Source organism: Oncorhynchus mykiss, chromosome 5 (genome assembly GCF_013265735.2).
Source record: "Oncorhynchus mykiss isolate Arlee chromosome 5, USDA_OmykA_1.1, whole genome shotgun sequence".
Lineage (NCBI taxonomy): Eukaryota > Metazoa > Chordata > Actinopteri > Salmoniformes > Salmonidae > Oncorhynchus > Oncorhynchus mykiss.
Window position 1 is genome coordinate 36,776,840 of NC_048569.1, and position 144,179 is coordinate 36,921,018.

The following is a 144,179-nucleotide window of genomic DNA, read 5'->3' on the forward strand; positions in this document are numbered from 1 at the left end:
ATGAAGAGATGGAGAAGCACCCTTCTTTTACCATCCACCCTCACCTCTCCATCTGCAGGTGTACATCCCCAAAGTATAGCGTAGATTATACCTTTACCTTCCCCAATTTCTCACAGTGTTAGCACTGTTCAATGTCACTTTCTTTTTTAAACACTTGATGTGAGTGTGACTTACCACAAATAGCTGTGTGTGTGTGTGTGTGTGTGTGTGTGTGTGTGTGTGTGTGTGTGTGTGTGTGTGTGTGCGTGCGTGCGTGCGTGCGTGTGCGTGTGCGCAGTCGGGTGTTCAGCACAGCTACAATTTCCACAGGATTGGAAAGTTTATCCACCTGACAGACATGATGAGAGTATCCGTATTCATACCGCTACGCATGGTGGTCTGCCAACCCCTCCATCAAACTAATTACACGGAAGTTCAATTTGGACTCAAAATGTGCATACATTTTTAATATGGTCAGCAGGGGTGAATGGGTCTCCGGTCACATTTTGGCTTGGGTTGCTGCTCTACCTGTCCCTCACCTTTGACCCTACCAGACCAACCTGACACTGTGAAGCATTACATTTTTCTCTAGGTGTGTATATCACGCATGTCTGAGCTGTCTGAGCCATATCATCTAACTTATAGGCTACTATTCATATGTCTCAAACTGTCTTGTTTCAAATATAGTAAGGCATTGGAATCTTGGGGGCAAGTTCGAGACATTGTGTAGTGCACTGTGCAGTTGGACAAATCCATAATAGCTTCTCTGTTGTCATGCGTTCTACATTTCTGTATCATGAATTACTGTTAAAAAATCTTCAAAAACATGATTTGCTGTGATTATATATATATTTCCACCCTATGACGTTGAAACAATACTGTGAAATTGTGAACATTATGATAAATCATTTTAGGTGTAAGAGAAAATACCACGTGAAATTTCATCCTGTTTAGTTGGGATGCAGTTTTGGCTTGCCTAATGACATCACGGTAAATGTGTCAATAGACCAATAAGAAAGATAGTTCCAAACCTTTCTGCCAATAACAGCTAGTTTTCCGTTTTCCCCTCCCAACTCAGAACACTCCCAGACAGTCCTAGCAGAACTCTTGCTTGAAAATTGCTCTTTGCTAAGAAGCTATTTTTGTTTATTTGACCATTTTAATTTAACACAATCACAGTAAGGTACGTATTTGTTACCCATAAATGATTTGATATTGAGATAAAAAAAACAACAACAGGACCTTTAAACGTGTTTTTCTTCCCCATCTCTTTGTTACACAACAAACACCTACGTGTTTATTCGTAAGAGTGCGGTTTAAACCAATGCATTAACGGGACAACGGTGTAAATTAAGTTGAATCTTTTTGCATTGTGTTAGAGACAATCAGTTTTACAGTATAGTGATGGTGTAGCCTATGAGGGTTGTCTAAAATGACAATTAGAAATTACCCTTGAATTAAAACAATACATAAATTCCTATTGAATAAAAAGGAAACTTCTGTCACGCGCCGTTTTTTGGCAATGGGCGTATGTATTGATAATGACTATTAATCCCCAGTCTAATTTACTTGTTGAATCCTTGTGCTGACTTTGAATGTTTGTTCGATAGTAATCATGTGTTGTAGTTCTGTCTAGACACGGGACTACTACGTACCTGTCCGAAGACTGATTTCACTATCGGGTGCAGATTGGAGTCATGTTCAGATGGAGCTGTGCTGAGTCTTTTGGAGGTGCGGCTGGTAGCGGGGCCGGTAACTGGTGTGGACGTTGCGGGTGGGACAGAGTTTAAACTCGTGGACGACCCAGTATTTATTCTGTCCTTCGATTCAAAAAAGTACGCAGTATCGTCGGATTGTTTAGTATAGGATGGAGTTGGCGAGGACCTCCGCCCCGGACGTGCGTTGCCGTGGTGATGAGCTGGCGGCAGGTCACCTCTTGAGGTGTGGTGGTGGTGGTGTGGGTGTCTAGACGACTTACTGCGGTCTTTCCCGCTCCGATCCACCCGCTCTCTAACTTCTTCCTGGCTGTAGCCGTCATTGTAGTGGCTGCTTTGTTGGTGGGAATGTCCCCGTTTATCACATCCATTCCTGTCTGTCCTGCCACCAGCATGCCTCGGTTGACAAAGGGGTCTGCGCGCGCTTGCCTCGCGCTCATCGGTCCAACACGGCTCGTCAGGCACATCTTTACCTCCGTCGGGTTGACGTATGTGACTACAGTGGCTGCGCGACCCATGATGCTCAGAATGTTCGGACCTCCGACTCACCGGCACGGCCGGAGCTCTCAGCAGAGAGGTGGTAGATTCGCTTTTGGGAAGAGAGGCGCTCATTGTCCTATGCCGTTCCCTTAATGTATTACTGTGTGCAGATACCAGGACAGGAGGTCGTTAAGACAGATGCACCTGTGTGGTCGTGCTGAGCATTTAGCCAATGTGTATCTGGGCAGCCTGTTGGATCACCTATTCGCGCGTCTCTAGCCTAGGCTACAATGCAAACTAGGAACACACACCTACACTCTCACTTGTGAAATGATAAAGTTCTGAATGCTACCTGCTCGCGCAATTGTAAAGATGTCCTTACGTGTCAGGCGAAGTGAGGAAACAGTCGCTTCTATAGTAGGGTACTAGGGGGTAACTAGCCCCCCCCCTCCCCTCCCTAAGAACAATGTCTAATTGCTGACACAAAAAAAGCAAGTTTTGAAAAAAATTGGTAGGTGGATGAAGATCATGCTTAGGCGAATGCAATATAAAGGGAACTAAATGGCCAGTGTTTACACTTTTTTTGGTTATTTCATGAAATGTTGTTTTTAAGAAAAGGAGCGTTACCCTGGTAGAAGAATATGGCATAGAGTTTCACACAAGTGTGTTAAAATACATTTGAACAGTTTTATTTAGAAATGGTTTGGTAAGTAATACTGAAAAGCTGTCTAGTTGTCTTATTTGAATGATTTCCATAAAATATGGGGAGGGGGTTAATGGTGTTGCACGTCACCATTAATATCCTCACTCTGAGGATATTTGATGTAAAGTCCCTCTTTTTAACTCACCTGCACATTCATTTTCTTTGTTCTTTCTTTGTTGTTCCTTTTCCATACAATCCATTATGTCCAATTGCACTAAATATGATTTGAATAATGCAAGATTTTAAATTCCAGCAGTCTTTAAAATTACATTCAGGAGCAAAAGGTTTTGAATAGTTGTTTTTAATTAATATAAAATATATAATATTGGAATGGAATGAAAATAATAACGCTGTAATATAACATTTAATTACAATAACTAATTTACTCCGTGTAACATTGATGTGGAAACTCTTATGCTATGCTATTGCACGATTCTAATTTTAAAGACAGGTGGTAAGGGTAGGTGACAACTTGAGATCGACCGATTATGATTTTTCAATGCCGATACTGATTATTGGAGGACCCCAAAAAAAGTGGATACCGATTAACCAGCCAATTTTATTTATTTATTTGTAATAATGACAATTACAACAATATTGAATTAACACTTATTTTAACTTAATATAATACATCAATAAAATCAATTTAACCTCAAATACAGTGGGGCAAAAAAGGTATTTAGTCAGCCACCAATTGTGCAAGTTCTCCCACTTAAAAAGATGAGAGAGGCCTGTAATTTTCATCATAGGTACACTTCAACTATGACAGACAAAATGAGAAAAAAAATCCAGAAAATCACATTGTGTGATTTATAATGAATTTATTTGCAAATTATGGTGGAAAATAAGTATTTGGTCAATAACAAAAGTTTATCTCAATACTTTGTTATATACCCTTTGTTGGCAATGACAGAGGTCAAACGTTTTCTGTAAGTCTTCACAAGGTTTTCACACACTGTTGCTGGTATTTTGGCCCATTCCTCCATGCAGATCTCCTCTAGAGCAGTGATGTTTTGGGGCTGTTGCTGGGCAACACGGACTTTCAACTCCCTCCAAAGATTTTCTATGGGGTTGAGATCTGGAGACTGGCTAGGCCACTCCAGGACCTTGACATGCTTCTTACAAAGCCACTCCTTCGTTGCAAGGGGCGGTGTTTGGGATCATTGTCATGCTGAAAGACCCAGCCACGTTTCATCTTCAATGCCCTTGCTGATGGAAGAAGGTTTTCACTCAAAATCTCACAATACATGGCCCCATTCATTCTTTCCTTTACACGGATCAGTCGCCCTGGTCCCTTTGCAGAACAACAGCCCCAAAACATGATGTTTCCATCCCCATGCTTCACAGTAGGTATGGTGTTCTTTGGATGCAACTCAGCATTCTTTGTCCTCCAAACGCGACGAGTTGAGTTTTTACCAAAAAGTTATATTTTGGTTTAATCTGACCATATGACATTCTCCCAATCTTCTTCTGGATCATCCAAATGCTCTCTAGCAAACTTCAGACGGGCCTGGACATGTACTGGCTTAAGCAGGGGGACACATCTGGCACTGCAGGATTTGAGTCCCTTGCGCCGTAGTGTGTTACTGATGGTAGGCTTTGTTACTTTGGTCCCAGCTCTCTGCAGGTCATTCACTAGGTCCCCCCGTGTGGTTCTGGGATTTTTGCTCACAGTTCTTGTGATAATTTTGACCCCACGGGGTGAGATCTTGCGTGGAGCCCCAGATCGAGGGAGATTATCAGTGGTCTTGTATGTCTTCCATTTCCTAATATTTTCTCCCACAGTTGATTTCTTCAAACCAAGCTGCTTACCTATTGCAGATTCAGTCTTCCAAGCCTGGTGCAGTTCTACAATTTTGTTTCTGGTGTCCTTTGACAGCTCTTTGGTCTTGGCCATAGTGGAGTTTGGAGTGTGACTGTTTGAGGTTGTGGACAGGTGTCTTTTATACTGATAACAAGTTCAAACAGGTGCCATTAATACAGGTAACGAGTGGAGGACAGAGGAGCCTCTTAAAGAAGAAGTTACAGGTTTGTGAGAGCCAGAAATCTTGCTTGTTTGTAGGTGACCAAATACTTATTTTCCACCATCATTTGCAAATAAATTCATTAAAAATCCTACAATGTGATTTTCTGGATTTTTTTCTCATTTTGTCTGTCATAGTTGAAGTGTACCTATGATGAAAATTACAGGCCTCTCTCATCTTTTTAAGTGAGAGAACTTGCACAATTGGTGGCTGACTAAATACTTTTTTGCCCCACTGTAAATAATGAAACATCTTCAATTTGGTTTAAATAATGCAAAAACAAAGTGTTGGAGAAGAAAGTAAAAGTGCAATATGTCCCATGTAAAAAAGCTCATGTTTAAGTTCCTTGCTCAGAACATGAGAACATATGAAAGCTGGTGGTTCCTTTTAACATGAGTCTTCAATATTCCCAGGTAAGTTTTAGGTTGTAGTTGTTATAGGAATTATAGGACTATTTCTCTCTATACCATTTGTATTTCATATATTGGATGTTCTTATAGGCACTATTGAGTATTTCCAGTGTAACAGTATAGATTCCGTCCCTCTCCTCGTTCCTACCTGGGCTCGAACCAGGAACACATCGACAACAGCCACCCTCGAAGCATCGTTACCCATCGCTCCACAAAATCCGCAGCCCTTGCAGAGCAAGGGGAACAACAACTTCAAGGTCTCAGAGCGAGTGACGTCACCGATTGAAACGCTATTAGCGCGCACCCCGCTAACTAGCAAGCCATTTCACATCGGTTACACCATCCTAATCTCGGGAGTTGATAGGCTTGAAGTCATAAACAGCTCAATGCTTGAAGCACGGCGAAGTGCTGCTGGCAAACGCACAAAAGTGCTGTTTGAATGAATGCTTACGAGCCTGCTGCTGCCTACCACTGCTCAGTCAGACTGCTCTATCAAATATCAAATCATAGACTTAATTATAACATAATAATATGAAATATGAGCCTTAGGTCATTAATATGGTCGAATCCAGAAACAATCATTTTGAAAACAAAACGTTTATTCTTTCAGTGAAATAGGGAACTGTTCTGTATGTTATCAAATGGGTGGCATCCCTAAGTCTAAATATTGCTGTTACATTGTACAACCTTCAGTGTTATGTCATAATTATGTACAATTTTGGCAAATTAATTACGGTCTTTGTTAGGAATAAATGGTCTTCACACAGTTCGCAACGAGCCAGGCGACCCAAACTGCTGCATATACCCTGACAGCTTGAGAAGTGACACAATTTCCCTAGTTAAAAGAAATTCATGTTAGCAGGCAATATTAACTAAATATGCAGGTTTAAAAATATATACATGTGTATTGATTTTAAAGAAAGGCATTGATGTTTATGGTTCGGTACATTGGTGCAACGACTGAATGTGCTTGTTAAATCATCACCCGTTTGGCGAAGTAGGCTGTGATTTGATGAGAAATTAACAGGCACCGCATCGATTATATGCAACGCAGGACACGCTAGATAAACTAGTAATATCATCAACCATGTGTATGTAGTTAACTAGTCATTATGTTAAGATTGATTGTTTTTTTATAAGATAAGTTTAATGCTAGCTAGCAATTTATCTTGGCTTCTTGCTGCACTCGCGTAACAGGTAGTCAGCCTGCCACGCAGGCTCCTCGTGGAGTGCAATGTAAGGCAGGTGGTTAGAGCATTGGACTAGTAACCGGAAGGTTGCAAGAACGAATCCCCGAGCTGACAAGGTTTTAAAAATCTGTCGTTCTGCCCCTGAACAAGGCAGTTAACCCAACATTCCTTGGCCGTCATTGAAAATAAGAATGTGTTCTTAACTGACTTGCCTAGTTAAATAAAAGGTTAACATCAGCAGCCACAATCAGTGTCCAAAAATGCTGATTACCAATTGTTATGAAAACTTGAAATCGGCCCTAATTAATCGGCCATTCCGATTAATCGGTTGACCTCTAGTAACTGATAGCGCTCTAGCGCTGATCCTAAGCACGGGGGCCCCTTAGGGGTGTGTGCTCAGTTCCCTTCTGTACTCCAGGTTCACTCATGACTGCATGAGACAGCCTATAGGGAGGAGAACAGAGACTTGGCCATGTGGTGCCAGGACAACAACCTCTCACTCAACGTGATCAAGACATAGGAGATGATTGTGGACTACAGGAAAAGGAGGAACGAGCACGCCCCAATTCTCATCAACGGGGCTGTAGTGGAGTAGGTTGAGAGCTGCTTTGGTATCCACATCACCAACAAACTATCATGGTCCAAACATACCAAGACAATCATGAAGAGGGCACGACAAAGGCATGGGTCCTCAGATCCTCAAAAAGTTCTACAGCTGCACCATCGAGAGCATGACTGGTTGCATCACTGCATGGTATGGAAACTGCTCGCCCTCTGACCACAAGGCACCACAGAGGGTAGTGCGTATGGCCCAGTACATCACTGTGGCCAAGCTTCCTGCCATCCAGGACCTCTATACCAGGCGGTGTCAGAAGAAGGCCCTAAAAATTGTCAAAGACTCCAGCCACCCTAGACATAGACTCTTGTCTCTGGTACCACACGGCAAGCGGTATCGGAGCACCAAGTCTAGGTCCAAAAGGCTTCTTAACAGCTTCTACCCCCAAGCCATAAGACTCCTGAACAGCTAATCAAATGGCTACCCAGACTATTTGCATTGCCCGCCCCTTTTACGCTGCTGCTACTCTCTGTTTATTATCTGTGCATAGTCACTTTAACTATTACCTCAATTACCTCGACTAACCAGTGCCCCCGCACATTGACTCTGTATTGGTACCCCCTGTATATAGCCTCGCTATTGTTATTTTACTGCTGCTCTTTAATTATTTGTTACTTTTATTTTTTATATTTTACTTATCAAATTTATACTTAACACTTTTTTTCTTAAAACTGCATTGTTGGTTAGCTTGTAAGTAAGCATTTCACTGTAAGGTCTACACCTGTTTTATTCAGCACATGTGACAAATAACATTTGATTTGATTTGACCTGTAGGTCACAATTAAAGCTATCCCCAGTAAAATTGGAGCTCATGAGCCCACCTCCTGCATTGCTCACACCTAATCCAGTCCCCACCTGTGACTGAAAACAGGGGGTGAGATACCAATTGAAAAGCTCTCTCTTAAAAATGTAGATAGCTATCTAGCTATATGATATAACATGCTGTGGAAAATAGCTAAATGGCTATACATTTGCATTAACTGTAAAGCTATCAGTCACTAGTGGAATCGTTTGCAACTGAAATGAAGTTACTTTATCTTTTTTTATGTATTTTACCTCAGACGATTGCTAGCTAGTGCTCCTAGCAGGTAATGCTAACTAGCTAGCTGGCTAGCTTTTTACTTCTGTTGAAGTTGCTAGCTAGCAAGTTAGCATAAACAAGCACTAACTGGGCTAGTCATTGTCTAAATGACAGGTAGAAACACATTCATAACCTTAAGGGGGTAACTGGTCCCCAACACACTCATCCAACATATTACTACTTTACAAAAAAAAATAAAAAATGTTTCTCTCTTAACAAGTCGATTATTTATCTTAAGGCTTTTTTTACTTGTATATTTAAAAATAATATATATAAAAAAAAATATATATATATATACAGTGCCTTGCGAAAGTATTCGGCCCCCTTGAACTTTGAGACCTTTTGCCACATTTCAGGCTTCAAACATAAAGATAGAAAACTGTCTTTTTTTTGTGAAGAATCAACAACAAGTGAGACACAATCATGAAGTGGAACGACATTTATTGGATATTTCAAACTTTTTTAACAAATCAAAAACTGAAAAATTGGGCGTGCAAAATTATTCAGCCCCTTTACTTTCAGTGCAGCAAACTCTCTCCAGAAGTTCAGTGAGGATCTCTGAATGATCCAATGTTGACCTAAATTACTAATGATGATAAATACAATCCACCTGTGTGTAATCAAGTCTCAGTATAAATGCACCTGCACTGTGATAGTCTCAGAGGTCCGTTAAAAGCTCAGAGAGCATCATGAAGAACAAAGAACACACCAGGCAGGTTCGAGATACTGTTGTGAAGAAGTTTAAAGCCGGATTTGGATACAAAAAGAGTTCCCAAGCTTTAAACATCCCAAGGAGCACTGTGCAAGCGATAATATTGAAATGGAAGGAGTATCAGACCACTGCAAATCTACCAAGACCTGGCCGTCCCTCTAAACTTTCAGCTCATACAAGGAGAAGACTGATCAGAGATGCAGCCAAGAGGCCCATGATCACTCTGGATGAACTGCAGAGATCTACAGCTGAGGTGGGAGACTCTGTCCATAGGACAACAATCAGTCGTATATTGCACAAATCTGGCCTTTATGGAAGAGTGGCAAGAAGAAAGCAATTTCTTAAAGATATCCATAAAAAGTGTCGTTTAAAGTTTGCCACAAGCCACCTGGGAGACACACCAAACATGTGGAAGAAGGTGTTCTGGTCAGATGAAACCAAAATTGAACTTTTTGGCAACAATGCAAAACGTTATGTTTGGCGTAAAAGCAACACAGCTGAACACACCATCCCCACTGTCAAACATGGTGGTGGCAGCATCATGGTTTGGGCCTGCTTTTCTTCAGCAGGGACAGGGAAGATGGTTAAAATTGATGGGAAATGGATGGAGCCAAATACAGGACCATTCTGGAAGAAAACCTGATGGAGTCTGCAAAAGACCTGAGACTGGGACGGAGATTTGTCTTCCAACAAGACAATGATCCAAAACATAAAGCAAAATCTACAATGGAATGGTTCAAAAATAAACATATCCAGGTGTTAGAATGGCCAAGTCAAAGTCCAGACCTGAATCCAATCGAGAATCTGTGGAAAGAACTGAAAACTGCTGTTCACAAATGCTCTCCATCCAACCTCACTGAGCTTGAGCTGTTTTGCAAGGAGGATGTGCAAAACTGATAGAGACATACCCCAAGCGACTTACAGCTGTAATCGCAGCAAAAGGTGGCGCTACAAAATATTAACTTAAGGGGGCTGAATAATTTTGCACGCCCAATTTTTCAGTTTTTGATTTGTTAAAAAAGTTTGAAATATCCAATAAATGTCGTTCCACTTCATGATTGTGTCCCACTTGTTGTTGATTCTTCACAAAAAAATACAGTTTTCTATCTTTATGTTTGAAGCCTGAAATGTGGCAAAAGGTCGCAAAGTTCAAGGGGGCCGAATACTTTCGCAAGGCACTGTATATATATATAGATCTAACTTCATTGGAATATTTATATCTAAAACTTTCTCAAATTGCATTTTTTTAATCAACTTAACACAAAATAATGTTGTTGAAATATCTCAAAAAGTTGTGATGACACAAAGCACATTTTTTGTTCAGCAAGAACAGTGACAGTCAGGGAAAGTTTTGGGTTGACAGTGATTGGTCAGTGGCAGAACACTGACCAATCACTGTGCAAGTATTTTGGTCAGTTATTGATTATTGGCAACCTAAGTGGGACTGCATCTCTTGGACAAATACATAAGGCCTATTCATGTCAAACGGAAATATACTGAACAAAAATATGAACACAACATATAAAGTGTTGGTCCAGTGCTTCATGAGCTGAAAAAAAAAATCCCAGACATTTTCCATATGCACAAAAAGCTTATTTCTCTCAAATTTTGTGCACACATTTGTGCACATCCCATTTAGTGAGCATTTCTCCTTTGTCAAGATATTCCATCCACCTGACAGGTGTGGCATATCAAAAAGTTGATTAAACAGCATGATCATTACACAGGTGCACCTTGTACGGGGGACAATAAAAGACCACTCTAAAATGTGCAGTTTTATCACACAACACAGTTTTGAGGGGGGTGCAGTTGGCATGCCGACTGCAGGAATGTCCACCAGAGCTGTTGCTAGAGAATGTAATGTTCATTCCTCTACCATAAGCTGCCTTCAATGTCGTTTTAGAGAATTTGGCAGCACATCCAACTGGGGTCACAACCGCAGACCCCGTGTAACCAGTATTTCTGTCTGTAATAAAGCTCTTTCGTGGAGAAAAACTAATTCTGATTGTCTGGGCCTGGCTCCCTAGTGGGTGGCCTGGCTTCCAAGTGGGTGGGCGTATACCCTCCCAGGCCCACCCATGGCTGCACCCCTGTCCAGTCATATGAAATCCATAGATTAAGGCCTAATTTATAAAAACAAAAATTGAATGATTTCCTTATGTGAACTGTAACTCAGTAAAATCTTTGAAATTGTTGCATATTGCGTTTATATTTTGGTTTGTATACATTAATATCATCACATTTCATAATGAGTCATACTGCAGGGAAGGAATTGTCTCTTCTCTCCTCTACATCTTTTGTCTAGTATCTTTCCGAGGACCATTGGGAATAGGCCATTGTAGCCTACCACAGTAGAAAGTTGACAGCCTGCATGGAATTCCGAGCCAAACTCCCCCTCCCCAGTCCTATCTAATGTCCCAGCTTTCCATACATCTTGTATAACCTAGCCTACATTAAACATTTTCAAATGATCGAGCTGATGAAACCCTAGAGGCTCAATGGCCTCAAAAGAAATCTCTATATATTAATTTTCATCCACAATGTCTAAATAGGATATTACCACTCCTGTTGGCAGATTGCTCTTTTTCCAGTGACCTCAGTCATTCTCTGGCCTCTCCCCCTGTGTGAGCCCCCTTTCTCTCTAGGGTAAACAGATGCTCTCAAGCTGAAAGTCTTATGTAACATTGTACATTCACCTTTCAACCCAATTACCACACTGTAAAAACATATTTGTTGACTCAATTTACAAAAGTTTGTTACAAGTCCAATCAGGATTTCATGTTGAGTTAGCTTAATCTAAAGTTACTTCAACCTAGTAGAGTAAGTGGAACTGACACATTTGGATTTAATAGCTTGTTGAGTGACCATGATACTTGTAGTCAAATCAATGTGCTTCAACTGTTTGTTATAGTTGTGCTAACAAATTTATTTAAAACCTCTCTGGGATTATGTGGGGCGGTAGCGTCCCACCTCGCCAACAGCCAGTGAAAGTGCAGGGCGCCAAATTCAAAATAACAAACATCTCATAATTAAAATTCCTCAAACATACAATTATTTTACACCATTTTAAAGATACAATTCTCGTTAATCCAGCCACAGTGTCTGATTTCAAAAATGCTTTACAGCGAAAGCACCACAAACGATTATGTTAGGTCACCACTAACTCACAGAAAAATGCAGCCATTTTTCCAGCCAGAGAAAGGAGTCACAAAAAGCATAAATAGAGGTAAAATTAATCACTAACCTTTGATGATCTTCATCAGATGACATTCATAGGACTTCATGTTACACAATACATGTATGTTTTGTTCGATAAAGTGCATATTTATATAAAAATCTCATTTTACATTGGCGCGTTACATTCAGTAGTTCTAAAACATTTGGTGATTGTGCAGAGAGCCACATCTATTTACAGAAATACTCATTATAAATGTTGATGAAAATACAACTGTTATACATGTGTAACGGATGTGAAACGGCTAGCTTAGTTAGCAGTGGTGCGCGCTAAATATCGGTGACGTCAATCGGTGACGTCACTTGCTCTGAGACCTTGAAGTAGTAGTTCCCCTTGCTCTGCAAGGGCCGCGGCTTTTGTGGAGCGATGGGTAACGATGCTTTGTGGGTGACTGTTGTTGATGTGTGCAGGGGGTTCCTGGTTCGTGCCCGGGTATGGGCGAGGGTACGGTCTAAAGTTATAATGTTACACATGGAATTAGAGATATACTTCTCCTTAATGCAACCACTGTGTCAAATTTCAAAAACACTTTACGGATAAAGCAAACCATGCAATAATCTGAGTCTAGCGTTCAGACAACAAAGCAGCCAAAAAGATATCCGCCATATTGGGTGGTCGACATTAGTCAGAAATAGCATTATACATTTTCACTTACCTTTGATGATCTTCATCAGAATGCACTTCCAGGAATTGCAGTTCCACAATAAATGTTTGTTTTGTTCAATAATGTCCATCATTTATGTCCAAATACCTTCTTTTGTTAGGGCGTTTGAAAAACAAATCCAAAAGCGCGTTCAGGTCCAGCCGAACGTCGGAAGAAAAGTTCAAAAAGTTCCGTTACAGTCCTTAGAAACTTGTCAAACTAAGTATAGAATCAATCTTTTGGATGTTTTTATCATAGATCTTCAATATTGTTCCAACCGGAGAATTCCTATGTCTGTAGAAAAGCAATGGAACGAGAGCTAACTCTCTTGTGAACGCACCTCAGAGCCTGTGGCAATCTGCCAGACACCTGACTCATTCCTCTCTCATTCGGTCCCACTTCACAGTAGAATCCTCAAACAAAGTTCTAAAAACTGTTGACATCTAGTGGAAGACACAACATAACCAATATCCCACTGTATCTACAATAGGGGCTGAGTTAAAAAACTACAAGCCTCAGATTTCCCACTTCCTGGTTGGATTTTTCTCAGGTTTTCACCTGCCATATGAGTTATGTTATACTCACAGACATCATTCAAACAGTTTTAGAAACTTCAGAGTGTTTTCTATCCATTACTACTAATAATATGCATATATCAGCATGTGGGACAGAGTAGCAGGCCGTTTACTCAGGGCACCTCATTCATCCAACCTACTCAATACTGCCCCCCTGTCACCAAGAAGTTAAGTTGTTTTGGCAAATTACTTGGTGGAAAGGACAAGTATTTGCTAGTCAGAAAAACAAAACTATTAGTTGTTTCAACATACCAAAGTTTGTCACAATTATGCCTTACAATTTTAAGTTGTGTCAACTTCCAATTAAATTACACATTTCTGAACTGGGCTGAAATCTTTAAAATAATATAATAATGATTTCAGAAGGGAACATTATGCTCCCATCTGTCTCTTGCTCATGTGTGAGCATTTTCACCAGTTTCAAAACTGGCAGTGCACTCAGTAATGTCGACTAACCAACACCACTTTAACTACAACAAGCTAAGTAACCGTTACAGAAATGTTTTACTCGCTTGAATGTTGACATTGCTCTGGATTAAAGTGCCTGCTAAATTACCAAAATGTACATTTTGGTCATCTGAATTTAAAATTTGTTATGTTGCTTCAGTTGATTTGACTTCTTACTTTTCAATTTATATGTTGCGTAAACATATCGTTTTTTGCTAACTCAACTTGAGTTCATAAGTTAAGACTATTTGATGTGTTGTAGTTATCTTAAAACTTGACATTTTTTGTCAGCACAACTGTTATGTTTCTTCAGTTGATTTGACTTCATGGTTATGAATTTCTAAGTGGAATAAACACACAGTTCACTTTGCTATCTCAACTTGATTGAATATCTTTTGACATTTTGAGTGAGTTGAAGTCAACTCAATTTTTGAAAAAAAGGTAAACTCAACTAATTTAGTTGACTTGGCTAGTTTAAACGAGTCATTTTGACTGAATCCTTATATCCTTTTTTACAGTGCATACATTTTTTTAATGGTAAAATAAAATGTGACATGACTAAGACAAACCCTTCATAAAAGATGAAGTGCTATCAGTGGTTGAAATTGTGTGATCATTTGTGCTTGCTGAAAATAATGGTGTTATATGTAGCTGTTATAATTCAATCAATACAATATAAACTAACTGTCTTTGCAACTTTTGCAAAGCCTTTATAAAGATACAACAGGTGAGGGACAGTAGATCTGAAGCTCTTTATCAATAGCAGTTCTTCAGATAAGAAACTTATAACCTATTTCTGTTCATGATTGCATCATTACATAATGAAAGAAAAACTATGTTGTGTAGCCAGATAGTTGCAGTAAAACCTGACAGTCTTGCAAACCCATCTGCATGCCCATGGTCTTGAATCAGAGCAGATGCCCAGGGATTCAGGGCAGAAGTCCATATGTGAAGAAGTCCAATTAGACATACAACCTCTCCCTCCCAACTGTGTTTGAGTGTGCAGTCCTAATCCAGGCTCTAGTCATCTCCTTTCTAGACTACTGCAACTCTATGTTAGCTTGTGCCATCAAACCCTTGTAACTTATCCAGAATGCTGCAGCTCGCCTGGTGTTCAAACTTCCCAAGTTCTCCCATGTCACCCGCGCCTCCGCACACTCCACTGGCTTCCAGTCGAAGCTTGCATCTACGACAAGCCCATGGTTCTTGCCAATGGAGCAGCAAGGGGAACTGCCCCTCCCTACCTAGGCTATGTTCAAACCCTAAACCCGAGCACTCCGTTTTGCCACCTCTGGTCTCTCGGCTGTCCATCCCCTACGGATCAGTTCCAGTCCAGTCAAAGCTCTTCTCTGTCCTGGCACCCTAATGGTGGAACCAGCTTCCCCCTGAAGCTAGCACAGCAGAGTACCTGCCCATGTTTGGAAAATCCCCCCCCCACACACACACACACAAAAATATATATATTTTCCTACTGGCACTGACTTTGCTGACTATTTTGTTGACTGGAAATGTACTTGCTATGACTGTAGTATGTGGTTGTCTCACCTAGCTATTTTAAGAGGAATAAAATCTGGATAAGAGTATCTGCTAAATGACTAAAATGTAAATGTAAACTGTAAGTGGACTCTGTCTCCCCCATCTTCCCTCCCTCTGCCCCCTGTCTCTCTGACATCTGTTTCTCTGTCTCCCCTGCTCCAGGGATAGGCAGCAGAATATCTCGCTTATCTTTTCGTCTCTTTCCCATTCCCTGTTTTCCTCGCCTTCTTTTCTTGTTCTTGTTCATGCTATTTCTAGTTCTGTCATCCTCTCACCCTCCCTGTCTTTCCTGTTTCTATGTGTCCTTCTTTCTTTGTAGAAAGTCTACAACCCCCTTGGAGTTCTTCATACTTTATTGTGTTGCAAAGTGGGATTAAAATTGATTTAATTGTCTTTTTTTTCAATGATCTACATAAAATGCTCTGTAATGTCAAAGTGCCAGAAGAATTCTAACATTTTGTAAAAAAAAATATGAAATACAAAACACTAATATAACTTGATTAGATAAGTATTCACCCCCATGAGTCAATATGTTAGAAACACCTTTGGCAGTGATTACAGATGTGTCTTCTTGGGTAAGTTTCATATATTGTGCAATATTTTCCCAAGTTCTGTAAAGGTGTTGAGGATCATGGCTAGACAGCAATTTTCAAGTCTTGCCATAGATTTTCAAGCAGCTTTAAGTGAAAACTGTAACTTTACCACTCAGGAACATTCACTGTCTTCTTGGTAAGCATCTCCAGTGTAGATTTGGCTTTGTTTTGATTCCAGGCTGTATCACAACCAGCCGTGATTGGCAGTCCCATAGGGCGGCGCACAATTCGCCCAGCATCGTCTGGGTTAGGTTTTGGCCAGTGTAGGCCGTCATTGTAAATAAGAATTTGTTCTTACAGTTTTTCTCAATTGCTAAAACACTAAAACCCATTGGCTGAACAAAGTTCTCAGTTGCCTGGACTCATTTAGCTAATTATGTAGTCTGTTGTCAATACCTTAAACCATTTCACATGGTAAAACACAATTTGCAGATCTCACTTAGACTTTTCAGCAAAACTCTAAACACATTCTCTTTCTCAAAACACATTCTGCACTCTAATGCACATGTCGTCCATACTGGTAAACACAAGTGGCCACAATCAAATACAAATAGAGAACATATGTCATTGATTGAACACAACCAATAAAAATTGATTTAACCTGTTTCAAATGATGAAACACAACCAATATAAGCCAGTTCAGAGAGCAAACAGGTTGTTGAAGGTGGGAAGGAGAAAGTCTGAGAATGGATACTGTAGTACAGTGCATTGTAGGCTGTATACTGTACAATGGATGAATTGTATGGCCCTGAACATTGTGCTTTCCATTTATTACAGTTTTTTCCAACTGCTTACACACAAAATCTTTTCATGTCACACGATTTTTGAAACCTCTCACTCAAAGTGCAAAACTACACACCAAATATCCAAAACCATAAGCTATTTCTCAGCCTTTGACTCAGTTGTCAATTGCATAAAACACTTTTTTCAAAACACTACACACAATTCTCTACCTAAAACACAAAAATCTAACAGGAAGTGACTTGCTTTCCTTTTCCAAACACAACCAATCAAAATGCTACACTTATTCACCAGGTCACACACACACTCCTCACATGTGCAAACACTAATAGCTTAACTGATCACTAACCAATCACTGCTTTACTGTAGTATATGCCTATAAATAGGTCAAAGGTCAGATTACCTGTTTTGAACAATGGATGCCAACAATGGACAGAGAGCAAGAGGAGTAGGAGGGAGAGGAAGAGGACGAGGGCAAAGAAGAGAAGGAAGGAGAGGCATCTCTAATGAGATTAGGGCAAAATTTGTTGATCATGTGATCATCCACGGTTTGACCATGAGAGAGGCTGGACTGAGAGTCCAGCCCAATTTGAGTCGATTTACAGTGGCGTCCATAATTCGAACCTTCAGAAATGAGAACAGGTATGCAACTATCTAATGACTATTTTAGCATTACAGTAATGTACTGTAAAATACGTATGACTTCATAGTATTGCATAAACATTTGTAACTCTAAGCCATCCATTTACTGCACTGCATTGAATGAATAAGGTTGGTTATCATGCTGTACTACATTTTTTTGTACATTGTTTACAGTTCCTATGCTGAACACATACTGTGTTTGAATTCTGTACAGAGTGGAAAGGCAAAGACATCATGGAGGACGAGGACGCTTGTTTACAGATGTACAAGAGACTGCAATTACAAATATGGTCTATGTGGGGACATAGAAGTTGCCTCTGTCCAAGGTTGGATACGCCATGCTAGGAGATTCTTCCCTCGATGTTTGACAAGAGAAAACCTATCTTGTGATGTGGACAAAGTATCGTGGCCAGACTCAGGCCGGAGAAGAGATGAAGCGTAGCTTAGCACTGGTGACTGCCCCCCCTACCAATTCCTGTACTGCCCCCTTGGGACGCCACACACACAATTGTGTTCTTTACTGTATTCTAAAGAATATACTTTTGGTTTACATATGTTTATGGTTTTGTTGTATGCTACTGTATACAACAGTAATGTTTGGCCTAATAAATATTTTCTGTTTCTACATTGCATTGGTGTTTACAGTGTACTTGTTACCCATCTCAGCAGATTACTTTCACTGTAGAACATTGCATTGGTGTTTACAGTGTACTTGTTACCCATCTCAGCAGATTACTTTCACTGTAGAACATTGTATTGAAATATAGATATAAGCCTATGAAAGACCATTGAGCTTTAGATTTAGAACAACTGTGTTTATATGGTATATCCAAAAATTTACTATTATGAAAGCAGTGTTTGCCATTTGATGCAAATGCTTCATTCTGACATGTGTTTATGGCATTTTGAATGCAGTGTTACATTTTGAAGGAGATGTGAGGCCTTTTGCATTTTGTGTGTGCAGTTTTGGGAATTGTGTGTAGAGTTTTGAAAAAAAGGAGATAGTTTTGAAAACTTGTGTAAGCAGTTGGAAAAAACTGTAACAGTACTGACTGCTCAACAGACTGCTGTCTGTCTCTTATCTCTGACCACATTTTGCACCCCCATTAACCCAGTCCCCTGGCACAGTTTGGTACCCCTGAAACATTTATCCGTTGTTTTATTAATTAACCACACACAAGCTTATGGCACATACAATGAGGACAGAATGTGAATGAACGCTCTTATCTGATACTTTGCTTCTCAGGTAGAAGCAAATCTCTATGGGTTGAAAAGACACTGTCACTGAAAGTGGCGTTATTACTAAGTGCCTGCATGTGCTCACAAATAATGATTACTGCAATATAATTTACTGATTAGTTTAGAGGGTTTTAGTTTATATTGTACTATATCATGATTTATAATTGAATGAACCATTCACTTTTACTTCTACTTAAAATCATTTTTTAGTTCAGTCCTCCAATAGCTTGTTATTTCTTTCACACTGTTTTGTGTATTCTGTTTCTCCACTGCCACAGGTTCTAATCTTTCCATCTCTCTCTCTCTCTCTCTCTCTCTCTCTCTCTCTCTCTCTCTCTCCAGGAGTGACTCAATTGGACAAATATTATTTCGGAACTATATTTCCGCCTCAATGGACGGAAAGCTGATTTTTGCTCACTCATCTGTTTGGCTGTTTATCTGTTTCCAAGTACACTCTAAAGTAATGCTTGTTGGCATCTCATTAAAAAATATCCCAAATTCCCAGAAAAACAAAAGAGCAAACAACATTTTTAAGTGTTGAAGAGAGGAGAACGTGGTATATTATTTACGATTAACGGAAGAAGTGAAAGGGGATTGAAAACTGTCAACTAAAGGAGAGGTGGGTAAGAAAGGGGGGTTGGTGGAGATTTAGAATGACGCAAAGAGAGCAGAATAATAACTAGTGCTATTTATAGAATCACAGAGACCTTTGTCTCTCTGCTAAAACACATACTCCTACCCCGTCTCTGGGTGTTCTTTTGAATGGTAAATAATGCATGGGGCTTGCAGATACCCTCGTTTTAATGATACTAGGTTAACACAGGGGCAATTAACTTTGTAATTATACTATTATAGGGGCTTAATTACAATATTTACTTCAATTGAAAGATTTTTGTTGAGCTAAATCCTACAATCACTCTGTAAAAATGTCAGCCTTAAATTGTAAGGTGCAGATCACCATCTTGTGCATGTTCCCAATTAAAAAGCTACACACCATCTCCCCCTGGTGTCAAGATCCCATTTAAGAGTAGTCCAACAGAAAAATACAGTACAGGTAACTGACAAAATAATGGAAACACTTGCAGAAATGAGGGCTACGAAGTATACTGAATGCAGGTGCTTCGACACAGGTGTGATTCCTGAGGTAATTAAGCAATTAACATCCCATCATGCTTAGGGTCATGTATAAAAATGCTGGGCAGGCCAATACTTTGGCTACCATGGCTGTGCCCCCATAGGATGACAACGAACCCATCCACAGGGCACGAGTGGGCACTGAATGGTTTGATGAGCACGAAAATATCATATCCCAAGGCCGACTCAGTCAGCAGTTCTCAATCCGATTGAACCCTTGTGGGAAGTTCTGGAGCTGCGCCAGACATATCGTTTTCTACCACCATCAACAAAACACCAAATGATAGAATTTCTCATGGAAGAATGGTGTCGCATCCCTCCAATAGAGTTCCAGACAATTGTAGAATCTATGCCAAGGTGCACTGAAGTTGTTTCCGCGCTTATAAACCCAGGGTCGTTACACTACTCCCTCCTTCCAAAGAGCGCGTCCTCGCGCTAGCTTGCGACTTTACGTCTTACAGGAACGCGCTCGCCGGCCAAACACACGCACTGTCGTGGATGCAAGGTCCGATCACTTCTGACACTTCTGTCTCGAATCCTCGACCTTCTAGCCCGAGGTCCGGCGCGCTATCGACTGTGCCGCAAAAGCATGCTCGTGCGGCAGAGTCGATTTCCGCGCTTATAAACCCAGGGTCGTTACACTAATATATGTATTTATTTCTTTTTTCGTGGACCCCCTGCAGTGCTTCCGTCTGCGGACCCCCGGTTGAACACCCTGGTTTAAAACATGAATGAAGATAAGCCTATGAAATGTATAATATGCCACATAGGATGTCATCTAATATCTGACGTCTCAAGAGAATACCATATTTACTAACTTCTTGAGGACTGATTTCTTTTCTTTTTTTTTTACGCGTGGGGGAGGGGGATTTGGTGCATAAATTGGAGGGCTCATTGGCTACTGTACCACGCGCTCCTGTGACGGGACTATACAATACCATTCTCCGCTGGGCAGAAAGTGCTCTTGGAAAAGTTTTACTCCTGAAAGTATGGCCAGATATAAGCCCTGGCAGTTTGGTTGCTGTCTCTGTATTGGTTTATTGGGTGCTATAATATCCATTTGTCTCTGCATAGCCTTCGATGTATTTATCCACCGAGGATGCTCGGAGGACACCTTCAAGAACGCGGCGGTTTCTGCGGACTCTCAACTTTGCTCAGAGATTGGCAGGTAAAGTAGAGTACGGTTGCTTTGCATAGTTAGATACACTCTTAGAAAAAAAGGGTTCCAAAACGGTTCTTCAGCTGTCCCCATTGGAGAATCATTTTTGGTTTCAAGTAGAACCCATTTTGGTTCCAGGTAAAACTCTTTTGGGTTCCATGTAGAACCCTTTCCACAGAGTACTACATGGAACCGAAAAGGGTTCTTCCTGGAACCAAAAATAGTCATTCAAAAGGTTATCCTATGGGGACAGCTGAAAGCACCTTTTTTTTCTAAGAAGTTACAGCTTGTGAGGTACATCTTATTTGAAGTTTTCACTGTTATCAATAGGTGTTTGGTCTGAACAGGTGTTTGATGGTTCTGTAAAATGGCTCAACTGGTCTCTTTAGGCTACAGGTTCAAGCCATGTGCCTTATCCTGTACTGTACAACATACATTGAAATGTCAATATTGCAGGGATACTCAATCTTTACTGCAGGCATTAGAATCTTTGTAGACTATTTATTTTCAACCGAGCCAAGGTGCAGTGAGATATAAGATGTAGACTAGTGAACTGTAAACGGATTAAGAGATTTGATAGTCTGTCATGGAGATTATGGGCTGAAGAACATTTCATTGAATTGCATTGAACCCAAGTGACTTGATTCAACTGTGACTGATCAGATCTATAGCTTTACTTGTATTACAAAAAAACAAATCAAGTGTGCCAGTCAACGACAATGTCTGTAAATTCAGAAAATGTCCTACAATAAACATTTGTTATGTTTTTTTTATCTGTGACTTTTCCCATGTATTTTAAGCACACAGACATGTTTTGTGTATTCAATGGCTTGAGCTTTACATTCCTTCGATATAATCCCTAACTTGGCATTACCATTTTGTTAATGTGAGGGCTACCATGACCTTAAATAAGTAGCATCAAATCAAGCTTGAAGTCAGCTCCCCAAGCAACAGAAAATATTCAGCTTTGTTAGCTGAACAGGTAGTGGTAGAGCACACACCATGCTTTTCTGTGTTGAAGGTCATAATATGTCCCCTATTGGCAAGATGCATCCAGCGAGCAAATAATTACAGGAAAGAAAATTAGGAAAGGAAAAATTAAGTGAGGAAAGTGCGCTAGGAAAGGTGGAAAGGAGCTAGGACAGGAAAGTAGATAAGGAAAGGGAGGAAAAGGAAGCTTGAAAAGAAAGGAGATAAGGAAAGAGAGTTGGGGAACGAGGAGAGGAAAGGGAGGCTGGGAAGTTGAAAAAGTTAGATTCCATGCTTTAAAACGCTCTGGATAAATTATGTAAATGAGTTCTCATGTATGTGATAGGGATTAACCACAGCCAGTAAATGGCGATATTATAGGTTATAGTGACAGGCTAGTTTTAGTGACAGGTTGCTGCGGGGCTGCAGCTAGATACTATTACGATCAGCTGCAAAAGTTGTCGCTCTTCAGCAATCCATTTCCTTCTTCAGTTGTGTGAAACTATCTTTATCCTTCGCAAACAATGAGACATGAAGACACTCTAGGGGTACAGATTACCCAACATGCACCACCTGACTGGAGGAGAGAGGATGTAAGGACTGTTATAGTTGGACATACTTCTGTTTGGTGGGACATTTGCACTGAATGTACATGTATAAACCAAACAAGCTGTGTGATGACACCATGGCCTCAGATCCTCATTACTGTCCCCTTTATTGTTGTTTAACAAAGAGAGGAAATGAGAAAGGACACAAGGCTTTTAATACCTGAGTCATAATATTTTTATGACCCTATTTTAATGACCCGGAAAAGTCCCGCCAGACATCAATAAGGGGTCCTGGCTTTCATCTGGATTCACTTGGTCAGTCTTTATCATGGAAAGAACCAGTGTTCTTATTGTTCTGTATGTTCACTGTAGATGTAGGATCTTTTTCACCAGTGAGCCCATGCCAAAAATGATGTTCCATTAACAGGAAATGGCGAGACAACAGTAGAAACAGATAGAATTGCAGTGAATGCTTCACTTGACCCTGTGTTCTTAGACTGAGGAGAAAAGTCTTCAAAAGTTTTGAATTCTACTACCATAGAGAGAGGTTATATAGGCATATTCAATTATTTTACTGGGTCCTCTTTGCTTTCTATCTGAAATATATATTTTTTCTTCATTCAATGACCCCCAGGCAAATTCATCAGTTGGCAAATGTTTGTCATCCTCGGTGATTATGACCATCTTTAATGTAACCCTGATCAAACCTCTGATTTAAAATATCCATATGTAAAAATAAAAAAAACTCCTCAAACGACCAAAGTGAAAACAAGGACCCATATAAAAGTAACGTGTTAGATATGATGAGTGGTATTCAGAAATAGTCGGTTTCCTCTGTTAGCTGTGCTCTGGGGGTTGAGACATGGTGCATGGCCCAAACTTGCCTCTTGGCATGGGATTTGTCATTCTGACTTTCTCTTGAACATAACATAACTTAAGTTTCAGTGAAATTACTCAACTACAGGAAGCTGTGAAGTGCGTGTGTGTGCGTGTAGCCTATGTTCACACAGTCAGTGTTACCCTGTCAAGTATTGTTTATAGTGGAGCATTGAAGTTATACTGTAATGCAGGGTATCCCAAACTCTGTCCTCTTGACCCCAAGCGGTGCATGTTTTGGTTTTTGCCCTAACACTACACAGCTAATCAACTAATCATCAAGCTTTGATCATTTAAATCAACTGTGCAGTGCATCGTGGAAATTCTAACCAATAAGGAGAGACTTTGTTATTTCTTCAAACAATCATACTTACAACATTGATTAATTATAGCAATAATGGAGCTGGTCAACGAACCACCCCGTAGGTGATTAGTTGAGAGCCCGATGATACAGGAAATGCTGATGTGTTATATACTAGACCTAAAAATGCTAAGTCATGGCTCGTTCCACCCCTCCCCAGCAGACCAGGGCATCGTAAGCTACCTTGTTTTCTTCTTGTGGCTGTGTGTATCGGGTGTGTGAGGTCATAGCGCACAAACAAGTGATAACGTTAGTTCTGTTGCTCCTCTCTGTTCAAGCCAGCATCTGTTCACCTCATCTCTCCACACAGAGTCAAAGTGGAAAAATGCCTGCTCCTTCTTACAAGACAGTGGACATTTACAGCGCATGTGCATAACAAAGTTAACCATTAAGAAATATTAAATTCATTACATTGTCTCTGCTAAACAAGCTTAAAGAGGTTATACAGGATTTTTCCCCTTACAAGTGTTAGGGCAAAAACCAAAACATGCACCCCTTGGGGTCCTGAGGACCGAGTTTGGGAAAAGCTGCTGTAATATGTGCTGTGTTTCCAGAGACATACTGCTAGAAGGAGGGTCGGCAGTAGATGGGGCCATTGCAGCTCTGTTGTGCACCTCACTGGTCAACCCTCAGAGCATGGGCCTGGGAGGAGGCTCTATATTTACTGTTAGGGATACATTTGGTGAGTCTGTTCTTTACTGTTCTTTGCTTCTGTGTTACTGTACCGTGTAGGGTTTAGACAATAATGTTTGTGGTGGAATTGTGTGACCTCTACATCTCTTTATCAATCTATTCTCAGGTAAGGTGAAAACCTTCAGTTCGAGAGAGACTGTCCCACAGTTATTCAAAGCTGACCTGCTGAAGGGCTGTCCCACATCTGTCACATTTATCACAGGTAGGTAGACTTGCCAATCGGTGGAGGAATGAATGAATGGCTTGATGGAAGGATCAGTATTCAGAATGAATATGTAAACATTGCATGACAACAACTGATTCAAATTACTCCAAGACCACTAAAGTAGAAATGTCTTTTAGTCTTTCTTACATCAAATGTGAACAAACCACAAGCCCATTTCTGTAACCCTTTAATATTGCTCTCTGTCCTGGAGTGTGGCATCCCATGTCTCTTCTCGCTTGTGCTTTACGCCTCTTCTGACTTTGTGGCCCCTGGTAGGTAGTCAATGGATTGGCGTTCCTGGAGAGTTGCGTGGGTATGAGGTGGTTCACAGACAGTATGGGAAGCTGCCCTGGGCCAGGCTGTTTGAGCCCACCATTAGACTGGCCAGAGAGGGATTCCCTCTGCCGCCCTTCCTGGGACGCCTCCTTAACTTCCCAATCATAGAAAACCTGGTGAAAGCAACATCACTCTGGTAGTACAACATATCACACTGACACACAGGAACTCAAATGTGTTCCATTTGTTTTCATTCTAACTGTACTCCTTCCTAAAACAGGCATTCTCCCAAATTAAAAGTCAACCAAGTTGTTTCAAAGTGCATGTATCTCAGTCAGAGAAGTCCAGATATCCTGCCAGATATCCTGTCCTATTACCCTAGCAATGAAGCTAATAATAAACTTGCTCTGCTGTAGTCTTTATCTGTTGGCTCAGACCAAGTTCTCATCCGTATGGTTGTGCGGTACTATACACAGACAGACTGCAGAGGCTTTCCTAAAGCCCAGCCCTGGGATTAACATCAAAGGGGGTTGTATCCCCTCAGCTCCCCGCTCTCCTCCCCTCTCTCCTCCTCTTACAGAACAGAAGTCTAAGCAGTAGCACAAGATCTGCATAGAGAAAGTGCCCTTGGCACCCCAGCAGACGGACAGGGGGATTCACATATACTCAGGGATAATTTGAGATGCTAATGAGTTTCCACAAGCTGCTTAGGAAGGGAGATATTTATGAAATTAGGTGGTAAACAGAGATGTAATGTTTGTTGGCGGTAGCTACTTCTCTGTTCTATCTCTGTAATCCAGTGAAGTCGCTTAACATCCAAGTAATAGGCTATGGCATTGGCTACATGTGCATGTTTATGTTTGTTATATTGTCTTTTCCCAGTTTATGGTTGCTATGGTATAATGAATGCATTCCCCTCTCCCAGTGAGGTGTTCTGCAACAAGAACAAAACGGTGCTGGGCATGGGGGACATATTGAAGTTCCCTAAGCTGGCGGAAACCATGGAAACCATTGCAGAACAAGGAGCAGATGCCTTTTATACTGGCCAAATTGGACTTGACTTGATCCAAGATGTAAAAGCAGCAGGTGGGTGAGGTTTGTATGTGTAAATGAGAGAGAGCGAGAGGGAGAAAGAAGGAAGGAACAAATTATATCCCCCAAAAATGTATATGAAAACTCCAGCTTGTTATGTTTTCTTGTCTGGATTGCTCACATGGATAGACATACTTTGTTCCCCATTATATTTTAGGTGGGACCCTAACCATGGAGGATCTGAAGTCATTCCAAGTCAGAGTGGAAGATGCCTGGACTGTTCCTCTGGGAGATTACCAGATGCACATCCCTCCACCTCCAGCAGGGGGAGCCATGCTTGCCTTTATTCTCAACATCATTAAAGGTGCATGATCAAATACTTTCTCAAGTCTTTCAACTCAAATCATCGTGGTAGCTCATCATTGAACAGTTCCAAAATGTCCCTTCATCGAGTAGTAGAGATTTGAATGGCTGTTTGTGACCTTTCCCAGGGTTTCATTTCACCCCCAGGTCCATGGAGGGGGACCAGAAGGTCCTAACCTATCACTGCTACATTGAGGCAGCTAAATTTGCTAACGGACAGAGGAGACGCGTCCGCGATCCTGTCTTCAACCCTAAAAAAGTAAGGATCTGAGAAGAACGGCCTCTCTTTAAGTGTATTCTGTACTTTTCACCCACTAATTTGTGAAATCTTTTTTTTAATGTAGGATGCATCGTATATGGTGGACTCAGATTTTGCTGATCGGATCAGGTTATTGATCAGTAAAAACCGTACCTATAACAACTCCTACTACAACATCACACCTTCCCCTGACCGCTTTGGGACCACACACGTGTCAGTCCTGGCTGAAGATGGATCTGCAGTCTCTGTCACAAGCACCATCAACCAAATGTGAACCTCTACCCTCGCTGAGATAGAGAACATTACAGAACAGTAGCTACATCCCTCTAAATAGAACACTGTCTACTGTATTAGAACACAATCTCCTTCTAAATATGAATAGGAGGACAGTCCTGACGGCAAACCAACCAGCTAACACTGCAGCTTTTGGAGTTGTGTACTCTTCACTTGGCTAACAAAACAGTCTTTCTTTCTCTCCTCGCAGTTTTGGTGCAGCGATTTACTCTCCTAGAACAGGCATCATCCTTAACAATGAGCTGGCGGACTTCTGTTTTAGAGCAGAGAGAGTCAGTGCAGGTAGATTAAATGTTTTTAAATGAATGTATCACGTAGGCCTACCTGTCTAACCTCTAACTGGTATTCATGGGGTGATATCTTATTATATAAGTCTATGGGTGATATCTGTGCATATGATTATATCTAATTTCTCACAGGTGAACAACCTCCCTCTTCAATGGCTCCAGCTATACTGAGCTCCAGCTCTGGAAAGAATACCCTTGTAATTGGGGGATCTGGGGGCAGCATGATCACCACCGCCATGGCCCTGGTGAGTCTAGATTACATTTCTACCAGTTTTACAAGTCTGACTGTTCCTTCTCCACCCATTGCCTTCTGAAAAACTGAGAAAGGGATCCATAGGGCCTCATCAAATCCATCCATCTCGCTCTCTCTCACGCTCTCTCTCGCTCTCTTTCTTTTTTCTCTCCTTTCAGTCAATCATGAACCACCTTTGGTTGGGGATGAGTTTGAAAGAGGCCATTGCTGCTCCTGTAGTGTTTGTTGACGGCAACAACAACGTGAACTTTGAGCCTGCCTTTGATAAGGTAATTCCCATGTTCGTATCCTCTCAGTAAACCAATGAAAATGACAGCCAAGGTCACTGCAATTGATTGCCTGAGAGCAGTGACCATTTGAGAAAAGTAAGGAACTTGTATGTCAGCCCTGCATTAAAGAACATAAATGGTTAAAGAAAAGTTTGATAAATAAAAACAGATACCAAGTTCAAGAAACATTCTCTCCGCAATATTAAGCTGATCCACCTCTAAAAAATGTATATTTTTATTTTTTAAATGTACACTGTGTAAGTGTTGCTTCATTGCAATCAAACCATAACGTGGAATAGGTAAGGATTGCGAGTGGTGCTTGTTTTACCCTAACTAACTGTCTGTCTGTGCTTTCAGTCTGTGATAGAGGCCCTAAAGTTAATTGGACACAGAGTGACAGACTACCCATACTTCTTCAACGTGGTCAATGCTGTGGCCAAGGAGGACAAATGCATCACAGCTGTGTCAGACGGCAGAAAGCAGGGCAAAGCTGCTGGCTACTGACCAATAGAAAACCAGGACATTAAGAGGTTCCCGGGACCAGGTGTTCCCTTACTCAGGTCTACAGCCAAATAGTGGGCCTCAGGACACTGCAGTAGATCCAAGGGGATCATCATTTTAGTGAGATGTATTTTTATAGTTCATTTATCTTTATATATTTAACCAACAGTCCAAGAGCCTTATTCTAAACCAACAGTCCAAGAGCCTTAAGAAGAATCAAATGTGCCTCTTGACAAAATAGTTTGGGCTTTTTTGGGGGGCCTCTCACTTTGGCACTCAAATGGATGGAGTTTCACATTTTACAAAGTACATACAGTACATATTTGTTCTTGAGGACTTACTGCACAGTACACATAGAGTATAGTGAGGTCCTGAAGGAACTGACATGGGAACAGAAGGTCAGTACTGCCTGTCAGCCTGTGGTATCATGGGGCTCTTGCTGTGACCACAAGGACCTGTCAGATTCAGGCAGAACATGTAACAACACAATCCTCCAAGTGAATTTATTAGTCCTTCTCTGGAGTGTAGTAGCAATACTCTGAGACTCACACTTTCATTAAGATAAAACAGGCTTTCTGCAGCCCCCTTTCACAGTACATTGTAATAGAATCAACATCTGAAATAGCAAGTAAATCGGTTAGAGGGGCTGAATGAATTCTGGTGCGATAGTGATAGTGTGCAATCTTGCAAAAGCTTTAATGGCACGTATTACCAAAATGTGAAAAGTAATGAGCACTGATGTTGATACTGTGAGAGTACTGTGCTAGCTTTTTATGTATTTAATTGACCTCACCAAGGCCTGTTGTCACAAATGTACAGATTTATATAGGTCCCCTCCAGGTCTATTAAAACTTCAACTAGTGTTAACTTTCAGCATGTTGTGTCTGAGTTGAATACTAATTAGTTATATTTTTTCTGTTTGCCCTAAAAGAGGTGAGAACAGCCCCCCCCCCCCCCCCCCCCCCCGACAGAGACAAAGGCAATAGTAATGAGATGTGTTTCAATAGTGGAGCTCATGAATGAGTAATGATCTCCAAAGTGGATCCTCCCAGGCGCTAGATGTGAATTATGAAAACATGCAAATCTGCTACCCAGTGTTAGGTGCTGGTGTCTGGTGTTCATGTGGGATAATTTGGAGTAAAGGAGCTCAGTCTTTGGTATGTGGCAGAGTGTTTCATCAGGTTTAGCTGAATGACAGTAAGGCTCTCGTGAATCAGACCATCTCGAACACTCGTGGAAATGCTTGACTAAAGCCTTAATCAACTCTCCAATACAGCATATTCTCTGTCCAGGGCATGCCAAAGCTGTAAAATAGTTGTTAAAAGCTTTGCCTCGTGGTTTTGTCTCTTTTGTATCCTGCTCTCCAAAGGTTTAAGTGCTTTATGGTCCTTTCCCTCCACTAATACAGTGAGAGATGTGGTATGACCCTGTCAGAAGAGACAGTATTGTTGAGGTCATGTCATGAGCGTTTACTGAACTCTTGTTGGTGGGAAATTATTGTTAAAGTCATAAACTGTAGCTCTGCAGCACTTTGCCCCGTTGTCCATAGTACGTCACATAGACTATGTCCAGAACATGACGCTAAAGACAATAGACACAGGTTCAATATTTTCTGACAGACCTTGTCCCTTTTTGTTTGCTATATTTGGTCATAGAGTATATGGTCTATGCTACACATTCACTATATCCCTGATATGGTGCCACTGAGAATAGTTTCCGGTTTGGTTTACATTAGTTTTCTTGTTATCCTCTATGCTATTATGGCATAATGGTTTCATGTTTACTGTCCAAATAACATGCATCAAGTAAACACATGCAATATATAGTTTTTTGAAAACGTGTGGGGAAAAAGTTATGTAACACTTAGCCTTACAAGATAAAAAATGATCATCAATAAATGTGTTGTCATGGTATAGGCAATGTGATGCAGAAACGTTGGTGGTTTAGCAAATAGATTTCTGGTAACTTATACAGTGCTTTTGGAAAGTATTCAGACCCCTTGACTTTTTCAACATTTCTTAACGTAACAGCCTTGTTTAAAATGTATTAAATTGTTTTTCCCCCCCATCAATCTACACACAATACCCCAATAATGACGAAGCAAAAACAGGCTTTTAGAAATGTTTGCAAATGTAAAAACTCAAATATCACATTAGCATAAGTATTCAGTCCCTTTACTCACTACTTTGTTGAAGCTCCTTTGGCAGCGATTACAGCCTTGAGTCTTCTTGGGTATGATGCTACAGTACAAGCTTGGCACACCTGTATTTGGGGAGTTTCTCCCATTCCTCTTTGCAGATCCTCTCAAGCTCTGTTAGGTTGGATGGGGAGTGTCACTGCGCAGCTATTGTCAGGTCTCTCCAGAGATGTTCGATCGGGTTCAAGTCCAGGCTCTGGCTGGGCCACTCAGGGACATTCAGAGACTTATTCCAAAACCGCATTGTCTTGGCTGTGTGCTTAGTGTCGTTGTCCAGTTGTAAGGTGAACATTCGCACCAGTCTGAACGCTCTGGAGCAGGTTTTCATCAAGGATCTCTCTGTACTCTGAAGCTCTGTCAGTGACCATTGGGTTCTTGGTAATCTCCCTGACCAACGCCTTTCTCCCCTGATTGCTTAGCTCTAGGAAGAGTCTTGGTGGTTCCAAACTTCTTCCATTTAAGAATTATTGAGGCCACTGTGTTCTTGGGGACCTTCAATGCTGCAGAAATGTTTTGGGTACCCTTCCCCAGATCTATGCCTCATCACAATCCTGTCTCGGAGCTCTACGGACAATTCCTTCAACCTCATGGCTTTGTTTTTGCTCTGACATGCACTGTCAGCTGTGGGACCTTTTATATAGACAGGTGTGTGAATTTACCACAGATGGACTTCAATCAAGTTGTAGAAACATCTCAAGGATGATCAATGGAAACAGGATGCACCTGAACTCAATTTCGAGTCTCATAGCAAAGGGTCTGAATACTTATGTAAATATGGTATTTCTATTGTTTAAAAAATATATATATATATATAATCAATTTTAGAATAAGGCTGTGGGCGAATCTATTTATTAGTATAGCCTACATGGTGTATTTTACCAACATAAATTAACAAATGGTAAACAAACATTGCACTTTGCAGTCGTATCATGAGAACAATTGAACCATGAAGTAAGCCCTCTGTTATTATTTTAAACTTTGTTTCTGTCTTCCTGTGTTTTCATTGTTGGTCAATGCTTATAAGATTGTTGCAGTCTTGTTAACATTACATCATAAAACTGTTATATGGGTATGGCTTGTGAATTATTAATCTTGAACCAATAACATGTCTTCTCAAAAGCAACACAAATAATATATATATATTTATTTTACAGAATATAACATTTGGTTTAAGGCAAACCGTGATTATAATCATCTATTATCTCAAAATGAAAATCCTGACTGAAAATCCATGAAAGATTGCAGTGAAAGAAAAACATTGATATAGTGTTGGCACAGTTACTAAGAAATATTGAGATGGTACAGATAGTACCGCAGAGTGGAGGAGGACTGTGGAGAATGAATAGCTCTATCTCAGGATCTGGATCTCAGACTGAGGCACTGGAGGGATAGGAGACGTTGGAGGGTAGCTTCTCTCCACTTTCTAATGACACCAATGAGGGGAGAAAGGTGACCCTGGCTTACCAGAGAGGACTAAGGTCATACTGTAGGTCGTAGGTCTTTGCTGAGATGACAGGAATCTGAACGTTTTTCTCTTGGTTTGTAATATAGTCTATAGAGTAGGGCCAGGACGATACCAATATCGCGAAGCGGATTAACTTCATCAGGAAAACAGCCCTAATGTTGGAAACAAATATCATTATGTTGTCATCCAGAGTCCGATGTATATGTTTTCTATCTACAGCACACAATATTTTACATACAGTACAGCAGGTTTTTAAAGGACCAAAGAGAGATCTGCTTCGTGTATTCATTTTTGCCATGGAAAAAATATTGCGATACTGGTATTGTCACAGCCTTATTGTAGATGTGGCTTTCATCTGAATCATAAGCCCAATCAGCCAGCCTGTCTGTGAGAGCAGAGGTGTGTGGTTTGCCTCAGTTCGTGGGAGCAGGGGTCTGTGGTTGGTCTCAGTACCCAGCAGCGTAGCCCCATTTCCTGGGGTCGGATTCAGCTTGGAGCTGGTCTCCCTGGCGCAGCACTGCCTGAACCACAGCCCCTGTGGCTGTCAGGAACTCTGTCTCATGGTTCTTCAAAGCCAGACCTGCCATCACCATCTGTAAAGAAAGCTTACTCATTGTGACACTCCTTTTTATGCACTGTGGAGTATGTGAATTCACTGTCGTCAATCTTCTAACCCACCTCGTCAAACCCGGGCTCTCCCAGTGTAGTGTTAGGACTCAGCTGGTTGTGGATTCTAGGATCTGCCACAGCTTTCTTCAGGTCGTAGTTAAAGAACAGCGTGTTGAGAATCACCTGCAGAATGAACAGCCAACAATTTAGTCACGGACGACAACTTGGTAGAATGCAAAGAAAGTATTAGAGTACTTTCACACAGCAATGACAGGGCATTGTAGCCTGATGTACCGTGGCAGTTGCCGTGGTGATCTTTGTTCCTCCTGAGCCCCCCACCACCATCTTGACATTGTTGTTCCTCTTGTCAAAGAGAATGGCTGGACACATAGAAGACAAGGGCCTCTTACCTGGGGAGAGATAACAAGGCAGTTAGGCCCATCCTTACCCACCACCAAGTACCAATTTCTGCTATTAGAGCCGGGTGGTGAACTGATAAGTGTGGCGTCTGTACAGATGTAGCCCTTACCTGGTCTGATGAAGTTGTTTGGTGAAGGAGGCACTCCAAAGCCATTGGTGATGAGAGGGGAGCTGAAGTCATCCATCTCATTGTTGAGGAGGATTCCTGTAGATTGTGACATGACTTTGGAGCCAAAACTAAGGAGGAAGTAGAAAATAATGATAATGAGGACTAGCTCCAGTTCATTTTTCTAATCAAATGTTTAACTGAGACATGATTCCTACAATTGATTGATGGTGCTGGTGGCTGCCACTGCACTCCCGTCCTCTGCCACCACAGACAGATGTGCTGTCCCGTGGTTCTCGGGGACAAAGTAGTCTGGCTCATAGTAGTTCATGTGATGGGTGGTATCATCTGTGATCTTCTGACGGAGGGCATCGGCAAAGTAATCTGAGGTCATGTTGCGGATGAGCTGAACAGGCGAGGGGACAAGAGAATGAGTCTCAAATGAATGCCCAATAACAAAACTAACCATTTAGAACAGTCTAGAATGATGAAGCTGTACTGGTTTGCATTTACAGAAATGCCAACATAGCACCTGTACAAATAGTCTCTTGGTAGACAGAAGTTCATTTCAATCAATAATCCAATCAACTCTCTTATGTGAGCATATTTAATAAAAGGGCTTACCAAGAAAACAGGATTACAATGTTGTTTCATCTATGATCAGGCTATTAGCTGGCCAAATGTAGGCTACATTAAAAGTGCAATACTTTTAATATAACCATGTGTGGGTTTTTGGTGAATTTATGTAAATCACGAAGCTCATCTGTATTTCCTTTGGTGCAGGAATAGGGGTTAAACTATGATTTTTCATTGTCCTCGTTTCCATAATGTCGCCATGATTGTTTGTGTCTCTCTGCCGTTGTTTTCACAGACACCCAAATATCACCTTTGTTTATTTTGATATGGGCCTATTAATCAACGAGACACCTGATATTTGTTACTATTATTCTGTGTTATTATTAGCCATTGACACTGTTATTGTTTAATTTCACATGGTTGTGTCTCAATAGGCCACTCGGCTAAAAATAGGAGTTGAGTGCAATTGTTGGGTCAGTCACCTGTAACTGCTCATCCAATGGATTAAAGCTGAGAAAAATAAATCACTGCCTTTTTTGTTGAGTGCTCCAACTCCTTTCAACTTTGAATTAGTCCTTCTGTAAGTTTTTCTTGGCAAGCCCTTTTGTTGGATTTTTTGGCATTGTTACCAAGCATCCCTCTTACCTTTATTTATTTGCTGTAGCTCGGAGGCCTACCTGAAATCATATCCATATTAACTGTCTCCAATGAACATGAACTTATTGACCCATGACATTCCAACACATACAGTACTATGAGCCGTTGATTGAATATGATCAGTAAGTGATTGAGAGTACTATTGAATATAAACTCTGGGGAAGATGGGGGTGAGACTTACATCAGAGATGCTGAGGAAGTTTGGATCTCCCAGCATGCTTCGCTTGGCGTAAGCAAATCGGAAGGCCTCAACCATGCGGTGGTACGTGAGGATCTTCTTCTCAGTGCTGGAGACACTGTCTGAGGTGAAGTTGTATCCTGAAAACAGTAACCAGTTCAACCATAGGCACCATCTTTACATTTATTAAACAATAACAGAGTACGTTCAATTTGATCAGGTGAAGTTGACATTCAAAGGGTTTTACTCTCGATATAAAAGTTCTGTTCATTCTGTTTCCCTATTCCAGACTCTCAGTGTTAGAACTGTTTTAGCTCACAGCCATAGAGGAGGAGAGGATGGGAAAAAACAAAAGAGAACTGTAACCAAATGGAATTGTTTGATGAATTTCAGCTGACAGGCAGTAGCAGAAGTCATGGAGAACTGTCAGGATGAAGGGCTTGAGCGGGCCCTGGCATGCCAGTGTTATGTGATTCCCCCACCACTCGTCTGTGTCCAATTAGAGGTAAATTGGTCAGATTAGTGTTTGCGGTAGAGGCAGAGAGCCACTGTAAGTGGGGCGGCCAGGCAGAGGAGCCACAGGAAGAGACGGTTTAGTTTAATTAGGTAGTTTAAATACTCTGGAATAAAGTTTCCATCTAATCCCTTGACAGACACTGTCATATTATATAGCTACTGTACTGGGAACCAGCAGAGAGAGGGAGTCTGGAGGAAGTACTCTATTGACTAGATATCCAATAGACCCCGGGCATTAATGTGAAGCTGAAACAGAGCTGGGGATGAGAAGAGGAGATGTATTTTTACACACCAATTACTGGTCAGTCAGCAGCACCACCACCGAACAGAAGGTGGTTATCTATCTGAATATGCATGGTCAAGAGAGAGACATGGAGCATACAGTAACGGGATGAGATAGACCAGGGCTGCTATAATGGTAATGAACAGTTCAGCATCATTTTCCGCAGTTAACAGTGCTGACGGAGCACCAGGCCTGCAGAGCAGAGTGCCTCGGGTGTGATGGCTCAGAAAACAATTATCTTTGGTTCTTAATTACTCCTATCTGGAGCAGCTGCCACATCTCTAATACATTTGTACTGTAGCATGAGAGTGACAGGCTGTCCAAATGTGACTCAAATATTTTTCCAAACCTCCTTAAATAGAACAGCCACAGTTTGATGTTGAATTACAACTCTGTGTCATCAGGTTGAAGACTTGCCATCCAGGATGTTGAGCATGAGGGACAGGACAGGGCCACTGGCTGGGGCGTTGGGCACATACATGATGTACTCCCCCACATTAGAATTGAGAGGACGCTCATCCAAAAAAGGCTTGTAGTTCTTTAGGTCATCCAGTGTGATGATACCATCTGAAACACATACCGGTAAACAGACAATAAGACACTGTTTCTGTTAAGATGATCAGCCAGCAGACCCTGAATGAAATTCAATCAAAATTGCGGTTTGTTAATATTTGGTAGATATAAGGGAGAAGCCAACCTGCTGACTGAATGTCCCTCACAAGGTTCTCTGCCAGTGGGCCTTCGTAAAAAGCATTAGGCCCCTCATTTGCTATTGTTTCATAGGTGTCAGCAAGTTTAGTAAAGGTGATGGTGTCGTTTTCCTTCAGGATGACACCATTTTTGTCACAAAACACCTCACTTAAAGAGAGACCAAAAACAGAGATGTCAGAGACAACATATGAGACACTGAGCTCTCATGTTTGGGAATAAGGGCAAAAATCATCTTAAAAGGGGATTATCTCCTCATGTGAAAACTTGACCCTCTGTACAGTAACTCAGATCACCACTCCATATTATGTCTCCCTTCTAGGCATTCTTACCATAAAGCTGTGTCACTAGTGATGGTTTTTCTGTTCTTGGAGATAGCAGTGGCCAATGCCCTGCCCAAAGGAAAGCCCTTCCGTGCCAACTGGATTGCAGGCTGGAACAGCTCTCTCCATGGCAATTTTCCATGGCGATCGTGTGCCAGCTCGTACCCACGGATCTCCCCTGGTATGGCGATGGACAACCCTCCTGCCAAACGTTACTGCCAAACATTACTGCCAAACGTTCCTGTACAACTCTTATCTCTGTATCTTTTGACTCTTATCGCAAGGCCATCACTCATTGTAAAGATACGCCTTTCATCCATTTTCTGGTGTTAGGTAACTGGTAAAACATTACCTTTCTTGGCTAACTGAGTGCTATTCCCAAACATGTCCTCTGTCGCGGTGGCGGGAGCCGTCTCCCTGGAATCAATGGTCTCTACCTTTCCTTTGAAGGAAGTCAAAATCATCTTTTGAACATCACACCAAGGTTTTACATTTCCTGTTTTTAGTTCAGGCGTCATTGTTGGAATTGTTGACATCAATAAAGATAAATATGGTGTAGTTTTAAGTCAAGGATTAGGGCTCTGACTGTACCAGTTTTGGCATCATAGATAGTGAAGAAGAGTCCTCCACCAATGCCCATGCTGTGGGCGTTCATCAGCCCAACACACAGCAAGGCAGCAATAGATGCATCCACTGCAGAGCCACCTTTTTGCAATGTGTCTCTGAGATTTACAGACACACCCACGCAGAAAAAAAGTTTATATTCAGTGGCCCTAATTTGCATACAATGCACTAGTTCATAAAGAAACAGCAGGCAGTTTACACAGACAAAATGAATTATCATGACAAAATGGGAAGGATTTGAGATGACGGATGAACATAAATAGACTCAGAAGCAGGAGCCAATATATGTTCAGACCAAGAAAAACTTAGTAGGCCTGCTTGGAACAGCATGCTTTGAAACCGGTATCTTTGTGTCTGGATGTCTACAAAAACATTTCAATTAGTCATTTGTTGGTGTGGAAATGTATGAGACTGGTACTGTATATACTGTATGTGTTTGCGTGAGAGTTCTTACCTGCCGATTTCTGAGCATGGGCCAGCATCAGTTGCCACAGCAGCCCTGGAGTAGGAATGGTCATTTGAGGTCGACCTGCTCCCCAGCCCAAAGAACACACCCACGAAGGTGCTCACGGCAGCCACCAGCAGCACAACCAGACCCACCACTATGGACTTATGGACCATCTTTCTGTCAGGGAAACACAGGACATCATATTACAGTCAATCTCAAATGAAGGGAGTTATATAAACACATAGAAACACCCCCACACAAAAGTACTCTCAAAATTGCAAAACACATGAGCAAAGGCAAAAGACAGTGCATCACAATTGTACAGTGTGAGTTGTTGGTCAATTCTTACATTCTGTTCAGATATGAAACCATGCCATTACTACTCCTCTCACTCCTCACTGACACAAGTGACTGATGACTGGCTAAAATTCATTTATAATAATACGATTGTGGTAGCTTTTTTGTTGGACTTCAGTGCAGTTTTTGATATTATTCATAATAACCTATTGCTGAAAACACTTAAGTGTTATGGATTTAGCTCCTCTGCCTTATCATGGATTGAGAGTTAACTATCTAACAGAGCACATAGGGTTTTCGTTAATGGAAGCCTCTCTAATGCAATTACAGTTGAGTGTGGTGTACCGCATGGCAGCAGGCTTGGGCCATTATTGTTTTTCTGTTTTTACTAATGACTTTCCGCTGACCTTGAATAAAGCCAGTGTGTCTATGTACACTGACAATTTAACAGCATACATGTCGGCTACGACATTAAAATAAATAACTGACACCCTTAACATAGAGCTCCAGTCAGTTTAGAATGGGTAACTAGCAATAGGCTGGTGCTAAATATATTTTAAAAAGTAACGTTTTTGGAACAAATCACTCACTCAATCCTAAACCTCTAGATATATGTCTAGATATATTATTGAATAATGTGGTGATTGAGCAAGTTGAGGAGACTAAACTGCTGGGTGTAACCCTAGATAACACGCTGTCATATAGCCTCAATGGTTGCTAAAATGAGAAGAGGTCATAAGGCTTGCTTTGCTTTCTTCACATTGCTTTCTTCACATCTCAGTCAACCTATTTTTGTCTTACCTGGCCTACTGCCCAGTTGTATGGTCAGGTGTGGCAAAGAAGGACATAGGCAAACTGCAGTTGATCCAGAACAGAGCAGCAGGTATTGCACTTAGATATAGTAACATGAGAGTGAATGTCAGTAACATGCATGTCAATCTCTCCTGGCTCAAAGTTGAGGAGAGATTGACTGCATCACTTTTGCTCTTTGTGCGACGTATTGATATGTTGAAGGCACCGATCTGTCTGTTCAAGTAGTTGGCACACAGTTCGGACACTCATCTGTACCACACAAAACATGCAACCAGAGGTCTCTTCAAAGACCCCAGGTCCAGAACAGAGGCTGGAAAACGCACAGTATTAAATAAAGCCATGACTACATGAAACTCTCTGCCACCCGAGATAACCCAAGCAAGCATTAAAACCAGATTCAAAACCAGATAAAATAACTCCCCATCGGCACGATGGGGACTGTGAAGAGACACAGATACTTTTATGTATTTTGTATTCTATTATGTATTATAATGATATGTGATACTTGGTTGTCTCACCTGGCTATCTTGAGATGGGAGCATCTGCTAAATGACTAAATTGTGATGTAAATGTAGCGCAATGTACAGTCATCTATTTCATTTGTTTTGTTTTGAGTTCTGTTTGCCTCGGCAGCAGCTAATTGGAGATCCTAATAAATACTAATACTACTACTACTCAACAGTGTCCTAACCTTATCTAGAGAGTAAACACAATAGTACTCCTTTAAGTATATCAACCCAACAAGATACAGTTTTCCCCTAACTTCACTGAACAAAAATATAAACGCAGCTTGTAAAGTGTTGGTCCCATGTATCATGATCTGAAATAAAAGATGCTATAAATGTTCAATATGCACAAATTTATTTACATCCCTGTTAGTGAGCATTTCTCCTTTACCAACATAATCCATCTACCTGACAGGTGTGGTATATCAAGAAGCTTATTAAACAGCATGATCATTACACAGGTGCACCTTGTGCCAGGGACAATAAAAGGCCACTCTAAAATGTGCAGTTTTGTAACACAACACAATGCCACAGATGTCTCAAGTTTTGAGGGAGTGTGTAATTGGCATGCTGACTGCAGGAATGTCCACCAGATCTGTTGCCAGAGAATGTAATATTAATTTCTCTACCATAAGCCGCCTCTAACATAATTTAGAGCAGCACGTCCAACTGGCCTCAAAAACGCAGACCAATTGTAACCACGCCACCCCAGAACTTCCACATCTGGCTTCTTCAGCTGCAGGATCGTCTGACACCAGCCACCCGGACAGCTGATGAACCAGAGGAGTATTTCAGTCTGTAATAAAGCCCTTTTGTTGACTGGCCGAGCCTGGTTTCACAGTGAGTGAGCCTAGCCCCCAAGTGGGTGGGCTTATGCTCTCCCAGGCCCACACATGGATGTGCCTCTGTCCATTCATGAAAATCGCTAGATTAGGGCCTATTTAAACTATTTAAATTGACAGATTTCATTAACTGAACTGTAACAGTAAAATCGTTGAAATTGTTGCATGGTGCATTGTCACGTCCTGACCATAGAGAGCCTTTATTTTCTATGGTGGAGTAGGTCAGGGCGTGACTGGGGGGTTAGTCTAGTTTATATTTTCTATGCGGGGTTCTAGGTAGTTTTTTCTATGTTGGGGTTTTGGCTTGATTCCCAATTAGAGGCAGCTGGCTATCATTGTCTCTAATTGGGGATCATACTTAAGTAGCATTTTTTCCACCTTTGGGTTATGGGATATTGTTTATGTTTTGAGTTAGTGTTGTAGTCACGGTTCGTTGGTTGTTAGTTTATTGTTTATTGTTTTGTCTTTGCTAAAGTTTCACTTCTTTAATAAATTATGTGGAACTCATGTGTTTATATTTTGTTCAGCACAATTTATTTTGTTGAAATCTGATACTGGGTTTACACAGGCTTCCCAACTCTGATTTCTTTGCCTAAATATTTGCAAAAGATCTGATTTGATTGGTCAGAAGACCAATTATTGCAAAATATCTGAATTTGTCAGCCTGTGTAAACCAGGTCCACTTACTGAGGGCAAGGTTCACTTGACTAAAGAATGTAATAAAAAGAGGCATATTTATTTAAAAACAGGCATAAATATTTTATCAAATTTGATTCTGACCTTGGGGCAATGCTAATCACAAGCTTTGACATGTTGCGATAAGAAAGTTAAACATATTTATATCAAACAGTCACACAGATGTGCCATTGGTGAGAGGGTAGTCTCTACCTTTTGAAAAGGAAGGTTGTTTTTGGAGAAAAAAAAATGTAATCTAGCTGGTTGGAAATTTAAATTCAGATAAGAGCCTTTTGATGTACTTAATGAGAATTTTCCAAAGCTTTTTTAAATGTATTTTTATTTAACCTCTCTAGGGCAGGCGTTCTGCTAGCGGAGCCCCTCCACAACATTCTGCTGAAAAGGCAGCATGCGAAATTCAAAAATAATTTTAAAAAATATGTAACTTTCACACATTAACAAGTCCAGTACAGCAAATGAAAAATAAACATCTTGTTTATCTACCCATTGTGTCTGATTTAAAAAATGCTTTACAGCGAAAGCACAACATATGATTATGTTAGGTTATAGCCAAGTCAAAAAAACACACAGCCATTTTTCCAGCCAAAGAGAGGAGTCACAAAAAGCAGAAATATAGATCAAATTAGTCACTAACCTTTGATGATCTTCATCAGATGACACTCATAGGACATCATGTTACCCAATACATGTATGTTTTGTTCGATAATGTGCATATTTATATCCAAAACCTCAGTTTACATTGGCGCCTTACGTGCAGTAATGTTTTGATTCCAAAACATCCGGTGATTTTGCAGAAATACTCATAATAAACATTGTTAAAAGATACAACTGTTATTCACAGAATTAAAGATAGACTTCTTCTTAATGCAACCGCTGTGTCAGATTTCAAAAATACTTTACGGAAAAAGCATAATCTGAGAACGGCGCTCAGAACCCAAAACAACCAGAGGAATATCCGCCATTTTGGAGTCAACAGAAGTTAGAAACAACACCATAAATATTCACTTACCTTTGATGATCTTCATCAGAAGACACTCCCAGGAATCCCAGTTTGACAATAAATGACTGATTTGTTCCATAAAGTTCCATAAAGTCCATCATTTATGTCCAAATAGCCACTTGTTGTTAGCATGTTCAGCCCAGTAATCCGTCTTCATGATTCTTCGCAGGCACTTCGTCCAGACAAAAACTCGAAAAGTTCCGTTACAGTCCTTTAGAAACATATCAAACTATGTATGGAATCAATCTTTAGGATGTTTTTAACATAAAACATCAATAATGTTACAACCGGAGAATTCCTTTGTCTGAAGAAAAGCACTGGAAAGAGAGGTAACTCTGTCGGGAGTGCGCGTCATGAGACCAAGGCCAAGGCCAGACCACTGACTCAAAGAGGTCATGAGCCCCTCCTTTATAGTAGAATCCTCATTCAAGTTTCTAAAGACGGTTGACATCTAGTGGAAGCCGTAGGAAGTGCAATTTTGTCCATATCTCAATGTGTATTTGGTAGGCCAAGCTTTGAAAAACTACAAACCTCAGATGTCCCACCTCCTGGTTGGATTTTTCTCAGGTTTTTGCCTGCCATATGAGTTCTGTTATACTCACAGACATCATTCAAACAGTTTTAGAAACTTCAGAGTGTTTTCTATCCAATACTAATAATACTATGCATATATTAGCATCTGGGACAGAGTAGGAGGCAGTTCACTCTGGGCTCGCTATTCATCCAAAAGTGGAAATGCTGCCCCCTATCCCAAAAGAGTTGAACTAAGTAAGTCAGTTAAGAACAAATTATTATTTACAACGGCGGCCTAGGAACAGTGGGTTAATTTCCTTGTTCCGGGGCAGAACAACTGATTTTTACCTTGTCAGCTCAGGGATTCGATCTAGCAACCTTTCAGTTACTGGCCCAACACTCTAGCCACTAGGCTACCTGCCACCACAGCTTGCACTGTACTGTATAGATATTGGAGAAATAGTGCATTCAGAAAGTATTCAGACCCTTCCCTTAATCCATATTTTGTTACGTTACAGCCTAATTCTAAAATGGATTAAATATTTTTTTCCCTCATCAATCTACACACAATACCCCATAATCACAAAGCAAAAATGTTATTATTTATTTTTTATACAGTAATTACACAAATATTCAGACACTGTGCTATGAGACTTGAAATTGAGCTCATGTGCATCCTGTTTCCATTGGTCATCCTTGAGATGTTTCTACAACTTAATTGGAGTCCACCTGTGGTAAATTCAATTGATTGGACATGATTTGGAAAGGCACACACCTGTCTTTAGAAGGTCCCACAGTTGACAGTGCACGCCAGAGCAAAAAAACAAGTTATGAGGTTGAAGGAATTGTCCGTAGAGCTCCGAGACAGGATTGTGTCGAGGCACAGATCTGGAGAAGGGTACCAAAAAATGTCTGAAGCATTGAAAGGTCCCCAAGAACACAGTGGCCTCAATCATTCTTAAATGGAAGAAGTTTGGAACCACCAAGACTCTTCCTATATCTGGCCGTCTGGCCAAACTGAGCAAACAGTTGAGAAGAGCCTTCGTCAGGGAGGTGACCAAGAACCCGATGGTTACTCTGACAGGGCTCCAGAGTTCCTCTGTGGATATGGGAGAACCTTCCAGGAGGACAACCATCACTGCAGCACTCCACCAATCAGGCCTTTATGGTACAGTGTCCAGACAGAAGCCACTCCTCAGTAAAAGGCACATGACAGCCTGCTTGGAGTTTGCCAAAAGGACTCTCAGACCATGAGAAACAAGATTCTCAAGTCTGATGACACCAAGATTGAAAACCTGGCACCATCCCTAAGGTGAAGCTTGGTGGTGGTAGAATTATGATGTGGTGATGTTTTTCAGAGGAAGGGACTAGGAGTCTAGTCAGGATCGAGGTAAAGATAAACGAAGCAAAGCAGAGAGATCCTTGACTAAAACCTGCTCCATAGCACTCAGGACCTCAGACTGGGGCAAAGGTTCACCTTCCAACAGGACAACAACACTAAGCACACAGACAAGACAATGCAGGAGTGGCTTCAGAACAAGTCTCTGAATGTCTTTGAGGGACCCAGCCAGAGCCCGGACTTGAACCCGAACGCTCCCGATGCAACCTGACAGACCTTGAGAGGATCTGCAAATAAGAATGGGAGAACCTCCCCAAATATAGGTGTGCCAATCTTGTAGCATCATACCCAAGAAGACTCTAGGCTGTAATCGCTGCCAAGGTGCTTCAACAAAGTACAGAGTAAAGGGTCTGAATACTAATGTAAATGTAATATTTCATTTTTTTTTATATATATTTTTTTACATTTGCCACCATTGCTTAAAACCTGTGTTTTCATTTGTCATTATGGGTTATTGTGTAGATTGAGGGGGGGAAACGATTTAATCAATTTCAGAATAAGGCTGTAACGTAACAAAATGTGGAAAAAGTCAAGGGGTCTGAATAATTTTGGAATGCACTGTACAGTACTGCATAGAGCTGCAACAATTTCTTGACGGCAGCGACTTCTTGATTTTAGGAATCTTTACTTTAGTATCCGAAACCATCTCCAAATGAATTTCCTGGTGTTCCATAAGTCAAAATCTTATAGTCCCCCTTTGATGCTCTTTCCATGACGAAGACTGACCAGGTGAAAGCTATGATCCCTTATTGATGTCGCTTGTTAAATCCACTTCAAAACACTGCAGATGAAGGGGACGAGACAGATTAAATAAGTATTTTCAAGCCTTGAGACAGTTGAGACATGGATTGTGTATGTGTGTCATTCAGAGGGGGAAAAAGATGTAAGCACCTTTGAACAAGGTATGGTAGGTAGTAGGTGCCAGGCATACCGGTTTGATTGTGTCAAGAACTGCAACGCTTCTGGGGTTTTCAATCTCAACAGTTTCCCATGTGCATCTAGAATGGTCCACCGTCCAAAGGACATCCAGGCAACTTGACACAACTGTGGGAAGTATTGGAGTCAACATAGGCCAGCATCCCTGTGGAACGCTTTTGACACCTTGAGAGTTCATGCCCAGACAAATTGAGGAAGGTGTTTTGTACACTTTGTGTAAGTAATAACAGCAGAGCGAATAAGTAGGCCGAAGTAAAATGGGGAAAAAACAGGCACTCTTCAAGTGTGACTATTTCAAATCAACCAGTCATAACCCACACTATACAAGACTGACCAACAAGAGATTTTTTTAAAAATAAATATATAAGAAAAACTTTGTTCTGTGCCCATTCAGTAACACATCTATTTTTTGGGTGTGGTTTATTGTGTTTCTCTTTGTGTTTGAAGAAGCACTTTGAATTTCAAATAAAAAATGTTTTATTGATTTCTATTATTTGAATTAGCAGCATATGATAAGCAACATGTGATAAGCATTTTTCTTTATTTTTACATTTTTAAGCAACATGTAATAAACAACATTTATGGGGAATGTCTGTGTCTGTGTTGAATACAGAGCAGATTTGATACTTTAACAACAACAGTCGATGAAAATGATATGCTCTTTATCGCTGTGTCACATTCATCGGTAGATACTAGCACCAGGTGTAGGTGAGTTACTGTTGAATGTAGGATGATAAATTCACATACAGACACATCTCAGCTTCAGTGGGCAACAGTGAACAGTCACCCACGCACCAAACTGCCCATTTAGTGTTGCCAAAAGATATGACCCGTTCTAGCTGACCATAACTCTCTCACCATTGCACATGATCACAACTGACATACACAACCCCCATCGTTACATACTGTCATCTGCAATGCTTTAAATAACATAGAAACACATTATGTTTTCAAACACTTTTTATTTGACAAATGTCATATCATAAGCTACCAATTACCCATCATTGTTAAGGAAGAATATTTCCACTGAGATGCAGACTTTTTCCAAGGACTGACTGACACTATTAGCTATTTAGTTAAGGACATTTGGTAAATATATAGACACTGAATCATTTATTGACTTGACTGTTTCCCAGTAACAGAGAGACCTGTTAATTGTTAGAAAAGCGCGGATGTGTTGCCTGCATCAAACCCTACCTCACTGCAGAACTGTAGCTACAATATATGTGAGCACACTGTAATGCAGCACATCCCTCTCTGTGAAGCTTGTGCTGCCTGCAGCCAACAAAATTAAACCAGCAACACAAAAGACTGGAATTTCTCAGCCAGATAATACCTCCCTTCAGTGCTATGTATTTACTGCCATGCAAATTCCTCAGCCTTCAAAGCAACAGCGTTCAACGCGTGTAACATCTCTGGACACTTCCTTTAGCTTATGTAGCACAGGTGCAGTTGATGAAAATACACAAACCAATCAGACTGAGTTATTCCCTGTCCTCACTCTTTGTAGCATTTTTGTTGTTGTTGTTGCCACGATTGAGCCGTCCATCACCCAAATAGTAAAATATCAGATCCTTCTCTTACCTTGGTGTCTCTCAGGCCTCTGGAACAGACTGGTTGCCAGTGGGTTTCTCACAGTCCTCTGAGCAAGTTTGAGCAGTACATAGCACCATGTAGGCAATAGCTCTCAATGTGTAACTATTACAATGCCATTAAACATTAACCTACGCCTCCATAAAAGCACCTCATCTTTGGTACTGTGGCAAAAGCAGACAGGAACATTCAGAAAACATAAAAATAAGACCCACCTCTCTTATGAGGGAATTCATTTACAAATTAACATCAACATAAAACCATCTATGATGCCGTTTTGTTGCCACAGATACTGGATATCTGACCAATAGGACAAATTATCTCTTTAACAAATAGACTGCTCTTGTGCTTGGCTACACACATGAAAGATTAACCACATGAAGCAAAATGGTTGTTGGAGATGAATTCAAACAGGTTAACAGCCATGATTTGAATGTTTAATGTGCTTCTTGAAGCGCTATCTTTTAGCACATTACCAATGCAGCATTCTACCACATGAAAAGGTGGTACACTGCCTGTAGATCTCTTCTCTTGTAGTCTTTTCTGAGAACAACACAGCTGGATTGGTTTTAATGTTTAAGTTCAATGGGTGCAACAAAGGTTGAGATGGTATAAAAATCTTTAATAACACTCCTATATTGCTGAGTTTTATAGATTCTTCATTTTTTAAATTCGAGAATGACATAACATCACCTCATTTCACAACAGAATTGTGGTTTATTTCTTCTTGACACGTAGAATATATTATACAGTAACTGCATAATTTATTTTCTCTTTAGGTTTAACTCGCCTATTAAATGTGAAAACCAATAGTTAGTTAAATTATTTTACTTTTACATATTGACTGCATGGGAGTCTCATTACCAGCCTGATTCACGGCTCATAATAAACATGAATTTATATTATGTGAGTATGTAATACTCTGGAAATATCCATATAGCTAAATAATAAGGTTGGTGAGAAAGAGAGTGAGATAGAGAGAGAGAAAGAATCTGAAAAAAGTCTGCATTGTAGGTCTGCAAGACAATATATAAAAAACGGAGAACGGAGAATGGAGTGGAAGACACTCCATTCTCCATTCTCCTTTATATTGTATGTTTTGTATGCATTGTTGTACTGTATAAACAAAACAAAAACATGTACATTGATTAGCCTATGTGATAATATGGATTATGATAATTAATATCACAATTTACATTCCTGAAAAAAAATGCTGGGTTAAATATAACCCAATTTGGGTTATTTGGTAACCCAGCACTGGGTAAATTATGGACAGAACACAAGCTGGTTATTTTTACGTGTTGGGGTTGCTTGGATTACCCAAACGGTTAATTTAACCAACAGTTTTTTTTACCATCAGTTGGGTCGACCCAGCAGCTAGATCTTTTTTAATGTAATCAATCTGTTATTTCAGGGGGCGTGGCCTAGTAGGGGCGTGGATTTCACATTATTATTTTTGGCCACCCGTAAGAGTAAATGTCATTCCTGTTCATAATTTTAAAGGTGCTACACCTAGAATCTCTCTTAATTTCTCCCCTATGTGGAAGCTAGGTGAATTGCAACAGCACTAGGCTATTTTCAAAACAAATCTCCCCCTATTCCGCATTCTATTACCCCGTAACATGGTGGAGACTCGTGCTTGAGCCTTTTACTCTCGGTTTTGTTCCACCAGCTTCAAAAAGCTGTTAAAACTATATTTGTTGTTATTGAAAATATATTCCACATGATTTAGATGATACAATGATTCCCTACACTATTCAATGATTGTTTTCTCACCAGGAAATTAGTGATTTCTTCATTGGCCACTCAACCTAATTTCCACTGGATAGCACAGCCACAAAGTCAAAACAGCTTTTCCATTTTGACAACAGCCTGGCGAATATCACACCCAATCACAACACTGGCAGGTAAGTAATACCGTGAAATACTATAATTCCACTGTTACTGCAGATATATTATGGACATTTTTTCTGAAAATACAATGCAAAATTTAATATATCCTATATGTAGCACCTTTAAGTTTGTACACTGCAAATTTCAATTTTCCTTTAATATTTTTGCACGTTACATATTATAATATAACATTCATAACAATATTATTTACATATCCCAACACTGGGATATGCATAGGCTCCAGGGGCCCGATTCAGAACTGGAAACGTAGCGCATTTCCTATTCACGTCTTTCCTATGCACTTCTCAGTAGTTGAGTTACCTTAACTGATTTTCTTGTGCAGTTTTTATTCAATATGGTTTTCACTACATTTATCTAAAGCCATCCATTTGAATTTGGTGTACCATTCATTAGAATTTTCTCACCAGACTCACTAGAATATAGGGAGAGAACGGTTCAGAATACAAGGTGAAAGAAAACAGTGAAAGAAAGCCATCTAAATATATGCATATTTGTCTCCGTTTCAGCATTTCAGATTTAAAATACTCTGATCTTGTAGATTATTTGGGCAAATTTCAGGGTTAGGAAAGTATGTATGAATCATAAAATAATTGTTTGGAGAGCCTTTGCGCATGACATATATTGATGAATCAAATATATTGATGAATCAAATATACAGTGGTTTGATTCATCTTGAAAGTTGCCATATTCAAGTTCAATCCATGAAATATTGTAAGGTGAAAAAAAGAGTACACTAGGGGTTTATAACCATAGTCCTATAAATCTGGTGTCCTGTGTGATCTTATGTATGCTCCCTCTAATTCTCCCATCTCTCTCTCCCGGAGGACCTGAGCCTCAGGACCATGCTTCAGGACTACCTGGCCTGACAACTCTTGGCTGTCCCCGTCCCAAGTCCACCTGGTCATGCTGCTTTCTGCTGTTCGAAACCTGCTGTTTCGACCCTCACTCTCTCTCTTCTCCCCCGCACCTGCTGTCTCGATCTCTGAATGCTCAGTTATGAAAAGCCAACTGACATTTATTCCTGAGGTGCTGCCCTGTCGCACCCTCTATAAGCGCTGTGATTATTATTTGACCCTGCTGGTCATCTATGAACATTTGAACATCTAGAAGAACAATCTGGCCTTAATGGCCATGCACTCTTATACTCTCCACCCGGCACAGCCAGAAGAGGATTGACATGTACACTACCGGTCAAAAGTTTTAAAACACCTACACACCTATGCTTTTCCTTCACTTTGCGGTCAGAATCATTCTAAACCATCTCAATTTGGTTGAGGGGAGGGAATTGTGGAGGCCAGGTCATCTGAACTCCAGGTCATCTGCGCTCCATCACTCTCCTTCTTGGCAAAATAGCCCTTACACAGCCTGGAGGTGGGATATCACTGGATGGGATATCACTCCAGAATGCTGTGGTAGCCATGCTGGTTAAGTGTGCCTTGAATTCTAAATAAATCACAGACAGTGTCACCAGCAAAGCACCCCCAGTCCATAACACCTCCTCCTCCATGCGTCACGGTGGGAAATTCACACCAACCCAAAATCTCAAATTTGGACTCCAGACCAAAGGACACATTTCCTGCTCGTGTTACTTGGCTCAAGCAAGTCTCTTCTTATTATTGGTGTCCTTTAGTAGTGTTTTCTTTGCAGAACTCGACCATGAAGGCCTGATTCACAAGGTCTCCTCTGAACAGTTGATGTTGAGATGTGTCTGAACTTATTTTTGGTTGCAATTTCTGAGGCTGGTAACTCTAATGAACTTTTCCTCTGCAGCAGAGGTAACTCTGGGTCTGCTATTCCTGTGGTGGTCCTCTTGAGAGACAGTTTCATCATAGTGCTTAATGGTTTTTGCGACCTTCCTGTCATAAAGTAATGATGGACTGTCATTTCTCTTTGCTTATTTAAGCTTTTCTTGCTATAATGAAGCTGATTGAGAGAATGCCAAGAGTGTGAAAAGCTGTCATCACGGCAAAGGGTAGATATTTGAAGAATCTCAAATATAGCATATATTTTGATTTGTTTAACACTTTTTTGGTTACTACATGATTCCATATGTTATTTAATAGTTTTGATGTCTCACTATTATTCTACAATGTAGAAAATATTAAAATAAAGAAACCCTTGAAAGAGTAGGTGTTCTAAAAGTTTTGACCAGTAGCGTATCTAAAACCCCAGAGAGCAAGAGAGCAAGCAATGCAAATGTAGAAGCACGGTGGCAAGGAAAAACTCCCTAGAAAGGCAGGAACCTAGGAAGAAACGTAGAGAGGAATCAGGCTCTGAAGTCAACCCTCAGGGCCTGGTTCCACTCTATGTTACTTATTCCCTAGGTTCTGTCTTTTCCAGGGAGTTTTTCCTAGACACCATGCTTCTGCATTGCTTGCTCTCTGGGGTTTTAGGTTCGGTTTCTGTTTAAGCACTTTGTGACAGCTGCTGACTTAAAAACGGCTTTATAATACATTGGATTGATTGGTTGATTGAGGACCCCCTACTGGTGAAATAGTCATGATTCCACAAGCCTCTCGTTCACATGTCATTCCCCATAAAGGGCTTATTGGAGCTGTCATTTGTGATTGAGACTTGTAAAAGCATGCTTCAAACAATGTACATTTGTTGATTGCTAGGCCTACAAATATGATTATTTCTTGGTACATTTGACGAGATTGTGAACGACTCTTGGCGGAATGCATTGCTTGACTGCTGTGAGGGTGATAAGCACAAAATCATTGGTGAACCGCAGCACCCCAAACAATTTGTTCTCGAGTTTGCGTTTGATGAGCAAAGGCTGTGTAGGTTTAGGTTCTACAAAGCTGTGTCCATCATAATAACATTCAATAATCAATTAATTGCATTCATTCTTGCACAATGCGATCAATTATCAACCCAGAGCTTGAAGAAGTATCATGTGCAAATATTGAACAATCCAGGTAATGAATTTAGAGGTTTAACCAGAAAGACTCACAGTTGTAATTGATGCCAAAGGTGATTCTAACATGCATTATGAACTGGGTGGTTCGAGCCCTGAATGCTAATTAATATCAGACTGTATACCATGGGCATGACAATTTTGTTACTGCTCTAATTACATTGGTAAACAGTTTATAATAGCAATAAGGCACCTCTGTGGTTTATGGTATATGGCCAATATACCACGGCTAAGGGCTGTATCCAGGCACTCCACATTGGGTCGTGCGTAAGAACAGGCATTAGCCGTGGTATACTGGCCTTATACCATTATTGCTTGATTGACTCAGGGGTGTGCATACCTATGCAAATTAGATATTTCTGTATTTCATTTTCAATACATTTGCAAAAATGTCTAAAAACATGTTTTCACTTTGTCATTATAGGGTATTGTGAGAAAAAAGATTGAATACATTTTTAATTCAGGTTGTAACACAACAGAATGTGGAATAAGTCAAGGGGTATGAATAATACTTTCTGAAGGATATGTCTGACAAGACAGTTGACCGTCAGAGCACGTCTCCACAGAGGAGCAAGTATAGACATGGACAAGTTACTTGACAACATCACGAAAATGATGAGTGTGCTGCAATGGGTGTTGTTGTGATTCTGGATGGCCAGATAGCTACTGTAGCAACAATGCCAAGAAACTGCCATACGGGGAATCGTAGGAGGCTCGTTTCAGCAAGTTTTTTTTTTTATCTCGTCTTGATACCATGTCTTATTTTGAGGTGTTTTGTATGTGATAATATGGCAAAAATTCGCTAGCTAGCTAACCAACAACTGTAAGGATGTATTTGAGACAAGTTCTCATTTTGCAAATTAATTTATGTTTTCAATAAACATTTGCGACGAAGTATAGTTTACATATTGTCAACAATCTAAGCCAATTATGTCTGTTTTGTACCCATAGTTGCGCACGCATCGGGTTTGTTGCTAAACAACCTGTCAATTAATCTTGCTGTAGAATTCATTGCAGCCAAGTAGGTCAAACAAAGGACTGAACGAGTCCCTCGGAAAACCGAATCAAACCTCTCAGTCACTAAAATGAGTCGTTCAAAAATAAGAAATCGTTCACGACCGACACATCACTACTCAATAATCCAGCATCAATAACCTAGCGGTCTTTAAAGAAAACAGCCCAACTAAGTGACCCATAGCCTGCAACCCAGCAGTTGGGTCAACCAAACAACCAAGCATTTTTGTGTGTACAAAATGTAAAAGCATCGATCTCTCAAATCGAGTTAGTTCGTCGTGAGCTAAACAACAAAATTAGCCTTGGACCTGTATGAAGAGAGAGTAATCGCGCGACCCTGATCTAGGCAGCGCGGGTTCTGATTGGACGCAAAGACCACGAGCTCCGTGTGATATTGTATTACTGCACGAGCTCTGCTGTGGCAGTGCGTGGTTATTACTGGAAGACGATGGAAACTATTTGAAGACGAATTACGAATAGAAAGCTATGCAATACTGACGGTGTGATGCTCTATATTTAATATAATAGAGAATATAGTCATTTATCAACCTCTGCTCATATCTTCTCCCTTTGTTTTCATACTGTAAAGATAAAAGTACATGCGTGCGTTACTCAATTTCCAAGTTTAGGCTACTGTGCAACTGTTATGGCTACATTCAGCCAAACGTTAATGATACATAGTGTCAAGGAGCCGTTGTTCAAGTGAAACATTATTCTGTGAAGTAATGGGTTCTAAGTTGACCAGGCAGAGTAGTCTGGACCAAATAGAAACCACATTTTCCAAGAGGAGACGCCAGCGGCATGACAGCTCCAGAGAAACCGAGAGGAGTGGAGGCAAGGGTGGCGGGGAGTTCTTGTTTACATCCCTGATGGTCAAGTCCGACAAGCTTCCAGGGATGCTACGAAAGACCAACCACAGCCCCTACGTGAGACGGGTGGCATGGATCCGGGAAATACAGAAGCTTATCCGAGAAGAGAAACAAGAACAAGCAGTCGAAGTGCTCAAATTGCTAAGAAAGGTAAGAGAGAATGTTTAACACTGAATATTAACTTCTCAACTTCATAAGACGTGCTTTCTGTAAGTCACCTGCTGCACCTGCAGAATATGATGCTGCTTGTTCAGCAGTATCCACAGGTTGTCACTCAAGTCAGTGCCTGATAAATTATTACAAATGTACCCGTTTAAAATGATTTACTGTATGTCTTTAAATGTTTTGGTTCATTTCATTGTCAACCTTTATTAAGTGTCTTAGCTTTATAGTTTACTTTGCTCCAATTATTCAGTGGCTTGGCCCTTATATAATCTCAGAGCAAAGGTGTAACTGCTTTGTCAGATTGCTTGCCTCAGGCTCAGGTACAGTGCCTTCAGAAAGTATCAATTTGAAAAATGTTGTTATTTAGCAGATGCTCTCATTCACACCCGTTTACTTTTTCCACATGTTGTTGTGTTACAGCCTGAATTTAAAATGGATTCAATTCAGATTTTTGGTCACTGGCCTAAACACAATAACCCATAATGTCAAAGTGGAATTATGTGTTTCGTAATTTTTACTAATTAAAAATGAAAAGCTGAAATGTCATGAGTCAATGAGTGTTCCACCCCTTTGTTATGGCAAGCCTAAATCAATTCAGGAGTAAAGATTAGCTGAACAAGTCACATAAATTGCATGAACTCACTGAAAAACAGCTTCTATCTCAAGGCCATCAGACTGTTAAATAGCCATTACTAGCCAGCTACCACCCTGTTACTCAACCCTTTCTGAATGACTACGTCATCTCTGTACCCCACGCATACACATCTTGAAGGTCCCTCACTTGAGCAGTGAATTTCAAACACAGATTCAACCACAAAGACCAAGGAGGTCGCAAAGAAGGGCACCTATTGGTAGATGGGTATAAAAAAGCAGACATTGAATATCCCTTTGAGCAGGGTGCAGTTATTAGTTACACTTTGGATGGTGTATTAATACACCCAGTCACTACAAAGATACAGGCGTCCTTCCTAACTCAGTTGTCAGAGTGGAAGGAAACTACTCAGCGATTTCACCATGAGGCCAATGGTGACTTTAAAAAAGTTACAGAATTTAATGGCTGTGATAGGAGAAAACTGAGGATGGAGCAAGAACATTGTAGTTACTAACCTAATTGACAGAGTGAAAAGAAGGATGCTTGCACAGAATAAAAATGTTCCAAAACATGCATCCTGTTTGCAACAAGGCGCTAAAGTAATACTGCAAAAAATGTGGCAAAGCAATTAACTTTTTGTCCTGAATACAAAGTGTTATGTTTGAGGCAAATCCAATACAACACATTACTGAGTATCACTCAGCATAGTGGTGGCTGCACCATGTTATCTGTATTCTTGTAATCGTTAAGGACTGGCCAGCTTTTCAGGACAAAAAAAGAAATGTAATGGATCTAAGCACAGGCAAAATCCTTGAGGAAAACCTGGTTCAGTGTAATGTCGACGCAGGGAGTCAGGAAGCAGGTGTAGTTGGTGAGTTTAATATGAACGAACATAGAATGATACAAAACAAGAGACATCTGACAAGGAAACACAACCAATAACGCCTGATGGGAAATAAGACGGAGTGCTATTATATAGGGGGAGTAATCAGGGTAATGAAGGGTTGCCAGGACCGGTGGTTTGTAAACAGACGCACGGTTCCAGGAGGACGGCCCTGAGGGCGAGGAGTGGGCCGGATGATCTCAGAGAATGTTGGGATCTATAATGTTGTCCACCGGGACCCAACACCGCTCCTCTGGACCTTACCCATCCCAGTCCACCAGGTACTGGAGCCGTCCCACACAATGTTTGGAGTCTAGGAGGGATCTGACGGCATAGGCGGGACCTCCCTCGATGTCCAGGAACCATCGGCCTGAGGAGAGAAACATGAAAGGAAGGTGAGATCCCATACTCAGTGGTGAGTTGTAATCTGTATGTCACCTAATTGACCCTCTGGAGAACCTTGAACAGGCCCCACAAACCAGGGTCTCAGCTTCTTGCAGGCAAGGCGAAGTGGGAAGTTCCTGGTGGAGAGCCGGACGCATTCACCAGGATGGAACACGGGCGCCTCACTGCGGTGGAAATCCGCCTGGTACCTGGAGAGCGGTAGGGAGACTAGAGGAATGAGGATGCCTCTTGTCCGCAATAGGGACAGAGCCCCAGCTGTCTCTGGCAGTGTCGCTCAGCCGCGGGTAGGCACGTGGCCCCTACCTCCATGGGTTCAGGCTCTGACTCAGATTGGTCAACGAAGGAGGCAGAGCGGTGATGGTGGTTTCCGACGCTTCCGTAGAAGGTTATCCAGACGGATGGCCATCACGCTAAGTGCGTCCAAGAGAGTGTGCCATCATCTTGGCACGCCAACTCCATCTGGATCTCCTCGTGCAATAATCTTTGGAATAGGGTGCGGAGCGCTGGCTCATTCCATCCGCTGGATGCTGCCACTGTCCTGAAGATGAGGGCGTACTCCGCAGCGGTCTGGTCTTCCTGCCATAGGTGGAGTAAGTGCTCACCTCCATCTCTGCCCTCTAGTGGATGGTCAAAGACCCTTCTGAACAGAGCCATGACCCCTTCATACGAATCCAGCTCTTCCTCTCCTTTCTCCCAGATGGCCGTAGCCCACTCCAACTCACGTCCAATCAGCAGGGAAATAACCATGGCAACCTTGGACCTCTCGGTGGTGGGGGCTCCCATCTGAAGAGCAGAAATCGAGGGAGCACTGGATTAGGAAGCCACAGCATTTTGATGGAGTCCTATCGTATTTGTCCGGGAGGGACAAACTGACCTCGCTGACCTGGACGGACTGCTGGATGGGCTGGGATGCTGGGTCGACACATAAGAAAGAATCCTCCGCCTGAGGGAGGTGACGCCCTTTTGGCAACGTCGAAACATTGAAGAACACGGATGATCTCATCCATAGCTGCCCCCATTTGAGCCAGCTGGTCGTGGTGTTGGCGAAGTACGTCTCCCTGTTCGTTGACCATCTGGAAGATGCCTTGATCAACTACTACTTCCATGTGGTGAGGCATTATTCTGTAACGTCGACGCAGGGAGTCAGGAAGCAGGTGCAGTTAGTGAGTTTAACATGAACGAACATAGAACGATACAAAACAAGACACACGCCTGACAAGGAAACATAAGCAATAACGCCTGATGGGAAATAACAACGGAATGATATATATATATATATATATATATATGGGGAGTAATCATGGTGATAAGGTCCATGTGTGCATGATGAGGCGCAGGTATGCGTAATGAAGGGTTGCCAGGACCGGTGGTTAGTAAACCAACGACGTCGAACGCCCGTGGGGAGGAGCAGGAGTAGACGTGACATTCAATCTGCTTTCCACCAGACGCTCTGAAATGAATTCACCTTTCAGCAGAACAATAACCTAAAACACAAAGCCAAATCTACACTGGAGTTGCTTACCAAGAAGACGGTGAATGTTTTGCTTAAAGTTAACCTTTTCACATGTGGGTTCCAAATATCTGTTAACAGTCACGGCAGCATGAGTTGTTTTATGCACGAGATGTCAGAATGCACTCACTGTTCCAAAATGTGATTGTTGCGCAACAGGAAAGTTAACACGCGATGCCTGATAATTATCAATAGGCTATCTTTCAGTTTGTCAATTTCAAATGATTTTCTAACAAATGTTATTTTCAAACACAGTTTGAATTAAGGTGTGTTCCGCCTTTTTTGAAGGTTGTATTGATTATGATGAGCTAATACTAAGCTATTTACCAGCTATGTGCGGCACCATTTTTGTTGACATTTTACAATGCGTTCTGGGTGTCACGTAACATAACTTTGTAAGTACTGTGTTTGTGAAAAATGTTTCTTTGAAAAAACAGTGTGGCCAGCTCAAACGCTGACGGTTGCATCAATCGAACCTGGACGTTCTAAATAAGCTTTCTAATCACACCGGTTTGAGGGTACGCTGCAGGGAACACTGTAGAATGATCACACCCATTTGTTGGTACATGTGAAAAGGTTCATCTTGCATTTTACCAGAGAAATATAGGCTGGCTACACGAGAAACTTATTGGAGGCAAGTAGCTACACATCAGTCAGAGCGCTGTCTGCTGATAGAATTTTCAGTCATGAATTCTCATCCGAGTTTAGAAGTGCAAGGGAAGCACAACATTAGTCTGATGCTGAGCAGAAATTACAATAAGAAGCCTTTTAGATCTGTGTTTACAAAATGCAGCAAGCTATTTTCTATGCACTAAAAAAAAATCCTGTGTGGAAAACGCAGAATTATGTGTTAACACGACCCCGAGTTTAACTTGCTATCTAAGTAATTGGCTGAATCAATAAGGTGACGGAGCATCATATTTTGTTAGCTTTCTGCCGTGCTTGAGAAAGGCAAAGCCCTTTGGATGAGTTATTTGACCAGCTGCCACTTATATCTTGATTTTCATGCATTTTTTCTCCTCTTTGTTCTCGGCCCGTCTGCTCCTCCCCCCTCTTTTCCAAGCAGAGCAGGCCTGTGACTCAGACTCCACACAGACACAGCGTGTAGACATGCTGCTGGAGAGCCAGTACTGCATGCGTCAAAATTTTGTTTGTTTGAACAATATCTCTCGTTCACATTCACTTGGAAATGTCCAAAATCACAAAAAATGACATTCGGTAGTAGCTCCTACCTATATATGAAAACTTTATGAGCAATTCATGTATTTTTGTTTGGGCTCGTTAGCATATTTAGCTAGCAGCCTCCATGTAAATGTGCTAATACTTGTGTAAATTTTGTTAGCATTCTGGAAATAGATGCCAAATTAGCTTTTTTATTGGGTTTCCTGGCGCCCCCTTGTGTATTAAACCGGTAATACCATATATCCCTGGGTGAGAGAAGGACGATATGAAAATGTGGATACCGCCCAACCTTAAATCCTTCCCTAACCTTTACCATTTAACCTAACTACTAAACTTAACCCTAACCCCTAGCCTAGCTAAAGTTAGCGAGCTAGCTATACATTACGCAAATTTGTAACATAATATACATTTGCAAATTCGTAATATATTGTACATTTTGTAAATTCGTAACATATACTGTAATACGAATTGTAATTTGTGAGATATACGAAATGGGTGATGAATATCCTCAAATTCATACATACCATACGAAACGTAACATATACTAAATGGAGTGGGCATATTTACGTACAGAATAATACAAAATGCTCTGAGACCAGGTTGGTCATACAAAAATCTTTGCCAGTGTGTGTGCATGTGTAGGCTACCTGCCCCTCTCTCCCCACCCGCAAAGTTTAAGTAGCATCTCGCGCCCTACACTTGTCTGACCATCACGTATGTAAACAACTAGCATGCATGTTCCATGGCAAACTGCTCTATCCACAATGATTGGTGAAGTAATTTAATGAGCTAAATGGAAAAAGCTGTAGATTTCACAGGTTTAAAAGGAACAGAAAGGAACAATATAAACCAGTCCTTTTTTGGGGTTCAAACCGGTTCAGAACTTTATTTTGCTGGTCGGAACAGTGGAACGGAACGGAAAAATTGTGGTTCTGTTCAGAACGCTACGATTGGAAAGTTTTGGTTCCAACCCCTGATTGTGTTGCCATGCAGAATGGGTCATGTCTATTGCACAAATTAATGAACTATATCTGAGCCACGTGCCACACATCAAACCTTAGCACCAGCAAAAAGCATAATCTTGTCTAAATGACGTCACACTGACACTTCAGGATGAATCATTTACACACCCCCTGCGCTACATTCACCCCTCAAACTTACTCAACAGTGACCCCAGCGTTGAGCTGAGTGTAACTGTAAATCTGGATCACGGCACCACTGTAAAGGACGTCACACTTCTTGCTTAGCCAGTACCACATCCTGACATCTGATTCAGCTCACGCTGAGGCTCAAACCTTGGACCTCTGCCTTGCTAGCACACGAGACACACTCGAGACCCTCCTAAAGCGTCTTACCAGTCAGCGAGACACTTCAGGCTGAGTTTCACACGTCCACATGTGCTACACTTGCACTGATCTGCTTCCCTGTAGCACTGAAGTTACATTAATTAAAACATGCTCAGCTCCACCTTCTCTTGTCAAGTCCTTACTTTTCACAGATTCGTCACACAACTAACAGTGGGAATTTAAAATCAGTGTCTGTAATTAATGAATCTGGGCCTTGCTGTGGGTTTTATTGCGCTTGGGTAGCCACTTATATTGATCTTACAGGAAAGCCTCTTAAAGTTCAGAGATCAAGACAACTCCTGTTGAGAAGACTCCCTCCCATCATTAACATACCACAGAGGAGACAAAATAGTACTGTACTGCCATACAGTATATGTCCCCATCTGAAGAATATTATGCATCTATTAGGCAGGGCAAACATATTATCACGATTTCACATACACTGCATATCATGAAAATCAATACATTATAGCACGCTTTTTTTTGGCTCATTCAGTAGTTTATATCTAATTAAGTAGTTATTATCTTAAAATAATATTTTATATTTCTAAAACATAAGTTTAACTTGATACTGTGGCTGCTTCCTGTTTTCATGAATATTAGATGTAGAGCCCAGTGTCAAAACACCGGTTTTAGATGTCCAAATTCAAAATCAATATGTTGAAATAAACTGTGATATGTTGAAGACAAGGAAAATTACCCTACACACATCACACTTGTAAATTAGTACCTTGTAAACTGCTTTCGCACCAATTTTTACCAGGGGGCCACTCTAGACTGGAATTGATTAGCTTGTTCTACTGTAATCAATAGCGTGTGCATATTAATCACAAACATCAATATTTGTATTGAAATCAATGAAACTGGTAAAACAAAAACTGCGTAGATATGTACCGCTTGCGCTCTTCTTACAGGCAAAACTCAATGGACTTGGGTATACTACATATACCAGCAGATAAATGAGAGCCTGTTGCAGCCATTAATTAACTCATATCTCTGTGAGAAAATGTTTACGGCAGACAGCCAATACGAATAAGGTATCACAACACTCACTTTTTGACTAAACAATTTCAAGGAAATCAACACCTCACATTGGTTTCTAAATAGCGACAGGGGTTGGCTTTCATTTGAATGATAGCTTAACCCTCAAATCTGCAAATTCATGTGAGGCCAGAGATATTTATACATAATTTTTTCTTGCCACTATGGCCTTAAAGTCCCACTACAGACAGAAACACTGGTACTAAACCAAAGACATTGATTTGTTTTTGTAAGATTGTGATGATTAGAAACTTTTATACTAACACCACCAATCGGAGGTAAAAAATTGTGTTTTTCCTGTCATTTTTGTGTGGTGATTGTACTAAGACGTTCTGTCTACCATGGGGAATTTAGCCTAATACATTTTTTTAACATATGTCAAAATTATTCAATATTTAGATTTAAGATTAATCACACTCACAGTTGTACATCTATTTCTTACTACTTTAACATGGAGAGAGTTTTAAAATGCTCCTAACCACAATTTAACAGGGCACTCTAGACTATGACTTCCGGCGCCGACAGAGATAACGGCCTCGCTTCGCGTTCCTAGGAAACTATGCAGTGTTTTGTTTTTTTACGTGTTATTTCTTACATTAGTACCCCAGGTCATCTTAGGTTTCATTACATACAGTCGAGAAGAACTACTGAATATAAGATCAGCGTCAACTCACCATCAGTACGACCAAGAATATGCTTTTCGCGACGCGGATCCTGTGTTCTGCCTTTCACCCAGGACAACGGAATAGATCCCATGCAGCGACCCAAAAAAACGACTCAGAAAAAGAGGGAAACGAGGCGGTCTTCTGGTCAGACTCCGGAGACGGGCACATCGTGCACCACTCCCTAGCATTCTTCTCGCCAATGTCCAGTCTCTTGACAACAAGGTTGATGAAATCCGAGCAAGGGTAGCATTCCAGAGAGGACATCAGAGACTGTAACGTTCTTTGCTTCACGGAAACATGGCTCACTGGAGAGACGCTATCGGAGGCGGTGCAGCCAGCGGGTTTCTCCACGCATCGCGCCGACAGAAACAAACATCTTTCTGGTAAGAAGAGGGGCAGGGGTGTATGCCTTATGGCTAACGAGACATGGTGTGATGAAAGAAACATACAGGAACTCAAATCCTTCTGTTCACCTGATTTAGAATTCCTCACAATCAAATGTAGACCGCATTATCTACCAAGAGAATTATCTTCGATTATAATCACAGCCATATATATCCCCCCCCAAGCAGACACATCGATGGCTCTGAACAAACTTTATTTGACTCTTTGCAAACTGGAATCCATTTATCCGGAGGCTGCATTCATTGTAGCTGGGGATTTTAACAAGGCTAATCTGAAAACAAGACTCCCTAAATTTTATCAGCATATCGATTGCGCAACCAGGGGTGGAAAAACCTTGGATCATTGTTACTCTAACTTCCGCGACGCATATAAGGCCCTGCCCCGCCCTCCTTTCGGAAAAGCTGACCACGACTCCATTTTGTTGATCCCTGCCTACAGACAGAAACTAAAACAAGAGGCTCCCACGCTGAGGTCTGTCCAACGCTGGTCCGACCAAGCTGACTCCACACTCCAAGACTGCTTCCATCACGTGGACTGGGACATGTTTCGTATTGCGTCAGATAACAATATTGACGAATACGCTGATTCGGTGTGCGAGTTCATTAGAACGTGCGTTGAAGATGTCGTTCCCATAGCAACGATTAAAACATTCCCTAACCAGAAACCGTGGATTGATGGCAGCATTCGCGTGAAACTGAAAGCGCGAACCACTGCTTTTAATCAGGGCAAGGTGACTGGTAACATGACCGAATACAAACAGTGCAGCTATTCCCTCCGCAAGGCTATCAAACAAGCTAAGCGTCAGTACAGAGACAAAGTAGAATCTCAATTCAACGGCTCAGACACAAGAGGCATGTGGCAGGGTCTGCAGTCAATCACGGACTACAATAAGAAATCCAGCCCAGTCACGGACCAGGATGTCCTGCTCCCAGGCAGACTAAATAACTTTTTTGCCCGCTTTGAGGACAATACAGTGCCACTGACACGGCCTGCTACCAAAACCTGCGGACTCTCCTTCACTGCAGCCGAGGTGAGTAAGACATTTAAACGTGTTAACCCTCGCAAGGCTGCAGGCCCAGACGGCATCCCCAGCCGCGCCCTCAGAGCATGCGCAGACCAGCTGGCCGGTGTGTTTACGGACATATTCAATCAATCCCTAAACCAGTCTGCTGTTCCCACATGCTTCAAGAGGGCCACCATTGTTCCTGTTCCCAAGAAAGCTAAGGTAACTGAGCTAAACGACTACCGCCCCATAGCACTCACTTCCGTCATCATGAAGTGCTTTGAGAGACTAGTCAAGGACCATATCACCTCCACCCTACCCGACACCCTAGACCCACTCCAATTTGCTTACCGCCCAAATAGGTCCACAGACGATGCCATCTCAACCACACTGCACACTGCCCTAACCCATCTGGACAAGAGGAATACCTATGTGAGAATGCTGTTCATCGACTACAGCTCGGCATTCAACACCATAGTACCCTCCAAGCTCGTCATCAAGCTCGAGACCCTGGGTCTCGACCCCGCCCTGTGCAACTGGGTACTGGACTTCCTGTCGGGCCGCCCCCAGGTGGTGAGGGTAGGCAACAACATCTCCACCCCGCTGATCCTCAACACTGGGGCCCCACAAGGGTGCGTTCTGAGCCCTCTCCTGTACTCCCTGTTCACCCACGACTGCGTGGCCACGCACGCCTCCAACTCAATCATCAAGTTTGCGGACGACACAACAGTGGTAGGCTTGATTACCAACAACGACGAGACGGCCTAAAGGGAGGAGGTGAGGGCCCTCGGAGTGTGGTGTCAGGAAAATAACCTCACACTCAACGTCAACAAAACTAAGGAGATGATTGTGGACTTCAGGAAACAGCAGAGGGAACACCCCCCTATCCACATCGATGGAACAGTAGTGGAGAGGGTAGCAAGTTTTAAGTTCCTCGGCATACACATCACAGACAAACTGAATTGGTCCACTCACACAGACAGCATCGTGAAGAAGGCGCAGCAGCCCCTCTTCAACCTCAGGAGGCTGAAGAAATTCGGTTTGTCACCAATAGCACTCACAAACTTCTACAGATGCACAATCGAGAGCATCCTGTCGGGCTGTATCACCGCCTGGTACGGCAACTGCTCCGCCCACAACCGTAAGGCTCTCCAGAGGGTAGTGAGGTCTGCACAACGCATCACCGGGGGCAAACTACCTGCCCTCCAGGACACCTACACCACCCGATGTCACAGGAAGGCCATAAAGATCATCAAGGACATCAACCACCCGAGCCACTGCCTGTTCACCCCGCTATCATCCAGAAGGCGAGGTCAGTACAGGTGCATCAAAGCTGGGACCGAGAGGCTGAAAAACAGCTTCTATCTCAAGGCCATCAGACTGTTAAACAGCCACCACTAACATTGAGGGGCTGCTGCCAACACACTGACACTGACACTGACTCAACTCCAGCCACTTTAATAAATGCGAATTGATGGGAAATGATGTAAATACATCACTAGCCACTTTAAACAATGCTACCTTATATAATGTTACTTACCCTACATTATTCATCTCATATGCATACGTATATACTGTACTCTATATCATCGACTGCATCCTTATGTAATACATGTATCACTAGCCACTTTAACTATGCCACTTTGTTTACATACTCACCTCATGTATATACTGTACTCGATACCATCTACTGTATCCTGCCTATGCTGCTCTGTACCATCACTCATTCATATATCCTTATGTACATATTCTTTATCCCCTTACACTGTGTATAAGACAGTAGTTTTGGAATTGTTAGTTAGATTACTTGTTGGTTATTACTGCATTGTCGGAACTAGAAGCACAAGCATTTCGCTACACTTGCATTAACATCTGCTAACCGTGTGTATGTGACAAATAAAATTTGATTTGATTTGATTATAGCTTCCATAGTGATTGTGCAGCAGGCTGAACGTTTGACATCTCTATATAGCTATTCTGTACAACATAGATAGACAGTTAGTCTCTTCCCACTTGCTGTGTCGACCCATTACACTTTTGATCCGATGATAGATCATTTTAATGAACACATCAATGCAACTTGATAAGAAAACCGCCCACTAGATAAAAACACTGGTCCAGTCAGGTGGGAATGAAACCTATATCAACTCACACTGATCCACTTTAACAACACAGTAGTTCTTGTAGCTCTGCTGTTTTTCCTCAATGAGTGAAAAAGCTGTTTTTTCTTTCAGGGAAGGCTGGATTTGGAGTTAACGCTTTTGAGTCCCATGCCTGCGTGTTTTAGTGATTCAAACCCCTTTTAAACATTTAATGTTTGAGCTATAAACTGCTGCTTTTTTGCATTGGATTTGTCTGTTTCTTTTGCTTCCGCGGATACCAACCATTAGCGTGTGCGATTAATAACAGGGGTGTTATTTGTGAGACAAGGGAGGATGTCCAATGATCTTCTATGTAAAATAACCCTTACCTTCTAACGACTCGTGTGGCTTGTGAGCATCATAGAGCAAGACAGACGTGCGTGTTTTGTGAAAATGAAAAGCTGAGCACATCTGTCTTACTCTATGACGCTCACAAGCCGCACAATGGTCGTTAGAAGGTAAGGGTTATTTTACATAGAAGATCATTGGACATCCCATGACATAGTGTCTGTCATACTGTCGTGCTTTATGTACAGTACCAGTGAAAAGTTGACACCTACTCATTCAAGGTGTTTTCTTTATTTTTATTATTTTCTACATTGTAGAATAATAGTGAAGACATCAAAACTATGAAATAACAGATATCAAATCAAATCAAATCAAATGTATTTATATAGCCCTTCGTACATCAGCTGATATCTCAAAGTGCTGTACAGAAACCCAGCCTAAAACCCCAAACAGCAAGCAATGCAGGTGTAGAAGCACGGATATGGAATCATGTAGTAACCAAAAAAAAAGTTAAACAAATCCAAATATAATTTATATTTGAGGTTCCTCGAAGTAGCAAGCCTTTGCCTTGATGATAGCTTTGCAAACTCTTGGCATTCTCTCAACCAGCTTCATGAGGTAGTCATCTTGAATAAACTTTGATTAACTCCCAACTTCTTTGGGATAGGGGGAGTATTTTCACGTACGGATGAAAAGGTTGCCCAGAGTAAACTGCCTGCTACTCAGGCCCAGAAGCTAGGATATGCATATTACACTCTGAATTTTCTAAAACTGTTTGAATGATGTCTGTGAGTGTAACAGAACTCATATGGCAGGCGAAAACCTGAGAAAAATCCAACCAGGAAGTGGGAAATCTGAGGTTTGTAGTTTTTCAAGTGATTGCCTTTCCAATATCCAGTGTAAATGGGGTCAGATTGCACTTCCTAAGGCTTCCAGTAGATGTCAACAGTCTTTAGAAAGTTGTATCATGCTTCTATTGTGAAAGGGGAGCAAATAAGAGCTGTTTCAACAATTGCTCAGCCTGAAAGCCATTAGTTGTGTCTCGCGCGTGGCCGTGAGCACGACGGTCATTCTCTTTCCTTTCTATTGACAAAGGAATTGTCCGGTTGGAATATTATTGAAGATTTATGATAAAACATCCTAAAGATTGATTATATACATCGTTTGACATGTTTCTACGAACTTTAATGTAACTTTTTAAAACTTTTCATCTGGACTTAGTGCCCGCGCTTTGTGCATTTGGATTAGTGAACTAAACACGCAAACAAAAAGGAGGTATTTGGGCATAAAGACTGACTTTATCGAACAAAACAAACATTTATTGTGGAACTGGGTTTTCTGTGAGTGCATTCCGATGAAGATCATCAAAGGTAAGAGAATATTTATAACGCTTTTTCTGACTTTTGTTGACTCCACAACTTGGCGGGTATCTGTATGGCTTGTTTTGGTGGCTGAGCGCTGTACTCAGATAATCGCATGGTGTGCTTTCGCCGTAAAGCTTTTTTGAAATCTTAATGCGGTTGCATTAAGGAGAAGTGTATCTTTAATCGTATGTATAACACTTGTATCTTTCATCAAAGTTTATGATGAGTATTTCTGTAATTTATGTGGCTCTCTGCAAATTCACCCGATGTTTTGGAGGCAAAACATTACTGAACATAACGTGCCAATGTAAACTGAGATTTTTGGATATAAATATGAACATTATCGAACAAAACACACATGTATTGTGTAACATGAAGTCCTATGAGTGCCATCTGATGAAGATCATCAAAGGTTAATGATACATTTTATTTCTGCTTTTTGTGGCTCCTCTCTTTGGCTGGAAAATAGCTGTATGTTTTTTTGTGACTAGGCGCTGACCTAACGTAATCGCATGGTATGCTTTCGCTGTAAAGCCTTTTTGAAATCGGACACTGTGGTTGGATTAACAAGAAGTTTCTTATAAATGGTGTTTAATACTTGTACGTTTGTGGAATTTAAATTATGAGATTTCTGTTTGAATTTGGCGCCCTCGCAATTTCACTGGCTGTTGTCAAATCGATACCGTTAACGGAGTTTGATCCCTAAGAAGTTTTAACAGGTGTGCCTTGTTAAAAGTACATTTATGGAATTTCTTTCCTACTTAATGTGTTTGAGCCAATCAGTTGTGTTGTGACAAGGTAGGGGTGGTATACAGAAGATAGTCGTATTTGGTAAAATACCATATTATGGCAAGAACCGCTCAAATAAGCAAAGAGAAATGACAGTCCCTCATTACTTTAAGACATGAAGGTCAGTCAATGTGGAAAATTTCAATAACTTTGCAAGTTTCTTCAAGTGCAGTTGCAAAAACCATCAAGCGCAATGATGAAACTGGCCCTCATGAGGACCGCCACAGGAAAGGAAGACCCAGAGTTACCTCTGCTGCAGGAGATAAGTTCATTAGAGTTACCTGCACCTCAGATTGCAGCCCAAATAAATGCTTCACAGAGTTCAAGTAACAGACACATCTCAACATCAACGGTTCAGAGTAGAGGTCGACCGATTATGATTTTTCAATGCCGATACCGATTATTGGAGGACCAAAAAAGGCCGATACCGATTAATCAGACAATTTTTATTTATTTGTAATAATGACAATTACAACAATACTGAATGAGCACACTTATTTTAACTTAATATAATACATCAATAAAATCAATTTAGCCTCAAATAAATAATGAAACATGTTCAAATTGGTTTAAATAATGCAAAAACAAAGTGTTGGAGAAGAAAGTAAAAGTGCAATATGTGCCATGTAAGAAAGCTAACGTTTCAGTTCCTTGCTCAGAACATGAGAACATATGAAAGCTGCTGGTTACTTTTAACATGAGTCTTCAATATTCCAAGGTAAGAGGTTTTAGGTTGTAGTTAATGTAGTATTTATAGGACTATTTCTCTCTATACCATTTGTATTTCATATACCTTTGACTATTGGAATACCTTATAGGCACTTTAGTATTGCCAGTGTAACAGTATAGCTTCCTTCCCTCTCCTCGCCCCTACCTGGGCTCGAACCAGGAACACATCGACAACAGCCACCCTCGAAGCATCGTTACCCATCGCTCCACAAAATCTGCGGCCCTTGCAGAGCAAGGGGAACAACTACTCCAAGTCTCAGAGCGAGGGACGTTTGAAACGCTATTAGCGCGCACCCCGCTAACTAGCTTGCCATTTCACATCGGTTACACCAGCCTAATCTCGGGAGTTGATAGGCTTGAAGTCACAAACAGCTCAGTGCTTGAAGCACAGTGAAGAGCTGCTGGCAAAACACATGAAAGTGCTGTTTGAATGAATGCTTACGAGCCTGCTGCTGCCTACCATCGCTCAGTCAGACTGCTCTATCCAATATCAAATCATAGACTTAATTATAACATAATAACACACAGAAATTAGGCCTTAGGTCATTCATATGGTCAAATCCAGAAACTATCATTTTGAAAACAAAACGTTTATCCTTTCCGTGAAATACGGAACTGTTCCGTATTTTATCTAACTGGTGGCATCCCTAAGTCTAAATATTGCTGTTACATTGTACAACCTTCAATGTTATGTCATAATTATGTAAAATTCTGCCAAATTAGTTCGCAACAAGCCAGTCGGCCCAAACTGTTGCATATACCTAGTCTCTGCGTGCAATGAACGCAAGAGAAGTGACACAATTTCACCTGGTTAATATTGCCTGTGAACCTGGATGTCTTTTAGCTAAATATGCAGGTTTAGAAATATATACTTCTGTGTATTGATTTTAAGAAAGGCATTGATGTTTATGGTTAGTTACAGTCGTTCAACGATTGGGCTTTTTTTGCATATGCACTTTTGTTAAGTCATCCCCTGTTTGGCAAAGTTGGCTGTCTTTGTTAGGAAGAAATAGCCTTCACACAGTTTGCAACGAGCCAGGCGGCCCAAACTGCTACATATACCCTGACTCTGTTGCCAGGGAAGTGACACAATTTACCTAGTTAAAATAAATTCATGTTGGCAGGCAATATTAACTAAATATGCAGGTTTAAAAATATATACTTGTGTATTGATTTTAAGAAAGGCATTGATGTTTATGGTTAGGTACACGTTGGAACAACGACAGTCCTTTTTCTGCGAATGTGCACTGCATCGATTATATGCAACGCAGGACACGCTAGATAAACTAGTAATATCATCAACCATGTGTAGTTAACTAGTGATTATGATTGATTGATTGTTTTTTTTATAAGATACGTTTAATGCTAGCTAGCAACTTACCTTGGCTTCTTACTGCATTCACGTAACAGGCAGGCTCCTCGTGGAGTGCAATGTGAGGCTGGTGGTTAGAGCATTGGACTAGTTAACTGGTTGCAAGATTGAATCCCGGAGCAGACAAGGTAAAAATCTGTTGTTCTGCCCCTGAACAAGGCAGTTAACCTACCGTTCCTAGGCCGTCATTGAAAATAAGAATGTGTTCTTAACTGACTTGCCTAGTTAAATAAAGGTGTAAAAAAATAACAATAATAAATCAAATTCGGCCAAATCGGTGTCCAAAAATACAGATTTCCGATTGTTATGAAAACTTGAAATCGGCCCTAATTAATCGGCCATTCCGATTAATCGGTCGACCTCTAGTTCAGAGGAGACTGCGTGAATCAGGCCTTCATGGTTGAATTGCTGCAAAGAAACCACTACTAAAGGACACCAATAATAAGAAGAGATTTGCTTGGGCCAAGAAACACGAACAATGGACATTAGACCGGTGGAAATTTGTCCTTTGGTCTGATGAGTCCAAATTTGAGATTTTTGGTTGCAAACGCCTTGTCTTTGTGAGATGCAGAGTAGGTGAACAGATGATCTCCGCATGTGTGTTTCCCAACGTGAAACATGGAGGAGGAGGTGTAATGGTGTGTGGATGCTTTGCTGGAGACACTGTCAGTGATTTATTTAGAATTCAAGGCACACTTAACCAGCTTGGCAACCACAGCAATACGCCCGCCATCCCATCTGGTTTGCGCTTAGTGGGACTATCATTTGTTTTTCAACAGGACAATGACCCAAACACACCTCCAGGCTGTATAAGGGCTATTTGACCAAGGAGAGTGATGGAGTGCTGCATCAGATGACCTGGCCTCCACAATCACCCGACCTCAATCCAATTGAGATGGTTTGTGATGAGTTGGACCGTAGAGTGAAGGAAAAGCATACAACAAGTGCTCAGCATATGTGGGAACTCCTTCAAGACTGTTGGAAAAGGATTTCTCATGAAACTGGTTGAGAGAAAGTGTGCAAAGCTGTCATCAAGGTAAAGCTTGATTGAAAAATGTGTTTAACACTTTTTTGGTTACTACCTGATTCAATATGTGTTCTTTCATCTTTTGATGTCTTCACTATTATTCTACCATGTAGAAAATAGTAGTCAAAATAAAGAAAAACCCTTGAATGAGTAGGTGTCTCCAAACTTTTGACTGGTACTGCAGATGTGTATATACAGTGCCTTGCGAAAGTATTCGGCCCCCTTGAACTTTGCGACCTTTTGCCTCATTTCAGGCTTCAAACATAAAGATATAAAACTGTCAAAAACTGAAAAATTGGGCGTGCAAATTTATTCAGCCCCTTTACTTTCAGTGCAGCAAACTCTCTCCAGAAGTTCAATGAGGATCTCTGAATGATCCAATGTTGACCTAAATGACTAATGATGATAAATACAATCCACCTGTGTGTAATCAAGTCTCCGTATAAATGCACCTGCACTGTGATAGTCTCAGAGGTCCGTTAAAAGCGCAGAGAGCATCATGAAGAACAAGGAACACACCAGGCAGGTCCGAGATACTGTTGTGAAGAAGTTTAAAGCCGGATTTGGATACAAAAAGATTTCCCAAGCTTTAAACATCCCAAGGAGCACTGTGCAAGCGATAATATTGAAATGGAAGGAGTATCAGACCACTGCAAATCTACCAAGACCTGGCCGTCCCTCTAAACTTTCAGCTCATACAAGGAGAAGACTGATCAGAGATGCAGCCAAGAGGCTCATGATCACTCTGGATGAACTGCAGAGATCTACAGCTGAGGTGGGAGACTCTGTCCATAGGACAACAATCAGTCGTATATTGCACAAATCTGGCCTTTATGGAAGAGTGGCAAGAAGAAAGCCATTTCTTAAAGATATCCATAAAAAGTGTTGTTTAAAGTTTGCCACAAGCCACCTGGGAGACACACCAAACATGTGGAAGAAGGTGCTCTGGTCAGATGAAACCAAAATTGAACTTTTTGGCAACAATGCAAAACGTTATGTTTGGCGTAAAAGCAACACAGCTGAACACACCATCCCCACTGTCAAACATGGTGGTGGCAGCATCATGGTTTGGTCCTGCTTTTCTTCAGCAGGGACAGGGAAGATGGTTAAAATTGATGGGAAGATGGATGGAGCTAAATACAGGACCATTCTGGAAGAAAACCTGATGGAGTCTGCAAAAGACCTGAGACTGGGACGGAGATTTGTCTTCCAACAAGACAATGATCCAAAACATAAAGCAAAATCTACAATGGAATGGTTCAAAAATAAACATATCCAGGTGTTAGAATGGCCAAGTCAAAGTCCAGACCTGAATCCAATCGAGAATCTGTGGAAAGAACTGAAAACTGCTGTTCACAAATGCTCTCCATCCAACCTCACTGAGCTCGAGCTGTTTTGCAAGGAGGAATGGGAAAACATTTCAGTCTCTCGATGTGCAAAACTGATAGAGACATACCCCAAGCGACTTACAGCTGTAATCGCAGCAAAAAGGTGGCACTACAAAGTATTAACTTAAGGGGGCTGAATAATTTTGCACGCCCAATTTTTCAGTTTTTGATTTGTTAAAAAAGTTTGAAATATCCAATAAATGTCGTTCCACTTCATGATTGTGTCCCACTTGTTGTTGATTCTTCAAAAAAATACAGTTTTATATCTTTATGTTTGAAGCCTGAAATGTGGCAAAAGGTCGCAAAGTTCAAGGGGGCCGAATACTTTCGCAAGGCACTGTATATATATATATATATATATATATATACAAAAACAATTTTTAGGGGCACTGTAGATGTTATTTATCTCTCTATACTGCTCCTATGGAATGCTAGCCTAGCCATAGCAAGCTAGCTAGGCGGCTAGTGGTGTCCTGTTAGAGAAGGTAGTGAGAAATACTCAGCACAGGAGGTGTAGAGTGACACAACAACAGATATAAGGTTCTCGAATAATGTTGGTTTACTGACAGATGCGTTGGTGCAGAACGTCTTGCACTAGTATCACGTGTTATCACAGATCGACCGTGATCAGAGCTAATGCGAGCACACACCATTATTGTTTCATCAACCAGATAGGGGGGCCAACATCACACCTGGAAGGTGAGTAATCAAACACACATGTAGTCCCACTGTAACAATACTGTAATATCACAAACTCCACACAGTTGTCACTGAGTAGTTGGAAATAAATATCCAACTTATCCAACAATTTCTGTACTTACAGCATTCTTATACATTTATTTTCTATCAGGTTTTTGCTTGGCAGACCTTATTTTTAGATTTACATTTGTTAATAAAACTCATGAATGCAACTGTCTATGTCAAATTGGTTTGTGTTCTACTTTTAGCCCTGGTTGTCTAGAAAATAAAATGGTAAAACACTTCAATGTGAGGCTAAATGAGGGCAGAGCAAGCAGATAAATGAAAGTAATGAATTTCAGGTTTTTCACTTCGGGATTGCCTGGGTCTAATAAGGTTTTAATCTACTTGAGATGGTGGATGATATTGGAGCATGCCTGATGTCTCCTTCAGAGCACAGCACTGCACACAGGAAGTCATTACACAGAGGAGATGCACAGAGGAATCAATGAGACCGGACTCCTATCTCCATCTCCAATCTCTCTTCTGGGCTATTATTGTTAATTACTTTGGACTTTTCTCTATGTTCGCCAGTAAACAAGGAATCAGCAAGCAGGCATTAAGATTAAAAGCATTAACACAGAATATGTTTAGTGATGCAGGAAGCAAATACTAAAGTGCCCCTGAGGTTATAAAAGGCTAGGTAAAATGACCATTGGAATGAGACTTAATAGTCAATTTACTACCTCAGTTGTGTTTGAGAGCATTAGTGAGTCAACGTTGTTTGAAACATAATGTGAGGTGCCACTTCTCCTGATAGTTCGATGTTAAGGAATAGGCTACCTACCAATAATGTATTATACATATGTACAGGTAATTCGGAAATTTTCCACATTTTGTCATCTTACAGCCCTATTCTAAAATTTAATGAATTACGTTTTCTCATCATCAATCTACACACAATACCCCATAATGACAAAGTGAAAAGTTTTTTTTTTTTATGTTTGCACATTTATTACAAATAAAAATACAGAAATACCTTATTTACATACTGTATATCATACACTACAGTTGAGGAACCTTGGGAAAGTAATTCTGCTTTGAAAGTTGACACATTTGTAACCTCTCTTTTCAGAACATGGGTCTTTTGGTACCTACTGGAGAGCTCTTCTTTGTCTACACCCATTCAGCATCGTTCACACCCTCTTAAGCTTTAGCCCCACCCATCTCTTTAAGGATTCACATGTGAGGCTATGTACTAAACAACCAAAGATTTCAAGACTAAAGGCTGGTTTATACTACGTATATACACACCGTTTGTAAATTTGACCTGGAGTGCCAGAGTGTGCTCTGGCCATTCGTAAACTCAGAGCGATGTCAGATTGTCTGTTCCTAAATTCAGTGTGTTTTTCTCTCAGAGCGTTCAGAGCGCACACTGGACACTCTGGCCTAGGAATAAAGGTTGATCCGAGCATTCTGATCTAACAGCAGTCAAGCTAACGTTGGCTAGTTTGCTACCTATTTCTAGACACAAATGAGAAAACAGCTCACCATTTTACTCGCACTAGCAGAGCTGCTTTGGCTGTTTTTATGTTATTCAGAGCGTTGGTGATTGCAACTGTGCTGCTGGCAACAATTTAATTACGCTTTTTTCCAATGTTTACTGACACCGGCCATATTCAACGGGTGTTGAGTGTTCGTAAATGTGTCAGTTATTCTGCGCTCTGGCACAATCAGATGAGAGTGCTCTGAAATCGGAGTAGATAGCAAGAATTGACCAGCTACAGCAATCGACAGTTGTCGCAGTGACATCATAAACATTCTATTGAAATAGTTACTAGCATAGCAGAGTCTTTTGTTTAGACATGTAGCTAGCTAGCTAAACAGTGAACCATAATCCCAACTCATAATGTTACTACCCTGCATGAATCTGCAGGTAGCTAACCAACCGGGTTCAATGTTAGCTAGCTAACATTAGGCTATAACTAACAATGCAAGTGGCTCTGAGATACAAATACTATTACTACACAGATCTTACACGTAACATTAGATAGCTAGCCAGCCAGCTAACATTAGCTAGCTAACTAACAGTACACTTTAACTTGAAATTAAAACAACTTTCTGACGAAATTAGAAATGTGTAATATCTGAAACTGTAGCTAGCTACACTATCTTACCCGTATGCATGAATGGAATGGACACTTCTCACTCTGTCACGGATGTCATGGTAGCCCTTAGTTTGAAGATGTAATCTGGAGACAGGTGTTTTATACAACAGCCTTCGGTGTGTTCTCTTTTCAACTCTGTCTGCATATTTGCAATCAAACGCCATCATTTTATCTATCTCCTTAGCTATCATACTCTAATCACTGATTTCAAAACTCAGTCCTCCAGAAAGTGAAGAGCAACACTTATGCAGTTGTACTACGTGAAATCGTTCAAAAAAGCAGCGTTAAAAAGGATCACTTACACATATTGGCCAGCTGTGTTGTAGAAAGGAGCGTGCTACATGGCAGACCAATCCAAACTCATCTCTCGCATCTCCAGCCCACTCATTATCTCAGCCAATCATGGCTAGCGGGAAGGCTGCTGTCTTTTTCTGTAGCTAACCCATCTAGGCTCGTTTTTCTGTGGCTAACCCATCTAGGTTCTTAATTTAACCTTTTTTTTCTCGTATTTACAAGTTTGTTATTAAGGAACATGATAGTTCATATGTTCCAGAAGGCATTTCCGCCAAAAAACTCATTTTACATTTTAAAAAAAGTTTACGTTGAAATGGTGCTTCTGTGAAGTCATGTCACGTTCGTTGTAACGATGAGACCAAGGCGCAGTGTGATAAGAATACATTCTTCTTTAATTAACGAAGAACACTTAAACAAACTAACAAAACAACAAAACTATGATAAACCAAGTGCTGACATGCTACACATATACAATAACTACACATATACAATAACTACACATAGACAATAACTACACATAGACAATAACCCACAAAACCAAAATGGAAAATGGCAACCTAAATAGGATCCTCAATCAGAGACAACGATAAACAGCTGTCTCTGATTGGGAACCAATTCAGACCACCATAGACCTACAAATACCTAGACATTCCAAAACCCAATAGAATTACAAAAACCCTAGAAAAGGGAAAAACACACAAACCACCCTCGTCACACCCTGACCTAACCAAAATAATAAAGAAAACAAAGATAACTAAGGTCAGGGCGTGACAAGTCGTGACTCTGCCTAGTTTCCTGAAATGAGTCACAAATTAGATATTTCAGTTGTTGTTTTTTTATTATTTTGATAACATTTCTTAAAACCTGTTTTAGCTTTGCCATTATGGGGTATTGTGTGTAGATTGATGAGGTAGAAAATATAATTGAATACATTTAAAAATAAGGCTGTAAGTAACAAAATGTGGAAAAAGTCAAGGCTTCTGACTACTTTCCGAACCCACTGGATATTAAACGTCTATATTATACATCTCTCATATAGAGGCCAAATTGGACTGGTGTGGAGATTAAGCCTCTTGCCCTCTTCTATGTTGCACCACAATCAGTTACATTAAATTCCTTGCTCTAATGATTTGGTAGCCTTCTGCCATTCATCCACAATTAAAGACTTGGGTGTATGAAAATGTACTCTTTCAGAACACAGAAAGTGTCACAGTGTTTTATGTTTTTATTCCCTTTTATTCATAGTTTTTGAAAGGCAAGTGTTAGATGTGAGCAATTTTAGAGGATTATTATGTCTAATAATCCCACTTGTCAAATTGTCAAAGAAAACTCAAAGCAGGCAACAGACTCCGGGACTGGTTGTGGGGCTCTATGCAATACCTTTTAATAGGTTCCTAATGAGCTGTGGATGTGGGATGGGTGTTCTCAAATTCCAAACTCTCAGCACTCAATTCTTGGTTGAAAAGACAGCAATCATATTAGATATGCAGGCAGCCTACGGAACAGGCTTTGTGGAGTGATCTGAAGACAACTTTCATGCAGAGACGGCGACGCAGACACACTGTCAGTGACAAAATGAAACACCCTTCACACAGAGATGGTGGAACATGAGAGACGCAGTGGCATGTCAGTTATTCTGTCAGATTAACCCATGCAGTGTTGAGCCGCCACACCAATGCAGACACCACACAATGTTGTTTACTGTGTACCCAGAGAAAAAAAACATACCTACCGTAATAGATTTAGAACCATGGCATTTTCTTCAAGGCTGATGACTGCTAGGTTTCTTCCAATATTACACAAAATTGGTCATAGTTGACCTACTTGATGATTGAACACATTTTCAACATACTCATTTGAAAATGATCTACTATATAGGCCTATCTCTATGCTGTTGTTGTTTGGGACTTGTTTACTGTATTTTGTTGGGGTATGTTTCCCTGTCATAAAGGGAGCACCGGAGAATGGCCCGGAGTCAGGGAATCCCAGAGAGCTCAAGTGTAATAAATCAGCCAGAAAGCTGGAGGAGGAGGAGAAAGTGCTGGTGGGAATTTGCCTCAGAGCTTTCACTGTAGCCTTCAGTGCTTGGCCTGTCAGACTGTAGGTTCTGCTTAACATAGCATAGAGTCCCCAGCCTCCTCCTATACAGCCTCTTTACAGCAGCTTACATGTATAGCACTAAGCCCTCGCCTGATACTATCTTCACGTTGCATGTCCAGCAAGTAAACAGATTTACAGCAGCTTTGCACGTACTGTAGAACAGAGGAGGAGAAAATAATATTTAGTATAATTTTTCTTGATATTATATAGCCCCCATATTTGACGCTGAACACATTAGCAAACCAAGTTATAAGCAAGAGGAGGAGAAATATTTTCCAAATTTCATTTTTGTCCTCTGCTCTACTCCGCCTTAACCTTTCATTGTGGTGGGTTTTTGTTTTTGAGCCTCTCCTTCACATATTGCCTGCGGTTTCAGCTAATTTGTTTCAGGACTTGCTGTGTCTGTTTGGTTGATGTCATCCTCCTCGGTAGGGCAGGTGGGTGAGGGCTACGTCGAAGACTCTTTGATGTGTCTCAAAGCGTTTACCTCTCAAACTCGGCCTCCGAGATGACATCCCTCACCAGCAGCAGCCCTCAGAGCATTACCGGAAGTATGCAGATTCCTTTGCCTCAATATATTTACACTGTCACTGCAAATAGCAGCCACCCTGCAGATTATACTAGTAAGAACAACCTCTGGGGATGTTTTCTCATTCCTCATTGTTATTAAACCAGTCTGCACATCACACCCGCCTGCCATTTGAATTCCAGAGAAGACGGTGAGGAACTAGATTTCTGTAGACTTGAACCGTTTCTCTCTAAGTGCCTGCATGGTGTTTTTAGAGGTTGTTCTTAGATAACTGGAGTGTGTTCAGTGTTGTATGTGTAAAGACCCAGGGCTTTAGGGGTGAATGACGGTACAGCACATCACTTTAGTTGTTATGTATCTGTTGGAATGTTATTTTGGGAGAAATTGTCCTGCTTTAACCCCACATACCCCTCATGCCACATCCCAGCCCTCCCTGTGCCTTGTCCCATGTGACACTCTTACTGTAAAATCCTCTCGGCTTGAAAAGTGAACATCATGAGGCAAGTGGATGATGAAATGATTATGTAAATACATTCTGTTAACCATTAAGCAGTCCACGTCATGTCAGTTTAATGCCTAACGATTCATGACTTTCACTTTAAAAAATATTGAAATTCACGCTCTGTTGGACTTTGGAATGATTGAAAGGAAACACAGATGATTGATTTTTCTCTCCTTCTCTGTGTTCCCACAGGACTTGGGACTCCAGGGAACATCCCTTAATGATATCCTCTATAAGAATGCAGCCTTTCTCAACCTGGTGGATCCAATCTCCCATGAGCTCCTGCTCAGCCTGGCCAAAGACATGCAGTGCCCAAAGAGGGTAAGCCCATCGTACCGTCTGGCTGTTGATCTCGACCTCCTCAGCCGTGCTGTTGTCAGGGAACATCAAATGAGATCAGGCACAGAAAATAGAACGTTTAGGAATCCACAGCTGCAAGGGTCAATTCAAGAGCATGTACATGACGGGCAGTCTTTTTGAAATGTGACTGCTAGGCTACTTGGTTTGGTTCCAGCCTTCCAACTGATGCCAGTATCCATACAGTCGTTATGATTAGTCTCTAAACGATGCCTGTGTGTGTGCACGTGTTCACTCTTGGGGTGCCCGAGACATCGGCACCTATTTATAACTAATGGCCAGAAGTAGGTCAGTCACAGTGTTGTGTCATTTCAACAACGTACACAACTTACAACACAGTATCTTCTTTTGCTTGTTACTTTTTCTTCAGTATTCACTTGCATGAAAATAGGTAATAGTGTACAATTGATCTAAAATAATGAATTTACTGCCAAGAAAAAATTAAGCAGACAATAGCTCATATAGAGTTTTCATATAGAGTTTTCGGCCAAAAGTGTTTTCTCCTTCCTAAAAGACTTTGTTTTCATCATCTTCTAGTCTAAATGAATTTACTGGGATCTTGAATCTCTCAGATTGATGTGGTTGACCTTTCCCTTGCTTTAAAGATGTACCAGGCATCTTTTGATAAGCTCTTTTCCCAATAAATGGCTTCCCAGAGGAATATGCAGGGAAGGGGCACACTTTCCAATAATAACAAAGACAGACAGCTGTGCCCAGCTAACAGGCTCATCTTGTTTAAACTGGTGCCCAGAGAGATCTAGCAACACATTGTGAAATACAGTAGATAGAAAAGTTGAACTATTAAGCACTTCTTCTCTTTAACAGATTATGAAAAATACTTTTGAAAAAAGGCTACTTTGAAATCAGATCTTTTAATAAGGGCAGCATACCTAGGGTGGTGTGTATTGGATTTTAGTTTTTTTGATAGGGGTGAGTGGGTCATGAGGGGTTGGCAGGGGTGTTCTCCGCTGTGACCGCCTGGCTTCCTACTGGGAACAAATTGGTTGAATCAACGTTGATGCAACGTAATTTGTCAACGTATAATGACATAGAATCTATGTGTCATCGTGGTAACCAAATTTTAACATAGACAAATAAAATATGTTACATTTGTACCTTTAAAACAACGTGAGATGTTCAACATTAAATCCACAATCAGAATAAAAAAAGAATAAGCTCAGCAGCACCTCCTACTGGAGAATTGATCTATCTACAGCTACCCTTTGGCCTCCCATCCAGGGTTTTACCCAGGTCAAGTGAAATGTGATCATACTGCGTTTTCACATATGACATTTGATACCCTGGTTTGGTTTCCTGAAGCGTTTTGTGAGAATTCTACAGTATACTTTTCACATCAAAGAGAAGAACATGTTATTTCCAGATTAGAGTCAATAGCTTGTCTACGACTACTTCCATTCAGTTAACCCCTTTCCCACCAAGATTTAACATAACAAATACTGTAATGGTGTTCTCACTGTCATTTCATTGCCTGAAACGAAACGCTGGAAGGTTTGAAGTGTATGAGGCATGTTTTGTGCCACACAGAGTGGGAGGAGTGGGAATGTCGCAATACCTGGTACTTTTGTCCTGGATCTTGGACCCACTCCTCACGCAGGTCCAGGATTCGTTTGCGTTTCACACATGCTCTATAGCGTGAATCAGGGTACCAAACGGTCCAGGAAACGGATCATAAGGGGATGTGTGAAAGCGCCCTTTATCACTCATAAAACATCAATGATGCTATTTAGGCCTATATGGCATTTGCAAAGTCATCAACAGCTATTGTTTCAATTCAACCCAGAATTCAACAACAAAAAAACAATACAATAAACCTAGGGTTTAAACCCCTGATTTCAAATGTTATGATTTTCAGTGATATTGAATTGTGTTTGGTTGTCAACGCAACCAAATATCAACATTTGAAGGAGATGTATCTTCTGCTTGGATAGTTCCATCTGTTCCACTGACTTAGTCTGGCTTTAATTCCAGTTTGTCTACAAAATTAATAATTGATATGTTGGATTCATGTCTCCATCTCAACCAATATCTAAGTTAAATAATAGGAGTAATTCAAATCCAACTTGATTTAAAGTGCATTTAAAGTTTGATTTCGTTAGATTTATTCCTATTCTGTAACTTGGATTTTTGGTTGAGATGGAGACATGATGTTGAAATGTTGCGTTGTCAACCAAACACAATTCAATATTACTTTTGCTAATACAGTAAATGGCCTAAAGTTAAGACAAACTACAAACTAATGTAACATTCAACCTTAAAATAAGTAACACATCCATGGTCCCATTTGGAGATTACTATACATTTCTTCTTATGTAATCATCTAAGGCGTGCATGTTCAAGACAGCATGCATAGGTCATCGCAGGTCAGTGGAGATCTTCACAATTGCTTTAATAACCTGCACAGAATTTCGAACGGCATTGATCACATGTAATCTCAACTGCAATCCAGGTCATTTGGTTCTGCTATTAGAAGCACAGTGATAACACATTAAACTGTTGTATAAATAAACAAATATCTGATTTGAACTTTGCTGTGCTTTTAAATGGTTGAAAGTGCAGTGATAGATATGTGGGTGACCACTAAACCAGAAATCTGACATTGTTTATTCATTGGAATTTGGTTGTGCTTTTAGATGGTTGACTGCAATAGTGACAACACACTGGAAATTCAACAAACTTTTGTCTGTCTGGAGTGGGAGTATATATGTTGTAGTCTCATTGATGAACGTCTCGACCAAAAAATGACATAATTATCTTGAAATTACGTGGTATGCCTAGGGGGTGGTGAAATGTGACAGGGATTTAGTGAGTTGGTCTGCTGTGCCTCAGGGCCTCAGCTGCAGGTCCAGTCACGGTTCTTCCTCCTTCACCTCTATGCTTCAAGGGATTGACAATCAAATGCAAACAACAACTCATCAAAACGTTTCACTGCTTCATTACTATTAATGTGCATTCAGCTATAGAACTGTATATCTAACTCAAGAGCCTTGTGGTCGTCTAAGTCTTTGAATATTCAGAATCGTGTTTGAATTTGAGTGAAAAACATGTTTTGAACAATGTTAAACAGATGCCATGTTGACAATGCCCGAATTCACATCAAAGAGAAGAACATGTTATTTCCAGATTAGAGTCAATAGCTTGTCTACGACTACTTCCATTCAGTTAACCCCTTTCCCACCAAGATTTAACATAACAAATACTGTAATGGTGTTCTCACTGTCATTTCATTGCCTGAAACGAAACGCTGGAAGTGTATGAGGCATGTTTTGTGCCACACAGAGTGGGAGGAGTGGGAATGGTTAATCGCCTGAAGTAAATTGCCCCTGTCTTTTTTCTCTTTTGCTGCATTGCCTCTTTCTTGTTGTTGTGTTGTACCATTAATTAGATTTACCCTGCTCTGCTCAACCCAATCCGTTTAAAGTCTTTGACAGAGGAAGGGAGAGCGAGAGAGATAGAGAGGGGGGGGGGGAGAAAAAGCAAGGGAGAAAGAGCTGGAGCGAGACCAAGGAGGAGAAGAGAGGGAGACTGACAGAGATGCTAAAGCATATTTTTATGTATAAAATGCTCGAGGCAACCATGTTGGATGGACAAATGAGAAGAGCCTTGAGCTCATTTGGTGAAAGCAGTCAAAAGGTTGGATTGTTTGTAGAGTGATAAGTGAAGGGGATCAGACAATTATAAATAACTACCTTTTAAACCAACATTCTAGGAACAAAGTAAACAGCCTCCTCTCCACAGCTCAATGTGTCATAATAGGGGTTACAAGGCCGTAAGTGATACAATGGTCCATTGAAATATGTGTATCCAAGAGGTTCTGCCTTTGGCTTCTAAATGTATAAATTCATTCTATGGAGTCACAAGTTTACCTGTTGTGCTAAATGTGGTTAAGACTACCTTGAAATCAGAACAACAGGTGCATTTGTTGTAAACACATTCCTAAGAGTTTTCAATCTCTTGCAAGATATTCAGCACTGTATATTATGGACACGGTCATTCGATTGGATATGATTTAGTAAAGATATGTACTTTTACATGTACAATGTACATCACCTGGGATATTCAACCAATTCTCAACAAAGGGGTCAAATTCAGTTGTTCATGATGTCGGAAAGGAACATTAATTCACTTCAGAAAGTCAAATAGAGCAGTCATTTGATTATTCCTCTATTTGAATGCCAGACACTTTTTAAGCCCTTTGAAACCTTTTGAGGCCTTTTTTCAGCTGTAGCCGCCAGCAGAAGATATTAAAGTGTGTGGGTTTGTGTGTTTTTGTATATGTGTGTATTACAGGAGAAGGACACCCTGAAGTCGTCCGACAAGATCTGCAGACAGCTGATATTCCACCTGACCCCTCACTCCAAGTGGATGAGACAGAGCGTGCCCAGGAGGAAGTCGCAGGCCTGGTGAGTCCGTCCGTCTGCCCGTTTGCACATCCACACACCGGGACAGCTACTGCCATAACACCAACGCAAACGAATAAACAGCTAACAGCAAACTGACATCAGGCATGGCCTAGAACCTTCAAAACTCATCTCTAAAACAAGACAGTCTCGTGTTCAGTGTGTGTCAGAGATAAGTCACTCCTGACATTGGGCTAAGGCGCTTTACTGTACAATACCTGCTAGGATTTAATGTGCTAGATCAGGGCTCTCCAACCCTGTCCCTGGAGAGCTAGCCTTCTGTACATTTTCATTCCAACCCCACTTGTAATGAACCTGACTCAGCTTATCAACCAGCTAATTTGTAGAAGCAAGTGCCCTAAATTAGGGTTGGGAGTGAAAACCTGGAGGATGGTAGGAACACGTTTGGAGAGCCTGGTGTTAGATAATTATACAGCAGGACTAGCTGCCACAAATTCTAATAAGTTATTGTATTGGGGTCCTGTAATATAGACCTGTGTAGTAGCCTATTTTTGGAGGCAGGATATCATGTTCACTTGGTCAGTTTCAGTTTCTTGGGGAGTGTACTGTCGCCTCACTGCACAGCTTGACAACTGCCATGGTGCTGTAGACTTATCTCACCGAGAAATAAATGAACAAATCAATCATAATGAATAACAGAAAGGTTTTAATGAAATAAAACATCAGACAGATTCAGCTCGAGAAACGCTGTGTAAAGAATAGACAGAACTGCAAATGCTCTCCAGCTCTAATTGCCAAGCAGGTGCATTTGAGGGGAAGAAGGAAGGAAACAATCTAATGATCTTCATGTGTTTCTATCTCCCTGAGCAATTAAACTAGTTTGTGAGATGTTTGACAGCCCCAGTCGAACCTCCTAGCCCGTCTCCTTGTTGCAACGTTTCAAAAGATGTGTCAACAATAACGAGGCTGGCTCTCCCACTGTGTTAATTAGCAGACTCTGCTCTGGCAGCAGGCTCCTCGCTGTAAACCGTTCTTCTTCTCATTGCCTCAACCCTCTTACCAGATAGCCTCTCTTCTCACTGCCTCAACCCTAACTAACTATCCAGCCAGGCAGCCTCTCTCCTCACTGCCTCAACCCTAACTAACTACCCAGCCAGGCAGCCTCTCTCCTCACTGCCTCAACCCTAACTAACTACCCAGCCAGACAGCCTCTCTTCTCACTGCCTCAACCCTAACTAACTATCCAGCCAGGCAGCCTCTCTCCTCACTGCCTCAACCCTAACTAACTACCCAGCCAGGCAGCCTCTCTCCTCACTGCCTCAACCCTAACTAACTACTCAGCCAGACAGCCTCAGCCATACTGCGATGGAACCCGTCAACCAGGGTTCCGTTAGCTGGTAGTAGCCGCATTTTGACCGATAAAAAAATAGAAAAGCCGATAAATAAAATTGGTGCCGACCAATTGTCTGGGAGAAAGAAAAAAAATTAGAATTGCGAAATGATGCTTTTTAGTCTATTCATTGATGGAAATACCAGTCAATGTACTTTAAATACATTTGACTGGTCATGCTTATTGGTGTATAGGTTCATTTGCATAATTTAGTGGAATTAAATTGGCACGTGTACAGTATATTCGTTACGTATCTTATTTATCACATGCGTACAGCATACAAATACAGAGCCTTTGAATGGAAAATATCAAACAGCAAATGCATAGGCAGCAGAAGGCATGCTTCATCAGCGCTTCACACACCACTTTGCAATGAACTGGAGGCAGTATGCATTTTGAAAACATATACTGAATCGTTTGAAACCTTATCGTTTTAATACATAATCTCAGCAAAAAAAGAAATGTCCCGTTGTCAGGACCCTGTCTTTCAAAGACAATTCTTTGAAAATACAAATAACTTCACAGATCTTCATTGTAAAGGGTTTGAACACTTTTTCCCATGCTTGTTCAATGAACCATAAACAATTCATGAACATGCACCTGTGGAACAGTCGTTAGACACTAACAGCTTACAGACGGTAGGCAATTAAGGTCACAGTTATGAAAACTTAGGACACTAAAAGAGGCATTTCTACTGACTCTGAAAAACACCAAAAGAAAGATGCACAATCCCTCCATCAGTGCCCAGACTGTCCGCAATAGGCTGAGAGAGGCTGGACTGAGGGCTTGTAGGCCTGTTGTAAGGAAGGTCCTCAGACATCACCGGCAACAACGTCGCCTATGGGCGACGGATCTCAATCCCATTAAGTACATCTGAGACCTGTTGGATCGGAGGGTGAGGGCTAGGGCCATTCCCTCCAGAAATGTCCGGGAACTTGCAGGTGCCTTGGTGGAAGAGTGGGGTAACATCTCACAGCAAGAACTGGCAAATCTGGTGCAGTCCATGAGGAGGAGTACTTAATGCAGCTGGTGGCCACACCAGATTCTGACTGTTACTTTTGATTTTGACCCCCCCTTTGTTCAGTGACACATTATTGAATTTCTGTTAGTCACATGTCTGTGGAACTTGTTCAGTTTATGTCTCAGTTGTTGAATCTTGTTATGTTCATACAAATATTTACACGTGAAGTTTCCTGAAAATAAATGCAGTTGACAGTGAGAGGACGTTTCTTTTTTTGCTGAGTTTATTATGAGGCATGTCTTACCTTGCTTTCAAGTAACCTAGCCAAAGTCATACCATATCTGTGGACAATGATTTAATATCAACTTTTCTTTCATTGTCTTGTAGCCAAAGGCAGAATACTAGTCCTATTAGCAGCAAGATGCTAGTTGTTGCATATTAGATCTCCCCTCTTTCTAAATTATATCTCTGTCACATGAAACCACTCACATGCACGGTGTTTTCCCGCTAATTGCATTATGGAACAAACATTGCAGTGTGCATCGCTGTGCTTAGCTATAATGTGAAGAAAGTATAGTTTATCAACATTTTAAGCTAAACGTTCTGATCTGTTGCATCAGATTTGTTGCTTTTTAATATTTTATATGTAAACTAGGCCTTCTGGTTGTATGAATTTGGGCACTATCGTCCCACAACTGTTCCAGAGTCTGTTTGGAATAGGCTATTTCTTTCTCAACAAACTGACCAATAGAATAGGTTGATTTTGTTCTATGGGGGATAGTAGATTGACATAGGCTAGTGATTTTGCTGTTCATTACTCATCTTCTTGGCTGGGGAAAAGTACATGTGGAAAGGAATTCTAACATCTTCAAAGTGTACATCAGAATTCGGTAAGAAGTATCGCACATCGTTGCATCCTCGACTTGTATGTCCTGTTCATATGAATTACCATAATCAAAATGTGATTTTTGTTATTCTGAGCACCCTGGATGAACGCCCTAATCAGGTTACGCACCAAATGCATATGGGTCTGGTAGATTTCTCAAATTTGCGGTAAATGAAAATGCTGCTGGGCAAATATCCAGCGCCACATTTTTCTAACGGAAACCCTGCCGTCAACCCATTTCTATTCAAGTACATTTCCAGGCTTAATGAAACATCTCAGAAGACTTTAGCAGACTTTAGCATTTAGAATTCATAATGGTTTCACTGTTTCAATGATAATAGGTATTTAACGATGTTTGATAATGGGTATACTTTACTTAAAGTGATGCTTTTCCTCAATTGATGTCTTTATGATTTTGAGTAATCCTTCCTCTGTTATCCTCTTTATCTCTCACTCTCTCTTGCTCACTCTCTCTCTCTCTCTCACTCTCTCTCTCTCTCTGTTTCTCTCACGCTCCCTCTCTCTCGCTCCCTCAGGTTGGTCCTATTTTAAAATCCTTTTTCTCACATTGATTTTTTTTCTATTTTTTCTTTCTTTTAAGAGTCCATTTTGTTCAACAGTTGCCTCACAGAGAGAACAGAGCAAGTATGCAGTCTGAGCTGGGGCTCTAGAGAAAACCTTCTGTCATAGAGAGATGAGGGAGGGAGAGAGCGAAGAGAGAGGAAGAGAAAGAAAGAGAGAGGGTGGGTGGGTGGGTGGGAGAGGGGGGGGGCACTACAAGGTTACCCATTAGAACCCCTGTGTTTCTTTCATTCCTCCCACCTCGTCTTACAGTAAATAGGTTACAGCTATAGATCTGTTCTCTCATGTAAAGGAAATAAAATACTTATTACATGTGCAGTAGCATGCTTTCCAGCCACAGAAAATGTCATTATTTTCACAGAAGAGAAGGAATAGAATCCATTGTATTCGTTTCAGAGCTCATGCATAAAATGTATTTCTTCAGTCAGCTCAGTCCTAGAACACTGTGTAAGGTGCAGAGCCAGTTTTGTCCTTTATTGTTTGGAATCATGTCCCAGGAGAGTTGAAAGTCTATTTGAATAGTGTCCGCAATAGCATGTTATTGTGTCCTCCTTATAATAAATGACTGAGTCCCCCTGAACATGTTTATAATCTTTTTTACATCTGCATTGGATTTCAAATTAATCAACTCCATATTCTTTAATACCCTGAAATTGCTCTTCCAGCACAATCGGAGGAGAATTCGCTCATATAGCAGATGTTATTTAATTACTTATCTTTACTTCCAGGCAATCACTGACGCCGTCATCTGAGGTCTTAATAACAACATCCAATGATGAATCTAGCTCAGTAAAAATAGGAAGAAGCCCTGCCTGCAGCCAATTTAGTAGATACCGTTAGTCAACCTTCCCCATGTAGTAATAAATGCATTGCTCAGTACTAGCTGATGAGGGTTTGAAGTTATAAAGGACGTCAGTGGATATGAGTTAAATGCTCTATGCTGTGTGTGCATGCTCAGTAAATAAATACTACTTCTACTTCTAACCCAATTGATACTTATTTTTTATCACTTTATATGGTACTACACTCACACTAAACTCATCATTCAGAAGCATTATCAGCTGCATGGGCCAACGGTTATCCAAGCAGCTCAATAGAAAGCATTATTAGCTTTAGGTGAATGGTTAAAAGAGTAAGATACTGGCGTTGAGTGCTTTTATGGCTGTCGTGCTGTTAGCAAATCAAATCAAATTGTATTGGTCACATACAGGTGGTTTGCAAATGTTAATGTGAGTGTAGCGAAATGCTTGTGCTTCTAGTTCCGACAGTGCAGTAATGTCTAACAAGTAATCAAACAATTCCCCAACAACTACCAAATACACATAAATCTAAAGGGATGGAATAAGAATATGTACATACAGTTAAAGTCGGAAGTTTACATACACTTAGGTTGGAGTCATTAAAACTCGTTTTTCAACCACTCCACAAATTTCTTGTTAACAAACTATATTTCTGGCAAGTCGGTTAGGACTTCTACTGTGTGCATGACACAAGTAATTTTTCCAACAATTGTTTACGGACAGATCATTTCACTTATAATTCACTGTGTCACAATTCCAGTGGGTCAGAAGTTTACATACACTAAGTTGACTGTACCTTTAAACAGCATGGAAAATTCCAGAAAATTATGTCATGGCTTTAGAAGCTTCTGATAGGCTAATTGACATAATTTGAGTCAATTGGAGGTGTACCTGTGGATGTACCTCCAAAGATTACTTAAGGACAACAAAGTCAAGGTATTGGAGTGGTCATCACAAAACCCTGACCTCAATCCTATAGAAAATTTGTGGGCACAACTGAAAAGGCGTGTGCGAGCAAGGAAGCCTACCAACCTGACTCAGTTACACCAGCTCTGTCAGGAGGAATGGGCCACAATTCACCCAACTTATTGTGGGAAGCTTGTGGAAGGCTACTTGAAACGTTTGACCCAAGTTAACCTCTCTAGGGTAGGTGAGACGCTAACGTCCCACCAGGCCAACATCCGGTTAAACTGCAGAGCGCTAACATTCTAAATACACCATTCGTTATATTAAACATTCTTGGAAATACATGTATCTTACATCATTTAAAAGATGAACATCTTATTATTCCAGCCGCTGTGTCAGATTTCAAAAAGGCTTTACTGCGAAAGCAAACCATGCGATTTTCTGAGGACAGCACCCCGCACACACAAGTATTACTAGCATTTTCCAACCAAGCATTAGCGTCACGGAAGCGGGAATAACAATAAAATAAATTGCTTACCTTTGAAGATCTTCCTCTGGTGGCAATGCCAAGTGTCCTAACTACACAGTGAATGTTCATTTTGTTTGATAACATCCATTTTTATAGCCTAACATGAAACATTTGTAAACCGCTTGCGTCGTGATTTCCGTCTCATTCAACTTTGGACGAAGCGTTCGTGGTAATTACACACACTAAACAAACGTTTATCCAGTCATGGTTGATTTCATTGCAATCCACTGGTTGTTATTAACACATCCATACTTGATGGTTCTTTCCCCGGGACGTATTGACCGAAACAAACCGATTTGAAGACACCAATCAATGACCTCATTGCGCACCAATGGTAGGACCGGTCTATCGTTGATTGACTGTATTTTGGCCCAATGACCACTGATCATCTTGAAATCTAGCTTGGAAGATAGCCAATGAGCTGGGGTAAACGGCAATATGTAATGGTTATACGTTCGAAGACCAGCCTTTGTTGTAAACTCTGGCGTAAAAGAAGTTCATTCGCCATTGCAAATCCTACTTGACGGAGCCACGAGTGTTACGCATAGCAGTACAGAGTCAATAGCATTTTCGGCAAGTTTATATATTTAAATTATGGTGAATAAATCAGGAAATGCTAAAACAAAGTCTAGGTATACAGATTTAACCCAAATTATAGAGGACATTTATAGAGAAAGCGAGACGGAGTTGCTTCAGGAAGATAAATCTTTCAGTTTTGCTACCGGTAATGGACGGAGTTCTGATTCCGTTATGGAGTTATTGGATTTTCAACTGCTGGGGAAAGGCTACAAACTGTTTGTGGACAACTTCTACACAAGCCCTATTCTGTTTACAGAGCAGAGGAAGCGCGATGTGTGGGCTTGTGGCACCATTCGGACCAACAGAGTGGGCTTTCCAAAAACAAAGGTGAACGACATGCCTAAGCGGGCTGAGCGGGGTACCATGCGATGGATTCGTGAAAATGGCCTGCTCTTTGTAAAGTGGATGGATACCAGAGAGGTGGTCATGTGCACAACTATCCACAAGTCCTTCAGTGGCGATCAAGTCGTCAGGCGTGTGAAGGACGGTAGCAGGGCATGGACCACAAAAAATGTCCCCATTCCAGCTGCTGTGAAGGACTACAACAAGGGCATGGGAGGTGTGGACCTGTCAGATGCACTGATAGGATACTACAATGTTGTCCACAAGACCATGAAATGGTACAAGACATTTTTCTATAATTTCATTGATATTGCTGTGGTGAATGCCTTCATCCTCCAGAAGGAAATGGCCAAGAGCTGTGGACAGCCCCCCATCTCACAGCTAGCCTTCAGGGAGCTGCTCATCCAGGAGCTTGCTAGCTACAGCAAGTCTACTGCAGCACCTTCTGTCCCCTCTACCTCTGTCCCTTCTGCTCCAACCAGTGGTGTTCACCTGCCCAGATTCATCTCTGCAGGCATGAATGTTCCTTAGGGCAAAAAAAGGGCACAGTAGGGAGACGTCGTTGTGCCCTTTGTCACAGGAAATTCCCCATCACCAGCACCACCTGTTCAGTAAGCCTCTGCTTTACAGCAGAAAGAGACTGCTATGGGCCATGGCACCAGCAGCACAATATTGTGTAGAGGACTGAGGGTCTTGACAATATTGTAAATAGAAAATGTGTAAATAGTTACCCTTGATATTTGTTTATGTTTAATTATTATTATTTATTTATTTTTAATATATATTTTTTGGGGGTGTGTTAGAATAGCATTTATGTATTTTTATATAGTTCTTTCCTTCCAAATGTATCACTGTACCAATTTGGCCACTTGGGTACATTTGGGTACATTTGTGTGGGTGGGACACCTGGGTGACTTCATGCTCAATGTCATGTAGCTCGCTCATTTTTGAAGTTACCTGTCTAAAACTTTGCCAAACTAATGTTGCCATCTTATGTTCTTCATTCAAATCATCCTCAGCATCCTATCTGTATGTTTGGCTGTTCTTGTTCCTTTGAAAGAGGATGCAGCAACAATAAAAACAGAAAATGTATGTTTATTTCCTTGTATTTTCTTCAACAAGATCTACTGTGTTATATTCTCCTACATTCAATTCACATTTCCACAAAATTCAGAGTGTTTCCTTTCAAATGACACCAAGAATATGCATATCCTTGCTTCTGGGCCTGAGCTACATACAGGCAGTTAGATTAGGGAAAGTCTTTAGGTGGAAATTGAGAAGAAGGGGGGGTACCCCAAAGAAGTTAAACCATTTAAAGGCACTGCTACCAAATATTAATTGAGTGTATGTAAACTTCTGACCCACTGGGAATGTGATGAAAGAAATAAAAGCTAAAATGCATCATTCTCTCTACTATTATTTTGACATTTCACATAAAGTGGTGATCCTAAAACAGGGAATTTTTACTAGGATTAAATGTCAGGAATTGTGAAAAACTGAAAACTTTAAATGTATTTGGCTAAGGGTTATGTAAACTCCCGACTTCAACTGTATGAATATCTGGATGACCGATGGCCTAGCGGCATAGGGTAAGTGCAATAGATGGTATAATGTACAATATATACATTTGCGATGAGTCATGTTAGATATGTTAACATTATTAAAGTGGCACTGTTTAAAGTGACTAGTGATATATTTATTAAAGTGGCCAGTGATTTGAGTCTCTATCTAGGCAGCAGCCTCTCTTAGTTAGTGATTGCTGTTTTGCAGTCTGATGGCCTTGAGATAGAAGCTCTTTTTCAGTCTCTCGGTCCCAGCTTGAATGCACCTGTACTGACCTCGCACAGGTCTTAACAGCTGTGCATGTGGGTGAATATATCCACTCTGACTCCATCTGTCTGCTACACGTGAGGCTGTCCACCAGGGGCTCTGATATCTGACCCAGACACAGGCTACAGAATCAGACGACACGGCTACATATAGTACCAACCATTTGACAGCCTGTTCCTCACTGCTATCCCTAGCACACTGCTGGCACTCTTACCTTTGCACACACAAACCTTTGCACCCACACACCCACACATCTAGACACTTCCACATACACTCTGGCTGTGACATGAGGTAACAGGTTTATCCAAGGCAGGTGGAGTAGGTAGGATTTCAGTCAACTCAGCACGTGTCAAGCCCCGTTTGATTGACTGTCAATTTCACACTGATCCAAAGGTGTGAAACGACTTGATACAGTGCGAAGAAAAAGATACTGCCAAGGTTACTTTTGCACATCCCATGCAATGTAACTTAATCGGTCTTTCTTGCCTATTTTTGTCCCTTGAATTCACTCATACACTCACAAGGACATTGTAGTATGCTTTTCATTGGCTTGCTTGTTCAGCTAAGCATGCAGTATTGTATACAAGTTGACGTTGGTTTACTCAGGCAGTTCAGGTTAATTAGCTACCCTGCTCAGGAGCACAACAGCGTTCTGTCATTCTATTGCTACCACTACCTGTTGTGTCGTTACCATTGTTCAGTGACTCCAGTAGACTTGTGAGTCTAGGACAAAGTTGTTCATGATACTGAAGCACTTCTACTTCATTTATTTATTTACATCCCTCATCTGCCTGTTTCCCCAGTGTCGGCTGTTTCATTGTGTTTAACCTATTTCCAGGGAGTCTCGGCAGGCATCCCCTGAGGTCTCTCTACAAAAAGATCATGACAACTCTGACTCATCCCTCCTGACCCTTTAATAACCTGAGAGACATGCTCAAGGTGAGAAAAGGAGGTGAAATGAGTAAACAACATGTGGGAGGAAAATATACATCTAAATATAGACTTCCTTTTAGAGTCGAGTGAAATGCTTACTTAGAATGAAATAGAGGATGAAAAAGGGAAATGTCTTAGCAGGTAACAGAGTGGTATGTCATTGTAAGTACCTTATCTGTGAACATTGCCTCATGTTGTCCCTCCCCTACCCATTTGATTGGGTATAAAAGTCTCCTCCTCTCATAGATTAAGTAGTCGGTCTAGTTTCTTGTATACGCTAGGTGATCCAATCAATCTCTCATTGTTCTTTGCCAGCAACATACCGCCCTGCATCCCACTGCTGGCTTGCTTCTGAAGTTAAGCAGTTTTGGTCCCTGGATGAGAGACCAGATGCTACTGGAAGTGGTGTTGGAGGGCCAGTAGGAAGCACTCTTTCCTCTGGTCTAAAAAATATATCCCATTGCCCTGTGTAGGTTGCTGTCTTTTGGATGGGACGTTAAACAGGTGTTCTGACTCACTATGGTCACTAAAAAGCCCATGGCACTTGTAGTAAGAGTAGGGGTGTTAACCCTGGTGTCCTGGCTAAATTCCCAATCTGGCCTTCATACCATCATGGTCACCTAATCATCCCCAGTTTGTAGTTTCCCCTGTAACTATTCCACCAGGTGATTGCTGTAAATGAGAATGTTTTCTCAATCAACTTACCTGGTAAAATAATTGTTAAAAAAATGTGTAGCCTCCACCTTGTAGAGAAACTTAAGGAGTCATCCATGGTCCTTATCCATAATGAATGGCACATTTCCCAATGAGCCCAGCATCGTAGGGCCTCTTTACACTACACTTCTTTGACGACACAAACTAAGGAGAGATACTTGTGTGGTCTAAAGAGACGGATCTAGATTCAAATCTCTCTTGAAGAGATGTCGCCCACACTACCTCTGGAGATAGTGTGGGAGACATCTACACCACATACTCCCCTCTGAGTGGTAGGGCTCTCCCACACCACATGTACCTGCAAGAATGACCTTGATTACCTACAGCATTTTTGCTCTGTTAGCCAAATTCTAAATTAGGATATCCACATTCCCTGTGGTTGTGATCCATTGATTATATCTGTGAAAACAAATTGATCTGATATTAGAGCTTTTGATTTGGGCCTTGCATAGAAAAAAACATTGGGGATTACAGGAAAATATGGAAGGAGAGAAAACCTGAAGAATGAATCAAAGAGTATTTTTGTTGCTGCCTGGTCTGACGTTTACACAGAGCAAATCCCCATTGCCTCCCAACTACCATCAAGCACCACTGTGTCCCTTTGCAACGCTGCACATTAATGTTGGTTTCATAACCGGGCCTTGACATTGCAGACAGGCGCGCAGTCTTCCATGATTTAGTATTCAGTATTTTATCAGGATAAAGCAGCAGCGACTCTTCCTGGTGTCCAGTTACAGTTATGTAACGCAAACTCTTTTCCATGGAAACTGAAAACATGGCAAATAATAAACTTCTGGAATAGTTTTTGTTTTTTCATACACTCTTAGAAAAAAGGGTTCCAAGCTCTTTGGCTGTCCCCATAGGATAACTATTTTTGGTTCCAGGTTGAACTCTTGGGTTCCATGTAGAACACTCTGTGGAAAGGGTTCTACATGGAACCAAAATGGGTTCTACCTGGAACCAGAAAATGGTTCTTCAAAGGGTTCTCCTATGAGGACAGCCAAACAACCCTTTTATGTTATAGATAGCACAAGATTTTTCTACGAGTGTAGAATACATACTCACAGAAATATGTCTTAACACCTGTAAATCAAATCAAATCAAATGTTATTTGTCACATACACATGGTTAGTAGATGTTAATGCGAGTGTAGCGAAATGCTACAGCAGACTGGGATAAGGATTGATTGAATATGTCCGTAAACACACCAGCAAGCTGGTCTACGCATGCTCTAAGGACACGGCTGGGGATGCCGTCTGGGCCTTCAGCCTTGCGAGGGTTAACACGTTTAAATGTTTTACTCACGTCGGCTGCAGTGAAGGAGAGGCCGCAGGTTTTGGTAGCGGGCCGTGTCAGTGGCACTGTATTGTCCTCAAAGCGAGCAAAAAAGTTATTTAGTCTGTCTGGGAGCAAGACATCCTAGTCCGCGACGGGGCTGGTTTTCTTTTTGTAATCCGTGATTAACTGTAGACCCTGCCACATACCTCTTGTGTCTGAGCCGTTGAATTGTGACTCTACTTTGTCTCTATACTGACACTTAGCTTGTTTGATTGCAGTGAGGAGGGAATAGCTACACTGTTTGTATTTTGGTCATGTTTCCGGTCACCTTGCCCTGATTAAAAGCAGTGGTTTGTGCTTTCAGTTTCGCGCGAATGCTGCCATCAATCCACAGTTTCTGGTTTGGGAATGTTTTAAACGTTGCTGTGGGTGTAGCATCGCCGATGCACTTTCTAATGAACTCGCTCACTGCATCAGCGTATTCGTCAATGTTGTTGTTGGATGCAATGCGGAACATATCCCAATCCACGTGATCGAAGCAGTCTTGAAGCGTGGAATCAGATTGGTCGGACCAGCGTTGAACAGACCTGAGCGCGGGAGCTTCTTGTTTTAGTTTCTGTCTGTAGGCTGGAAGCAACAAAATTGAGTCGTGGTCAGCTTTTCCGAAAATCCCCCCGGGGGAGGGCCTTATATGCGTTGCGGAAGTTAGAATAACAATGATCCAGGGTTTTGTAGCTCCAGATACTGAGTAAGCAACTGTCAATTATTCACTTTATACATTCAATGAAAATAACGACCTTTGTGAACTTAGTACAGATACAGTAGATCCTATTAGGTAGGAGAGCAAGGGAAACAGCGAGTGTGGGAGAAAGGTTATTACGGTTTATAGTTCATGGCTTTGCTTTACCTGGAATTGTGTTATTGTACGTGTGTTCCTTCATGTTGTGTTCTGATCCCTCAAGTTGTTGTGTTGTGATGCGTGTTGTTCCACACTGAGCTGAGCTGCCACTCCAGCCTGTGTTAGGGGAACCCGGTGGCGTGCTGGTGTCAGGAGGGCCCATGAGAAGTGGCTGATTGGCGTATTAGTGGAGGGAAGGAGGCGTTGGTTGGCACTGATACAGTCTGCTCCTCCCCTCCCTCTGAGACCTCAGTGCCCTTCTCTGGGCTAATTAAAGCAACCCTGGCATACACCTGTGGAGAAGCCTGGGGGGTCTCATAGAGCTGGATCATGAAGGGTTGGTGGGAGGATAGGACTCCTTCAGAGGCTGTTGGAAGAGACGTACTTAGCGGTGGGTTTAAGGGTGAAAGCCTGTGTGTGTATGTTCATATGCGTGCCCAATCGGAATGATAGCTTGGCTCAAACCAAACATGTTGCTGAATGTTAGCTTCCAAGGCCCTGTGGCGAAGTTCTAAATCACTGCATGCACATCCATTTGTGCAACGGGCCCAGCAGCAGTACTAAAATGTAGTCAAATATTTTCACTCTGAAAAGCTTCTCTGTGGTGTCCCCTTTTAAAACCACCCAGGCCTGGGAATCTGTGCCCTATCTCGCCAATAGACATGACACAGACTGAAAGAAAGAACAACATACAGAACAACGAGAGAATTCCATACCTGGTTTGGTGTTGAAAGAATAGATTAGTTAGCAGAAAGCCCTGGTTCTCACAAGGCTCAGCCAACCTAGACCATCCATCATGTTTAATACAGATATCCAGACCATCCATCATGTTTAATACAGATATCCAGACCATCCATCATGTTTAATACAGATATCCAGACCATTCATCATGTTTAATACAGATACCCAGACCATCCATCATGTTTAATACAGATACCCAGACAATCCATCATGTATAATACAGATACCCAGACCATCCATCATGTTTAATACAGATATCCAGACCATCCATCATGTTTAATACAGATACCCAGACCATCCATCATGTTTAATACAGATACCCAGACAATCCATCATGTATAATACAGATACCCAGACCATCCATCATGTTTAATACAGACACCCAGACCATCCATCATGTTTAATACAGATACCCAGACCATCCATCATGTATAATACAGATATCCAGACCATCCATCATGTATAATACAGATACCCAGACCATCCATCATGTTTAATACAGACACCCAGACCATCCATCATGTTTAATACAGATACCCAGACCATCCATCATGTTTAATACAGATATCCAGACCATCCATCATGTTTAATACAGATACCCAGACCATCCATCATGTTTAATACAGATACCCAGACAATCCATCATGTATAATACAGATACCCAGACCATCCATCATGTTTAATACAGATATCCAGACCATCCATCATGTTTAATACAGATACCCAGACCATCCATCATGTTTAATACAGATACCCAGACAATCCATCATGTATAATACAGATACCCAGACCATCCATCATGTTTAATACAGACACCCAGACCATCCATCATGTATAATACAGATACCCAGACCATTCATCATGTTTAATACAGACACCCAGACCATCCATCATGTATAATACAGATACCCAGACCATCCATCATGTATAATGGGGCGGCAGGGTAGCCTAGTGGTTAGAGTGTTGGACTAGTAACTGGAAGGTTGCAAGTTCAAACCCCTGAGCTGACAAGGTCTGTCGTTCTGCCCTGATGACCCACACACAATGCACTTAACCCCAATTTTTCCTGTAAGTCGCTCTGGATAAGAGTGTCTGGTAAATGACTAAGTGTGAGTTTCTGTAAGTCCACATCCATCACGGCAACTCCTTACATTTACCATATGAGACTGAGCCATCATTGAAAATAAGAATTTGTTCCTAGTTAAATAAATAATATCCATGTATAATACAGATACCCAGACCAAACCCAGACCATAATACAGATACCCATATCCTGAATAAACAACTCAGGACCAAAGTGTTGATGAAGCAGACATTGATCCAGCTGGATCCACCGGGCCTCTGGGATAGCATCCACATCCAATATTTCTCAAGTGCCTTTATTTAATTCGGCTGACATGAGTCACGTGTGTCTTTGCATTGCTCAGCTGAAGTGTAACCGCCTGGAGGATTCTAATTAGTATTACCTAGTTAGACCCAGTTCCCTGAGAGACTCACATAGTGCATATTATTTATGCCTGAGCACCTTTTCGAGCATATTGCTGGAGTGACCTGCTACGTTGGCAGGTAGCCTAACAGTTAAGAGTGTTGGGCCAGTAACCAAAAGGTCACAGGTTTGAATCCCTGAGCCGACTAGGTGAAAAATCTGTCTGTGCCCTTGAACAATGCACTTAACCCAAATTTTTCCTGTAAGTCGCTCTGGATAAGAGTGTCTGGTAAATGACTAAGTGTGAGTTTCTGTAAGTCCACATCCATCACGGCAACTCCTTACATTTACCATATGAGACTGAGTCATCCCACCATTTAGAGTAGATTTGGATATTGAAGTGCACAAAAACTGGTCAGTAGGAATTAGTCTATATCCACTGAAACACTATAACTTTACTCCCAGGCTCTCTATGCTGATTTATGGGGGTAGATGAAGGGGAATGTGTATTCTATGTGGTTGGACAGATTTCAAGATTCCTTCGACATTTGCATTTATAACTCACCTCCCACCCCCAGCCGCTTTAGGTGTTGTGCGAAAAGTGTCTGGTAAAAGTTCACCACATTTCTTTCCAAATCAAGTTTTTAATGGTGACAGAAATGTTCATCCCCCACTTTCCCATTTCAAGATAGGTTGCGTACCTTGAGAGAGTTAAGTGGTGCCAGGGTTTTCCCAGGGAGAAATAATTGGGAGGGACAAAGAAGGCCAACGTTTATGACCACTTACCTTCTGTCCACCAGGAGAGCAGCTACACTGAACATAGCCATTAGCCTCAATGGGTCTAAAATGACCCTGACAGACAGTAGTAGAGTGGTAGAGATTAAAGGAGAGGATGAGAAACGGTGAAGGTAAAGAAATACATCAATGGGTCCGCTAAGGTCTTTACTGGAGTTGCTATCACCACAGCCAGGAAGAGTTTTAAGTGACCAGAATGAACTCAACTACCAGAGTTTAAAAGCAACACTTACACAGTACACAAATACACATGCTAACCAACATCCTGAATACAAATTCACATGAATGCTGATGTGCGCTGAAATAGGGAATAGGGGTTGCATGAAGAGAGCTCCTCTGGCTGAGACATGAGTTGACGTCATGCTATCTGTGCTGTCGCGGCCCGCTCTGTAAATCTCTGGATTTGTGGCGGCAGGTCTTGAAATGGATGTTGCCATAACTTAGCCTGTATGATCTCAACCCAGAGCTGTTTAAACTGACACTAAATCACAGGTGATGGCCTCGCCCTATTTCACTGAATGGATTGTTTGTTCAGAGCTTTTGAAGCTGATAAAGATCTGTCTTTAGTTCTGGCCTACCATCTCAGCTTTATACACCAGTGTTTGAGGATATTTTACCGTAGACTCAGCCCTATTCCTCAATAGATAACATAGATTGTCATATAATGAGAATGAGTGCCCATAGACATCCATATTAAAAAGAGGATTATTTCCTATAGGAAAGAACAGCTATGAAAGGCAATCAGCCAGAGCAGCTGTTAAATGTTAACCTGTTAAATGTAATTTCAAAATGTATATTTCCACATAAATAGACATAACCAATCCTTTTGTTATCATGAGAGGGCCGTAAACAATACCAAGTAATGCTTATACTGCCAGAAAGATTGAATTGCTGAGGTGGAGTCACTTTTGAGGACAGAAGCTCAAGAACACAGTGAAAATGTGAAAATCATATGATTTTTTTTCTTCCTATTCAACAAAATAGGGCTTGAAATTATTGAAGTGCTTTCTAGTTATATTTGTTTATACTAATTGCTCAGAGAAAGACATTTGTTTCAGATGTAATAAAAACACGGTAGGGTTCCAAATTATTGACACAAAATGTTAGTATTTGGTCCCATATTCCTAGCACGCAATGATTACATTATTGGTACTGTTATTGGTAATGGTGAGATGTTAGCATAAATACTTCTAAATAACAAACTGGCTTTATTTACCAACTAGTAACAATGTCTCACCGCATGGCCTGTTTCTCACTCATTTTCCGTTATTTGAAAACAAAATCATCTCCAAAATAATGTTATTTTTTAAACAAAGCGATGATTATTATTATTCATTTAGAATTATATAAAAGCCCATTGGATATTTTCACAGATTTATGATTAACCCTGTTGTAACGGCATTCAGAAGTGAAAGAAGGATTGGACCGAAGCGCAACGTGGTAAGTGTTCATCTTTCTTTTAATGAAACTGAACACTTCAAAAACAAAACAACAAATTGAAAACTGAAACAGTTCTATCTGGTGACACACAAAGACTGAAAATAACCACCCACAAAACAAAGGAAAACAGGCTACCTAAATATGGTTCTCAATCAGGGACAACGATAGACTGCCTCTGATTGAGAACCATATCAGGCCAAACACAGAAATAGAAAATATAGAAAAACTAACATAGACTGCCCACCCCAACACATGCCCTGACCATGCTAAATAAAGACAAAACAAGGGAATAAAGGTCAAAACGTGACACCTGTTATTAGCAGGACAATATATCATGGCTCCCGAGTGGCGCACAATGGTTTTGCCTTGCAGTTCTCCAGCTGTATCCACTGAAAGCACGCAAGGTTCAAGGCAGAAGGGCAGGGGGCACAGGATGGGCCACAGAGCCGCGCACAGAAGACAGACCTAGCCCATGGGGAAGGGAGGGGGAGGGAGGGTGGACCCCCACCCCGCCACACTGCTAGCACAGAGCAACACTTTAAGGGGCATTGCACTATTAGTGGCCCTGACTAGGGAAACATTTCCGCTGTGCTTAGTGCCAGTCCGCACATTCAAACTAAAACAATGTAACTAATAATGGCATCTTTATGCTTTTGTTAATGAAATAATGATAAAAATACTCTTTCAAAATAAACAATATTTAGTTATGGACCCCATGTATGTATTATAATAGCCCATTATGGGCTATTAGCAGGACAATATACCTTTACCAGCACCTCTCTGTATTTTGATACTTTGCTCCGGAGTGGAGCCCCCGTCACCACATCGCAATGCAAAATGTGTTGCTACAGATAACCGTGCCTTCAACTATTTTAGCACTGTTTTGCACTGCTGGTCTTGATAAATCAATGACATTTTTATTTTCACTGAATCTCTGTTTGAATATTGGTTATACTACAATTATAAAATTAGGGTGTATAAATGTTATGCTCTTAGTGCAACCTTTACTTACCTAGGCAAGTCAGTTAAGAACAAATGTTTATTTACAAGGACAGCCTAGTCCTTCCTCCGCATCACGGAATTCAACCCCGGCCTCCCACATGCCCGCACAACAATTCTTTAGCTAAATAGCCAAGTACTGTAGCCTACTCCCGACTGTCACGTTATACAGTGCCATATTTTCCGATCTATCCTAATGGAAACCCAGAGGGTTAGAAACAAAATAATTTGAATAAAATTAATTAAACAAAACTTATTTAAATCAGTCCCATATACTACAGTGCCTTGCGAAAGTATTCGGCCCCCTTGAACTTTGCGACCTTTTGCCACATTTCAGGCTTCAAACATAAAGATATAAAACTGTATTTTTTTGTGAAGAATCAACAACAAGTGGGACACAATCATGAAGTGGAACGACATTTATTGGATATTTCAAACTTTTTTAACAAATCAAAAACTGAAAAATTGGGCGTGCAAAATTATTCAGCGCCTTTACCGTCAGTGCAGCAAACTCTCTCCAGAAGTTCAGTGAGGATCTCTGAATGATCCAATGTTGACCTAAATGACTAATGATGATAAATACAATCCACCTATGTGTAATCAAGTCTCTGTATGAATGCACCTGCACTGTGATAGTCTCAGAGGTCCGTTAAAAGCGCAGAGAGCATCATGAAGAACAAGGAACACACCAGGCAGGTCCGAGATACTGTTGTGAAGAAGTTTAAAGCCGGATTTGGATACAAAAAGATTTCCCAGGCTTTAAACATCCCAAGGAGCACTGTGCAAGCGATAATATTGAAATGGAAGGAGTATCAGACCACTGCAAAACCACCAAGACCTGGCCGTCCCTCTAAACTTTCAGCTCATACAAGGAGAAGACTGATCAGAGATGCAGCCAAGAGGCCCATGATCACTCTGGATGAACTGCAGAGATCTACAGCTGAGGTGGGAGACTCTGTCCATAGGACAACAATCAGTCGTATATTGCATAAATCTGGCCTTTATGGAAGAGTGGCAAGAAGAAAGCCATTTCTCAAAGATATCCATAAGAAGTGTTGTTTAAAGTTTGCCACAAGCCACCTGGGAGACACACCAAACATGTGGAAGAAGGTGCTCTGGTCAGATGAAACCAAAATTGAACTTTTTGGCAACAATGCAAAACGTTATGTTTGGCGTAAAAGCAACACAGCTCATCACTCTGAACACACCATCCCCACTGTCAAACATGGTGGTGGCAGCATCATGGTTTGGGCCTGCTTTTCTTCAGCAGGGACAGGGAAGATGGTTAAAATTGATGGGAAGATGGATGGAGCCAAATACAGGACCATTCTGGAAGAATCTCACCATCTCTCGCCATTCAAATGGCTGATGACTCTATATAATTTTAGCTTTAAGCACAAAGGGATTTCATCCCTCGGTGACCAAGAGAAAGTGGTCTTGTTTCAATTTGACTAAATTATTTGGTAGTTCTTCATGTTGTGAGCTCTAAATCCATCTGAGAACATTACAGCGAGATGAGACCACTTTATCTGTAATCGCTAGGCTCCTTTTCATATGCAGTATTGCAAGCGGAGCTGCAAGGTTCACAGCCAGAGGAAATCGATCATTTGTCTGGCTATGCCAGAAAATGTGACGTGTCGCTCCCTATGTAAATGAGGTGTCAGATTTCACATACTGCATCTCAGCTGAAAGCGGAGAGCGGCATGAGATGAGGGACAACCAGAGTTTTCACGGAGTTCACAGCAATTGATGTTGCGCCGTTCACAGAGAGCTCTGTACACAAAAATGTTGTCCGGAACCAGTTCAGAACTGCTCAAAGTCCCCTAAATAAGGGACTTAACCAGCTAATATCTTTACAAAGGGGACTCCATTCTCATTTAGGTTCCTGTGCTGCATAATCAAATCCCTCTTGCTGGAGTGGATAGATGGATATCCCTCGCTCATTTGCTGTTAAATGAGACCTAATACAGGAAAAGCTCAGTGTTCTTGAGATGCATCTTGCTTATTATGCAGACAGAATCTGGCTGCCTTTGAAGTCCTTTGTTTATGTTGTAGAAACTGCAGGTCCAAGTAAAATGATACTGCTGGCCACAGGCAAAGTGGGTGCATTAAATTAGAACAAGAGAGAAGACATTTGTAGTTATTTTATCTTTTCATGGTAACGGGCAGTGAGAAAGGTTGGTTGTGCCCATAAGTCTGAACCAAGCGGAGGCCTGTGGGTGGCATTCTGCCCACCTTGCTAGGAGGCAGTGGATTTGGATGGCGGTCTGAGACCGTCTCTGCTTCTCAGCCTCATTAAAACAATAGTACAGAGAATATTGCCCTACACCACCCACACGCCCCGTCGCAGTCGAACTGGAACAGGCTCTTTCTTTCCTTCTTTATTTATCTCTCTCTCTCACTCTTTCGCTCTCTCGCTCTTTCTTTGTACTCTCTTTTTCTCTCTTCCTATCCCCCCTTCGCTCTACTCCCCCTTCTCTCTTTCCTATCTCTTTCCGCCCACACAATGAGGAGAGAAAGCAGGCTTCTCCAGCAGGAACTGGGAAATACCCACATCCTCTGAGCCCTCAAGCTGCCAAAATACAGAACAACACAAAACGAAAGTTGATGCATGGCTCTGTTGGCTCAGAAAGTGTAGCCTACATCTTGCAGATCTTGCACAAAGCAAAAGCCCCAGAGCCACTCTGCTGAGGAGAGCTAGGGAGAGACAGATGGGGCTCCCTGGCATTTAGAGGGGAGAGTGAAGGAGCAACCAGTCAATGCCAATGACGTTAATTACCATATAGAGGTGGTGCAGAGTACACCTTATATTTCTGTGGGGAAATCAGCTTGCCATTCTAATCCTTAGGGGTTGTTAGAGCGAAAAGGGTAGCAAGATAAAAATAGATCTTACAACATACAGAGCAAAATAACCTGAAACAGCCCAGACTGGGATTGCAGAGGAAGGGAGTGCGGGATGGATGGTGATCGGGGGAACGAGGAAAAGCGAGAGTAGGAAGTAGAGAGAGGGAGTTGAATTATAGCCCACTCGAGGAATCAATAACTTCACAAATCTGAGCTCCAGTTAGCTGCTGCAGGCCTTTCCCTGGCTGCTCCAGAGCAGAGTGGCTGACAGATGTGAGGACCACAGGCAGCCCATTTATGAAGCTCCTGCTCCCACACAACCTAGGAGCAGGAGGGGAGAGGAGAGGAGGTTCAAATCCCAGGCAAGCAAGACTGACTAAGAGGGGGTTCAAACCCCAGGCAAACAGGACTGACTAAGAGGAGAGGGGGTGCAAACCCCCAAGCAAACAGGACTGACTAAGAGGAGATGGGGTTCAAACCCCAGGCAAACAGGACTGACTAAGAGGAGAGGGGGTTCAAACCCCAGGCAAACAGGACGGACTAAGAGGAGAGGGGGTTCAAACCCCAGGCAAGCAGGACTGACTAAGAGGAGATGGGGTTCAAACCCCAGGCAAACAGGACGGACTAAGAGGAGAGGGGGTTCAAACCCCAGGCAAACAGGACTGACTAAGAAGAGATGGGGTTCAAACCCTAGGCAAACAGGACTGACTAAGAGGAGATGGGGTTCAAACCCCAGGCAAACAGGACTGACTAAGAGGAGATGGGGTTCAAACCCCAGGCAAACAGGACTGACTAAGAGGAGAGGGGGTTCAAACCCCCAAGCAAACAGGACTGACTAAGAGGAGAGGGGGTTCAAACCCCAGGCAAACAGGACTGACTAAGAGGAGAGGGGGTTCAAACCCCATGCAAACAGGACTGACTAAGAGGAGATGGGGTTCAAACCCCAGGCAAACAGGACTGACTAAGAGGAGAGGGGGTTCAAACCCCAGGCAAACAGGACTGACTAAGAGGAGATGGGGTTCAAACCCCAGGCAAACAGGACTGACTAAGAGGAGAGTGGGTTCAAACCCCAGGCAAACAGGACTGACTAAGAGGAGATGGGGTTCAAACCCCAGGCAAACAGGACTGACTAAGAGGAGAGGGGGTTCAAACCCCAGGCAAACAGGACTGACTAAGAGGAGATGGGGTTCAAACCCCAGGCAAACAGGACTGACTAAGAGGAGATGGGGTTCAAACCCCAGGCAAACAGGACTGACTAAGAGGAGAGGGGGTTCAAACCCCCAAGCAAACAGGACTGACTAAGAGGAGATGGGGTTCAAACCCCAGGCAAGCAGGACTGACTAAAAAGAGAGAAGGGCTAATGTATACACGTCTGGAGTGTAACCTAGTACATCCTCCCAGCGGACTACAGAAATGCTGTGTGTGTATGTAAATCTCTCTCCATTCCCACATTGTCATTGTCAATTGTTTTAAAGACTTCCTCCACCTGACTTCCTCCTACTGTAATGTCCTACTGGAGGCTAGAGAAAGGAGCTCAACCCTCTCCCCAAATCCATAACATATTCTTCCATTGCAAATCTAGAGTCCTGCACTCCAGTGCCACCTCCGCACGGTACAGCTGCCTCGGAGCTTTTAAATGAATTTTTAATCAGACAATGGCAGGGAGCAGGTTTTTGTTTAGTGCTTCTATTCTGCCTAGTCTCAGAGCTAGTGAGGGATGTGATTATTCACCATGACAGTGTCAAAGGTCCAGTAGCACCACACTTGGAACTCTCCATACACTTGGAACTCTCCATACACTTGGAACTCTCCATACACTTGGAACTCTCCATACACTTGGAACTCTCCATACACTTGGAACTCTCCATACACTTGGAACTCTCCATACACTTGGAACTCTCCATACACTTTTATTTTTTATTTCACTAGTCCAGTCATTTGAAGATTGGTATGATCATTAAATGCCATATTCTTAATTTGCCATCAGCACAGATCCCATCCTCTTTTAAAACAGATTGCTCTTCTACTATATGCAGAGATAGAGTTGAGTAAATCATGTTCTCGGTAGTGCCAGTTTGATGCCTCTTTGCCCACTGACAGCTCTGTGGAAAAGGGACAGTATAGCCAATGTCAGCCGTGCCCTGTGGAAAGTGACATTTGGCATTTTTTGGGCTGTTCTGAAGGAAGAAGGGAGGGAGAGAGAGAGAAACACACACGAATATATGACATTCACCAAAAACACTTCTCAAAACAATTCTCCCAGTTCCCTTATAATCTGTTTTTACTGCCTGGTTGCAGTGGGACCTCTGATCCCATGTCAAGTTAAACAACATCCATAGTCCCCCATAACAGGGCTCTCTGTACATCGATAAAGACAGGATCATTAAGTTAAGATAATTTGTTTTTGCACGCTAGAGGATACCTAACTGCCAATATAGGATGCTTGGTCTCAGCTTTGTTATCATGTATACTAAATGGCTATTCTGTGCTCTAGAGTCTGAGATCCAAAACAACTTGCAAACAATATTGGCTTTTCAATTATATTCTCTGTGTAGTTTCTAACAGTCTCTGGTCTTTCCTTTCACAGTCTTAAAACCACACTGAAGAAGAAACTGACCAACGATGTGGTCAACCTGTCTGGCATCCCTCTGTCTGGCCGAGACATCCACCGGGTGGCCTTCTACCTCCGAAGTAACGGCGACTCTGTGTCGGCCGTGGACCTCAGCTTCACCGAGCTGCAGGATGAGAGCCTGCGCCTGCTGCTACCCCACCTGGGCTCCATGCCCAAACTCACCACCCTGGCCATCAACGGCAACCGTCTGACAGTGGGCGTGCTGAAGGACCTGACAGAGATGGTGAAGAACCCCCTGCAGTTCCCCAGCCTGGCCTGGGTGGACCTGGGCAACAACGTGGACATCTTCACCGTGCCACAGCCTCTCCTAGTGGCCCTGCGCAGACGCTTCGGCCTCCGGAGTAGCCTGCCCACAATCTATGAGTACAGTGAGGTGCAGGCCTATAGTAGTTATACCCTGGAGACCTCTATTGAAGAACCCAGCCTGTATGAAGAGGAGGTGGGGGGAAAGAGGGAGGAGGAGGAAGGAGAAGAGGATGAGGATAAGCTGGAGCTGGAGGCGTGGGGTGTTGGGGAGAAGCTTGGGGGGAAGGTTGTATCCACGAATGTGGCTCTGCACTACTGTGAGAGGTGAATGGTCAGAGCCAGCATTGTTTATTGACAAATCTTTGTACCCTACTGTACCCTCACCTTGCCCTGAGTGCTGCCTCCTGTGTCAGCATGCGTCATCATGACAGGAGAAGCTTGGGGTCACCAATTTCATAAAACACCCACTAGGAGAAAACACTGTGTTGTGTTGTCCCTTTGTATGTTCCGATTGCAGAGAGCTAAAGACAGTTTCAGGAAAATGTACAGTTATTTTGTTGGTACAGACATTGTTATCCTAGGAACTGCAGTGACGTTGTTACTGTGTCGTCCTCCGAATGTCATTATTTATGAGCAAAGGAATCTTAAACAACAGGAACAAGACAGATTAGATTTCACCTGACTGTTTTGGCTTTCTAATGTCAAGTACTTTTTTTCTTGTGTATTTGAGGTACTTTCATGTAGCACATGCAGACTGGATCACACAGTGGGAGGGTTTGTTTGCATAAATATGCTGCTGTGTTTTATTGCACAACACACAACATTGACTAAATGCTATAATTTCAGAACAGATGGTTTTAATTCACCAGAATCCCATTCATCAAAGAAGAGTTTTTATTTTCCAAGTGGAGCAGCCCCGATGAGGCTGTGAACCTCTGAGTGAGCCTCAGCCGGCGAGTTCTGGGTCGAGCTGCCCTGGGCTGGGAGCTGGGGAGAGGACACACAGTCTGTCTGTCGGGGAGGGTTTGGGCAGCTGATGAACTGATTGCCTCCTCTGTCAGGTCGTGTTAGAGGTGACCAGAGACAGATGCTGAGGAGATTAACCATTTTTCTCAAAGCAAAACGGAATGATCTCTCGAGTGCATCGTCCACCGTTGGTTATATGGAAGATTATATTTATGAATCGTACCATAAATAAATAAGATGTGCCCTACATGTTCAAATGAAAGGCAAAAATATTGAGATGATGAATGAATTAGTTTTTTCTTTCCTCTGTACTGCTGTTTGCACACATAAATGGACAGAATTGTGAATATGAGGATCAGAAGAAGCATGTTACAGGTGTCCATCACCTGTTCTCTTTAGATGTTCTGTTCAGTGTTTATTTTGAGCATTATTTTGTATATTTTTTTTAACTGACATGACTGTTTACTGCAGCTCAACAATAGTCTGCAGAGATAAAGTTTTAAATAAATGATTTATAGTGTGTGTGTACTTGTTTGTGCACTCGTGTGGTTGTCTATGTCTGTCTGTGTGCACAGTTGTGTGGGTGTGGATGTATGTGTTTGTGAGTGCTCTGGACATACCTGGTGTCCTCTAGAAACTGTTGTTTACTCGTTCGCACTTTAAATACAAGTACAAGTCAATGCCTGTTTAGACTGGCTCTATCCAGTCACAACTCTCTAAATGAATGTCCACTAGAATGGATTGATCTTCATCCAAACCGCTATAGTCACTATGGCTTCCAACATACTGCATTTGTCTCTGCTTCCCACCTCAGTCTACTCTACAGTAACATATTATAGAATACATGTTATGACTGTCCTTGCTTACTGTAACAAAATAAATACATGTCACAGTTCCGTGCATGTGGTCATTGTTGTTGTTGAACTGTATAAACTGACGTCATCTCCCACCAGGCAAGAACATAGACCCAGAAGTTGAACACTCATATTCTGTGCATAGGGCAGTGGCGACGTCACCTTTTTTTAAATTCGGGGGGCTTGCCTGTTTTGCATGTTATTTTGGCATTAATGCGTGTCACATATCAGTTTGCAAAAAATTACATTTTTGGGGAGGATCATTGAGTTAATAAAGCCACATGCAAACAGGCAGCTCCAAATGCAGGTGTTTCAGCCTAGCTCAGTGCTTTCTGTTGTGGTGGGGCTGGCCAGCAGAAAATAAGAGCATTGCATGATTGGCTCAGCATTGAACCGTGATTAGCTCAGTGTTCTGTCACTCATGGGGACACTACATTACCCCCCCCCCTCCCCTTTAGTAAGGGTAGACATAAAGAATGTTAGCCCTTTGGGGGGTGTCATAGAGTTACATTAGAAGTGCCCTTCCGAGAAGGCTCAAGGTCATAGGCCACAAATAAAATCACGTTTTATTTGTGGCCAATGACCTTGAGCCTTCTTGGAAGGGCACTTCCAAATCATCTACAGTAGCTTTGATTGGGCTGAACATCATACTTTCAAAATCTTAGCTAGCCATCATCATCATAAACCAAGTAGACAATCTACTGGCAAATCCTTTTAAATCCTTGTCATGTGAAGATAAATAATGAAGATAAATTATAGATAATACATATCAGCCATTGGACATAAACAACAAGTTGGATATCGCAAATTCAACAATGAGTTGTTTGGAAGGAATCGGTGATAGTGGCTAACCGCAAGCATTGCAACTAGGAGGCCAGACTGGAAAAATCCGTTTTGAACGGTCATCCAACTCGCAATTGTAAACTTTTTTTTGATGACTAAATTTGCTGACAAAGGACCGCCGCACACAAGGTGAGTCCAAAAATGTCTTATATGCTGCTGCATAAATTATGTTATATGCCAGGGAGATATGGTTAGCCATGTCAGCTATGTTTTTTAAAAAGGCAGTAAATGAGGCTGAATGAATTGTTTCGCTGCCAGACAAGGCTCCACTGATAGCCAGGTGTAGCGGTGGTAAAGATTCACTGTATTGTGCTGGAAAGAAAGCTCTGCTGTTGAGACAGCTTTATTTAGGCCCTAACAGTTTGTGGGCACCATTTGTGGCCTTTAAAGTGCAATTAATGTATTGTTTAATGTTGTGTTGTGTAGTGGCTTTGCTGGCATGCATCTTCTTGAGTTTGCTCCACCAAGATTTACATACTAAAATTGTTACTGGTATAGAGTGACCACATTTAAAATACCCAAATGCGGGACAAAGGGATGATTTTGCGGGACAGTGTCACCTTTCATTCATAGTTTTTGGGGCAGCAAAAAATCCCCTTTCCGCTGCACCGAAAATAATTGACAGGGGCCTATAGGCTAATCCTTTGCCTCGTGCAAAATTTGGTCGTACAGAAACGAGAGACCAAATGTTGGCTGTTATATGAACATCTGGGAATACTTGGCCATGGTACCGTTTTTGGTTGGTTTCAGCAAGTGAAAAACAGTTAGGAAGGGAGACTTTGAAAACCAGATTGAGTGAGCAGAAAATATATTGACGCAACTAATGAGCATGGAGTGTGGCAATATATATATTGGTGTGGCAAACTCAACATAAAAAAAAAATGTAAATGCATGCCAGCAAAGCCACTATACAACACTAAACAATACATTAATTGCACTGTAACAATGACAAAACGTGTACCACACTGTTAGGTCCTACATAAAGCTGTCCCAACAGCAGAGCTTTCTTTTCAGTACCATGGACTGAATCCTTACCGCTGCTATACCTGCCTATCAGTGGAGCCTTGTCTGGCAACGAAACAGTTCATTCAGCCTTGGCTGACTTTCTTAAACAAATGTGGTTTCTACTGACAATTGAAATGTACAAATTATGGCATAAGGGGATGACGAGCGGCAGAATTCAGAACATGGGCCGTTCTTACAGTATTTTTCCTGTACACCAAGTCAGAACTGTAGGATAAATAAAGGGGGCATATAAGCAGATAGTGATAAATGCTCTTACAATATTCAATAATATTAGCCTAACAAACCATTATAACTCTGTTATTGTCGTTAGACGCTTGCGCCAACATTAGCTTAGCTTATATTATTGAGAATTTGACACTATAGAAAACTCGCTACAATGTAAAATCCAAACTCACCTCTTTTACCAAATGAATTTGATCCAAATCAACCCCACCGCAGTGCTGACCTCCTCTGTCCTGCGTTTTACCCGGTGTAGATTATTCCCTGTACTCCAGCTGACAGCGGCACTCACGGGAAATGCGACAAAAGAGTTTCCCCTTTTAAACAAAGAGCCCGTCAACACGGATAAAAAACTGTTTTATTGTAAATTAACAAAGATGTAAAGAACTCATTCACTCGTGCTGTATTCAACCTTTTCTGGCCCGTGGTGTTGCATGTAAATGTTTATCCTTTTAAGCTTGGAAGAGAGACCCTTAAGACTTCAGCAGTCTTAGGCACCACAATCACAAGATGTCCTGTGTAGCTCATTTGTTAGAACATGGTGCTTGCATTGCCAGGGTTGTGGGTTTGATTCCCATGGGGGACTAGAGATAAAATGTCTACACTTGCTACTTTAAGTTGCACTTGATAAGAGTGTATGCTAAATGACTAAAATGTAAATGTCATTACAGACCTGGGTTCAATCCCAGGCTGTGTTACAGCTGACCGGGAGACCCATGAGGCAATGCATAGTTGTCCCATTGTGCAAAGAAACCACTACTAAAGGACTTGCTTGGACCAATAGCAATGGGCATTAGACCAGTGGAAATCTGTCCTTTGGTCTGATGAGTCCAAATTAGAGATTTTTGGTTCCAACGCCATGTCTTTGTGAGACGCAGAGTAGGTGAACGGATGATCTCCGCCTTTGTGGTTCCCACCGTGAAGCATGGAGGAGGAGGTGTGATGGTGTGGGGGTGTTTTGCTAGTGACACTGTCTGTGATTTATTTTAAATTCAAGGCACACTTAACCAGCATGGCTACCACAGCATTCTGCAGCAACATGCCATCCGATCTGGTTTGTGCTTAGTGGGACTATCATTTGTTTTTCGACAGGACAATGACCCAAAACACACCTCCAGGCTGTGTAAGGGCTATTTGACCAAGAAGGAGAGTGAGGAAGTGCTGCGTCAGATGACCAGGTCTCCACAATCACCCGACCACAACCCAATTGAGATGGTTTGGGATGAGTTGGACTGCAGAGTGAAAGAAAAGCAGCCAACAAGTGCTCAGCATATGTGGGAACTCCTTCAAGACTGTTGGAAAAGCATTCCTCATGAAGATAGTTGAGAGAATGCCAAGAGTGTGCAAAGCTGTCATCAAGGCAATGGGTGGCTACTTTGAAGAATCTGAAATATAAAATATATTTTGATTTGTTTAACACTTTTTTGGTTACTACATGATTTCATTTGTGTTATTTCATAGTTGTGATGTCTTCACTATTATTCTACAATGTAGAAAATAGTAAAAATAAAGAAAAACGCTTGAATGAGTAGGTGTGTCCAAACTTTTGACTGGTACTGTATATCTTGTCAAAAGCGGAGCGTGAAGGCAAATAGAGATATGTATATAATGACGAGAAGCTCACGGATGTCACCTGCGGGAAGGCAGGTGACAAGTTTAGTTCCAAAATAAGCCCACGGAAACGCATTGGGCTTATTTTGGACAGATTTTGGCGAGTGAAACCTCTCGCTTCACCTCTTCCTCTCTGCTGCAAAATAGACAGGTTGGAATGTCTGACTGAAATACAGGACTAATCAACCTTTTTCGTAAATTAATGGTGTTTGAATGTGTTGGGACATAATTGTTTGGTCGTGGGACAAAAGGCCAAAATGCAGGACTTTCCCTCACAATGTGGTCACCCTATCTGTCCATCGAGAGAGGATATCCCTCTGTATAGTTCTATGGCTTTCCAATACATCAGCTGGATTCTCAGCCACGGTTTGTGTTCTGTGTGAATGAGCAGATTGCAATGAGATGGAGGCGAGGCCCAGTCCTATATGGACCTGTCAGTGGTAGAGTAATATCACTATAGTGCTGACTGTGACTCACTGCTCTGCTGGGTATGCAGCTTTCCCGGTTCATAGGGATAGTACCGGTATGCAGGGCCATCCATCTTCTGCTCTTATTAGGCCTGTAGAAATTCACGTTGGAGCTCAGTGTCAAATAACAGGAGACTCTGGGCCAATTTGCAGCTGACATACAGCTCGCCAGCTTGTCCTAAAACCTGGAAATTAGTTACCTCTGGTTCGTTTGGCCGTCCCTATGGCGGAAATTAATGGGGAAAGAATAGGGTTTTGGGATAAACGATGAAAATAAGTTCTGAGGTTAACACAGGTTTAGGAGATCTTATACGTTTTGTTCTGTGAGATATTATCAGTCAGTTAACATAACCTTTATGAATTATGAAGTCTTTATGTGGTTTATGTGCTTTTTTAAATTACATAAATTCTTAAAAATTCACAAAAAGTGACTTTAGCTGATGAAGATTGTCTCATAGTATAAAACATATAGGATCTCCTAAACCTTTGTTAATCACAGACCATATTTTTTGAGTTTATGCAAAAACCCTACAACAACTCCATTCATTTCCCCATAGGCTTTAACCAATGAACCATGGCGGAGGTAGTGCCCACAAAAAGATGGTATTTTTAAAAATGTAACCTTTATTTGCAAGTCAGTTAAGAACAAATTCTTATTTACAATTACAGCCTACCCCAGATGACACTGGGCGTCGCTCTATGGAACTCCTAATCACGGCCTAATGTGATTCAGCCTGGAGTCAAACCAGGGACTGTAGTGACACCCCTTGCACTGAGACACAGTGCCTTAGACTGCTGCGCCACTCGGGAGCGCAGGCATTAGCAATCAATCAGTCAATCAATCAAATGTATTTATAAAGCCCTTCTTACATCAGCTGATGTCACAAAGTGCTGTACAGAAACCCAGCCTAAAACCCCAATCAGCAAGCAACGCAGATGTAGAAGCATGGTGGCTAGGAAAAACTCCCTAGAAAGGCCAAAACCTAGGAAGAAAGAGAGGAAGCAGGCTCTGAGGGGTGGCCAGTCCTCTTCTGGCTGTGCCAGGTGGAGATTATAACAGAACATGGCCAAGATGTTCAAATGTTCATAGATGACCAGCAGGGTCAAATAACAATAATCACAGTGGTTGTAGAGGGTGTGACAGAGGGTGCAACAGGTCAGTACCTCAGGAGAAAATGTCAGTTGGCTTTCCATAGCCGATCATTCAGAGTATCTCTACCGCTCCTGCTGTCTCTAGAGAGTTGAAAACAGCAGGTCTGGGACAGGTAGCACATCCGGTGAACAGGTCAGGGTTCCATAGCCGCAGGCAGAACAGTTGAAACTGGAGCAGCAGCACGACCAGGTGGACTGGGGACAGCAAGGAGTCATCAGGCCAGGTAGTCCTGAGGCATGGTCTTAGGGCTCAGGTCCGCCGAGAGAGAAAGAGAGAAAGAGAGAAAGAGAGAAAGAGAGAAAGAGAGAAAGAAAGAAAGAAAGAAAGAAAGAAAGAAAGAAAGAAAGAAAGAAAAGGAGAGAGAGAAGTTGAGAGAGCATACTTAAATTCACACAGGACACCGGATAAGACAGGAAAAATACTCCAAATATAACAGACTGACCCTAGCCCCCCGACACAAACTATTGCAGCATAAATACTTACTATTGACCCAGGCAGACTTAGATGGATGACCAGCAGGGTCAAGAAAACCACATTCCTTCTAATAGCATCTCCAAGGCAAAGAGCTCATTCCAACAAGGTATTTTGACAAAAGCTCTGCTGCAAGTACAGTAGCTTAACACATATCCACATTGGTGTACTGACACAACACACTAAGGGCTCCATTTTTGTATTTAATTTTTTTAACCCCCTTTTTCTCCCCAATTTCGTGATATCCAATTGTTAGTAGCTACTATCTTGTCTCATCGCTACAACTCCCGTACGGACTCGGGAGAGACGAAGGTCGAAAGTCATGCGTCCTCCGATACACAACCCAACCAAGCCGCACTGCTTCTTAACACAGCGCGCATCCAACTCGGAAGCCAGCCACACCAATGTGTCGGAGGAAACACTGTGTACCTGGCAACCTTGGTTAGCGTGCACTGTGCCCGGCCCGCCACAGGGGTTGCGGGTGTGCGATGAGACAAGGATATCCGTACCGGCCAAGCCCTCCCTAACCCGGACGACACTAGGCCAATTGTGCGTCGCCCCACGGACCTCCCGGTCACGGCCTGTTACGACAGAGCCTGGGCGCAAACCCAGAGTCTCTGGTGGCACAGCTGGCGCTGCCGTACAGCGCCCTTAACCACTGCGCCACCCGGGAGGCCCTTAAGGGCTCTATTTTAACAAACCTAACACAACGGTAAATCTTAGCACTGTGAGTGTGTGTCGGAATTTTTACAAATAATTTCACAACCAGAATTATGGGCACAGTAGCTGATTAATAAAGAAGTTGTAGTTGTGGTGAGACTTGACCTCTCACTGGCCAATCAGAACGTGGTTCAAAGCTAAATATGTAGTTGCTTGACGTTGTGTATTTACAGTCTTTTATATTGCATTGTCATCAACTCCAATTTGAATGTTAGCCGGTTACAGCCTAGTTTGTTAAATTACCTACAGAAAGAAAATAACAAACTGTATGTAGGCACATCCCATCTTTGCTAAACATGTTTAACATGTTTGAGGTCAAAATTATAAGAAACCTAATTGCATGACTTCAATATGGAATTATTTTGTTAAACATAGCATTCCAACTGTTATAAAGGCTAGGCCTACTTTAAATTGCATCATGTCTGCCATGTCTATGCAATGGGCATGCCTAAGGTTGTCAATAAGCAGGATTAAATGTACTATTGATAAGGCTTAAAAAGACCCACTGGTTGAGTCAACATTATTTCCACATAATTTCAATCAAATTACATTGAACCGAAGTGGAATGGAAGTTGAATTGATGTCTGTGCCCAGTGGGGAGAGTGAATAATCACAGGGGCACAAGTTTGGTTTTAGAAGTGGGGGGGGGGACATAATTATTATTATTTATTTATTTTATTTATTTTATCCTATCAGATAGACACTCCAAACTTTCAATATTCATTGAAAGTTGCGCCCCTGGTCAAACACCATAATTGCTCTCTGTGTGCATATAATATGAAGGTAGACTATGGAGGTGTTTACACACATCCAAAATAATAAGGGGAGCTGGCTAGAATACTGATGAAAAGAGGATGTCAGCTCACTGTGTTGCTGCTCCCAAACTTGATCTTTTAATAAGCTATGGTCATTCATATTAATTTCAAAGCAGTCTCACAAGCAAACCCCTTTATTGAGAGACTGCTATTTGGCAATTACATTGGGAAGGACAAAAATAAACTGCCTTTATTGAGGGGAGGGGAGGGGAGGCTATGCTTGGTTATTATTCTAAACAACAATATTTCTAAATAGGATGGGGTCAGAAGCTTGATATCATAAATTGCATTTCTCGTTCCATGACACTCAGTGCACACATAGGCCTACATTTCTTTACGCATAACATATATGCGTTAATACAAAATACTGGGCTCCTGTCAACTGTATCGTTGCTTATGTGCCTTTGACACTTGTACCTCCTTGGCGCCATACAGACTACTAAGAAAATAAGAACATTTCTATGCACATTGATTAGAAAACTTTCAAACAATTTGAGTTCGTTGGAAATTACATCTGTCTCTGTCTTTGTTGTCTCTCTCTGAGAGGAATAGGACTGTTCTTTCCCCATGTCTCTCTCTGAGGCTGAGAGGAATAGGACTGTTCTTTCCCCATGTCTCTCTCTGAGGCTGAGAGGAATAGGACTGTTCTTTCTCCATGTCTCTTTCTGAGGCTGAGAGGAATAGGACTGTTCTTTCCCCATGTCTCTCTCTGAGGCTGAGAGGAATAGGACTGTTCTTTCTCCATGTCTCTCTCTGAGAGGAATAGGACTGTTCTTTCCCCATGTCTCTTTCTGAGGCTGAGAGGAATAGGACTGTTCTTTCTCCTTGTCTCTCTCTGAGGCTGAGAGGAATAGGACTGTTCTTTCTCCTTGTCTCTCTCTGAGAGGAATAGGACTGTTCTTTCTCCATGTCTCTCTCTGAGAGGAATAGGACTGTTCTTTCTCCATGTCTCTCTCTGAGAGGAATAGGACTGTTCTTTCTCCATGTCTGTCTCTGAGAGGAATAGGACTATTCTTTCCCCATGTCTCTCTCTGAGGCTGAGAGGAATGGGACTGTTCTTTCTCCATGTCTCTCTCTGAGAGGAATAGGACTGTTCTTTCTCCTTGTCTCTCTCTGAGGCTGAAAGGAATAGGACTGTTCTTTCTTCATGTCTCTCTCTGAGGCTGAGAGGAATAGGACTGTTCTTTCTCCATGTCTCTCTCTGAGGCTGAGAGGAACAGGACTGTTCTTTCCCCATGTCTCTCTCTGAGGCTGAGAGGAATAGGACTGTTCTTTCCCCATGTCTCTCTCTGAGGCTGAAAGGAATAGGACTGTTCTTTCTCCTTGTCTCTCTCTGAGAGGAATAGGACTGTTCTTTCCCCATGTCTCTTTCTGAGAGGAATAGGACTGTTCTTTCCCCATGTCTCTCTCTGAGGCTGAGAGGAATGGGACTGTTCTTTCTCCATGTCTCTCTCTGAGAGGAATAGGACTGTTCTTTCTCCTTGTCTCTCTCTGAGGCTGAGAGGAATAGGACTGTTCTTTCTCCATGTCTCTCTCTGAGGCTGAGAGGAACAGGACTGTTCTTTCCCCATGTCTCTCTCTGAGGCTGAAAGGAATAGGACTGTTCTTTCTCCTTGTCTCTCTCTGAGAGGAATAGGACTGTTCTTTCCCCATGTCTCTTTCTGAGAGGAATGGGACTGTTCTTTCCCCATGTCTCTTTCTGAGGCTGAGAGGAATAGGACTGTTCTTTCCCCATGTCTCTTTCTGAGAGGAATGGGACTGTTCTTTCCCCATGTTTCTCTCTGAGGCTGAGAGGAATAGGACTGTTCTTTCCCCATGTCTCTCTCTGAGGCTGAGAGGAACAGGACTGTTCTTTCCCCATGTCTCTCTCTGAGGCTGAGAGGAACAGGACTGTTCTTTCCCCATGTCTCTCTCTGAGAGGATTCCTGAGTTTTGGCTTCAATCACCATGATGTGTAGTGAGATGGAATGAGACCGTATCAAAACAACAACCAGTGTCTGACCTTCGTGTGAGTGGATATCAGATAGGTTGGGTGACTGAATGCATGTTTCTGTTTCTCCATATGGAGTTGCTCAATCACTGTCTCTCTATCTGTAGCTGGTTGATCCTGGAACAGCTTGTCATAATTGTGTTCAACCAGCAGAGTGGCTGAGGAGTCCAGTGAATAAGGGGAGGAAGCGAGAGAATGTGTGTGTATAGATGTTAGCCCAACAGCCTCTCTCAGTGTGTTTCTCTGATGTGAGACTGAGTGGCTCCACTATGCCCAGGGTCTGTGGCCCTCACTGTTGACCTGCTGTAGTGACAGAATATTATTTTTGGGAAAGCAGGCTCCAGACACACACACACACACACACACACACACACACAGGGCACACTTTTATGTAGTTAAAAGCATCGACATGGAGGAAACAGGTGGTTAAACAAATATTGGAGTGAGTGTGTGTGTGTGTGTGTGTGTGTGTGTGTGTGTGTGTGTGTGTGTGTGTGTGTGTGTGTGTGTGTGTGTGTGTGTCTGTGTGTGTGTGTGTGTGTGTGTGTGTGTGTGTGTGTGTGTGTGTGTGTGTGTGTGTGTGTGTTCCCCAGGATATGTTTTAGCAACAGCTTGTCCAACTTTTCAAGAACAGGAATCAAGGACCTTTAGTTGTTCAGCTTCCACAGTTTCAACATGTGTTTTTAGTAGTTGACTATTGTTCCTGATTAATAAATTATTCATTTTTATAACATTATTATAACAACCTAATCATAATACTATCATCTATCGATTTAAAGTAACACAGCTGAGGCTTAAACTTCTGTAATCAATAACCAGAAGTAATTGTTTCTCTGACATCACATCTTCAGTAAACTTTTGATTGAAATTTGTACAACACATTAAGAACACCTTCCTACTACTGAGTTGCACACCCCCTTTTCCCCTCAGAACAGCCTTAATTCGTCGGGGCATGGAGTCTACAAGGTGCTGAAAGCATTACAAACCGGTGCGCCTGGAACCTACCACCATATCTCGTTCAATGGCACTTCAAACTTTTGTCTTGCCCCTTCACCCTCAGAATGGTACACAGAGACAATCCATGTCTCAATTGTCTCAAGACTTAAAAATCCTTCTTTAACCTGTCTCCTGCCCTTCATCGTCAGCAGTCTTTGTTTAATGTTTCAGGCTTGTTTCTTCCAAAACAAGTAAGAAATATCAGTTTTACTACAGGGACACAGACTTGGAAATTCGTGTATGCGTGCGTGATGAAGAGGACGCGCACCTGCTAATATCACCTTCATATTGAACATACTTCTTTCCGTATTAAATATTATAGTTAAATTACATTCTAGGGTATGTGACGGTTCAATAGAAACGTATTTTGACTTGTTGAAACAAAGTTTAAGGGTAGATTTTCGGATTCCTGTCTTGGCATGTTGAACGAGTGGATTACTCAAATTGATGGCACCAACTAAACAGACCTTTTGAGATATAAAGAATGATTGTATCTAACAAAACGACACTGCATGTTATAGCTGGGACCCTTTGGATGACACATCAGAGGAAGATTTTCAAAGTAGGTGAATTTTTCATCGCTATTTGTGAATTTATGAAACCTGTGCTGGTGGAAAAATATTTGGATGTGGGGCGCCGTCCTCAAAGAATCGCATGGCATGCTTTCGCTGTAAAGCCTACTGTACATCGGACAGTACAGTTAGATTAAAAATAATTTACGCTTTCAACTGATATAAGACACTTGTATGTACATAAATGTTTAACATCCATCATTTTTATGATTATTTATTTGAATTGCGCGCCCTCCAGTTTCATCGGAAGTTGTCCCACTAGCGGGACCCCTAGCCTTGTGTTGGGGGAGTGTCTGTTTGAGGTTATGATAGAGGGATCTGTGTGTAGGTAGACGTAAGGTGAGGAGGTTAGGGCTGAGAGTTAAGGATAGGGTGAGGAGGATAGGGGTGAGGGTTACGGATGGGGTGAGGAGGATAGGGGTGAGGGTTACGGATGGGGTGAGGAGGATAGGGGTGAGGGTTAACAATGGGGTGAGGTGAGGGTAAGGTGAGACTAGGGGTCAGGACTGGTCAGAGTAAATAGGTAATAGAGAGAGATGGAGAAGAGTGGTTGATGACCTCTGCTTCCTGAGGAGTGACTAAGTAGAGAAGTAAAATGGTGAGTGAATTTGAGATTTCTGAAGCTTTCAGATGTCCATGGTCTAGTGAATCTGGTGTCTCTGGTTTCCACAGCTGTCTCTAGAGACGACTGTTACATCAGAGTGGGAAGCGTTCATTTCCCATCTCTACTATCATAGATGCTACTGGTACTAACATCTACGATACCCATCCAGTCCAGCCATCTCAGACCCAGTGTGTTCTATACTGAAGGCCCTTTGTAGGATCCATGGTGGTTAACCTGCAGAGGAACGAATAATACCTCATCTGGAAATAAATACCGAAGTTCCCTAACCCAGGAATAAATATAGAAATACGTCACCTAGGAATAAATATAGAAATACGTCACATAGGAATAAATATAGAAATACGTCATCTAGGAATAAATATAGAAATACGTCATCTAGGAATGAATACAGAAATAAATCACACAGGAATAAATACAGAAATACAATTAATCTCTCTCTCTCTCTCTCTCACACACACACACACACACACACACACACACACACACACACACACACACACACACACACACACACACACACACACACACACACACACACACACACAGAATGTTTCAACCCCCCAGCCAGACGAGGCACTACTCTCATGTAAGTTCAGGAGGACGTTGGGATCAATAATTACAGTAATCAACTGAATCAGCACATGATTAGAGAAAACAATGTCAACCATATGTCATACATTCTCGCACTCTTTCCTTCAGCAACTTCAAACTGGGAGGAGTTGATTACTGCAGGTAAGAAGTCACAAATAGCCCCTTGTAGAAGGTCTAATATTATAACTCTGTACTATATTAATAGGTATAATATTACTACTCTATATTAATAGGTCTAATATTACTACTCTATATTAATAGGTCTAATATTACTACTCTATATTAACAGGTCTAATATTACAACTCTATATTAATAGGTCTAATATTACTACTCTATATTAATAGGTCTAATATTACTACTCTATATTAACAGGTCTAATATTACTACTCTATATTAATAGGTCTAATATTACTACTCTATATTAATAGGTCTAATATTACTACTCTATATTAATAGGTCTAATATTACTACTCTATATTAATAGGTCTAATATTACTACTCTATATTAACAGGTCTAATATTACAACTCTATATTAACAGGTCTAATATTAGGATTTGCATATGCATGGTAAACCTTATTTGAAGTGCTACTCATACAGTTACGACTAAAACAGTCATTTATTGTAATAAGATAAATATGTCATGACTGTGTTTTGACTTAAAAGTTTAAGTTTGTGATATTCAGATGTACTGCTATGTCTAAATTAGTGATCTGTTTTAGTGGGTCCACTTCCTCCTTCTCCTACTTCTTTATGTCTCCGTGTCTGTCTATTGTTCTGTGATTCTGTTCACCCTGTTCACTGAGCCTCTGGGTCTGAAGGGGGGTCAGGTGCAGGTCTCCCAGCTGACCTCATCCTCTGTGTACTGGACCCTGTGTATGGGCCTGCTGGCCTGGACCCCTAACAGAGCCAGACTGGAACACCAGGCCAAGGTCAACGCATGGACCGCAACCACCAACGACCACAACCTGTGGATTCAGGTATGGGGATGAAGGGGAGAGGTAGGGGGTGAAGGAGGTAGGAGAGATTGTATTTGAATGAATACAATATCTCTCCTCCTCTCTCTCTCTCTCTCTCTCTCTCTCTCTCTCTCTCTCTCTCTCTCTCTCTCTCTCTCTCTCTCTCTCTCTCTCTCTCTCATGGTATAAACACATGATCATATGGATTGGTTGGTTGATTGATTAAGACATATCAACAGAAAAGAGATCTCAGACATGAGAGACAGAAACCAATTTATACCTGGTTCTAACATGTGTCCTTTGTCCTGATATAATATTAGCCTTTTTTTCTGAATGACTTACAGTCATACTTATGGATGGCCCCAGCAGGAATCACACCCACAACCCTTTGTAGATCAAGCACTATGCTCTACTGACTGAGCCACACACATTTTTGGATAGGTGTAGATGATTAAAAGACACATTACTATCTGATTGTGATCTTCCTGATCGCCTCCTGAGGTAGTCAATGTGTCTGGATATCGTAAAAGTATAGACAGATCTGGAAAGTGAAACTATTTAAATCATTATTATCCCGCCTTTTAATATCATTGTCAGGTGGCACCATTGACTTATGACATCAATATGTGTCTTAAATAAATACAAACAAACAAAATTAAGAATAGGGAAGGACCTGGAATTCTGGTCACAATGCGGACACAGTGGACGGATATGAGACACATTTTAATACCATGTGTAGACACATCTGAAAATGTGGCACAATCAGAATGTGGATAAGGTCAGGACCAAGGACCCATTGTCATGATCGTCGCAGTGAGGAGACCAAAGCGCAGCGTGATGTGAATACATCTTTTTAATGAAAGACGAAAAAACACGAAGTACACTAAACAAACTAACAAGACGACCGTGACCGCTATCAAAACTGAGTGCAAACATGCAACATCACATAGATAATAACCCACGAAATACCCAAAGAAGATGGCTGCCTAAATATGGTTCCCAATCAGAGACAACGATAAACAGCTGCCTCTAACTGAGAACCAATCTAGGCAATCATAGACATACATAAACACCTAGATGGTAAACAAACCCATAAACCTACAAAACCCCTAGACAGTACAGAAACACATACATCACCCATGTCACATCTGACCTAACCAAAATATGTAAAGAAAACAAAGAATACACAGGTCAGGGCGTGACACACATGCTAGCACCAGCTATAAACAAGGCTTTAGTGGCCGTGTGTCTGACAGTATTTGGATGTAAAGATCACATTAAGTGATTTTGATTTGATTGGTTTACAGTGTGTTTAACTATATCATCCTCCTGTGTGATACCATTTCCAACTGTTGTAAAGTAGTGTAGTGCCAAACAATACAGGGTTAACTTTTCCATAGCCAATCTTTGACTGTTCCCTCCCTGACTGCTAAGGGCCACAGTTCCTGATGGAAAAACAGCCCTCTCAAAGCACAAAGCTCCACTAAATAACCATAACATTTGAAAGGGGACATCCTAGATACATTGTAAAAGAAAAGTTACAACATTATTCATGCATTATTGGGAGAATCAAGGTATTTTTTTCAGACAGAAAAAGTCATCCGAAGTGTGCTTACTACTGTACAACATAACCAGTGACATGGAATTTATTGATACTGATTTAATAAAATATTGACTGAAGTAACATATATATACTTTCTATATAGTAAATCAAGCAACATAATACTTGTATTTCTCTCTGTCTGTTAGGTTACCAAATCAAAAAGGGTTGGAATCAGGTTGAATGGTCTACTGCTACTCATGGTTCCTCCTGCCCCTCTGGTGTTGTAACAGAGACATCTTCTGGTCAGAGAAGGTTACTGCATGTCTCTTTTAATCCTCACCTGTCAGTCATTTGGACATCTCCATTCAGATTGAGGCTCCGTCACTTCCTCTGGTCTTCTTAAACTGCTGTCCTAGAGTATTAGTAGGTGTGCGTGAGTGCTTGCGTGTCAGGTAAAGAGAGAGACCAGCTCACTGTTCAAATCAAATCAAATTATATTGGTCACATACACGTGTTTAGCAGATGTTATTGCGGGTTTAGCGAAATGGTTGTGTTTATAGCTCAGACAGTGCAGTAATATCTAGCAGGTAACATCTAACAATTTCACAACATATACACAATACACATAAATCTAAGTAAAGGAATGGAATTAAGAATATATAAATATATGGATGAGCAATGTCAGAGCGGCATAGACTAACATACAGTAGAATATTATAGAATACAGTATATACAGTGGGGCAAAAAAGTATTTAGTCAGCCACCAATTGTGCAAGTTCTACCACTTTAAAAGATGCGAGAGGCCTGTGATTTTCATCATAGGTACTCTTCAACTATGACAGACAAAATGAGAAAAATCCAGAAAATCACATTGTAGGATTTGTAATGAATTTATTTGCAAATTATGGTGGAAAATAAGTATTTGGTCAATAACAAAAGTTTATCTCAATACTTTGTTATATACCCTTTGTTGGCAATGACAGAGGTCAAACGTTTTCTGTAAGTCTTCACAAGGTTTTCACACACTGTTGCTGGTATTTTGGCCCATTCCTCCATGCAGATCTCCTCTAGAGCAGTGATGTTTTGGGGCTGTTGCTGGGCAACATGGACTTTCAACTCCCTCCAAAGATTTTCTATGGGGTTGAGATCTGGAGACTGACTAGGCCACTCCAGGACCTTGAAATGCTTCTTACGAAGCCACTCCTTCGTTGCCCGGGCGGTGTGTTTGGGATCATTGTCATGCTGAAAGACCCAGACACGTTTCATCTTCAATGCCCTTGCTGATGGAAGGAGATTTTCACTCAAAATCTCACGATACATGGCCCCATTCATTCTTTCCTTTACACGGATCAGTCGTCCTGGTCCCTTTGCAAAAAAACAGCCCCATTGCATGATGTTTCCACCCCCATGCTTCACAGTAGGTATGGTGTTCTTTGGATGCAACTCAGCATTCTTTGTCCTCCAAACACGACGAGTTGAGTTTTTACCAAAAAGTTATATTTTGGTTTCATCTGACCATATGATATTCTCTCAATCTTCTTCTGGAAAATCCAAATGCTCTCTAGCAAACTTCAGACGGGCCTGGATATGTACTGGCTTAAGCAGGGGGACACGTCTGGCACTGCAGGATTTGAGTCCCTTGCGCCGTAGTGTGTTACTGATGGTAGGCTTTGTTACTTTGGTCCCAGCTCTCTGCAGGTCATTCACTAGGTCCCCCCGTGTGGTTCTGGGATTTTTGCTCACCGTTCTTGTGATCATTTTGACCCCACGGGGTGAGATCTTGCGTGGAGCCCCAGATCGAGGGAGATTATCAGTGGTCTTGTATGTCTTCCATTTCCTAATAATTGCTCCCACAGTTGATTTCTTCAAACCAAGTTGCTTATCTATTGCAGATTCAGTCTTCCCATCCTGGTGCAAGTCTACAATTTTGTTTCTGGTGTCCTTTGACAGCTCTTTGGTCTTGGCCATAGTGGAGTTTGGAGTGTGACTGTTTGAGGTTGTGGACAGGTGTCTTTTATACTGATAACAAATTCAAACAGGTGCCATTAATACATGTAACGAGTGGAGGACAGAGGAGCTTCTTAAAGAAGAAGTTACAGGTCTGTGAGAGCCAGAAATCTTGCTTGTTTGTAGGTGACCAAATACTTATTTTCCACCATAATTTGCAAATAAATTCATAAAAAATCCTACAATGTGATTTTCTGGATTTTTTTTCTAATTTTGTCTGTCATAGTTGAAGTGTACCTATGATGAGAATTACAGGCCTCTCTCATCTTTTTAAGTGGGAGAACTTGCACAATTGATGGCTGACTAACCACTTTTGTGCCCCACTGTATACTGAGATCATGTGACACTTAAATTGCACACAGGTGGACTTTATTTAACTAATTATGTGACTTCTGAAGGTAATTTGTTGCACCAGATCTTATTTAGGGGATTCATAGCAAAGGGTGAAAATATATGGTAAAATGTTTTGTTTATTTTTTGAAACACGTTTTTTTTTTTTCTACTTCACCAATTTTGACTATTTTGACATGAAAATGAAATCCAAATAAAAATCTATTTAAATTACAGGTTGTAATGCAACAAAATAGGAAAAACACCAAGGGGGACGAATATTTTTGCAAGGCACTGAATATCCAAAACACTGATTACTACCCACTGGGTAATGGGATCAACTAACAGACCATAATAACATATGTATTACTCATCAGTCATGCATTGTGATCTCTGAATCTTGAACTGTCTGTCCATGAGCGAGTACTGTACCCATGGGTACATAAAAATCTTCACATTTTCAAACAGTACATTAATATTTTCCATTTGGGTGAGGTTTTTGTCTCGCCTGAATAGACTTGATTCACTGCCAAAAATAAAATTAAACAATCTAGTGTTCAGCGAAATAACAACACAATGTCAAATACAGGTAGTCTAGTTAAATAATTAACATCCAATCACATTAACCGTTACTCTCTAAAGGGAACCCTTCACTCATGGGTAGACATTAAGAAACTAACCATGACAATTTAAAAAATAAGCCATGGAAGTTTTTTGAGCTTAAACACAACTTTTGAGTAGTAAGACATGAATAAAAGCAACAGATACCATTAATAAGAAGGGGCTAGAAGCTCTTATATGGTGAGCTACCGAGTGGCTGGGACAGGCAAGCCCCATACTATTTTGGAGGACTTAATTCTTCCTGCTGCCATGGATATGGCTGGGACAATGCTGGGGGAAAAGGCCCCAAAACACATACAGACAATATCTTCATCAAACAACACTGTTTCAGGATGTATCAGTGACATGGCAGGAGATGTTTTGAAACAATTACTGCTGTCACACCCTGACCTTAGAGCCTTTTATTCTCTACTTTGGTTAGGTCGGGGTGTGACTAGGGTGGGTACTCTAGTTTTTGTATTTCTATGTTGGCCTGGTATGGTTCCTAATCAGAGGCAGCTGTCTATCGTTGTCTCTGATTGGGGATCATATTTAGGCAGCCTTTTCCCACTTTGTTTTTGTGGGATCTTGTTTTTGTGTTGATGCCTGTGAGCTCTACAGAACGTCACGTATTGTTTATTCTTTATTATTTTGTTGTTCGGTTCTCCTTAAAATAAAAAAATATTGAACCGATTCCATGCTGTGCTTTGGTCTGCGTTACAGCTGGATTATATGCGTTACAGCTGGATGAGTCAACAGATGTGGCAGGCCTGAGACATTGGGCCCAATTTGGACATTTTCACTTAGGGGTGTACTCACTTTTGTTGCCAGCGGTTTAGACATTAACCTCTCTGCGCACCGAACCCGTTAGCGGGATTAAATTCGACAACATACGGTGATCGCTATATAAATAGTCATTAATAGTCTCCTGTTTTGAAAGCCTAGAATCTTGCTAATCCAACTGCGTTGTCAGATTTAAATAAGGATTTACTGCGAAAGAATACGATGCAATTATCTGAGGATAGAACCCCATAAAAAAAACTATTTCAACCAGCACGGGCGTAACAACATCACAAATTGCAATAAAATAAATAGTTTACCTTTGGCGATCTTCCTCTGTTTGCAATGCCAATGCTCATTGTTACACAATGAATGGTCTTTTGTTTGAAAAATCAATTTTTATAGCCTAACACGAAACATTATTGTGAACTGCTTGTGTCGTGAATTCCGTCTCATTCAATTTTCGCCGACACATTCGATGTAAATACACACACTAATCGTGACTTTTCCAGTCATGTTTGGTTTCATTGCAATCAACTGGTTTGTTTGTAACACAACCAAACTTGATGGGTCATTTCGCGGGACGTATTGACTAAAATAAACTGATTTGAAGACAACAAGTAATGACATCACTGTGCACCAGTGATATGACCTCTGTTTCGTTGATTGACTGTATTTTAACCCAATGACCACTGATAGTCTTGAAATCTAGCTGGGTGGATAGCCAATGAGCTGAGGTAAACGGCAATATGTAATGGTTATGTGTTGGAAGACCAACCCATGTAGTATACTCCGGCGTAAAGAGGGTCACTTGCACAATTGGTGGCTGACTAAATACTTTTTTGCCCCACTGTATATCTGTTTATTATACCTGTTGATACAGTGCTCGTATGTGAAACTATTTTAACTGAACATTTTCTTTCACAGTGACACTGACTCCGAATGGGAGCCCCCAGTGCCAAGGTGTCCATCCCCCACTGAAGCTGGTTCATCCAGCTCCTGCCAAAAGTGGTGTTCATCTGCCCAAATGTATTTCTGCAAGCATGGATGTGCCTCACGGCCAAAAGGGCACAGCATGGAGGCGTCGCTGTGTTCTTTGCAAAATGAAGTCCCCCATCACCTGCACCACATGCTTGGTGACCCTCTGCTTTACAGCAGAAAGAGACTGCTATGGCACCTGGCATCAGCAGCACAATATTGTGTAGAGGACTGAGGGTCTTCCAAATATTGAAAGTGTTATTTTGTAAATGTATCTACATTTTTTTCATGTTTTTTTCTCCATTTTTTTTTGGGGGGGGGGGGGGGGGGGGTGTTAGAATACCATTTTCGTATTTTGTATATAGTTATTCCATTCAAAATGTATAACTTCACCAATTTGGCCACTTGGGTACATTTGGGCTACTTGTGTGGGACACCTGGGTGACTTCATGATAAATGTCATGTAGCACACTCATTTTGGAAGTTATGTTGCCCTCTTATGTTTTTCACTGAAATTGTCCCCATCATCCTATCTGAATGTTTGTTTTGTCTTGTTCATTTTAAAGATAATGATACAACAATAAAAATGAAGACACGTATGGTTTTTTCATTGTATTATCTAAACCAGATCTATTGTGTTATATTATCCTACATTCAATTCACATTCAAATGAAACCAAGAATATGCAGAATATTAGATTTGGGTATGTCTTCAGGCGGAAATTGAAAAAAGTCGGGGGGTAGCTGTAAGAGGTTAATGGCTGTGTGTTGAGTTATTTTGAGGGGACAGCAAATTTACACTGTTATACAAGCTGTACACTCACTACTTTACATTGTAGCAAAGTGTAAATTCTTCAGTGTTGTCACATGTAAAGATATACTAAAATATTTACAAAAATGTGAGGTGTGTACTCACCTTTGTGATATACTGTACATACACAGTAACTTTTGGATTCTCTCTTTTTCTCCCGAAGTCCCACCACAGTTTATTACCACTCAGCTGACAGTTTCAATCCCCCCCCCCCCCCCCCCCCCCCCTAGCTCTCCCTGTCCTATCTCCCAGAGTTATAGCTGGGTTAACATGGGTTAACGTTCCTCTTCGTTCTCTTTCGACACACACACACATTCCTTTCTTATGAACAAACATTATTTATCATTATAGAAAGACACGGTAGAATTCTGTTAGTTCTAGTTCTACATTAAATGTATAAATCATTTAGTCATTATTCATACAAATCATAACACACATTCAATAATCTACATTGGTTATGGATTATGGCATAAGTCTCATCAAGATCTTCTCTAGACACAGTAGACAGGACCAGACATTATTTTGACCTGTCTTCCCCCATGGTCACCATGCCACTCTCATCAGAGACACATTAAAAAAACATAGGACAGAACAGCTACAAATACATTACACATCATAGTAAAATATAAATTATTGGAGAATATCGTGAAAATCAAGATTGATGTTAATTTGAGACAACATTGATAACTCACTAAGTGAAGGATAGTCCACTATAGACTGGAAACAGTAGGAGAAAGCAGGACAATATTGATAACTCTCTGAGTGGAGGACAATCCATGCTCTGTCTCTTCCTGATTGGGAGTATGGAACCTGTATCTGAGGTGTCTCCCCATGTTCTAAAAAATCTAATAACAACCATTTAGAATGGGAAAATTTACCTCAGAGACACATGAAGGCACATATACCTACAGTACTTAAGGGTAGGTCTGCGTTTCTTGTGAAATGTTAATGCTAAGTATCACATATTGTGCATCTCACTCACCAGTCATCTGGGCCGAGGTCTGTCTTCTCAGTCTCTCTACCTCAGTCTTCACATCACATATCTGTTGAGCTGAAATAACAAAGGAGGACTAAGATCTGAATTCTATGTTAAAGACTTTAGACAGCGGAGTGTCTACAATAACCTGAGAATTGAGGAAATTACAGTCGGCTAAATGTATTAATGGTTGGAATAATCATACCCAGTTCAGTATTTTCATTGTTGACATCCTCCACCTGTTTGTCTCTTTCCTTCAACTGCTTTTGTCTCTCCTGTAGTAGTTTGTCTCTCCTGTAGTCGTTTGTCTCTCCTGTAGTAGTTTGTCCTTCTCTCCCAGTCTGTGGTTCCTGCCCTCTAGGTGAAGGTCTTTTTCCTGCAATAGAACTCTAAATTCCTCTACTTGGCTGTTCTTGTTCTGCAGGTTCTTTCTAACTGCCTCTAGTTGAATCTCTCTATCATGTAGTTGCGTCTCTCTTCTAATAGTTTCCCCCTCTGTCCCATTATCTGGTTCTTCCCCTCCAGGAGTCTCTCCGTCTCTCTCACTTCCTGGGTCCTATCATCCAGGTGTGTGTCTTTCTCCTCTAGTGGTTTCCTCATCTCCTGTCTTAATATCTCTTTTCATTATTTTTCCATTGTCAACTCTGAGAGAGCATTTAACATATTGGATTGGTTGTTTGATTCATGAATTCATTCATTCAATAGTATGCCTATAAAGACACATTATCATTTGATGGAGGTGGTACAATTATTTTGTTCTACAGTCAACAGTTATCTCAGTTGAACCAATCATCGGCTGATCTATTGACTATTTGATACATTTCCAAATGACTACGTCTGAAAATCGAAATGGAATCCCTCATGTTCCCTGAACCAATCCTCCCTCTTCCAGACTCTCTCATACTTACCAAGTTCGCCAGCTGATCCCTCACTTTTCAACTTGTCCTCCTGGGTCTCACGTTGTAAATACACTGTACCTGAGTCGATTGTGTAAAACAGAGAGGTGAGTTCTGTGTGGTAGACTACATCACTATATGCAGAGAGGTGAGTTCTGTGTGGTAGACTGCATCACTATATACAGAACAAACAGGACCAATCAGATTTCTCCTGTCACTCAACCCTCCCTCATGAAGGGACTGTGGGCACCAATGAGGTCTGGTTAATTTCATTAATAATGTTATTCTTTTTATTGGCCTATTTCTGTTCAAATTAATTATTTCCATTTTTTGTGATGACCAGCATTGGCAGATGGCAGATACTGTTTATTGTGGCAGGAGGCAGGGTTCTATGGTATGTACTGTACATTCAGTATAATTTGAAGAATGTCTTTGCATCATCATAATTCAACCTACCTTGAGAACATTTGGGGAGAGTATTAATAAATGTAAAGAAACTGATTTCATTTGTAGTCTTGAAGAAGACACACTGCTGTTCACAAGGCCTGTGCTTCTTTCAAGCATCAGATTAACACTCTGGTCTTGTTCTTTGTCTTGTGTTATTTGTTGTCAATAAACAAAACAGACAAATAAGTAATTACTCACCTGCTCTCCGTGCTGATCCTCCATTATCCAAGATGGAGAGTCATGAATAATGGTCATGAAAAACAAAATGTATTTGTTTATCATAGTTACATTCAATCCTATTTCTGTCTTATTACATCATTTAATCAAATACCAGACAACATATTGGAATGGCTGTCACATTCCTTACTGATGTATATCTATGGAAAGGGGTGTCAGCAGTGCTGTGAGCAATCTGAGAATGACTGTCACATTCCTTACTGATGTACATCAATGGAAAGGGGTGTCAGCAGTGCTGTGAGCAGTCTGAGAATGACTGAGTGATGTACATCAATGGAAAGGGGTGTCAGCAGTGCTGTGAGCAGTCTGAGAATGACTGAGTGATGTACATCAATGGAAAGGGGTGTCAGCAGTGCTGTGAGCAGTCTGAGAATGACTGAGTGATGTACATCAATGGAAAGGGGTGTCAGCAGTGCTGTGAGCAGTCTGAGAATGACTGAGTGCTTCATAATATAACATCAAACTTAATTCAAGCTGATTCCATTTTAATGTTGGACTGTGAAATGTTGAGCTCTATGGCAGACATATTGTGGGAAGGCTGCAGTATGTCAATTCAGGATAATTTTTTCTAGATATTCATCATAATAAAAGCTACCATTGAAACAATTGGGACAAGTGCCGAAACATGTAAACAACCATATTTACTTAGAAATCTTGAAGAAGACACACTGCTGTTCTTTAGAGTATCAGATTAACACGCTGGTCTGTTCCTTGTCTTGTGTTATTGGTTGTCAATCAACAAAAAAGACAAATAAGTTATTACTAACCTAGTGCTGATTATCCAAGATGGAGAGTCATGAATAATGATCATGTGAAACATAATGTGTTAGTTATTCTCATTACCTTCAAATCCCCATCTGTCACATTATCCAATTAAATACCACAGTGATGTGATATACATCAGAGGGGTGTGAGTGTTCATCACATTCATTACTAATGACAATCAAGGGATGTGACCAGTAATGTTAAACTGGTTCAAATGCTTTTAGGACAAAGCTCAAATGATTGTAATATGCATTCTAACTAGTTGATATTCAGAATTCATCTAGTCTATTCATCTGTAACTCCGACTTTGAACTCCTACCTACATGATAAAGTAGGAAGGAGTGTTCTGTACAGGGAAAGATGCTGGTTGCTATTGTTGTTGTTTAGGTGTTTATAAACATTACAGGAGTTACAGAACACTTACCTCCTCTGACCCTTAAACCCACTGCAGCCTCTTCCTCCTGTTCTCCATGGATGACCTGACAGATGTAGACTCCTCTGTCTGACCACCTGATGTCTCTCAGCCTCAGAGACACGTCGCCTCTCTCCAGATTCTGGGTGTTCAGACTCACTCTGCCCTTTGTCAGGAACACAAATCCTCTCAGTACATTTATAAACACAGCTGAATAAAAACTACAATATACATACAACAACCAGGACCATGTCAATTCTGAAATGCAGCACACACAATTCCAGACAGACATATTCATTTGGAGAAAAGTATATATACATGAATATGTCTTAGAAGAATGGGAATGCTACTATCTAGAGTGATATTATCCCATTTGTTCCCAAATCTTTCCCAGGCATGCCACTATGCAAATCTTATGTCACCAGTAACCCTAACATGTAATCCATTTTGTTTCTTTCTTTTTTTTATTGAAAAGTAGGTAAAAAAGTATGTTTTATTCTCGGTCACAATTGTGACATACAATGCTCTGCTTATAATAAGATGAAAATACATTCACCCCTATTCTTCAGCCGCAATATCTATATACAGTACCTCAGCCCACTTACCCACACACCTGCAGTACATCCAATTACCCACACACCCCAGCCCTGTTACCCCCATGACCTAACCCTAACACCCACATGTGTACAATTAAGTACTGTTACACCCATATCTTAGCCCTAAATGCCCTATTTGCTACTTAAGACCCCAGTTCCTTTGTCAATTCACCTCAGCCCTGTTAGCCACTTTCCTTAAGCCTGTATTATCCAATTGACCAACAGTAACCTATTTCCATCTATTCGATGTACACCCCAACACTGTTATTTGCATTTCTTAGTCTTGTGACCTCTGACCTGTATGCACTAATCATTTCATAGATGAGCTCATAGTTCAGTGGTATAGGACATGTGCCCCAGCCCCATTCCCTTTTTCCCCCCTTCCACTAAAGTTGTTGCCTAAAAGGATTTGAATGGGCAATAGACGTCCATCCAGCACCATTACCTGTATGAGCTTTGTGTATCCCTACACCCAATTACTCATTTAAACCAGGTAAATCCATGGGCATACTCATATAAAACAGGTCAACCCCAGTACCCAAGCCTCAACATTTATACAAACCAGGTCCACACTTGTACTTCAGCCCCAATATTCATACAGACCAGGTGTACACCTGCACGTCTAACCCAATATAGAGATCTACTGCTGCATTTCATCCCCAATATTCATACAAACCAGGCCTACACCTATACTTCAGATCCTATTTGTGTGCTTGAACCCAATTAATCAACAAAGCCAAGTCTAAATATGTTGACACCTGATTACTCAGAAACTGTAAACCAGGTCTACCCCTGCACCTCAGTTCCAGTACAAACCAGGTCTACACCTTTGACTGAGTCCCAATACTAATTTAAACCAGATCTACACCTCCATATCTCAGCCCAAATACCCATAAAAACCAGGTGTACACCTGTGGCTATGTCCCAGTACTCTGATAAACCAGGTCTATCCTTGTGAAATAGATACTAAACACACCTATTGACATTAAATATTTGTTCAATTATACTAATTCAGTTTATCGGTCTACACATGGCCAATTCCCTCTGATGTTCTACAGTAAAAATCATTGATTTAAACATGTGTTTGGCTAATGGATAATGGTAAAATATTCTGTAAGATCATCTTGATCAAGTATATCCATTACCCAACTCAACTTAAATCTTCTGAAAAAATAAATAATCTGCTATAATTAAATATATATAATAAATTAGGGCCCCTGTATTTTCCCATTGGTCACAAATGTGTGGCAGGTAGCCTAGTGGTTAAGAACATTGGGCCAGTAACCAAAAGGCTGCTGGTTTGAATCACTGAGCCAACTAAGTAAAACACCTGTTGATGTGCCATTGAGCAAGGCACTTAACCCTAATTGCTCCTGTACGGTAAGTCACTCTGGATAAATCATGTAACTTATTTGTGGATAAGTACAACTTTCATTTCTCTGGAAGCCTGTGAAGTAAAAAAGTGTTTTTTCTTCAGCATTGTGATCGATTAGGTTAAATGGGTTATATAATGAAAGGCGATATTTAGAGTGAGAGGTCACTGTGGAGCAGTAGAGCTTTTTCTCACAGACACAAACTCAGCTACAACTCCTCATGTTCCTAACACATTTATTCCAATGACACACATTTACACATAAAGAAAAATAAAACCACAAACACATTTCATTTTCTATAGTTGCCTGTACTGTACACAATTATAGCATGGTGATTTACTATGAACTTTGAACCATTTTCCATGCAAAAAAAAGAAAACGTTTATATTTACATAATTATACCATCTATTCATAAAAATCTCTCTTTTTCTCAATCACACAGATACAAACATCACTTCCTCTTTCTCCAGTCCTCATTGTTTTAAAACAGGAGTTTTGTGTCTAGTTTGGAAAGTGAAATATACTGAGATCTCCTATTACCTTTACTGGTCTTGTTGTTTTAAATCCATAACCATGCTCTAAAATTCACCAAACATATTGTACACAAGAATGTCCTATACACATATCTACACATTTTTTACAGAACAATCTGCCCCTCGAGCCTGTACTGAAGAGAGAAAGCTTTCACTTTCACCTTTGTACAGATAAGCTAAGCACAACAACTTGGTAGGAAACTCCTCCACCATCACCTCTCTGCTTTTGAAAATTTGATTTTACCTTTATTTAACTAGGCAAGTTGCCCGACCCTAACTGGGCTCATGGGCAGTCCTCTGATTTAGTTAAACTCAAAAGGGAATTGGAGTTTCCTTCATTAAACAGTCCAAAATTACATTACACAATTTTACAAACAGTATCATCCTGACTCATTCATCTTATACAACAATTAGATGTAAACCTCATATCTGAGGCTATTATATAAACAGTGTTATGGTAATGTGGCCGCACCGTCTCTCATGAGTTTTACAAACTTGTACCAAACGGATTCTTCACCAATCTTTTATACCTTCTCCGGAACATAAATGTTGTTCGGACCTCAAGTTCTGTGAGGTGGAAGAAATTCCTTTGTTCTCTATGAAACTTCACTCTGTCTCTATACTGTGGCCATGAGGAGATCATCTCCTCAGGAATTTACAACCTCTCTCTGACCACAGCAGCCTGTGTGTAGGAGGCAGGGATAGGGGGATGGGGCTTGCTGTACCCAAAGAGGGCAACGTCATGACAATAGTCAATGGTAGACTTCGAGGGGACTCATATGGTAGGTACACCCATAGCTCATCTCTTGGCAGTAGTACCGTAGACTACTTTATCACTGACCTCAACCCAGAGTCTCTCAGAGCGTTCACAGTCAGCCCACTGACACCCCTATCAGACCACAGCAAAATCACAGTCTACTTGAACAGAGCAATACTCAATCATGAGGCATCAAAGCCAAAGGAACTGAATAATATAAAAAAATGCTGTAGCTGGAATGAATGTAGTGTGGAAACCTACCAAAAAAGGCAACAACAAATTAAATCCCTTTTAGATAACTTCCTGGACAAAACGTTCCACTTTGAAATGGGTAGCTGGTTAGCGGTGGTGCGCGCTAATAGCGTTTTGATCGGTGACGTCACTCGCTCTGAGACCTTGAAGTAGTGGTTCCCCTTGCTCTGCAAGGGCTGTGGCTTTTGTGGAGCGATGGGTAACGATGCTTCGTGGGAGGCAGTTGTTGATGTGTGCAGAGGGTCCCTGGTTCGAGCCCGGCAAGGGGACGGACTAAAGTTAAACTGTTACAGATACACACACTCTCATTCAAATAAACACATACAAGAACACACACATACATGTACTAGTGCCATACATGCACACAAACATATACAGTTGGCATTGCTGTTATGATTTCAGTTGTCCTTTGTTTTACATGTACAGTGCCTTGCGAAAGTATTCGGCCCCCTTGAACTTTGCGACCTTTTGCCACATTTCAGGCTTCAAACATAAAGATATAAAACTGTATTTTTTTGTGAAGAATCAACAACAAGTGGGACACAATCATGAAGTGGAACGACATTTATTGAATATTTCAAACTTTTTTAACAAATCAAAAACTGAAAAATTGGGCGTGCAAAATTATTCAGCCCCTTTACTTTCAGTGCAGCAAACTCTCTCCAGAAGTTCAGTGAGAATCTCTGAATGATCCAATGTTGACCTAAATGACTAATGATGATAAATACAATCCACCTGTGTGTAATCAAGTCTCCGTATAAATGCACCTGCACTGTGATAGTCTCAGAGGTCCGTTAAAAGCGCAGAGAGCATCATGAAGAACAAGGAACACACCAGGCAGGTCCGAGATACTGTTGTGAAGAAGTTTAAAGCCGGATTTGGATACAAAACGATTTCCCAAGCTTTAAACATCCCAAGGAGCACTGTGCAAGCGATAATATTGAAATGGAAGGAGTATCAGACCACTGCAAATCTACCAAGACCTGGCCGTCCCTCTAATCTGGCCTTTATGGAAGAGTGGCAAGAAGAAAGACATTTCTTACAGATATCCATAAAAAGTGTTGTTTAAAGTTTGCCACAAGCCACCTGGGAGACACACCAAACATGTGGAAGAAGGTGCTCTGGTCAGATGAAACCAAAATTGAACTTTTTGACAACAATGCAAGACGTTATGTTTGGCGTAAAAGCAACACAGCTCATCACCCTGAACACTCCATCCCCACTGTCAAACATGGTGGTGGCAGCATCATGGTTTGGGCCTGCTTTTCTTCAGCAGGGACAGGGAAGATGGTTAAAATTGATGGGAAGATGGATGGAGCCAAATACAGGACCATTCTGGAAGAAAACCTGATGGAGTCTGCAAAAGACCTGAGACTGGGACGGAGATTTGTCTTCCAACAAGACAATGATCCAAAACATAAAGCAAAATCTACAATGGAATGGTTCAAAAATAAACATATCCAGGTGTTAGAATGGCCAAGTCAAAGTCCAGACCTGAATCCAATCGAGAATCTGTGGAAAGAACTGAAAACTGCTGTTCACAAATGCTCTCCATCCAACCTCACTGAGCTCGAGCTGTTTTGCAAGGAGGAATGGGAAAAAATTTCAGTCTCTCGATGTGCAAAACTGATAGAGACATACCCCAAGCGACTTACAGCTGTAATCGCAGCAAAAGGTGGCGCTACAAAGTATTAACTTAAGGGGGCTGAATAATTTTGCACGCCCAATTTTTCAGTTTTTGATTTGTTAAAAAAGTTTGAAATATTCAATAAATGTCGTTCCACTTCATGATTGTGTCCCACTTGTTGTTGATTCTTCGCAAAAAAATACAGTTTTATATCTTTATGTTTGAAGCCTGAAATGTGGCAAAATGTCGCAAAGTTCAAGGGGGCCGAATACTTTCGCAAGGCACTGTATTATTATTGTTTATTGTTTTGCATTGTTGTTTGCTGTTTTCTTCTGTCTTTTCTTTTTTCTCTTGGTTGTGGTGCATTGGGGGGGTTCTTGGGGGTGTGGAATGGAATTGTTATTAATTTTTTTTTCTTCGGGGGGGGGGGACTGTGGGAGGGGTCTCGAATGGTTGAGGGACAGCAATTGGGGAACTGTGGGGGGATCTTGGAGGGTTCAGGTTTCACAAGATTGTGATCATGTAAAAGGAAACTATGACATATATTTTCTATCACTTTCATGCACACGCACTCTCACACATAAGGATGGCTCTGTTGTGGAAAGACTGATGCATGTTTGATAGTGTATTGATGCTGTATTGTTTGTCCTTCATGTTCTAATACTTTAATGTTACCCCTTCCTTGTGTTTTTTGTAATAAATAATATTTTTTTTAAGATATTAAAAAAAGAAAGAATTTGAAAACAAACCCGATTTTGTAAACTCCCATATCTACTGGGTGAAATACCACAGTGTGCCATCACAGCAGCAATATTTGTGACCTGTTGCCACAAGAAAAGTGCAACCAGTGAAGAACAAACACCATTTTAAATACAACCCATATTTATGTTTATTTTCCCCTTTGTACTTTAACCCTTTGCACATTGTTACAAAACTGTATATATACAGTGGGGCAAAAAAGTATTTAGTCAGCCACCAATTGTGCAAGTTCTCCCACTTAAAAAATATGAGAGAGGCCTGTAATGTTCATCATAGGTACACTGCAACCATGACAGACAAAATGAGGGGGAAAAAATCCAGAAAATCACATTGTAGGATTTTTAATTAATTAATTTGCAAATTATGGTGGAAAATAAGTATGGCCCCATGGCCCCATTCAAATCCCCAAATCCCCATATTCTCTGACTATCTTCACCAAGGGGAATCGTCGACACAGCTGGCTGTCTTCCAAAGTTAACAATAGTAGAAGAGATACGTCCTGAACCTTACAACGTGCCGTTGAAAGGCCAAACTTCCTCCTTCCTTCCTAAGAAGGCTTGGTTCCGACAGAGATAGACGGCAAACAAGGGCAGTCAAAGGTAAATACATTCATGATTTCTCATTCCAAACGGGTGGAGGTTTGTTTACAAACTATATGATTGTAAGAATAGTAATAGAATGTATCCACGATAAATGTACTTTTTCTCTCTCTCTCTCTCGCTCTCTCTCTCTCTCTCTCTCTCTCTCTCTCTCTCCATGTCATTGGGTAAAATGCCATATTGTGTCAGTCCGCTAGGGCCTTTGTCTCATGTACTAAGTGTGTGTGCGTATTCTGGGATATTATTTAATTAGCTAGTCAATAAATAATTAAACCAATTTGTGTAGTACTGAATAATGAGTAAGGCTGGGGTTATAGAGTTTAAGAGCTTAATTATAGAGTTTAATTCAGGAGATGGTAACTCTTTAACCTCTTAGTGCGGAAATGACGTTAACGGGATCAAATTCAACAACAAATCGGAGCCTGGGAAATTATCTGAGGGCAGCTCCCCGTGTACAAAAGCATTACAAACCTTTTCCAAACAAGCAGAGGCGTCACGGAAGTCAGAAATAACGCTAAAATAAATCACTTACCTTTGAAGATCTTCCTCTGTTTGCAATCCCAAGGTTCCCAGCTACACATCAAATGGTTGTTCTGTTCGATAAAGTTCTTCTTGATATCCCAAAAAAGTAAGTTTAGTTGGCGTGCTTGATTCAGTAATCCACCTGTTTCCCTTGTTCAAAATGCATACAAATGAATCCCAAAAGTTACCAATAAACTTCATCCAAACAAGTCAAACAACATTTCTAATCAATCCTTACGTACCCTAACTTCTTATGGTCAGGTGGGATGATAGCGTTCCACCTGACCAACATCCGGTGAAATTGCAGAGCGTGAAATTCAAACTACAGTATTATAAATATTTAACTTTCATAAAATCACAAGTGTAATACATCAAAATAAAGCTTAACTTTTTCTTAGTCCAGCCGCGGTGTCAGATTTCAAAAAGGCTTCACAGGGAAAGCAAACCATGCGATTATCTGAGGACAGCGCCCTGCATACAAACACATGAAAAACATATTTCAACCAGGCAGGTGAGACACGAAAGTCAGAAATAGCGACATAAAAAATGCCTTTCCTTTGATGATCTTCTTCTGTTGGCACTCCAAACGGTCCCAGCTACATCACAAATGGTCCTTTTGTTCGATAATGTCCTTCTTTATATCCACAAAAACTCAGTTTAGCTGGTGCGCTTCAGTCAATAATCCATACAGTTTCCCTCAATCAAAATGCATACAAAATTAATCCCAAATGTTACTAACAAACTTTTCAAAACAAGTCAAACTACGTTTATAATCAAACCTTCGGTACCCTAATACGCAAATAAATGATACAATTTAAGACGGAGAATCGTTATTGTCTTTACCGGAGAAAAATACCAAAGAACGCACTCTCTTCCACAGGCTTGGAAACACTACAGTCAAAAAGGGAGCCACCTAGAAAAACAAACATTTTTGGTTCATTTTTTCAAAAAACCAGCCTGAGACTCTTTCTCTAAAGACTGTTGACATCTAGTGGAAGGAACTGCCCTAGGAACTGCAATCTGGGAGGACCTTATAATTAAAGTGATAGCCATTGAAAATAGAGCTAGGCTGAATTTAGCTTTTTTGGGGATGGTTTGTCCTCGGCGTTTCGCCTGCCATATCAGTTCTGTTATACTCACAGGCATAACTTTAACAGTTTTAGAAACTGTGGAATGTTTTCTATCCAAATCTATTATATGCATATCCTAGCTTCTGGGCCTGAGTAACAGGCTGAGTACTTTGGGCACGCTTTTCATCCGGACGTGAAAATACTGCCCCCTGCCCAAGAGAGGTTAAACGTGGTCTGATATGTTAATTCTTAACCCATCATTTTATACAGTTCATTCAAAAGGGAGGTTCCATCAGGCTGACATGCTCTCTGACATCACTCAGGGGCTAGACTTGTATCTATTATCTATTATCTCTTATGGCTCCTCAAATTATGTCCCTCTCTTAAAAAAAACACTTTCATAATTTTTCATATTTCATGCACAATGCATCGGATGAACACTTCACACATATAGTGTGTATACTCTTCAAGTTACAGTATTTCCTTTATAACATTTTTAATGACGTCACAAAATAACACACAATATGACATTAGTGTTATTTAAGGTCACCTCTGCCAATTCGTAAGATGTTTTCATTTGTAACATCATTCAGCACAATGTCCGTTTTAAAGTGTCCTATGTGAGCCTTTCTAATTATTCTGAGAGGACACAACACACCACTTGTTGTTTATGGTCAGTCAAGCCCCCACAGACTTATTATTCTCCATCCCTTGGATGTGTACAGTTAGGGGCCAGAGGTCAGTGAACAGAATGGGCTTTGCACCGGGGTTTAACAGGTCAACCTCACACTAATTGTACCCATGCTTCCTCATTTACCAGTGAACCTAGTAATGCGGGGGTACTCTCCCTGTCAAGGAAGAGTTACTGGAGGAAGCAGTTCATGGAATTCTAGCCCTGCAGTCTAAAAATATGTTTAATGCAATGCAATTGCACTCATCTTTGACTGTGGATAAGCAAAGGGAAATAACTTGTCATGTCAAGGAGTAATCGCAATGTGAAAAGCACTTCATACTTTATTTGTATTTTTTTTACTTCACACTGTCTTTGGGTATATGAACATATTCACATGTATTAATGTCTGGTGGTATAAATAAAACATTGTGTTGTTTCACTTTACTCTTTTCTGTTTATGTGTTATCTTTGCTCTAATGTTGCAATGTAATGGTGTCATTTTGTCATTTTGCCCCTGAACAAGGCAGTTTGCCCCTGAACAAGGCTGTCATTGTAAATTAGAATTTGTTCTTAACTGACTTGCCTAGTAAAATAAATACAAAAAAATATGGATGGTCAGAAACCATCGCTACAATGCAACCCCTCGCTGACCTGAAATCCAGAGAGGCAGGACTGGTTCACTATTAACGAGACAGGAAAAGTCTGTTGATTTACCCTGGTGCAACGCAAGCTGCTTATTCAATCTCATAAACACATGACACTGTGACAAGATAAACAATACCAGTAAAACTAAGAGACAAACAGTTCCAAAAAAAACGTATTCATAACAACACAGCTTGTGAGTGCCTGCATGTGTATGTAGTTATGTGTGTTTATGTCTGTGTATGTGAGAGTGTTTTGTTAGTTGCACCTAATTACTCAATCTCAGTTTCCCATGGCCCCAGTTTCACAATTCTGACAGGAACAAGAGAGATGGATGATGGGGTTGTTCACCAGGGTTTCCCTGCACAGCTCCAGTGTTTTTTGATTCAAACCAAACAGGCTTACTTTGGGGGAGAAGAAAGCCTCTTATCGAGAGGGTTTAGCAGCATGTTAAACCAACAGGGCATGAAACAAAGCCAGAAAAAGACTGAAATTCCAAGACCTGATAAAAATCCTATTCTATTCTTGCATGAAAATAGGAATTAATGATCAGTTCCCCAAGTAAATTGCAGAACGGCGCACATTTCTGTAACCACTCTTCAAGGTGAATAAACTTAAAGGAAAACGTGTAGCTCTCGTAGTCAATAAACTTTTTATTGATAACCCAGCTAGCAATGAGGAATCGTCCCTAAAGCGGCCGTCTTCCGGGGGCAGGAACTGATTGAATCGGCCCGGAATCGGGTGTCGGACTCGGCCCAGAATCAAAATGAATCACTGCCCAGAATTGGCCCAAGTACATCTGGCCGTTTCCGTCTACCGGAATTCAGCCGAACTTTGCCGGCATCTTACGAGAATTCCCCCAGAAGCGTCCATATGCAAATTTAAATAAATGTATGCAAAATTGCTCAATTTAGTCATTTTAAATATTACTATTATACATTTCATGCATACAAATTATTCCCATCCACCCCCCAAACAATTATGTCGGAGGAAACACCTGGTGACCATGTCAGCATGCATGCGCCTGGCCCACCACAGGAGTCGTTACAGCACGATGGGACAAGGACATCCCGACCTGCCAAACCCTCCCCTAACTCCAATTGTGCATCACCTCATGGGTCTCCCGGTCGCGGCCGGCATGGGTATCAAACTAGCATCTGTAGCAACGCAGTTTGTACTGCGGTGCAGTGTCTTAGACCGGGGCTCCAGCCACAAAGTTTTTAAAGCTTATCAATTGCCTTGCACAAAGTATCAAAATACTAAAATACTACTTAAACAGGACTTTTAAAGAATTTAATTTAAACGTTAATTGTATTTTTAAATCACAGAAACAATGAGAAAATACGGAACAATAAATAAATAATGAAATGTTATGTAAAGCAGCCCGTGTAATCATCTGCCAGAGAGTAGCACCCAACGGCCCGAGCCCCAAGTTATACATTTGGGCCAGATAACTCACACCGGAATCGGCCCGAGCTCAATCCCCGCATCGTGGCCATAAGTAATACTGCTGAAGGCGGCCCAGACTAGGGCCACATAACATCGGCCGAGTCTGACTCTCAGACGGAATTGGCCCAGATCCACTGTGCTAGCTGGGAACCAACTGTTCCCGAGACTCCAAGAATACTCCATGGCTATTCTAAAAAAGTTCCCATAGAAGAGTTGAATAATGGAACACTCAATACTATCCATGGTAGGGATTGTAATAATTTATATAAAAACAATCAAATACAACAATTGATAAAGAAATAAACTAAAAATACACTACACTATTCAAGATAGGGAATGTTGTAAAATAATTAGTATTCGACTTTCTATTCATAATATTTAGAAATAGATAAAAGACAGCCTCAGAAGAAAGGATAATTATTGAAATAATACATCTGGAACACGAAAATACTTAGGGGCCCGAATTTAGGTAGGAATCAACATGGTAGGGATAAAAGCACAGCGAACAGAGGATATAGAAGGCACTGTATGTGGGTATGGGCGGGTGTATTGTGATGGAAGGTGCGGTGTGTGTTTTTGTGTTTGGAAAAGTCTGGAGTTAAGTGAGTCAAAACGGAAAATGGTTGCAAATGCCAGAGCCTATGTGTGTCTGCGACTTGGAGTTGTGAGAGAGAGAGAGCTTTCAATTTCACTGCCTGATACGGCAATTGCTCGGCCTCTGACCACAAGGCACTACAGAGGGTATTGTGTACGGCCCAGTACATCACTGGGGCTAAACTGCCTGCCATCCAGGACCTCTACACCAGGCGGTGTCAGAGGAAGGCCCTAAAAATTGTCAAAGACCCCAGCCTACCCAGTCATAGACTGTTCTCTCTACTACGCATGGCAAGCGGTACCAGAGTGCCAAGTCTAGGACAAAAAGGCTTTTCAACTGTTTTTACCCCCAAGCCATAAGACTCCTGAACAGGTAATCAAATGGCTACCTGGACTATTTGCATTGTGTGCCCCCCTCCCTCTTTTACGCTACTGCTACTCTCTGTTCATCATATATGCATAGTCACTTTAACCATATCTACATGTACATACTACCTCAATCAGCCTGACTAACCGGTATCTGTATGAAGCCTCGCTACTTTTATAGCCTCGCTACTGTATATAGCCTGTCTTTTTACTGTTGTTTTATTTCTTTACCTACCTATTGTTTACCTAATAACTTTTTTGCACTATTGGTTAGAGCCTGTAAGTAAGCATTTCACTGTAAGGTCAAAACGGAAAATGTTCTATTCAGCTCACGTGACAAATAAACTTTGATTTGATTTGATATGGGATATACATTTTAAAATAGATTATAAATATAGTTTATTTATTTATTGTCTTATCATGATGGAGCAGTCCCCAACCCTTTACCCTAGACACCCACTTGAGCGACCCACACACTAAGGAGAAATCCTTATCTGTTTTATAGTCCTACTGAAAGTAGCCTATACGCAGCCAAGTCAGAAAGATAAATGCGGTCAGAGACCCAATAAAGCAGCACTGCCACCTTTAAGAGTCTGAGCCTGCCTGGCAGGCTTGGTCCAACAAAGCTAAAGCACCCGGACGGGTGAGCATAATATACATGGAATTTTTCAAAGCTGCTAATGAGAACCTTGACGACCTTGTACCTAACTGCTGGGGATTCCAGTGGAGTGCCCCCACCCTGGTAGTGGCAGTGCAGGCAACACTAGCTGCAAGGGGGGGGGTCACACTTGGACAATCAGAGAGGGGGCAAATTATTGCGGCACTTGTGGCACAAAATAATCAAAAGTGCACAGAGATTATTGGGAAAATGGTCACAACGGAGGACCAGTGTGTGTGTGTGTGTTTCAGGGTAGGGGGTGTATCTGAGCATCATCAGCTAGGACTTGACATTGGTTGATCAAATCTCCCCATTTTTCTCAATTGTGCATGCCTTCTCAAACAGCTACAACTGTATGCATTCGCACATCAAGTCTTCTCTTGAGTTGGGCTCGGGGATGGAACAACAGTTGAACATCTGAGCTTGTGGTTGTTTATGGGGGGAAGTGTGGGGAGTGTGTGTGTGTGTGTGTGTGTGTGTGTGTGTGTGTGTGTGTGTGTGTGTGTGTGTGTGTGTGTGTGTGTGTGTGTGTGTG

General features: G+C 41.3%; 4 protein-coding genes across 7 annotated transcripts in view; 2 read left to right on the forward strand and 2 right to left on the reverse strand.

Annotated features, from left to right (window-relative positions):
* LOC110522925 (calcium-binding protein 1) overlaps window positions 1–2,567 on the reverse strand; it is a 20,245-nt gene extending 17,678 nt beyond the window's left edge. The window contains exon 1 of one of the 3 annotated variants that reach the window (XM_021601362.2): window positions 1,635–2,567. In XM_021601362.2, coding sequence (XP_021457037.2) covers window positions 1,635–2,306 — 672 coding nt within the window. In that variant the 5' untranslated portion in view covers window positions 2,307–2,567. The remainder of the gene's footprint in view (window positions 1–1,634) is intronic. The other 2 variants (XM_036977395.1, XM_036977396.1) reach the window with 2 other exon arrangements.
* A 17,956-nt stretch (window positions 2,568–20,523) lies between these two features.
* Window positions 20,524–28,913, forward strand: ggt5b (gamma-glutamyltransferase 5b). 2 transcript variants are annotated; one of them, XM_021602658.2, is made up of 12 exons: window positions 20,526–20,863; window positions 24,163–24,290; window positions 24,408–24,503; window positions 24,783–24,978; window positions 25,708–25,868; window positions 26,032–26,178; window positions 26,306–26,436; window positions 26,522–26,706; window positions 26,921–27,012; window positions 27,150–27,262; window positions 27,429–27,539; window positions 27,897–28,913. In XM_021602658.2, exons 1-12 carry the CDS (start codon window positions 20,685–20,687, stop codon window positions 28,041–28,043), a joined length of 1,686 nt encoding a protein of 561 aa, XP_021458333.2. In that variant the 5' UTR covers window positions 20,526–20,684; the 3' UTR covers window positions 28,044–28,913. The 2 variants fall into 2 exon arrangements, with proteins under 2 accessions (XP_036833293.1, XP_021458333.2); XM_036977398.1 differs by lacking the exon at window positions 24,163–24,290 and having other exon boundaries at window positions 20,524–20,863; window positions 27,897–28,349.
* A 2,258-nt stretch (window positions 28,914–31,171) lies between these two features.
* ggt1b (gamma-glutamyltransferase 1b) lies at window positions 31,172–45,866 on the reverse strand. Its single transcript, XM_021602660.2, has 13 exons — window positions 45,737–45,866; window positions 37,157–37,327; window positions 36,670–36,800; window positions 36,431–36,520; window positions 36,088–36,280; window positions 35,745–35,905; window positions 35,465–35,614; window positions 34,252–34,388; window positions 33,056–33,243; window positions 32,841–32,968; window positions 32,606–32,721; window positions 32,381–32,494; window positions 31,172–32,295 (listed from the first exon to the last, which is right to left on the reverse strand). The coding sequence occupies exons 2-13, from the start codon at window positions 37,321–37,323 to the stop codon at window positions 32,149–32,151; spliced, it is 1,722 nt and encodes a 573-aa protein (XP_021458335.2). The 5' UTR covers window positions 37,324–37,327; window positions 45,737–45,866; the 3' UTR covers window positions 31,172–32,148.
* Window positions 45,867–51,636: 5,770 nt separating this feature from the next.
* lrrc75bb (leucine rich repeat containing 75Bb) lies at window positions 51,637–106,386 on the forward strand. Its single transcript, XM_021602661.2, has 4 exons — window positions 51,637–52,612; window positions 77,221–77,349; window positions 81,694–81,806; window positions 105,225–106,386. The coding sequence occupies exons 1-4, from the start codon at window positions 52,319–52,321 to the stop codon at window positions 105,841–105,843; spliced, it is 1,155 nt and encodes a 384-aa protein (XP_021458336.1). The 5' UTR covers window positions 51,637–52,318; the 3' UTR covers window positions 105,844–106,386.
* Window positions 106,387–144,179: the final 37,793 nt, after the last annotated feature.

What these genes read in the sequence shown, in the direction of transcription:
- ggt5b (XM_021602658.2), top strand. Translation starts at nt 20,685, where the DNA reads ATGGCCAGATATAAGCCCTGGCAGTTTGGTTGCTGTCTCTGTATTGGT. An exon ending in TACTGTTAGGGATACATTTG is followed by an intron (nt 24,291 to 24,407) that starts GTGAGTCTGTTC and finishes ATCTATTCTCAG; the next exon opens with GTAAGGTGAAAACCTTCAGT. An exon ending in TTGAGCCTGCCTTTGATAAG is followed by an intron (nt 27,540 to 27,896) that starts GTAATTCCCATG and finishes CTGTGCTTTCAG; the next exon opens with TCTGTGATAGAGGCCCTAAA.
- ggt1b (XM_021602660.2), bottom strand. Translation starts at nt 37,323, where the DNA reads ATGGTCCATAAGTCCATAGTGGTGGGTCTGGTTGTGCTGCTGGTGGCT. An exon ending in ACTTCCTCAGCATCTCTGAT is followed by an intron (nt 33,244 to 34,251) that starts GTAAGTCTCACC and finishes TCGCCTGTTCAG; the next exon opens with CTCATCCGCAACATGACCTC. An exon ending in TCACCACGGCAACTGCCACG is followed by an intron (nt 32,495 to 32,605) that starts GTACATCAGGCT and finishes TTCATTCTGCAG; the next exon opens with GTGATTCTCAACACGCTGTT.
- lrrc75bb (XM_021602661.2), top strand. Translation starts at nt 52,319, where the DNA reads ATGGGTTCTAAGTTGACCAGGCAGAGTAGTCTGGACCAAATAGAAACC. An exon ending in ACATGCAGTGCCCAAAGAGG is followed by an intron (nt 77,350 to 81,693) that starts GTAAGCCCATCG and finishes TGTGTATTACAG; the next exon opens with GAGAAGGACACCCTGAAGTC. An exon ending in AGGAGGAAGTCGCAGGCCTG is followed by an intron (nt 81,807 to 105,224) that starts GTGAGTCCGTCC and finishes TTCCTTTCACAG; the next exon opens with TCTTAAAACCACACTGAAGA.